Source organism: Caloenas nicobarica, chromosome 1 (genome assembly GCF_036013445.1).
Source record: "Caloenas nicobarica isolate bCalNic1 chromosome 1, bCalNic1.hap1, whole genome shotgun sequence".
Classification (NCBI taxonomy): Eukaryota; Metazoa; Chordata; class Aves; order Columbiformes; family Columbidae; genus Caloenas; species Caloenas nicobarica.
Window position 1 is genome coordinate 50,348,811 of NC_088245.1, and position 140,905 is coordinate 50,489,715.

General features: G+C 44.9%; 10 protein-coding genes across 10 annotated transcripts in view; all 10 read left to right on the plus strand.

Annotated features, from left to right (window-relative positions):
• Positions 1-4,948: 4,948 nt before the first annotated feature.
• On the plus strand, positions 4,949-13,088 carry LOC135998778 (uncharacterized protein C12orf50 homolog). Its single transcript, XM_065652000.1, has 11 exons — positions 4,949-4,999; positions 6,301-6,502; positions 8,139-8,300; positions 8,453-8,530; positions 8,621-8,734; positions 9,349-9,468; positions 10,131-10,253; positions 10,485-10,688; positions 11,641-11,730; positions 12,330-12,421; positions 13,026-13,088. The coding sequence occupies exons 1-11, from the start codon at positions 4,949-4,951 to the stop codon at positions 13,086-13,088; spliced, it is 1,299 nt and encodes a 432-aa protein (XP_065508072.1).
• Positions 13,089-18,963: 5,875 nt separating this feature from the next.
• Positions 18,964-25,930, plus strand: LOC135986849 (uncharacterized protein C12orf50 homolog). The gene is made up of 10 exons (XM_065631373.1): positions 18,964-19,111; positions 20,837-20,998; positions 21,508-21,585; positions 21,676-21,789; positions 22,404-22,523; positions 23,186-23,308; positions 23,543-23,746; positions 24,700-24,786; positions 25,172-25,263; positions 25,868-25,930. The coding sequence occupies exons 1-10, from the start codon at positions 18,964-18,966 to the stop codon at positions 25,928-25,930; spliced, it is 1,191 nt and encodes a 396-aa protein (XP_065487445.1).
• A 5,994-nt stretch (positions 25,931-31,924) lies between these two features.
• Positions 31,925-38,891, plus strand: LOC135998867 (uncharacterized protein C12orf50 homolog). The gene is made up of 10 exons (XM_065652157.1): positions 31,925-32,072; positions 33,798-33,959; positions 34,469-34,546; positions 34,637-34,750; positions 35,365-35,484; positions 36,165-36,269; positions 36,504-36,707; positions 37,661-37,747; positions 38,133-38,224; positions 38,829-38,891. The coding sequence occupies exons 1-10, from the start codon at positions 31,925-31,927 to the stop codon at positions 38,889-38,891; spliced, it is 1,173 nt and encodes a 390-aa protein (XP_065508229.1).
• A 2,138-nt stretch (positions 38,892-41,029) lies between these two features.
• LOC135998948 (uncharacterized protein C12orf50-like) lies at positions 41,030-55,975 on the plus strand. Its single transcript, XM_065652289.1, is given in 8 exon segments — positions 41,030-41,179; positions 45,423-45,624; positions 46,760-46,915; positions 47,425-47,502; positions 47,593-47,706; positions 48,325-48,444; positions 49,440-49,643; positions 55,815-55,975. Coding segments are annotated over 8 exon segments (1,185 nt in total).
• Positions 55,976-62,266: 6,291 nt separating this feature from the next.
• On the plus strand, positions 62,267-69,925 carry LOC135999012 (uncharacterized protein C12orf50 homolog). Its single transcript, XM_065652401.1, has 11 exons — positions 62,267-62,281; positions 63,138-63,339; positions 64,976-65,137; positions 65,290-65,367; positions 65,458-65,571; positions 66,186-66,305; positions 66,986-67,090; positions 67,322-67,525; positions 68,478-68,567; positions 69,167-69,258; positions 69,863-69,925. The coding sequence occupies exons 1-11, from the start codon at positions 62,267-62,269 to the stop codon at positions 69,923-69,925; spliced, it is 1,245 nt and encodes a 414-aa protein (XP_065508473.1).
• Positions 69,926-75,307: 5,382 nt separating this feature from the next.
• On the plus strand, positions 75,308-82,997 carry LOC135999099 (uncharacterized protein C12orf50 homolog). The gene is made up of 11 exons (XM_065652575.1): positions 75,308-75,322; positions 76,170-76,371; positions 77,506-77,661; positions 78,171-78,248; positions 78,339-78,452; positions 79,067-79,186; positions 79,867-79,971; positions 80,206-80,409; positions 81,363-81,449; positions 81,835-81,926; positions 82,959-82,997. The coding sequence occupies exons 1-11, from the start codon at positions 75,308-75,310 to the stop codon at positions 82,995-82,997; spliced, it is 1,212 nt and encodes a 403-aa protein (XP_065508647.1).
• A 5,289-nt stretch (positions 82,998-88,286) lies between these two features.
• On the plus strand, positions 88,287-95,945 carry LOC135999142 (uncharacterized protein C12orf50 homolog). The gene is made up of 11 exons (XM_065652659.1): positions 88,287-88,301; positions 89,158-89,359; positions 90,996-91,157; positions 91,310-91,387; positions 91,478-91,591; positions 92,206-92,325; positions 93,006-93,110; positions 93,342-93,545; positions 94,498-94,587; positions 95,187-95,278; positions 95,883-95,945. The coding sequence occupies exons 1-11, from the start codon at positions 88,287-88,289 to the stop codon at positions 95,943-95,945; spliced, it is 1,245 nt and encodes a 414-aa protein (XP_065508731.1).
• Positions 95,946-101,159: 5,214 nt separating this feature from the next.
• Positions 101,160-109,287, plus strand: LOC135999241 (uncharacterized protein C12orf50 homolog). The gene is made up of 11 exons (XM_065652813.1): positions 101,160-101,210; positions 102,510-102,711; positions 104,348-104,509; positions 104,662-104,739; positions 104,830-104,943; positions 105,558-105,677; positions 106,358-106,462; positions 106,694-106,897; positions 107,840-107,929; positions 108,529-108,620; positions 109,225-109,287. The coding sequence occupies exons 1-11, from the start codon at positions 101,160-101,162 to the stop codon at positions 109,285-109,287; spliced, it is 1,281 nt and encodes a 426-aa protein (XP_065508885.1).
• Positions 109,288-114,558: 5,271 nt separating this feature from the next.
• Positions 114,559-122,275, plus strand: LOC135986909 (uncharacterized protein C12orf50 homolog). The gene is made up of 11 exons (XM_065631496.1): positions 114,559-114,573; positions 115,403-115,604; positions 117,236-117,397; positions 117,791-117,868; positions 117,959-118,072; positions 118,752-118,871; positions 119,552-119,656; positions 119,888-120,091; positions 121,045-121,131; positions 121,517-121,608; positions 122,213-122,275. The coding sequence occupies exons 1-11, from the start codon at positions 114,559-114,561 to the stop codon at positions 122,273-122,275; spliced, it is 1,242 nt and encodes a 413-aa protein (XP_065487568.1).
• A 6,241-nt stretch (positions 122,276-128,516) lies between these two features.
• Positions 128,517-140,905, plus strand: part of LOC135999320 (uncharacterized protein C12orf50 homolog) — a 12,490-nt gene continuing 101 nt past the window's right edge. Inside the window, exons 1-11 of the mRNA XM_065652885.1 lie at positions 128,517-128,567; positions 129,857-130,058; positions 131,195-131,350; positions 131,860-131,937; positions 132,028-132,141; positions 132,756-132,875; positions 132,960-132,966; positions 133,544-133,638; positions 133,873-134,076; positions 139,556-139,645; positions 140,248-140,339. Coding sequence (XP_065508957.1) covers positions 128,517-128,567; positions 129,857-130,058; positions 131,195-131,350; positions 131,860-131,937; positions 132,028-132,141; positions 132,756-132,875; positions 132,960-132,966; positions 133,544-133,638; positions 133,873-134,076; positions 139,556-139,645; positions 140,248-140,339 — 1,209 coding nt within the window. The remainder of the gene's footprint in view (positions 128,568-129,856; positions 130,059-131,194; positions 131,351-131,859; positions 131,938-132,027; positions 132,142-132,755; positions 132,876-132,959; positions 132,967-133,543; positions 133,639-133,872; positions 134,077-139,555; positions 139,646-140,247; positions 140,340-140,905) is intronic.

A 140,905-nucleotide genomic window follows, 5' to 3' on the forward strand; every position in this document is an offset into this window, starting at 1 on the left:
TATTTCACAGAAGTTTTACTGCATAACAGAAGTTCTAATGCATATGTACTGTGATTAAATAAATTGTTTTCAGATTTCAGTAAAGCCTTTGATAGTGTCTCTCACAGCATTCTCCTGGACAAGATGTCCAGCACACAGCTGAATAAACAACAATGCAGCGGGTGAGCAACTGGCTGATGGGCCGGGCTCAAAGGGTTCTAGTAAATGGGGTTATGTTGGGTTGGACACCAGTCACTAGTGGGTTCCACAAGGATCCATCTTAGGGCCAGCACTCTTCAATGTCTTCATAAATGACTTGAACACAGGGAATCCTAAGCTTGCTGCTTACACAATGTTGGGAGGAGCTGTTGACACTGTCGAGAGCAGAGAGACCCTGCAGAGGGATCTGGACAAATTGGAGAACTGGGCAATCACCAACTGCATGAAGTTTAACAAGGGCAAGTGCCGGATTTTGCACCTGGGACACGGCAACCCTGGCTGTACATACAGACTGGGTCACAAGATGCTGGAAAGCAGCTCTGCAGAGAGGGACCTGGGGGTTCTGGTCGGCGGGAGGTTGAACATGAGCCAACAGTGTCCCTGGCAGCCAAGAGGGCAACCGTGTCCTGGGTGCATCAAGCACAGCATTGCCAGGGAGGTGATTGTGCCGCTCTGCTCTGCACTGGTGCGGCCTCACCTGGAGCACTGGGTGCAGTTCTGGGCACCCCAGGATAAAAAAAGATATAAAGCTACTGGAGAGTGTCCAGAAGAGGGCTACAAAGTTGGTGAAGGGTTTGGAGGGGAAGCCATATGTGGAGCAGCTAAAGTCACTTGTTTTGTTCAGCCTGGAGAAGAGAAGACTAAGGGGAGACCTCATCATGCTCTACAGCTTCCTCACAAGGGGAGAAGGAAGGGCAAGTGCTGATTTCTCTGGTGACCAATGACAGAACCTGAGGGAATTAAAGGAACATGTGCCAGGGAAGGTTTAGGTTGGACATCAGGAAAAGGTTCTTCCCCCAGAGGGTGCTGGAGCACTGGAACAGGCTCCCCAGGGAGGTGTCACGGCCCAAGCCTGACAGTGTTCAAGAAGAGACTGGACAACGCCAGTTGGAGCTCTACAGCAGACAGGCGAATGACACCCCGATCTGTCCGGACATTGCCTGTTACATCTTGGCAAGAATTACCTTTGACTGGGCTCCATTACTGTCACCTTGCTACATACTCCACATCTTGCAGCCTCAAATAAATTCTTCCCTCATAAGCCTGATATTGCTTTGAGCACAACAAAAAGATGAGAAACAAGGTTGTTTTGTCTCTGCAGGGCTCACAGGTGGGCACAGCAAAACGGCTCCACACAGGCTCCCAGTGCAGCCGCGTTCCTGCCACGACTGTGCCCAAACTCAGACAAAGCAAACTCAGCATCGGGGTGCACACCTGGATGCACTTGGCAGCAAAAGGGGGGGACACACCTGAACTGGCTCCCAAACGATCTTTCTCTCCCGCAGTTAAGGCGGGGAGCCATATGGAAACCCGGACCGCACATTTCTCTCAAGATCTGCAGCCAAACCTCCCGCCACTCGCTGTCCCCCTCCCCGCAGCCGGCCCGGGCGGGTCTGACACGGCCGCTGCCGCTGCCTGTCCACCCCGCTCCGCCCCGCCGTGCGGCGCCGCTCCCCGCGGCCCAGCGACTCCCCCTGGGCCCGGCCCCGGCCCCGTTCCGCCTCGGCCACCTGGCGCTCCCGCTTGGCCGACGGCTCCTCCTTCACCTCGGTCACGAACACACACGGCACCTTCCGCTGCACCGCGCCCCGCCGCCTCATGGCCCCGGCCACCCGAGCCCGCCCGCTCCCGCCGCCGGACCAGCGCCGGCCGGAACTGCGGCTGCACCGCCCCGCGCTGCGCCACGGGAAATGGAGTCCGTGAGCGCCCGCCCGCCACGAGCCCCGCCACGCACCCGAGCGCCGGGGAGGGCGGCGCAGGGCAGGGCGGGCGCGGTGGCCTCGGGGCCCCTTCCCGGCAGCCGGCAGCGAGGCGGGGGCACCCCCGCTCACAGCCGCCCGGTCCGGCCGCGGGCCTGGGGCAGCTCCAGGGCTCCAGCCGCCGTTCTCTCTCCAGAGCGGCTCCCGCTGTGTCAGGGCGGCCCCGCCCGCCTGTTTTCGGCGGTTGTTCCAGTGCCAAAGTCCCAGTGGTCAGGCAGGCGGTATTTTCCTCTGCAGTTAGTCCTCGGGCTGGCTGCTGACACTTGAATTACGAAAAATTCATAGGCTTCTATGTGATGGAACACCTTATCCTTGGTGCCATCTTAAGACATATCAAGGATAAGAGGGTCATCAGGGACAGTCAACATGGCTTCCCCAAGGGGAAGTCGTGTTTGACCAACCTCATAGCCTTTTATGAAGACGTAACAAGGTGGATTGACGATGGCAGAGCAGCGGATGTGGTCTACCTTGACTTCAGCAAAGCATTTGACACCGTCTCCCACAGCATCCTCACGGCAAAACTGAGGAAGTGTGGACTGGATGATCGGGTAGTGAGGTGGACTGCAAACTGGCTGAAGGAGAGAAGCCAGAGAGTTGTGGTCAATGGGGCAGAGTCTGGTTGGAGGCCTGTATCTAGTGGAGTGCCTCAAGGGTCAGTTCTGGGACCAATACTATTCAATATATTCATCAATGACTTGGATGAGGGAATTGAGTGTACTATCAGCAAGTTTGCTGATGACACCAAGCTGGGAGGAGTGGCTGACACGCCAGAGGGCTGTGCTGCCATCCAGCGAGAGCTGGACAGGCTAGAGAGTTGGGCGGGGAAAAATTTAATGGAATATAACAAGGGAAAATGTAGAGTCTTGCATCTGGGCAGGAACAACCCCAGGTTCCAGTATAGGTTGGGGAATGACCTATTAGAGAGCAGTGTAGGGGAAAGGGACCTGGGGGTCCTGGTGGACAGCAGGATGACCATGAGCCAGCACTGTGCCCTTGTGGCCAAGAAGGCCAATGGCATCCTGGGGTGTATTAGAAGGGGGGTGGTTAGTAGGTCAAGAGAGGTTCTCCTTCCCCTCTACTCTGCCCTGGTGAGACCTCATCTGGAATATTGTGTCCAGTTCTGGGCCCCTCAGTTCAAGAAGGACAGGGAACTGCTGGAGAGAGTCCAGCGCAGGGCCACAAAGATGATGAAGGGAGTGGAGCATCTCCCTTATGAGGAAAGGCTGAGGGAGCTGGGTCTCTTCAGCTTGGAGAAGAGGAGACTGAGGGGTGACCTCATCAATGTTTATAAATACATAAAGGGTGGGTGTCACGAGGATGGAGCCAGGCTCTTCTCGGTGACAACCAACAGTAAGACAAGGGGTAATGGGTTCAAGCTGGAACACAAGAGGTTCCACTTAAATTTGAGAAGAAACTTCTTCTCAGTGAGGGTGACGGAACACTGGAACAGGCTGCCCAGGGAGGTTGTGGATTCTCCTTCTCTGGAGACATTCAAAACCCGCCTGGACGCCTTCCTGTGTAACCTCACCTAGGTGTTCCTGCCCTGGCAGGCGGATTGGACTAGATGATCTTTTGAGGTCCCTTCCAATCCCTAACATTCTGTGATTCTGTGATTCTAGAGAGACTGGAGGACTTCCAGTCATTTCAACGCCTTTGTACTTCTTCTCCAGCTTGGGTGTGACCACCGCTGAGCCAGCCTTGTACTCTTCGTGCCCATGGAGCCGCCGGCAGCTGCTTTTCATGTACACATCTGTCCCCCTTCCCGCTGGCTGACCAACGGTGTACAGCACAGGCGTAATCTGGCAATTGGTCCACCCAGTTCAAGGCGGGGCGGGTGTTTTTGTTTGTTTGTTTTTTTGCAAGGAACCACCCATCACATGCAGGTCTGGTGCTGCTATGAACCACTAGTCCTCTTTCTGGAATTCTGCCTTATGTCTCACTCCCTTCTCTTTGGCTTTGCCTGCATCCTTCTTCCTCTCTAAGCAATGGCATCCTTCTCTTAGGAGTTTGTGACTCCTTTTCCTTTCTGTGCTTCCTTTTGTGTTTGTCCCTAAGTTCCCAGGCTTTGATCTAACAGTGCACTGAAGTCCTCATCTCCAAGTCACTGATGTCACTCAGGTTATAAATTTGATCCCATGTCCTGGGAATAACAGTACGGCTTAGCATTTCCCAGGACTGAAACTTCATTTTCCCCCATCGGTATTTTTGGTTCGTAGCCAGCCCAGGACCTGAATGGGAACACAGGTGTTAATTCAGGATACAAGTGGATGCTGCTCTTTCTGCTTTAGATGTGGCAGTAGACGCCACAGAAGCAAGAAAAAGCAAGTAACCCCAACCATGTCAGCAGCGAACAGCCAACAGTGTACTAACAGGAGCGACAAGTTCCTCCATCCAAAGGAAGAGCTGCAGTAAAAAAACGTTGGGCAGAAGGATTTTGGTTAAAAAATAGTCAAAGAATAAGGTTTGTCTTTGTGCTATCAAAGGTTGGTTTCACAGGCCACAGTTCCTACAGCAAGATGTTGGGTATTATTTAAGCCATGGCAAATGGGTTTGTTCCATTTTTCATTAAAGAAACACTGGAAAGGGAGACTGTGAAATGCTCCCATTTTCTGTACTTTGCACTGAAGCAATGGAGATGAAGGTAGATGTTCAAGCTGGACATGTCTCCTGGCGCCATGATGTTGACATCAGGAGCTGGAGGAGCAGTTGGAACTTTCGAAACGTAACATTCTATACTGGCTGGCAACTGCCTTTGTCGGTTCGGCAAGGCTGCAGAAGGCACCAGCTCCTTCACTCAACTGCCTTTTGCTATCACTTGGGGTCTTCTTTTGTGACAGAAGCAGATCTGAGGTTGTGAAGGCCCAGTTTTTAGAAGAAACCTGCTGCTTTCAAGGAAATCACATCGTTTTGCCTCAGTATTCATAGCTTCAATGTTTGCGTGTATGTTCTGCTGGTACTAAGAGCGTGGAGGAGAAGCGCAAGAGGTGAAAATGACCGCAGTTGGGAATGACTGCTATTTCCGCCGTTCCTCCTACCCACAGGTAAATGCTGTAGATTGTAGAGTGCTTTGGATCCTTGGTTTCTTGATATAGCCATGTTGACAGGGAGGTCTGTTATGTAAACAGAGAAGGTGGTATTTCACTCTGGCTGGGTCATGGCCACATCGGTAGAGGAAATATCGGACTTTTGGAAGTGGTGAGAAGAGCTAATGATCTTCTGAACCATGGGCAATTTTTCGTTTTGCATCCATTTCAGCAATGGGGATTTAGGCGTTAATGCCGGGGAGATGAGCTTTGGCTCCAGGCCCAGCGCGTCTCAGGGGATGGCCCAGTTGTACTGACTACAGTCCAAACGTGGCGTGTTTTGGAGATGCTGCTCTTAGACCCAGCCGTTAACGTCTTGAACTAGGTGAAAATTCCTTTAAAATATCACATAGAATCTCATTAAGAAGTGAATTGCATAATCAGAAATGTTCCTAAAATCGGTACTCTTGAATAAGGCAGGGATACAGAAAACCAATTTTAAGTAACAGTAACTAGAGTGACTCTCATGAAAGCGCTATCTCTGCAATCTTGTGTGGACTTTTTAGCTGGTGAAATTTTGACCAATAGAGGGAGAGCAGCAGTGTGAGCATATGTATTAGTAAAGAAGGAATAATTAAACAAATAATTAACAAGTCCATGTAGATATGCTCTTTATTGTTTTGGGTTTGGTTTTGGTTGTTGTTTTGGTTATGTTTTGGGGTTTTTTGGTTATGTTTTTGGGTTTTTTTTGTTTTGCCTGGGACTTTTTTTTGGGGGGGGGGGGGGGGGCGGGTAGGTTTTTCTTTTCCCCATTAGGCTTTTGTTTGTCATCTGTACAAACAGCTGGGAGAGGGTGTGAGCAATATTAATGACAGTAATCTCAGAACATCAACTCCCAAACTGTTATTTTTTCGGTTTTTGCTGAGAATCTTTCTGGGTTTGGTTTCCCATTCCTTATTTCCCATGGACCCATGTACATTTCTTAAGAGAGTCTAATGTAAGATTCGCACTTGTACAGCCGATTTCGTTTGGGATTGACCTGATTATCCCATTCTGCGGGAAAGGAAACTCAACCACATGCCAGTTAAGTAACTAATAGATTCTTTTTCTTCCCAGCATCTCACGAAAAGTCAGCAGTACTTATTAGACTGCTTTACTCATGTTCTCATCTAGGAACACTTTTACATGACGGAAGCTCCATCGACCAAACTCAGGATAACTTTAGAGTGTTCTGGAGCTTCAGGTATCTGTAAGGATAACTTTAAGAGTTCTAAAATATCAGAATAAGGTCCCAAAAAATCTTGGTCATATGTTCACAGCAGTACACCGTGTACCAATGCATTTATTCTATTTTTATTGTTATATTTACAATATATGAAATCTCTTTTCTCCTGCAGCAGAAGTACAGCCACATCGCCTGTTTCTGGGAAAAACAACCCTCAGGCTGTGTGAGGATCAGTTGTGCCTTCCATCATACCAAACCGCGAAATATAAATGGACTCTTTTTGCCACCTAGTAACAGTAAGTAAAAATATTTTCTCTACTATTTGTCCCTTAGCATAAGCAGATCCACAAGAATGTCCCTGCAGTGCTCAGTAATCTCTATGAAGGTCCAAAATGTACCATGGTAAATCAATGGGGTAGGATCTGCTACCCCAGCAAGTTCAAGGCAAAGAAATGAATTTTATTGGCATTTGAACAGGGTTGCCACATGAATTTTTTAGCTGTCATGTTACAGATGTTTCTCTCAGTCCCATGAAAGAGGTTAGCAAGAGCTATGGAGTAGAAATGTTGCAGGAATAGTTTGCACGGCTGTGCAATATCTGAAAATCAGATTATTTATAGAAAATTTTAAAAATCCAACCATTACAAGATGTAGGGTTTTTTCATCAATTCTTTCAAAGAGGAGCTCTTGGCTACCGGGAGTCCTGTTAGACAGCTGGAACCTGTAACACGGAAAGTGTCCAGGGCAGGGAACCAAGGCAGGTGTCAGAAATCAGGCAGAAGCTGGAGTGAGAGCAGCGTGACTTGTCACAGATGCATGAGCAAGGGGACTAAAATGGAGATGTTCATGGGCCTGAGCTCCAGAGCAGGAGAAAGGTGTCACGAGAGAAGTCCAGAGAGACATCTAGTCAGAAGCAAACACCTTGTGTTCCAGAAATTCCCCCAGGGAAAGGTAGCGTGTCCTATGTGGGCGTGTTGAGCCACACAACCCCAAGGGAGCAAGACAAGAACTTGAGTGCTCTTTCTGTGAGTGCACACATTGCCGAAAATGCACATCTTCATCTTATTTCTTTAAAACTGGAAAATATATCCAACTTCAGTATTTTTAATGTAATGTACAGAATCCTGATTGTATCATCATTTTTATTTCAGGCCATTGCATTTCCTGGCTCTCAGAAAATGCTATCCCAGTTCTGATACACTTTTTTAAAAACATAATGGGTAGATATAAGTTTCTAAGGAAAAGAATGACTTTTCTGATTTTCTTCTATTTAAGTGTAAATTATTTAAATGAATTTCATAATCTTTCTCAAAATATACATTTTGTACTTCATAAAGAGAGTTTTGATTCTGAAAATTTGGACAGAAAAAAAATGTCTGCAAGCTAAAAATGGGTAATGCAGTGCTTAGCATTGCTAAATTCTACATAGGAGGATGCCATGGGGAGTGGTACAGGTCTGCCAATTACTCAGCATATTTAAAATATTTTCACAGCTGGGGTCCAAAACTCATGTACTCGCTTCAGCCCCAGTATTACTACTTGCATGTTTCCCTATGTTGTAAATATCCTGAAACAGACTGGAAGAAAGAAGGATATTGACTGAAATTAGTGTATCCACCAGCTGGAAGAGATATCTAGCCTTTTCTAAACATCATCAAATGATCAAAATATTCCTCTTTTCAAAAGGCTTTCTACCGCAGTGCTTTATCTGCCCATTCAGAGGAGTTACAACCCATGTTTTTACATACTTTCTGGTGTTGCAAGATGCTCTTTTGCCAAGCTCTGCAGAATAGTTTTACCACAAGGCACAATGTGCCTATGTAATGATCCCTTCCATAGGATAAAGATTTCAAAGCTATACCTGCTGATCTGAACCTGGGTTTGATATTTTAGTTCCTCCTAATAACAGAAATATAATGTTCTTTTCTGCAGATGTGTCATTGCAACAGGGTGGCCAAGAAAGGATTCTGCATCCAGCCCATCATCAGAAATCACTCCGAAATCAAGAAAATATTTTACTACCAGTTCATGCTCCACTGATTATAAGCCTCAAGAAAGAAGAAGATGAAGAGGACGATGATGAGAAAGAGAACTGTAAACAGATTTTTCTTCTTTTACAGAAAAGTACAATAGGATCTTTTTCTACACTTATTTGTTATAATAACCATTAGCTATTTAGAAAAGAGTTGTCTTTGTATGCATACCTAGTAATCTAGTGCACATCAGCACATCATTATTTCCTACAGATGTTTCTAATTGGGTGCCTAAGACTGCTGCAGAAATTGAAGAAGAAAGAGCCATAAAGGAAATATGCTATAAAACTGGTAAATATGAAATCAGTCACTCTTTCCTAAACAGCAACAATGCCAATATACTAAGCCTTGGGTTTATTTTCCCTCTCGGGCTGTGTTTAGGAGAATATTACAGGATGCAATACCCTCACGAACACCAATCAGCACAAACTGTGTCTTCACCTCGGGAAAAGGAGAAATTACTCCTGGAAGCTACTGAGCGAGACTTGCAGAAAGGTAAGGACTTTTCATCTTCTTGGACAATATGTACCACTTTTAGGATTACACTTACAGGGACAAAGGATTAGATACCTTGCCCCTCCTCCCCTCTTTTTTAATTTAGTGACAATAAAAGACAGCATATTACGAAGAACAGTAAAACACTACATTAATTTTTCCCCACATATATATACATACATAGTGTTACACACGTGGTGACTACCTGTATCAAATGCAGATGGAAAAGGTAGAAACAGGCTGTAAACGTCATGTGTACTTTCTAGAGATATACAACTGTAACACAAATTTCGTCAGGTAAGATTCATCAATACAATTCATGAAAAGTGAGAAGCTAAAGAATGAGCAGGTAATTTGTAGCTGGTTCTTTACTTCGGAGCCATAGTTTGTCTTTAAGCTGCATTTTATGGAATTGTCTTAGAGAGCATGAAAGTTCTACATCAGTTACAGTAGACAGGAACCAAACATCTAAGAAAAGAGAAAGAATATAAAACGAGAGGTTAAAGGAAATTGCACTCATCACTATCTCACAGAGGTGGGAGGAAGAGAATGGCAGGGCCAGTCCCTGTGCTTACACACAAGCAGCTCACACATCCTTTCTGTTGCCTTTCCAGGTGATGGCAGTAGAATTCCCAGAACATTTATTAATACAAAAAGAGAAGGAGAGATTTCAGGAAGGAGAATACCAACAGAGCGTATTCCCAGAAGAGATCGTCGATCCTTTGACAATGGAGGTAAATACCCTTTAGCATCAGCTTCTCATTGATTAACATCTTGTCTTGTGGTAAATAAGGTAACTGAATATGCACGCCTTAAACTACAGTATAATACCCTTAGTCACCAGGTACATTCACATCGGAGGTGAATCTATTATAGGAATGTTGAATCTCCCGCCATTCCTTGGTATTTCTGCAACGCTGTTTGTCACCATGTCAGCAATGCGCATTCAGCTGTTAAGACTCTGTGTGGGCCCGTGCTGTGAACTGTATCACCAAAGTGCCTGACGATTCAAGTAATCCTTTTGCCAACTGAAGTTATTTTCTATGCCACGTTGTTTTAGTCGTTCAGTTTCCAGGACAACATGTAGATGAACTGATACAACTGAGACACAGGCAAAGCATCCCTCATGTGCAAGGGGTGAGAAATAAGCAGCGGCAGAGGGGAACATATTAAGGGTTGTGGTTTTGTTGCTGAGTTCTCTTGTAATGACAGGCAGCTCAGGCTCAGAAGTTGTCACCCTGCGCTTTGGAGCCTGTTTGCATTGGGTTCCCATGCAGATGTCATACTTTGACTTTGGAAAAGGGTTTATTCCCCCTGTGACACACACACAAATTACATACAACTTTTCACTCTCAGTTCTTACAAATGTCCCTGTGGATTAAAGCCCATATTTGTTAAACTGTAAACCCTAAACACAACCACAGTGAGCTGGTAAATAAGCATCACTCCAAAGAAATAAAGAAGAATAAATGGACTTCTGAGGAGCCAAGAAATTCACCTCATACGGTATCAGGAAAAGGTATCTTGAGAAAACAGTTGGCTTATTCATTTTCATTTACTAAACTGTTAGATGATCCAGGACTACCTACCTAATTTCTCTTAATGTCAAATGTGGACAATCCATATTTAGATTGGACTCTCCACAAAGAACATTGTATTAATCTTGTCTTCCAGCCTCCAGGCTCCTGCAGTATGTCAAATTTTGACGAACAGCTCAAAATTTTCATTTAATTTGCTTTTTCACTTTTAGGAATTCACACTTCAGACCCCAAAGGAAAACCAAGTTACCAACCAAGGGGTCAAAGGAAGGATGATGAAACTGCTGCTTATGTTCCTCGTGGGAGAGCAGCTGGAAGAAAGACTTATTGTGATTCTTCAGAACCTCGAAGATCAGCATATGTATTCTACCGCACTGTCAACGTCAACCAGGAACCAAAGTTCAGCGGATCTACAGGTGGGCTCCTGTTTACACAGGATTCTTAAAATGCCTCAAATGTGCCTGTCTGTATTGTGCTGCTTTCGTTTTTGTCCCTGCAGGTGATTGTTAAGTCATTTCTGCCTAAATGCCTTCATAGCAGGAATTCATTTCTCTGCCCAAAGAGCAATGAATGCAATGATGTGCTGATGTGTACTAACATACTGACCGCCACTAATTACAGCTTCTTTTATCTGATTTCTTCTTCTGAAATATTTAATAACTTGTAGTAGTCCATTTAACTTCATGTTGGAGCATGATGGATTCATGCCTATTTTTATAATTTAGTATTATTTTCATCTTCCGTAAAGAAGTCCCGTGTGTTGCTTTTTGGCAATCTGTTTCAGGTGTAACCGTAATTTTACATCTTACACTGTCTTTTCAACTTGCTAATACAGCTTCTCACAACCTCGTACATCAGTTGGGTTTTATTTGCCTTTCTGCTTTCCTTTTCCATGGTTACTCTGGATAATTCTGTTGGTTTCATCTCTCACTTCATGTAGAAATTTAGTGGTAAATAATTTCAATAATCGTAAGTTAAGAAAGCGATTTCATCTTGCCAGGTTCAGTCATCTCTTCTAAGACTGGTTGAATCTCCATCTTGAGGTGCCTCCCTGTCTTCATTTCCAATAAAAGGAATCTCACTCCGACAGAGTAACCCCTTCCCAAAGATTCATAATGTTAAGTCGAATTAATCCAAATGGTACTGCTTTACTCTGGAGATGAACAGTTTTACTTTTTTGCTTTTCATGTTTGCTTTGATTAAATGTGGACAGATTGGTAGAGAGATCACAAAGAGAACATTCTTCATCTGAATAACACAATTAATCAATTGCCAGGTTAAAAAAAGTTAGAGCATTTCACAAAAAAAGGTGATCAGCTTTTTTGTCATAAGAACAACCATTACCATTGTCACTACCTTTCTTTTCAGCAGTACCTGAGCCATATGGTCGGAAATGCTCCAAACCAAAGAATCAGCTTGACACAAATAGAAGATTTTCGACCCAAACAGAAAACTATGGTAATGCTTACATGTTGTGTATAAATAGCTATATATAAACTTAAAATCGTAGCATTATTTTGCAATTAATGATTTGAATTAATGGAATTAAGATGGAATTAATAGAAAAGGAGAACTAATAATATTTTTAACCAAATTTCACAGAAAACACTTAGTCATTAGGCAGCTTCTCTGATGCACAATCAACTGCCCAGCACAAAAACATCCGTTTGCCATCTATCTAGTGCTTGCACAAGCAGGGATAGAAGAGGAGATTGGATTATGGATTTGTTTAACTGAAAAGCAACTGATGCCTTTGGGAAGATTTTGAACACAGGAATATTGACTTTGTTCAAGTCACGGGTGTCCGTGGCAGAATCGCCTCGTTTGGAAGATCCCGTGAGCCTGAGGAAACACTGCAAGATTACAAATGATCTTTAAAGTACTGGAGAGAAAGTCTGTATTTAACACTGGCTTGTATTTCAGAGATGATGTGTGATTCACCTGATGCTTTCATGGATACTTCAGCTGATGTAATATTTAATTCACATAGCAGCCTAAGAGAGTCCTTCCTGAAATTGTAGCTGAACTCAGAAACAATGTTTATGTTTCTTCTACAGACAAATACACTTCAGGATCTTACAATGCACCAACTTGGAGGAGAAGAAATCCACATGCAAAAACATTCCCTAAATTTGGAACAACCATTCAGGTAACTGTTTGATCGAAATTTTTACAATGCAGTCTACTTCACAAAAGCGACAGGACTCTCCCCACCTAGAAAATGTAAAACTGCTCTTAAAGCTTTTGCAGCCAAAACCCACAAGATTCTAAGCAATGCTGAGTCATCTGAATGACCAGGGAGTAGTTCTGTTTGTTTGCAGATATGTAATTTTGACTGTAAAACTAACCCAGGATTTCTAATGTTTTACAATATTACTGATATGAAAGCAAAATACGTACCTGCCTTCAAAGTGAGGAGCTACAACAAGTGGGTTTTGGCTCGTAGCGCTGGACAAAGCACAGCACAGACCACAGGAGTGTGATCTGTTTGTCTGTTTGATTGCTCGTGAAGCATCTGCAACAGCTAAACGATGATCAGCCGAGCTCCAAATTCATAAAAGGACTCGGGCTACAGAACATTCTCCTGATACCCTAAGGACCATTAATACATTTTACAGCTGCCTTGAAAGCAGAGATTACAACCTCTATCTCATGCTCAAAGTTTAATTCTTAACCTGTTTCTGAAAGAGCATCTATAGATTTATTCTAGTAAATAATGTACAAAACCTTCTGTATATCTATTTTGACAACAGAGCCAAAAGGACACGGAAGTGAACAGAAAACAAGAACTATACCCAGAGCGGAGAATAGCATGAAGCGAGTGGTTGACATTACAATACTCTAAAGTGAAACGAGATGCACCAATGTTTCAAAAGTGACAAAAATGGAAATTAGGAAAGTATGTTCTGTATGGTCATATATTAAGGTTTTAAATATATTCACTAAGTTGTGTCTGTTACGAAAATTAGACAGTTGAGATGATTTTTAAAGACTGTGGCTGTTCACCACAAGACTGCTAGTACAATATGTGCATAGAGATGAAAAAAATCTCTAAGCAGAGTGTTCCCCTAATGTATTTCACAGAAGTTTTACTGCATAACAGAAGTTTTAATGCATATGTACCGTGATTAAATAAATTGGTTTTGGATTTCAGTAAAGCCTTTGATACTGTCTCTCACAGCATTCTCCTGGACAAGATGTCCAGCACACAGCTGCATAAACAACAATGCAGCGGGTGAGCAATTGGCTGATGGGTCGGGCTCAAAGGGTTCTAGTAAATGGGGTCATGTTGGGTTGGACACCAGTCACTAGTGGGTTCCACAAGGATCCATCTTAGGGCCAGCACTCTTCAACGTCTTCATAAATGACTTGAACACAGGGAATCCTAAGCTTGCTGCTTACACAATGTTGGGAGGAGCTGTTGACACTGTCGAGAGCAGAGAGACCCTGCAGAGGGATCTGGACAAATTGGAGAACTGGGCAATCACCAACTGCATGAAGTTTAACAAGGGCAAGTGCCGGATTTTGCACCTGGGACACGGCAACCCTGGCTGTACATACAGACTGGGTCACGAGATGCCGGAAAGCAGCTTTGCAGAGAGGGACCTGGGGGTTCTGGTCGGCGGGAGGTTGAACATGAGCCAACAGTGTCCCTGGCAGCCAAGAGGGCAACCGTGTCCTGGGTGCATCAAGCACAGCATTGCCAGGGAGGGGATTGTGCCGCTCTGCTCTGCACTGGTGCGGCCTCACCTGGAGCACTGGGTGCAGTTCTGGGCACCCCAGGATAAAAAAAGATATAAAGCTACTGGAGAGTGTCCAGAAGAGGGCTACAAAGTTGGTGAAGGGTTTGGAGGGGAAGCCATATGTGGAGCAGCTAAAGTCACTTGTTTTGTTCAGCCTGGAGAAGAGAAGACTAAGGGGAGACCTCATCATGCTCTACAGCTTCCTCACAAGGGGAGAAGGAAGGGCAAGTGCTGATCTCTCTGGTGACCAATGACAGAACCTGAGGGAATTAAAGGAACATGTGCCAGGGAAGGTTTAGGTTGGACATCAGGGAAAGGTTCTTCCCCCAGAGGGTGCTGGAGCACTGGAACAGGCTCCCCAGGGAGGTGTCACGGCCCAAGCCTGACAGTGTTCAAGAAGAGACTGGACAACGCCAGTTGGAGCGCTACAGCAGACAGGCGAATGACACCCCGATCTGTCCGGACATTGCCTGTTACATCTTGGCAAGAATTACCTTTGACTGGGCTCCATTACTGTCACCTTGCTACATACTCCACATCTTGCAGCCTCAAATAAATTCTTCCCTCAGAAGGCTGATATTGCTTTGAGCACAACAAAAAGATGAGAAACAAGGTTGTTTTGTCTCTGCAGGGCTCACAGGTGGGCACAGCAAAACGGCTCCACACAGGCTCCCAGTGCAGCCGCGTTCCTGCCACGACTGTGCCCAAACTCAGACAAAGCAAACTCAGCATCGGGGTGCACACCTGGATGCACTTGGCAGCAAAAGGGGGGGACACACCTGAACTGGCTCCCAAACGATCTTTCTCTCCCGCAGTTAAGGCGGGGAGCCATATGGAAACCCGGACCGCACATTTCTCTCAAGATCTGCAGCCAAACCTCCCGCCACTCGCTGTCCCCCTCCCCGCAGCCGGCCCGGGCGGGTCTGACACGGCCGCTGCCGCTGCCTGTCCACCCCGCTCCGCCCCGCCGTGCGGCGCCGCTCCCCGCGGCCCAGCGACTCCCCCTGGGCCCGGCCCCGGCCCCGTTCCGCCTCGGCCACCTGGCGCTCCCGCTTGGCCGACGGCTCCTCCTTCACCTCGGTCACGAACACACACGGCACCTTCCGCTGCACCGCGCCCCGCCGCCTCATGGCCCCGGCCACCCGAGCCCGCCCGCTCCCGCCGCCGGACCAGCGCCGGCCGGAACTGCGGCTGCACCGCCCCGCGCTGCGCCACGGGAAATGGAGTCCGTGAGCGCCCGCCCGCCACGAGCCCCGCCACGCACCCGAGCGCCGGGGAGGGCGGCGCAGGGCAGGGCGGGCGCGGTGGCCTCGGGGCCCCTTCCCGGCAGCCGGCAGCGAGGCGGGGGCACCCCCGCTCACAGCCGCCCGGTCCGGCCGCGGGCCTGGGGCAGCTCCAGGGCTCCAGCCGCCGTTCTCTCTCCAGAGCGGCTCCCGCTGTGTCAGGGCGGCCCCGCCCGCCTGTTTTCGGCTCCGGGCTGAGGCAGCGCGCGGTGGCGGTGCCGTTGGCCCGGCAGCCGTTCCTCGGGCTGTTTTCTGCTTGCCCGGGCGCCGCACGCCTGGCTGGGGCAGGGATGCCCAGTGGGGAACTCTCTGGGTCGGTTTGGCCCCCGTCAGCACAGGGGCCTCCGGGTGTTGCCCGGGCTCTGCGCCTCGGGATAAACCTTGCAAGCTGTGCTGGCTTGACCCTGGCTGGACACCAGGTGCCCACCAAAGCTGCTCTGTCACTCCCCTCCCTCCTCAGCTGGGCAGGGGAGAGAAGGCCCAAGGAAAAGCTCGTGGGTCGAGATCAGGACAAGGAGAGAGCGCTCACCCACTGCTGCCACGGGCAACACAGACTCGACTCCCACGTGGAAGTTCTTGTAGTTTATTGCCAATCCAATCTGAGTGCAGCAATGGGAAATAAAACCTGCATCTTAAACCACCTTCCCAACGTGCCTCCTTCTTCCCGTGCTCAGGTTCCCTCCTGCATTTCCTCTACCTCCTCTCCCTGAGCGGCACGTGGGAAGAGGGAATGGGGGTTACGGTCAGTTCTTCACAGGCTGATGGGCGCAGCCTTGGCCAGCGCTGGGTCCATCTTGGAGCCAGCTGGCACGGGCTCTATCGGACATGGGGGAAGCTTCCAGCAGCTTCTCTCGGAATCCTCCCCTGCAGCCCCACCCGCTTCAAACACCTTGGCATGCAACCCCAACACAGAATTAGTTCTTCCTGAGCTTACCACCTTAAGCTTACCTCGCCCAGGCACAGCCACGTAACTACAAAGAGCCCCTGTCTCGACAGCTCTTGACAGCGTTAACACTTTTTCGGACGGCTGCTCGGGCCCACTGACAGTTCAGTATTCATGGCCCGCATCTGCTTTCCTGAAAGGCAGTTGCGGGGCTTATGGAACTGTGGGAGTCTTTTCACGTCGTTTCTCTGTTCACAGCCCGCGTCACTGCTGCCCACCTTGATCTCAGTGAGCAGTTTCATCCCGTAGTCAGGTCAGGTCATTCCTGTAGAAATGCCCTTATTCCAGTGCCAAAGTCCCAGTGGTCAGGCAGGCGGTATTTTCCTCTGCAGTTAGTCCTCGGGCTGGCTGCTGACACTTGAATTACAAAAAATTCATAGGCTTCTAGAGAGACTGGAGGACTTCCAGTCATTTCAATGCCTTTGTACTTCTTCCCCAGCTTGGGTGTGACCACCGCTGAGCCAGCCTTGTACCCTTTGTGCCCATGGAGCCGCCGGCAGCTGCTTTTCATGTACACATCTGTCCCCCTTCCCGCTGGCTGACCAATGGTGTACAGCACAGGTGTGCTCTGGTGATTAGTGCTACAGTCCCGTTGAAATAGTTTTTTGATTTCTTTTCCAAGGAAGCAGCAATGACGTCCTTTTCCTTGTAGGTCGAGGCTTCCTCTCCTTCCTGTGCTTCCTTTTGTGTTTTAGTCCTAACTTCTCAGGCTTTGATCTAAGAGTGCTCTGAAGTGTTCATATCCCAGTCACTGATGTCACTTGAGTTATAAAATTGACCCCATGTCCTGGAAATAACAGTATGGCTTAGCATTCCCAGGACCGAAACTTCATTTTCCCCCATAGGTACTTTCTGTTCAGAGGCAGCCCAGGACCTGAATGGGAACAAAGGTGTTAATTCAGGATACAAGTGGACACTGCTCTTTCTGCTTTAGAGGTGGCAGTAGACCCCATAGAAGCAAGAAAAAGCAAGTAACCCCAACCATGTCAGCAGCGAACAGCCAACAGTGTACTAACAGGAGCGACAAGTTCCTCCATCCAAAGGAAGAGCTGCAGTAAAAAAACATTGGGCAGAAGGGTTTTGATTAAGAACTAGTCAATAAGGTTTGTCTTTGTGTCATCAAAGGTTGGTTTCACAGGCCACAGTTCCTACAGCAAGATGTTGGGTATTATTTAAGCCCCGGCAAATGGGTTTGTTCCATTTTTCATTAAAGAAACACTGGAATGGGAGACTCTGAAATGGTCCCGTTTTCTGTACTTTGCACTGAAGCAATGAAGATGAGGGTAGATGTTCAAGCTGGACATGTCTCCTGGCGCCATGATGTTGACATCAGGAGCTGGAGGAGCAGTTGGAACTTTCAAAACGTAACATTCTATACTGGCTGGCAACTGCCTTCGTCGGTTCGGCAAGGCTGCAGAAGGCACCAGCTCCTTCGCTCGAGTGCCTTTTGCTGTCACTTGGGGTCTTCAATGTTTGCACGTATGTTCTGCGGGTATTAAGAGCGTGGAAGAGAAGCACGAGAGGTGAAAATGACCGCAGTTGGGAATGACTGCTATTTCCACCATTCCCCCTACGCACAGGTAAACGCTGTAGATTGTAGAGTGCTTTGGATCCTTGATTTCTTGATTCAGCCGTGTTGACAGAGAGGTCTGTTATGTAAACAGAGAAGCTGATAGGTCACTCTGGCTGGGTCATGGCCACATCTGTAGAGGAAATATCGGATTTTTGGAAGTGGTGAGAAGAGCTAATGATCTTCTGAACCATGGGCAATTTTTCGTTTTGCATCCATTTCAGCAATGGGGATTTAGGCGTTAATGCCGGGGAGATGAGCTTTGGCTCCAGACCCAGCGCGTCTCAGGGGATGGCCCAGTTGTACTGACTACAGTCCAAACATGGCGTGTTTTGGAGATGCTGCTCTTAGACCCAGCTGTTAACATCTCGATCTGGGTGAAACTTACATTCAAATATTCAAATATTTCTAAGCGTGACTTCATTTTCTTTTAAAATATCACCCAGAAACTCATTAAGAAGTGAATTGCATAAGCAGAAACGATTCTAAAATCTGTACTCTTGAATAAGGCAGAGATACAGAAAAACAATTTTAAGTAACACAAGAGTGACTCTCATGAACGTGCTATCTGTGCAATATTGTGTAGACTGTTTAGCTGGTGATATTTTGACCAATAGAGCGAGCAGTAGTGTCCACATATGTGTGAGTAAAGTAGAAAAAATTACACAAATAATTAAACAAGTCCCTGCAGATTTTTTTTTTTCGCATTAGGATTTTGTTTACCATCTATAAAAACAGCTGGGAGGTGGTGTGAGCAGTATAATGACAATAGTCTCAGAACATCAACTCCCAAACTTTTAACTTTTCAGGGGTTTTTTTGGGAATCTTTCCTAACTCAGGATAACTTGAGAGTTATCAGGAGTTCAGTATACTAATAGATTCGTTTTATTCCCAGCATCTCATGAAACGTCTGCAGTACAGTTATTAGACTGCTTTACTCCTGTTCTTATCTGGAAAGTTTTACATCACGAAAGCTCCATCGACCTAACTCAGGATAACATTAGAGTGCTCTGGAGCTTCAGATATCGTTAAAGATAACTTCAAGTGTTCTAAAATATCAGAATATGGTCCATAAAATCTTGGTCATATGTTCACAGCAGTAGACCATGTACTGCTCCATTTAGTCCATTTTTATTGTTCTGTTTCCAATATATGACAACTCTTTTTCTCCTGCAGCAGAAGTACAGCCACATCACCTGTTACTGGGAAAAACAGCCCTCAGGCTGTGTGAGGATCAGTTGTGCCTTCCGTCATACCAAACCTCGAAATATAAATGGACTTTTTCTGCCACCTAGTAACAGTGAGTAAAAATATTTTCTCTACTCTTTGTTCATTAGAGTAAGTACATAAACAAGAATGTCCCTGCCGTGCTCAGTAATCTCTATGAAGGTTCAAAATGTACCATGGCAAATCAATGGGGTAGGATCTGCTACCGCAGTGAGTTCAAGGCAAAGAAAGGAATTGTATTGGCATTTGAACAGGGTAGCCACATGAATTTTTTAGCTGTCATGTTACAGATCTTCCTAACCAGAAATTGCAGGAAAGATGATGTCCTAAGTGGCAATTTAGGTTTCTAAGATACACAGAGTAGAAATGTTGCAGTAATAGTTTAGAAGGCCATACAGTATCTGAAAGTCAGATTATTCCTGGAAAATTAAAAAAACAGCATTACAAGTTGGTTTTGTAGGCTTTTTTTTGTGCTTTTTTTTTTTTAAGCTCTGGTCCTTTCTAAGGAGAGCTCTTGCTTACCAGGGTCTTGCTAGACAGCTGGAACCTGGAAGAGGGAAAGTGTCCAGGGCAGGGAACCAAGACAGGTGTCAGAAATCAGGCAGAAGCTGGAGTGAGAGCAAGTCAGCGTGACTTGTCGTAGATGTACGAGCAAGGGGACTAAAATGGAGATGTTCATGGGCCTGAGCTCCAGAGCTGGAGAAAGGTGTCATGAGAGAAGTCCAGAGAGACCTCTAGTCAGAAGCAAACACCTTGTGTTCCAGAAATTCCCCCAGGGAAAGTTAGCATGTCCTATGTGGGCGTGTTGAGCCAACCAACTCCAGAGGAGCAAGGCAAGAACTTGAGGGCTGTTTTTGTGAGTGCCCAAAATGCCCATCTTCATCTTATTTCTTTAAGACTGGAAACCATGTCCAACTTCAGTATTTTTAATATAATGGACACAATCCTGATTTTATCTATAGGTGCAGATTGGTCAGCTGGTATAATGTAAATAGTCTCACAGTTTTTCATTATTTTTATTTCAGGCAGATTTATTTCCTTGCTCTCAGAAAATGTTATCCCAGTTCTGATACCGTTTTCTGCAAACATTACAGGCAGCTCTAAATTCCTAAGGAAAAGAATGCCTTTTCTGATTTTCTTCTGTTTAAGTGAAAATGATTTTCATGAACTAGATTTTTCTCTCAAAAATCTACATTTTCTACTTCATAAAGAGAGTTGTGATTCTGAAAATTTGGATAGAAAAAAATGTCTGCAAGCTAAAAATGGGTAATGCAGTGCTTAGCATTGCTAAATTCACCAAAGGTAGATGCCATGGGGAGTGGTACTATAATTCTGCCTATAATTCAGCATATTTAAAATATTTTCACAGCTGGGGTACAAAACTCATGTACTCATTTCAGTGCAGGTACAACTACTTACATGTTTCCCTCTGTTGTAAATATCCTGAAACACATTGGAAGAAAGAAGGATACTGACTGAAATTAGTATCCAACAGCTGGAAGAGACATCCAGCCTTCTCTAAACATCATTAAATTATCAAAACGTCCCTCTTTTCCAAAGGCTTTATTCCTCATCTGTTCTTTCAGAGGAGATACAACCCGTGTTTTTTCACGCTTTCTGTTGTTGCAAGATGCTCCTTTGCCAAGCTCTGCGGAATAGTTTTACCACAAGGCACAATGCGCCTATGTAATGATCCCTTCCATAGGATAAAGATGTCAAAGTTACACCTGCTGATCTGAACCTGGATTTGACATTTTAGTTCCTCCTAATAAAAGAAATATAATGTTCTTTTCTGCAGATGTGTCATTGCAACAGGGTGGCCAAGAAAGGATTCTGCATCCAGCCCATCATCAGAAATCACTCCGAAATCAAGAAAATATTTTCCTACCAGTTCATGCTCCACTGATTATAAGCCTCAAGAATGAAGTAGATGAAGAGGATGACGATGAGAAAGAGACCTGTAAACAGATTTTTTTTCTTTTACAAAAAAGTAGAATAGGATCTTTTTCTACACTTCACAACTGATTTGTTGTAACAACCATTAGCTATTTAGAAGAGTTGTTAACAAGACTTCAAAATAGTCTCCAGCTAATCCCCAATATCTTGGAACCAGTAGTCACCAGAAGTGAGGCAACGTCCTAATTCCTGTGAAATGCCTATTTGTATATTTCAATAGCAGTATCATCCACATACCCCATTTTCATTAAATAGAATTTGAAAAGTGATCCACAATTCAGATGGCCATCAAATACTCTTCAAACCTTCTCTAAATTTGGGGACACAATTCACTAGATTAACTGAATATCTATGCATATTTATATATATTTGTTTTGGTTTTTTATTTTTTAAATGTAGTTAAACCCTTGACTGTATCTCACTCAGAGAAATTCATGATGATATTTGATTATTAAGAATTGCTGAAGGTCTTTGTATAGATACCTAGTAATCTTTTAAAACTATTTCCTACAGATGTTTCTAATTGGGTGCCTAAGACTGCTGCAGAAATTGAAGAGGAAAGAGCCATAAAGGAAATATGCTATAAAACTGGTAAATATGAAATCAGTCACTCTTTCCTAAACAGCAACAATGCCAATATACTAAGCCTTGGGTTTATTTTCCCTCTTGGGCTATGTTTAGGAGAGTATTATAGGATGCAATACCCTCACGAACATCAATCAGCACAAACTGTGTCTTCACCTCGGGAAAAGGAGAAATTACTCCTGGAAGCTACCGAGCGAGACTTGCAGAAAGGTAAGGACTTTTCATCTTCTTGGACAATATGTACCACTTTTAGGATCATACTTACAGGGACAAAGGATTACATACCTTGCCCCTCCTCCCCTCTTCTTTAATTTAGTGACAATAAAAGACAGCATATTACGAAGAACAGTAAAATACTTCATTAATTTTTCCCCACATATATCTACATACATAGTGTCACACACGTGGTGACTACCTGTATCAAATGCAGATGGAAAAGGTAGAAACGGGCTGTAAACATCATGCGTACTTTCTAGAGATATACAACTGTTACATAAATTTTGTCAGATAAGATTCATCAATACAATTCATGAAAAGTGAGAAGCTAAAGAATGAGCAGGTAATTTGTAGCTGGTTCTTTACTTTGGAGCCATAGTTTGTCTTTAAGCTGCATTTTATGGAATTGTCTTAGAGAGCATGAAAGTTCTACATCAGTTACAGTAGACAGGAACCAAACATCTAAGAAAAGAGAAAGAATATAAAATGGGAGGTTAAAGGAAATTGCACTCATCACTATCTCACAGAGGTGGGAGGAAGAGAATGGCAGGGCCAGTCCCTGTGCTTACACACAAGCAGCTCACACATCCTTTCTGTTGCCTTTCCAGGTGATGGCAGTAGAATTCCCAGAACATTTATTAATACAAAAAGAGAAGGAGAGATTTCAGGAAGGAGAATACCAACAGAGCGTATTCCCAGAAGAGATCGTCGATCCTTTGACAATGGAGGTAAATACCCTTTAGCATCAGCTTCTCCTTGATTAACATCTTCTCTTGTGGTAAGTAAAATACCTGAATATGCACGCCTTAAACTGCAGTAGAATACCCTTAGTCACCAGGTACATTGACATCAGAGGTGAATCTATTATAGGAATGTTGAATCTCCCGCCATTCCTTGGTATTTCTGCAACGCTGTTTGTCACCATGTCAGCAATGCGCATTCAGCTGTTAAGACTCTGTGTGGGCCCGTGCTGTGAACTGTATCACCGAAGTGCTTGACGATTCAAGTAATCCTTTTGTCAACTGAAGTTATTTTCTATGCCACGTTGTTTTAGTTGTTCAGTTTGCAGGACAACACGTAGCTGAACTGATACAACTGAGACACAGGCAAAGCATCCCTCATGTGCAAGGGGCGAGAAATAAACAGCGGCAGAGAGGAACATATTAAGGGTTGTGGTTTTGTTGCTGAGTTCTCTTGTAATGACAGGCAGCTCAGGCTCAGAAGTTGTCACCCTGCGCTTTGGAGCCTGTTTGCATTGGGTTCCCATGCAGATGTTACATTTTGACTTTGGAAAAGGGTTTATTCCCCCTGTGACACACACACAAATTACATACAGCTTTTCACTCTCCGTTCTTACAAATGTCCCTGTGGATTAAAGCCAATGTTTGTTAAACTGTAAACCCTAAACACAACCACAGTGAGCTGGTAAATAAGCATCACTCCAAAGAAATAAAGAAGAATAAATGGACTTCTGAGGAGCCAAGAAATTCACCTCATACGGTACCAGGAAAAGGTATTTTGAGAAAACAGTTGGCTTATTCATTTTCATTTACTAAACTTTTAGATGATCCAGCACTACCTACCTAATTTCTGTTCTTAATGTCAAATGTGGACAATCCATATTTAGATTGGACTCTCCACAAAGAACATTGTTTTAATCTTGTCTTCCAGCCTCCAGGCTCCTGCAGTATGTCAAAATTTGATGAACAGCTCAAAATTTTCATTTAATTTGCTTTTTCACTTTTAGGAATTCACACTTCAGACCCCAAAGGAAAACCAAGTTACCAGCCAAGGGGTCAAAGTAAGGACGATGAAACTGCTGCTTATGTTCCTCGTGGGAGAGCAGCTGGAAGAAAGACATATTGTGATTCTTCAGAACCTCGAAGATCAGCATATGTATTCTACCGCACTGTCAATGTCAACCAGGAACCAAATTTCAACGGATCTACAGGTGGGCTCCTGCTTACACAGGATTCTTAAAATGCCTCAAATGTGCCTGTCTGTATTGTGCTGCTTTCGTTTTTGTCCCTGCAGGTGATTGTTAAGTCATTTCTGCCTAAATGCCTTCATAGCAGGAATTCATTTCTCTGCCCAAAGAGCAATGAATGCAATGATGTGCTGATGTGTACTAACATACCGATCGCCATTAATTACAGCTTCTTTTATCTGATTTCTTCTTCTGAAATATTTAATAACTTCTAATAGTCCATGTAACTTCATGTTGGAGCATGATGGATTCATGCCTATTTTTATAATTTAGTATTATTTTCATCTTCCGTAAAGAAGTCCTGTGTGTTGCTTTTTGGCAATCTGTTTCAAATGTAACCATAATTTTACATCTTACACTGTCTTTTCAACTTGCTAATACAGCTTCTCACAACCTCGTACATCAGTTGGGTTTCATTTGCCTTTCTGCTTTCCTTTTCCATGGCTACTCTGGATAATTCTGTTGTTTTCATCTCTCACTTCATGTAGAAGTTTAGTGGTAAATAATTTCAATAATCATAAGTTAAGAAAGCAATTTCATCTTGCCAGGTTCAGTCATCTCTTCTAAGACTGGTTGAATCTCCATCTTGAGGTGCCTCCCTGTCTTCATTTCCAATAAAGGGAATCTCACTCAGAAAGAGTAACCGCTTCCCAAAGATTCATAATGTTAAGTCGAATTAATCCAAACGGTACTGCTTTATTCTGGAGATGAACAGTTTTACTTTTTTTCTTTTCATGTTTGCTTTGATTAAATGTGGACAGATTGGTAGAGAGATTACAAAGAGAACATTCTTAATCTGAATAATACAATTAATCAATTGCCAGGTTAAAAAAAGTTAGAGCATTTCACAAAAAAAGGTGATCAGCTTTTTTGTCATAAGAACAACCATTACCATTGCCACTACCTTTATTTTCAAGCAGTACCTGAGCCATATGGTTGGAAATGCTCCAAACCAAAGAATCAGCTTGACACAAATAGAAGATTTTCGACCCAAACAGAAAACTGTTGTAATGCTTACATGTTGTGTATAAATAGCTATATATAAACTTAAAATCGTAGCATTATTTTGCAATTAATGATTTGAATTAATGGAATTGAGATGGAATTAATACAAAACAAGAGAACTAATAATATTTTTAACCAAATTTCACAGAAAACAGTTAGTCATTAGGCAGCTTCTCTGATGCACAATCAACTGCCCAGCACAAAAACATCCCATTGCCTTATGTCTAGTGCATGCACATGCAGGGATAGAAGAGGAGATTGGATTCACCTGATGCTTTCATTCATACTTCAGCTGATGTAATATTTAATTCACATACCAGCCTAAAAGAGTCCTTCCTGAAATTGTAGCTGAACTCAGAAACAATGTTTATGTTTCTTCTACAGACAAATACACTTCAGGATCTTACAATGCACCAACTTGGAGGAAAAGAAATCCACATGCAAAAACATTCCCTAAATTTGGAACAACCATTCAGGTAACTGTTTGATCGAAATTTTTACAATGCAGTCTACTTCACAAAAGCGACAGGACTCTCCCCAACTAGAAAATGTAAAACTGCTCTTAAAGCTTTTGCAGCCAAAACCCACAAGATTCTAAGCAGTGCTAAGTCATCTGAATGACCAGGGAGTAGTTCTGTTTGTTTGCAGATATGTAATTTTGACTGTAAAACTAACCCAGGATTTCTAATGTTTTACAATATTACTGATATGAAAGCAAAATACGTACCTGCCTTCAAAGTGAGGAGCTACAACAAGTGGGTTTTGGCTCGTAGCGCTGGACAAAGCACAGCACAGACCACAGGAGTGTGATCTGTTTGTCTGTTTGATTGCTCGTGAAGCATCTGCAACAGCTGAACGATGATCAGCCGAGCTCCAAATTCATAAAAGGACTCGGGCTACAGAACATTCTCCTGATACCCTAAGGACCATTAATACATTTTACAGCTGCCTTGAAAGCAGAGATTACAACCTCTATCTCATGCTCAAAGTTTAATTCTTAACCTGTTTCTGAAAGAGCATCTATAGATTTATTCTAGTAAATAATGTACAAAACCTTCTGTATATCTATTTTGACAACAGAGCCAAAACGACATGCAAGTGAACAGAAAACAAGAACTATACCCAGAGCGGAGAATAGGATGAAGCGAGTGGTTGACATTACAATACTCTAAAGTGAAACGAGATGCACCAATGTTTCAAAAGTGACAAAAATGGAAATTAGGAAAGTATGTTCTGTATGGTCATATATTAAGGTTTTAAATATATTCACTAAGTTGTGTCTGTTACGAAAATTAGACAGTTGAGATGATTTTTAAAGACTGTGGCTGTTCACCACAAGACTGCTAGTACAATATGTGCATAGAGATGAAAAAAATCTCTAAGCAGAGTGTTCCCCTAATGTATTTCACAGAAGTTTTACTGCATAACAGAAGTTTTAATGCATATGTACCGTGATTAAATAAATTGGTTTTGGATTTCAGTAAAGCCTTTGATACTGTCTCTCACAGCATTCTCCTGGACAAGATGTCCAGCACACAGCTGCATAAACAACAATGCAGCGGGTGAGCAATTGGCTGATGGGTCGGGCTCAAAGGGTTCTAGTAAATGGGGTCATGTTGGGTTGGACACCAGTCACTAGTGGGTTCCACAAGGATCCATCTTAGGGCCAGCACTCTTCAATGTCTTCATAAATGACTTGAACACAGGGAATCCTAAGCTTGCTGCTTACACAATGTTGGGAGGAGCTGTTGACACTGTCGAGAGCAGAGAGACCCTGCAGAGGGATCTGGACAAATTGGAGAACTGGGCAATCACCAACTGCATGAAGTTTAACAAGGGCAAGTGCCGGATTTTGCACCTGGGACACGGCAACCCTGGCTGTACATACAGACTGGGGCACGAGATGCTGGAAAGCAGCTCTGCAGAGAGGGACCTGGGGGTTCTGGTTGACGGCAAGTTGAACATGAGCCAACAGTGTCCCTGGCAGCCAAGAGGGCAACCGTGTCCTGGGTGCATCAAGCACAGCATTGCCAGGGAGGTGATTGTCCCGCTCTGCTCTGCACTGGTGCGGCCTCACCTGGAGCACTGGGTGCAGTTCTGGGCACCCCAGGATAAAAAAAGATATAAAGCTACTGGAGAGTGTCCAGAAGAGGGCTACAAAGTTGGTGAAGGGTTTGGAGGGGAAGCCATATGTGGAGCAGCTAAAGTCACTTGTTTTGTTCAGCCTGGAGAAGAGAAGACTAAGGGGAGACCTCATCATGCTCTACAGCTTCCTCACAAGGGGAGAAGGAAGGGCAAGTGCTGATCTCTCTGGTGACCAATGACAGAACCCGAGGCAATTAAACGAACATGTGCCAGGGAAGGTTTAGGTTGGACATCAGGGAAAGGTTCTTCCCCCAGAGGGTGCTGGAGCACTGGAACAGGCTCCCCAGGGAGGTGTCACGGCCCAAGCCTGACAGTGTTCAAGAAGAGACTGGACAACGCCAGTTGGAGCGCTACAGCAGACAGGCGAATGACACCCCGATCTGTCCGGACATTGCCTGTTACATCTTGGCAAGAATTACCTTTGACTGGGCTCCATTACTGTCACCTTGCTACATACTCCACATCTTGCAGCCTCAAATAAATTCTTCCCTCAGGAGGCTGATATTGCTTTGAGCACAACAAAAAGATGAGAAACAAGGTTGTTTTGTCTCTGCAGGGCTCACAGGTGGGCACAGCAAAACGGCTCCACACAGGCTCCCAGTGCAGCCGCGTTCCTGCCACGACTGTGCCCAAACTCAGACAAAGCAAACTCAGCATCGGGGTGCACACCTGGATGCACTTGGCAGCAAAAGGGGGGGACACACCTGAACTGGCTCCCAAACGATCTTTCTCTCCCGCAGTTAAGGCGGGGAGCCATATGGAAACCCGGACCGCACATTTCTCTCAAGATCTGCAGCCAAACCTCCCGCCACTCGCTGTCCCCCTCCCCGCAGCCGGCCCGGGCGGGTCTGACACGGCCGCTGCCGCTGCCTGTCCACCCCGCTCCGCCCCGCCGCGCGGCGCCGCTCCCCGCGGCCCAGCGACTCCCCCTGGGCCCGGCCCCGGCCCCGTTCCGCCTCGGCCACCTGGCGCTCCCGCTTGGCCGACGGCTCCTCCTTCACCTCGGTCACGAACACACACGGCACCTTCCGCTGCACCGCGCCCCGCCGCCTCATGGCCCCGGCCACCCGAGCCCGCCCGCTCCCGCCGCCGGACCAGCGCCGGCCGGAACTGCGGCTGCACCGCCCCGCGCTGCGCCACGGGAAATGGAGTCCGTGAGCGCCCGCCCGCCACGAGCCCCGCCACGCACCCGAGCGCCGGGGAGGGCGGCGCAGGGCAGGGCGGGCGCGGTGGCCTCGGGGCCCCTTCCCGGCAGCCGGCAGCGAGGCGGGGGCACCCCCGCTCACAGCCGCCCGGTCCGGCCGCGGGCCTGGGGCAGCTCCAGGGCTCCAGCCGCCGTTCTCTCTCCAGAGCGGCTCCCGCTGTGTCAGGGCGGCCCCGCCCGCCTGTTTTCGGCTCCGGGCTGAGGCAGCGCGCGGTGGCGGTGCCGTTGGCCCGGCAGCCGTTCCTCGGGCTGTTTTCTGCTTGCCCGGGCGCCGCACGCCTGGCTGGGGCAGGGATGCCCAGTGGGGAACTCTCTGGGTCGGTTTGGCCCCCGTCAGCACAGGGGCCTCCGGGTGTTGCCCGGGCTCTGCGCCTCGGGATAAACCTTGCAAGCTGTGCTGGCTTGACCCTGGCTGGACACCAGGTGCCCACCAAAGCTGCTCTGTCACTCCCCTCCCTCCTCAGCTGGGCAGGGGAGAGAAGGCCCAAGGAAAAGCTCGTGGGTCGAGATCAGGACAAGGAGAGAGCGCTCACCCACTGCTGCCACGGGCAACACAGACTCGACTCCCACGTGGAAGTTCTTGTAGTTTATTGCCAATCCAATCTGAGTGCAGCAATGGGAAATAAAACCTGCATCTTCAACCTCCTTCCCAACGTGCCTCCTTCTTCCCGTGCTCAGGTTCCCTCCTGCATTTCCTCTACCTCCTCTCCCTGAGCGGCACGTGGGAAGAGGGAATGGGGGTTACGGTCAGTTCTTCACAGGCTGATGGGCGCAGCCTTGGCCAGCGCTGGGTCCATCTTGGAGCCAGCTGGCACGGGCTCTATCGGACATGGGGGAAGCTTCCAGCAGCTTCTCTCGGAATCCTCCCCTGCAGCCCCACCCGCTTCAAACACCTTGGCATGCAACCCCAACACAGAATTAGTTCTTCCTGAGCTTACCACCTTAAGCTTACCTCGCCCAGGCACAGCCACGTAACTACAAAGAGCCCCTGTCTCGACAGCTCTTGACAGCGTTAACACTTTTTCGGACGGCTGCTCGGGCCCACTGACAGTTCAGTATTCATGGCCCGCATCTGCTTTCCTGAAAGGCAGTTGCGGGGCTTATGGAACTGTGGGAGTCTTTTCACATCGCTTCTCTGTTCACAGCCCGCGTCACTGCTGCCCACCTTGATCTCAGTGAGCAGTTTCATCCCGTAGTCAGGTCAGGTCATTCCTGTAGAAATGCCCTTATTCCAGTGCCAAAGTCCCAGTGGTCAGGCAGGCAGTATTCTCCTCTGCAGTTAGTCCTCGGGCTGGCTGCTGACACTTGAATTACAAAAAATTCATAGGCTTCTAGAGAGACTGGAGGACTTCCAGTCATTTCAACGCCTTTGTACTTCTTCCCCAGCTTGGGTGTGACCACCACTGAGCCAGCCTTGTACCCTTCGTGCCCATGGAGCCGCCGGCAGCTGCTTTTCATGTACACATCTGTCCCCCTTCCCGCTGGCTGACCAACGGTGTACAGCACAGGTGTAATCTGACAATTGGTCCACCCAGTTCAAGGGGGGGTGGGTGTTTTTGTTTGTTTTTTTGCAAGGAACGACCCATCACATGCAGGTCTGGTGCTGCTATGAACCACTAGTCCTCTTTCTGGAATTCTGCCTTATGTCTCACTCCCTTCTCTTTGGCTTTGCCTGCATCCTTCTTCCTCTCTAAGCAACGGCATCCTTCTCTTAGGAGTTTGTGACTCCTTTTCCTTTCTGTGCTTCCTTTTGTGTTTGTCCCTAAGTTCCCAGGCTTTGATCTAAGAGTGCACTGAAGTCCTCATCTCCAAGTCACTGATGTCACTCGGGTTATAAATTTGATCCCATGTCCTGGGAATAACAGTACGGCTTAGCATTTCCCAGGACTGAAACTTCATTTTCCCCCATCGGTATTTTTGGTTCGTAGCCAGCCCAGGACCTGAATGGGAACAAAGGTGTTAATTCAGGATACAAGTGGACACTGCTCTTTCTGCTTTAGAGGTGGCAGTAGACCCCATAGAAGCAAGAAAAAGCAAGTAACCCCAACCATGTCAGCAGCGAACAGCCAACAGTGTACTAACAGGAGCAACAAGTTCCTCCATCCAAAGGAAGAGCTGCAGTAAAAAAACATTGGGCAGAAGGGTTTTGATTAAGAACTAGTCAATAAGGTTTGTCTTTGTGTCATCAAAGGTTGGTTTCACAGGCCACAGTTCCTACAGCAAGATGTTGGGTATTATTTAAGCCCCGGCAAATGGGTTTGTTCCATTTTTCATTAAAGAAACACTGGAATGGGAGACTCTGAAATGGTCCCGTTTTCTGTACTTTGCACTGAAGCAATGAAGATGAGGGTAGATGTTCAAGCTGGACATGTCTCCTGGCGCCATGATGTTGACATCAGGAGCTGGAGGAGCAGTTGGAACTTTCAAAACGTAACATTCTATACTGGCTGGCAACTGCCTTCGTCGGTTCGGCAAGGCTGCAGAAGGCACCAGCTCCTTCGCTCGAGTGCCTTTTGCTGTCACTTGGGGTCTTCAATGTTTGCACGTATGTTCTGCGGGTATTAAGAGCGTGGAAGAGAAGCACGAGAGGTGAAAATGACCGCAGTTGGGAATGACTGCTATTTCCACCATTCCCCCTACGCACAGGTAAACGCTGTAGATTGTAGAGTGCTTTGGATCCTTGATTTCTTGATTCAGCCGTGTTGACAGAGAGGTCTGTTATGTAAACAGAGAAGCTGATAGGTCACTCTGGCTGGGTCATGGCCACATCTGTAGAGGAAATATCGGATTTTTGGAAGTGGTGAGAAGAGCTAATGATCTTCTGAACCATGGGCAATTTTTCGTTTTGCATCCATTTCAGCAATGGGGATTTAGGCGTTAATGCCGGGGAGATGAGCTTTGGCTCCAGACCCAGCGCGTCTCAGGGGATGGCCCAGTTGTACTGACTACAGTCCAAACATGGCGTGTTTTGGAGATGCTGCTCTTAGACCCAGCTGTTAACATCTCGATCTGGGTGAAACTTACATTCAAATATTCAAATATTTCTAAGCGTGACTTCATTTTCTTTTAAAATATCACCCAGAAACTCATTAAGAAGTGAATTGCATAAGCAGAAACGATTCTAAAATCTGTACTCTTGAATAAGGCAGAGATACAGAAAAACAATTTTAAGTAACACAAGAGTGACTCTCATGAACGTGCTATCTGTGCAATATTGTGTAGACTGTTTAGCTGGTGATATTTTGACCAATAGAGCGAGCAGTAGTGTCCACATATGTGTGAGTAAAGTAGAAAAAATTACACAAATAATTAAACAAGTCCCTGCAGATTTTTTTTTTTCGCATTAGGATTTTGTTTACCATCTATAAAAACAGCTGGGAGGTGGTGTGAGCAGTATAATGACAATAGTCTCAGAACATCAACTCCCAAACTTTTAACTTTTCAGGGGTTTTTTTGGGAATCTTTCCTAACTCAGGATAACTTGAGAGTTATCAGGAGTTCAGTATACTAATAGATTCGTTTTATTCCCAGCATCTCATGAAACGTCTGCAGTACAGTTATTAGACTGCTTTACTCCTGTTCTTATCTGGAAAGTTTTACATCACGAAAGCTCCATCGACCTAACTCAGGATAACATTAGAGTGCTCTGGAGCTTCAGATATCGTTAAAGATAACTTCAAGTGTTCTAAAATATCAGAATATGGTCCATAAAATCTTGGTCATATGTTCACAGCAGTAGACCATGTACTGCTCCATTTAGTCCATTTTTATTGTTCTGTTTCCAATATATGACAACTCTTTTTCTCCTGCAGCAGAAGTACAGCCACATCACCTGTTACTGGGAAAAACAGCCCTCAGGCTGTGTGAGGATCAGTTGTGCCTTCCGTCATACCAAACCTCGAAATATAAATGGACTTTTTCTGCCACCTAGTAACAGTGAGTAAAAATATTTTCTCTACTCTTTGTTCATTAGAGTAAGTACATAAACAAGAATGTCCCTGCCGTGCTCAGTAATCTCTATGAAGGTTCAAAATGTACCATGGCAAATCAATGGGGTAGGATCTGCTACCGCAGTGAGTTCAAGGCAAAGAAAGGAATTGTATTGGCATTTGAACAGGGTAGCCACATGAATTTTTTAGCTGTCATGTTACAGATCTTCCTAACCAGAAATTGCAGGAAAGATGATGTCCTAAGTGGCAATTTAGGTTTCTAAGATACACAGAGTAGAAATGTTGCAGTAATAGTTTAGAAGGCCATACAGTATCTGAAAGTCAGATTATTCCTGGAAAATTAAAAAAACAGCATTACAAGTTGGTTTTGTAGGCTTTTTTTTGTGCTTTTTTTTTTTTAAGCTCTGGTCCTTTCTAAGGAGAGCTCTTGCTTACCAGGGTCTTGCTAGACAGCTGGAACCTGGAAGAGGGAAAGTGTCCAGGGCAGGGAACCAAGACAGGTGTCAGAAATCAGGCAGAAGCTGGAGTGAGAGCAAGTCAGCGTGACTTGTCGTAGATGTACGAGCAAGGGGACTAAAATGGAGATGTTCATGGGCCTGAGCTCCAGAGCTGGAGAAAGGTGTCATGAGAGAAGTCCAGAGAGACCTCTAGTCAGAAGCAAACACCTTGTGTTCCAGAAATTCCCCCAGGGAAAGGTAGCGTGTCCTATGTGGGCGTGTTGAGCCAACCAACTCCAGAGGAGCAAGGCAAGAACTTGAGGGCTGTTTTTGTGAGTGCCCAAAATGCCCATCTTCATCTTATTTCTTTAAGACTGGAAACCATGTCCAACTTCAGTATTTTTAATATAATGGACACAATCCTGATTTTATCTATAGGTGCAGATTGGTCAGCTGGTATAATGTAAATAGTCTCACAGTTTTTCATTATTTTTATTTCAGGCAGATTTATTTCCTTGCTCTCAGAAAATGTTATCCCAGTTCTGATACCGTTTTCTGCAAACATTACAGGCAGCTCTAAATTCCTAAGGAAAAGAATGCCTTTTCTGATTTTCTTCTGTTTAAGTGAAAATGATTTTCATGAACTAGATTTTTCTCTCAAAAATCTACATTTTCTACTTCATAAAGAGAGTTGTGATTCTGAAAATTTGGATAGAAAAAAATGTCTGCAAGCTAAAAATGGGTAATGCAGTGCTTAGCATTGCTAAATTCACCAAAGGTAGATGCCATGGGGAGTGGTACTATAATTCTGCCTATAATTCAGCATATTTAAAATATTTTCACAGCTGGGGTACAAAACTCATGTACTCATTTCAGTGCAGGTACAACTACTTACATGTTTCCCTCTGTTGTAAATATCCTGAAACACATTGGAAGAAAGAAGGATACTGACTGAAATTAGTATCCAACAGCTGGAAGAGACATCCAGCCTTCTCTAAACATCATTAAATTATCAAAACGTCCCTCTTTTCCAAAGGCTTTATTCCTCATCTGTTCTTTCAGAGGAGATACAACCCGTGTTTTTTCACGCTTTCTGTTGTTGCAAGATGCTCCTTTGCCAAGCTCTGCGGAATAGTTTTACCACAAGGCACAATGCGCCTATGTAATGATCCCTTCCATAGGATAAAGATGTCAAAGTTACACCTGCTGATCTGAACCTGGATTTGACATTTTAGTTCCTCCTAATAAAAGAAATATAATGTTCTTTTCTGCAGATGTGTCATTGCAACAGGGTGGCCAAGAAAGGATTCTGCATCCAGCCCATCATCAGAAATCACTCCGAAATCAAGAAAATATTTTCCTACCAGTTCATGCTCCACTGATTATAAGCCTCAAGAATGAAGTAGATGAAGAGGATGACGATGAGAAAGAGACCTGTAAACAGATTTTTTTTCTTTTACAAAAAAGTAGAATAGGATCTTTTTCTACACTTCACAACTGATTTGTTGTAACAACCATTAGCTATTTAGAAGAGTTGTTAACAAGACTTCAAAATAGTCTCCAGCTAATCCCCAATATCTTGGAACCAGTAGTCACCAGAAGTGAGGCAACGTCCTAATTCCTGTGAAATGCCTATTTGTATATTTCAATAGCAGTATCATCCACATACCCCATTTTCATTAAATAGAATTTGAAAAGTGATCCACAATTCAGATGGCCATCAAATACTCTTCAAACCTTCTCTAAATTTGGGGACACAATTCACTAGATTAACTGAATATCTATGCATATTTATATATATTTGTTTTGGTTTTTTATTTTTTAAATGTAGTTAAACCCTTGACTGTATCTCACTCAGAGAAATTCATGATGATATTTGATTATTAAGAATTGCTGAAGGTCTTTGTATAGATACCTAGTAATCTTTTAAAACTATTTCCTACAGATGTTTCTAATTGGGTGCCTAAGACTGCTGCAGAAATTGAAGAGGAAAGAGCCATAAAGGAAATATGCTATAAAACTGGTAAATATGAAATCAGTCACTCTTTCCTAAACAGCAACAATGCCAATATACTAAGCCTTGGGTTTATTTTCCCTCTTGGGCTATGTTTAGGAGAGTATTATAGGATGCAATACCCTCACGAACATCAATCAGCACAAACTGTGTCTTCACCTCGGGAAAAGGAGAAATTACTCCTGGAAGCTACCGAGCGAGACTTGCAGAAAGGTAAGGACTTTTCATCTTCTTGGACAATATGTACCACTTTTAGGATTATACTTACAGGGACAAAGGATTACATACCTTGCCCCTCCTCCCCTCTTTTTTAATTTAGTGACAATAAAAGACAGCATATTACGAAGAACAGTAAAATACTTCATTAATTTTTCCCCACATATATCTACATACATAGTGTCACACACGTGGTGACTACCTGTATCAAATGCAGATGGAAAAGGTAGAAACGGGCTGTAAACATCATGCGTACTTTCTAGAGATATACAACTGTTACATAAATTTTGTCAGATAAGATTCATCAATACAATTCATGAAAAGTGAGAAGCTAAAGAATGAGCAGGTAATTTGTAGCTGGTTCTTTACTTTGGAGCCATAGTTTGTCTTTAAGCTGCATTTTATGGAATTGTCTTAGAGAGCATGAAAGTTCTACATCAGTTACAGTAGACAGGAACCAAACATCTAAGAAAAGAGAAAGAATATAAAATGGGAGGTTAAAGGAAATTGCACTCATCACTATCTCACAGAGGTGGGAGGAAGAGAATGGCAGGGCCAATCCCTGTGCTTACACACAAGCAGCTCACACATCCTTTCTGTTGCCTTTCCAGGTGATGGCAGTAGAATTCCCAGAACATTTATTAATACAAAAAGAGAAGGAGAGATTTCAGGAAGGAGAATACCAACAGAGCGTATTCCCAGAAGAGATCGTCGATCCTTTGACAATGGAGGTAAATACCCTTTAGCATCAGCTTCTCCTTGATTAACATCTTCTCTTGTGGTAAGTAAAATACCTGAATATGCACGCCTTAAACTGCAGTAGAATACCCTTAGTCACCAGGTACATTGACATCAGAGGTGAATCTATTATAGGAATGTTGAATCTCCCGCCATTCCTTGGTATTTCTGCAACGCTGTTTGTCACCATGTCAGCAATGCGCATTCAGCTGTTAAGACTCTGTGTGGGCCCGTGCTGTGAACTGTATCACCGAAGTGCTTGACGATTCAAGTAATCCTTTTGTCAACTGAAGTTATTTTCTATGCCACGTTGTTTTAGTTGTTCAGTTTGCAGGACAACACGTAGCTGAACTGATACAACTGAGACACAGGCAAAGCATCCCTCATGTGCAAGGGGCGAGAAATAAACAGCGGCAGAGAGGAACATATTAAGGGTTGTGGTTTTGTTGCTGAGTTCTCTTGTAATGACAGGCAGCTCAGGCTCAGAAGTTGTCACCCTGCGCTTTGGAGCCTGTTTGCATTGGGTTCCCATGCAGATGTTACATTTTGACTTTGGAAAAGGGTTTATTCCCCCTGTGACACACACACAAATTACATACAGCTTTTCACTCTCCGTTCTTACAAATGTCCCTGTGGATTAAAGCCAATGTTTGTTAAACTGTAAACCCTAAACACAACCACAGTGAGCTGGTAAATAAGCATCACTCCAAAGAAATAAAGAAGAATAAATGGACTTCTGAGGAGCCAAGAAATTCACCTCATACGGTACCAGGAAAAGGTATTTTGAGAAAACAGTTGGCTTATTCATTTTCATTTACTAAACTTTTAGATGATCCAGCACTACCTACCTAATTTCTGTTCTTAATGTCAAATGTGGACAATCCATATTTAGATTGGACTCTCCACAAAGAACATTGTTTTAATCTTGTCTTCCAGCCTCCAGGCTCCTGCAGTATGTCAAAATTTGATGAACAGCTCAAAATTTTCATTTAATTTGCTTTTTCACTTTTAGGAATTCACACTTCAGACCCCAAAGGAAAACCAAGTTACCAGCCAAGGGGTCAAAGTAAGGACGATGAAACTGCTGCTTATGTTCCTCGTGGGAGAGCAGCTGGAAGAAAGACATATTGTGATTCTTCAGAACCTCGAAGATCAGCATATGTATTCTACCGCACTGTCAATGTCAACCAGGAACCAAATTTCAACGGATCTACAGGTGGGCTCCTGCTTACACAGGATTCTTAAAATGCCTCAAATGTGCCTGTCTGTATTGTGCTGCTTTCGTTTTTGTCCCTGCAGGTGATTGTTAAGTCATTTCTGCCTAAATGCCTTCATAGCAGGAATTCATTTCTCTGCCCAAAGAGCAATGAATGCAATGATGTGCTGATGTGTACTAACATACCGATCGCCATTAATTACAGCTTCTTTTATCTGATTTCTTCTTCTGAAATATTTAATAACTTCTAATAGTCCATGTAACTTCATGTTGGAGCATGATGGATTCATGCCTATTTTTATAATTTAGTATTATTTTCATCTTCCATAAAGAAGTCCTGTGTGTTGCTTCTTGGCAATCTGTTTCAAATGTAACCATAATTTTACATCTTACACTGTCTTTTCAACTTGCTAATACAGCTTCTCACAACCTCGTACATCAGTTGGGTTTCATTTGCCTTTCTGCTTTCCTTTTCCATGGCTACTCTGGATAATTCTGTTGTTTTCATCTCTCACTTCATGTAGAAGTTTAGTGGTAAATAATTTCAATAATCATAAGTTAAGAAAGCAATTTCATCTTGCCAGGTTCAGTCATCTCTTCTAAGACTGGTTGAATCTCCATCTTGAGGTGCCTCCCTGTCTTCATTTCCAATAAAGGGAATCTCACTCAGAAAGAGTAACCGCTTCCCAAAGATTCATAATGTTAAGTCGAATTAATCCAAACGGTACTGCTTTATTCTGGAGATGAACAGTTTTACTTTTTTTCTTTTCATGTTTGCTTTGATTAAATGTGGACAGATTGGTAGAGAGATTACAAAGAGAACATTCTTAATCTGAATAATACAATTAATCAATTGCCAGGTTAAAAAAAGTTAGAGCATTTCACAAAAAAAGGTGATCAGCTTTTTTGTCATAAGAACAACCATTACCATTGCCACTACCTTTATTTTCAAGCAGTACCTGAGCCATATGGTTGGAAATGCTCCAAACCAAAGAATCAGCTTGACACAAATAGAAGATTTTCGACCCAAACAGAAAACTGTTGTAATGCTTACATGTTGTGTATAAATAGCTATATATAAACTTAAAATCGTAGCATTATTTTGCAATTAATGATTTGAATTAATGGAATTGAGATGGAATTAATACAAAACAAGAGAACTAATAATATTTTTAACCAAATTTCACAGAAAACAGTTAGTCATTAGGCAGCTTCTCTGATGCACAATCAACTGCCCAGCACAAAAACATCCCATTGCCTTATGTCTAGTGCATGCACATGCAGGGATAGAAGAGGAGATTGGATTCACCTGATGCTTTCATTCATACTTCAGCTGATGTAATATTTAATTCACATACCAGCCTAAAAGAGTCCTTCCTGAAATTGTAGCTGAACTCAGAAACAATGTTTATGTTTCTTCTACAGACAAATACACTTCAGGATCTTACAATGCACCAACTTGGAGGAAAAGAAATCCACATGCAAAAACATTCCCTAAATTTGGAACAACCATTCAGGTAACTGTTTGATCGAAATTTTTACAATGCAGTCTACTTCACAAAAGCGACAGGACTCTCCCCAACTAGAAAATGTAAAACTGCTCTTAAAGCTTTTGCAGCCAAAACCCACAAGATTCTAAGCAGTGCTAAGTCATCTGAATGACCAGGGAGTAGTTCTGTTTGTTTGCAGATATGTAATTTTGACTGTAAAACTAACCCAGGATTTCTAATGTTTTACAATATTACTGATATGAAAGCAAAATACGTACCTGCCTTCAAAGTGAGGAGCTACAACAAGTGGGTTTTGGCTCGTAGCGCTGGACAAAGCACAGCACAGACCACAGGAGTGTGATCTGTTTGTCTGTTTGATTGCTCGTGAAGCATCTGCAACAGCTGAACGATGATCAGCCGAGCTCCAAATTCATAAAAGGACTCGGGCTACAGAACATTCTCCTGATACCCTAAGGACCATTAATACATTTTACAGCTGCCTTGAAAGCAGAGATTACAACCTCTATCTCATGCTCAAAGTTTAATTCTTAACCTGTTTCTGAAAGAGCATCTATAGATTTATTCTAGTAAATAATGTACAAAACCTTCTGTATATCTATTTTGACAACAGAGCCAAAACGACATGCAAGTGAACAGAAAACAAGAACTATACCCAGAGCGGAGAATAGGATGAAGCGAGTGGTTGACATTACAATACTCTAAAGTGAAACGAGATGCACCAATGTTTCAAAAGTGACAAAAATGGAAATTAGGAAAGTATGTTCTGTATGGTCATATATTAAGGTTTTAAATATATTCACTAAGTTGTGTCTGTTACGAAAATTAGACAGTTGAGATGATTTTTAAAGACTGTGGCTGTTCACCACAAGACTGCTAGTACAATATGTGCATAGAGATGAAAAAAATCTCTAAGCAGAGTGTTCCCCTAATGTATTTCACAGAAGTTTTACTGCATAACAGAAGTTTTAATGCATATGTACCGTGATTAAATAAATTGGTTTTGGATTTCAGTAAAGCCTTTGATACTGTCTCTCACAGCATTCTCCTGGACAAGATGTCCAGCACACAGCTGCATAAACAACAATGCAGCGGGTGAGCAATTGGCTGATGGGTCGGGCTCAAAGGGTTCTAGTAAATGGGGTCATGTTGGGTTGGACACCAGTCACTAGTGGGTTCCACAAGGATCCATCTTAGGGCCAGCACTCTTCAATGTCTTCATAAATGACTTGAACACAGGGAATCCTAAGCTTGCTGCTTACACAATGTTGGGAGGAGCTGTTGACACTGTCGAGAGCAGAGAGACCCTGCAGAGGGATCTGGACAAATTGGAGAACTGGGCAATCACCAACTGCATGAAGTTTAACAAGGGCAAGTGCCGGATTTTGCACCTGGGACACGGCAACCCTGGCTGTACATACAGACTGGGGCACGAGATGCTGGAAAGCAGCTCTGCAGAGAGGGACCTGGGGGTTCTGGTTGACGGCAAGTTGAACATGAGCCAACAGTGTCCCTGGCAGCCAAGAGGGCAACCGTGTCCTGGGTGCATCAAGCACAGCATTGCCAGCCGGGCCAGGGAGGTGATTGTCCCGCTCTGCTCTGCACTGGTGTGGCCTCACCTGGAGCACTGGGTGCAGTTCTGGGCACCTCAGGATAAAAAAAGATATAAAGCTACTGGAGAGTGTCCAGAAGAGGGCTACAAAGTTGGTGAAGGGTTTGGAGGGGAAGCCATATGTGGAGCAGCTCAGCCTGGAGAAGAGAAGACTAAGGGGAGACCTCATCATGCTCTACAGCTTCCTCACAAGGGGAGAAGGAAGGGCAAGTGCTGATCTCTCTGGTGACCAATGACAGAACCTGAGGGAATTAAAGGAACATGTGCCAGGGAAGGTTTAGGTTGGACATCAGGGAAAGGTTCTTCCCCCAGAGGGTGCTGGAGCACTGGAACAGGCTCCCCAGGGAGGTGTCACGGCCCAAGCCTGACAGTGTTCAAGAAGAGACTGGACAACGCCAGTTGGAGCTCTACAGCAGACAGGCGAATGACACCCCGATCTGTCCGGACATTGCCTGTTACATCTTGGCAAGAATTACCTTTGACTGGGCTCCATTACTGTCACCTTGCTACATACTCCACATCTTGCAGCCTCAAATAAATTCTTCCCTCATAATGCTGATATTGCTTTGAGCACAACAAAAAGATGAGAAACAAGGTTGTTTTGTCTCTGCAGGGCTCACAGGTGGGCACAGCAAAACGGCTCCACACAGGCTCCCAGTGCAGCCGCGTTCCTGCCACGACTGTGCCCAAACTCAGACAAAGCAAACTCAGCATCGGGGTGCACACCTGGATGCACTTGGCAGCAAAAGGGGGGGACACACCTGAACTGGCTCCCAAACGATCTTTCTCTCCCGCAGTTAAGGCGGGGAGCCATATGGAAACCCGGACCGCACATTTCTCTCAAGATCTGCAGCCAAACCTCCCGCCACTCGCTGTCCCCCTCCCCGCAGCCGGCCCGGGCGGGTCTGACACGGCCGCTGCCGCTGCCTGTCCACCCCGCTCCGCCCCGCCGTGCGGCGCCGCTCCCCGCGGCCCAGCGACTCCCCCTGGGCCCGGCCCCGGCCCCGTTCCGCCTCGGCCACCTGGCGCTCCCGCTTGGCCGACGGCTCCTCCTTCACCTCGGTCACGAACACACACGGCACCTTCCGCTGCACCGCGCCCCGCCGCCTCATGGCCCCGGCCACCCGAGCCCGCCCGCTCCCGCCGCCGGACCAGCGCCGGCCGGAACTGCGGCTGCACCGCCCCGCGCTGCGCCACGGGAAATGGAGTCCGTGAGCGCCCGCCCGCCACGAGCCCCGCCACGCACCCGAGCGCCGGGGAGGGCGGCGCAGGGCAGGGCGGGCGCGGTGGCCTCGGGGCCCCTTCCCGGCAGCCGGCAGCGAGGCGGGGGCACCCCCGCTCACAGCCGCCCGGTCCGGCCGCGGGCCTGGGGCAGCTCCAGGGCTCCAGCCGCCGTTCTCTCTCCAGAGCGGCTCCCGCTGTGTCAGGGCGGCCCCGCCCGCCTGTTTTCGGCGGTTATTCCAGTGCCAAAGTCCCAGTGGTCAGGCAGGCGGTATTTTCCTCTGCAGTTAGTCCTCGGGCTGGCTGCTGACACTTGAATTACGAAAAATTCATAGGCTTCTATGTGATGGAACACCTTATCCTTGGTGCCATCTTAAGACATATCAAGGATAAGAGGGTCATCAGGGACAGTCAACATGGCTTCCCCAAGGGAAGTCGTGTTTGACCAACCTCATAGCCTTTTATGAAGACGTAACAAGGTGGATTGACGATGGCAGAGCAGCGGATGTGGTCTACCTTGACTTCAGCAAAGCATTTGACACCGTCTCCCACAGCATCCTCACGGCAAAACTGAGGAAGTGTGGACTGGATGATCGGGTAGTGAGGTGGACTGCAAACTGGCTGAAGGAGAGAAGCCAGAGAGTTGTGGTCAATGGGGCAGAGTCTGGTTGGAGGCCTGTATCTAGTGGAGTGCCTCAAGGGTCAGTTCTGGGACCAATACTATTCAATATATTCATCAATGACTTGGATGAGGGAATTGAGTGTACTATCAGCAAGTTTGCTGATGACACCAAGCTGGGAGGAGTGGCTGACACGCCAGAGGGCTGTGCTGCCATCCAGCGAGAGCTGGACAGGCTGGAGAGTTGGGCGGGGAAAAATTTAATGGAATATAACAAGGGAAAATGTAGAGTCTTGCCTCTGGGCAGGAACAACCCCAGGTTCCAGTATAGGTTGGGGAATGACCTATTAGAGAGCAGTGTAGGGGAAAGGGACCTGGGGGTCCTGGTGGACAGCAGGATGACCATGAGCCAGCACTGTGCCCTTGTGGCCAAGAAGGCCAATGGCATCCTGGGGTGTATTAGAAGGGGGATGGTTAGTAGGTCAAGAGAGGTTCTCCTTCCCCTCTACTCTGCCCTGGTGAGACCTCATCTGGAATCTTGTGTCCAGTTCTGGGCCCCTCAGTTCAAGAAGGACAGGGAACTGCTGGAGAGAGTCCAGCGCAGGGCCACAAAGATGATGAAGGGAGTGGAGCATCTCCCTTATGAGGAAAGGCTGAGGGAGCTGGGTCTCTTCAGCTTGGAGAAGAGGAGACTGAGGGGTGACCTCATCAATGTTTATAAATACATAAAGGGTGGGTGTCACGAGGATGGAGCCAGGCTCTTCTCGGTGACAACCAACAGTAAGACAAGGGGTAATGGGTTCAAGCTGGAACACAACAGGTTCCACTTAAATTTGAGAAGAAACTTCTTCTCAGTGAGGGTGACGGAACACTGGAACAGGCTGCCCAGGGAGGTTGTGGATTCTCCTTCTCTGGAGACATTCAAAACCCGCCTGGACGCCTTCCTGTGTAACCTCACCTAGGTGTTCCTGCCCTGGCAGGCGGATTGGACTAGATGATCTTTTGAGGTCCCTTCCAATCCCTAACATTCTGTGATTCTGTGATTCTAGAGAGACTGGAGGACTTCCAGTCATTTCAACGCCTTTGTACTTCTTCCCCAGCTTGGGTGTGACCACCGCTGAGCCAGCCTTGTACTCTTCGTGCCCATGGAGCCGCCGGCAGCTGCTTTTCATGTACACATCTGTCCCCCTTCCCGCTGGCTGACCAACGGTGTACAGCACAGGCGTAATCTGGCAATTGGTCCACCCAGTTCAAGGCGGGGCGGGTGTTTTTGTTTGTTTGGTTTTTTGCAAGGAACCACCCATCACATGCAGGTCTGGTGCTGCTATGAACCACTAGTCCTCTTTCTGGAATTCTGCCTTATGTCTCACTCCCTTCTCTTTGGCTTTGCCTGCATCCTTCTTCCTCTCTAAGCAATGGCATCCTTCTCTTAGGAGTTTGTGACTCCTTTTCCTTCCTGTGCTTCCTTTTGTGTTTGTCCCTAAGTTCCCAGGCTTTGATCTAAGAGTGCACTCAAGTCCTCATCTCCAAGTCACTGATGTCACTCGGGTTATAAATTTGATCCCATGTCCTGGGAATAACAGTACGGCTTAGCATTTCCCAGGACTGAAACTTCATTTTCCCCCATCGGTATTTTTGGTTTGTAGCCAGCCCAGGACCTGAATGGCAACAAACGAGTTAATTCAGGATACAAGTGGACGCTGCTCTTTCTGCTTTAGATGTGGCAGTAGACACCACAGAAGCAAGAAAAAGCAAGAAACCCCAACCATGTCAGCAGCGAACAGCCAACAGTGTACTAACAGGAGCGACAAGTTCCTCCATCCAAAGGAAGAGCTGCAGTAAAAAAACGTTGGGCAGAAGGGTTTTGATTAAGCACTAGTCAATAAGGTTTGTCTTTGTGTCATCAAAGGTTGGTTTCACAGGCCACAGTTCCTACAGCGAGATGTTGGGTATTATTTAAGCCCTGGCAAATGGGTTTGTTCCATTTTTCATTAAAGAAACACTGGAAAGGGAGACTCTGAAATGGTCCCATTTTCTATAATTTACACTGAAGCAATGGAGATGAAGGTAGATGTTCAAGCTGGACATGTCTCCTGGCGCCATGATGTTGACATCAGGAGCTGGAGGAGCAGTTGGAACTTTCGAAACGTAACATTTTATACTGGCTGGCAACTGCCTTTGTCGGTTCGACAAGGCTGCAGAAGGTACCAGCTCCTTCGCTTGCGTGCCTTTTGCTGTCACTTGGGGTCTTCTTTCGCGTCACAAGCAGGTCTGAGGTTGTGAAGGCCCAGTTTTTAGAAGAAAACTGCTGCTTTCAAAGAGAAGACATTGTGTCGCCTCAGTATTCATAGTTTCAATGTTTGCATATATGTTCTGCTGGTATTAGGAGCGTGGAGAAGAAGCACAAGAGGTGAAAATGACCGCAGTTGGGAATGACTGCTATTTCCACCGTTCCCCCTACGCACAGGTAAATGCTGTAGATTGTAGAGTGCTTTGGATCCTTGATTTCTTGATACAGCCGTGTTGACAGAGAGGTCTGTTATGTAAACAGAGAAGCTGATATGTCACTCTGGCTGGGTCATGGCCACATCTGTAGAGGAAATATCGGATTTTTGGAAGTGGTGAGAAGAGCTAATGATCTTCTGAACCACAGGCAATTTTTTGGTTTCCATCCATTTCAGCAATGGGGATTTAGGCGTTAATGCCGGGGAGATGAGCTTTGGCTCCAGACCCAGCGCGTCTCAGGGGATGGCCCAGTTGTCTGACTACAGTCCAAACGTGGCATGTTTTGGAGATGCTGCTCTTAGACCCAGCTGTTAACGTCTTGAACTAGGTGAAAGTTCCTTTAAAATATCACGTAGAATCTCATTAAGAAGTGAATTGCATAATCAGAAATGTTCCTAGAATCGGTACTCTGGAATAAGGCAGGGATACAGAAAAACAACTTTAAGTAACACTAACAAGAGTGACTCTCATGAAAGCGCTATCTCTGCAATCTTGTGCGGACTTTTTAGTTGGTGAAATTTTGACCAATAGAGGGAGAGCAGCAGTGTACACATATGTATTAGAAAAGAAGGAATAATTATACAAATAATTAACAAGTCCATGTAGATATGCTCTCTATTGTTTTGGGTTTGGTTTTGTTTGGTTTTTGGTTATGTTTTAGGGTTTTTTTGGTTATGTTTTTGGTTTTTTTTGTTTTGCCTGGGTTTTTTTTTTTTTGGGGGGTAGGTTTTTCTTTTCCCCATTAGGCTTTTGTTTGTCATCTGTACAAACAGCTGGGAGAGGGTGTGAGCAATATTAATGACAGTAATCTCAGAACATCAACTCCCAAACTGTTACTTTTTAGTTCTTGCTGAGAATCTTTCTGGGTTTGGTTTCCCTTTCCTTATTTCCCATGGACCCATGTACAATTCTTAAGAGAGTCTAATGTAAGATTCGCACTTGTACAGCGGATTTCATTTGGGATTGACCTGATTATCCCATTCTGCGGGAAAGGAAACTCAACCACATGTCAGTTACGCAACTAATAGATACTTTTTCTTCTCAGCATCTCATGAAAAGTTGGCAGTACAGTTATTAGACTGCTTTACTCATGTTCTCATCTAGGAACACTTTTACATGACGGAAGCTCCATCGACCTAACTCAGGATAACTTTAGAGTGTTCTGGAGCTTCAGGTATCTTTAAAGATAACTTTAAGAGTTCTAAAATATCAGAACATGGTCCCAAAAAATCTTGGTCATATGTTCACAGCAGTACACCGTGTACCAATGCATTTATTCTATTTTTATTGTTATATTTACAATACATGAAATCTCTTTTCTCCTGCAGCAGAAGTACAGCCACATCGCCTGTTTCTGGGAAAAACAACCCTCAGGCTGTGTGAGGATCAGTTGTGCCTTCCATCATACCAAACCGCGAAATATAAATGGACTTTTTTTGCCACCTAGTAACAGTAAGTAAAAATATTTTCTCTACTATTTGTCCCTTAGCATAAGCAGATCCACAAGAATGTCCCTGCAGTGCTCAGTAATCTCTATGAAGGTCCAAAATGTACCATGGTAAATCAATGGGGTAGGATCTGCTACCCCAGCAAGTTCAAGGCAAAGAAATGAATTTTATTGGCATTTGAACAGGGTTGCCACATGAATTTTTTAGCTGTCATGTTACGGATGTTTCTCTCAGTCCCATGAAAGAGGTTAGCAAGAGCTATGGAGTAGAAATGTTGCAGGAATAGTTTGCAAGGCTGTGCAATATCTGAAAATCAGATGATTTATAGAAAAATTTAAAACCCCAACCATTACAAGATGTGGGGTTTTTTCATCATTTCGTCTTAAAGAGGAGCTCTTGGCTACCGGGAGTCCTGTTAGACAGCTGGAACCTGTAACACGGAAAGTGTCCAGGGCAGGGAACCAAGACAGGTGTCAGAAATCAGGCAGAAGCTGGAGTGAGAGCAGCATGACTTGTCACAGATGCATGAGCAAGGGGACTAAAATGGAGATGTTCATGGGCCTGAGCTCCAGAGCTGGAGAAAGGTGTCATGAGAGAAGTCCAGAGAGACCTCTAGTCAGAAGCAAACACCTTGTGTTCCAGAAATTCCCCCAGGGAAAGGTAGCGTGTCCTATGTGGGCGTGTTGAGCCACCCAGCCCCAGAGGAGGAAGACAAGAACTTGAGTGCTCTTTTCACTTCAGCCCAGGTATTACTACTCATATGTTTCCCTAAGCTGTAAAGACCTTGAAACACATTGGAAGAAAGAAGGATACTGACTGAAATTAGTGGATCCACCAGCTGGAAGAGATATCCAGCCTTTTCTAAACATCATCAAATGATCAAAATGTTTCTTTTCAAAAGGCTTTATTCCTCATCTGTTCTTTCAGAGGAGATACAACCCGTGTTTTTTCATGCTTCCTGTTGTTGCAAGATGCTCTTTTGCCAAGCTCCGCGCAATAGTTTTACCACAAGGCACAATGTGCCTATGTAATGATCCCTTCCATAGGATAAAGACTTCAAAGTTATACCTCCTGGTCTGAACCTGGATTTGATATTTTAGTTCCTCCTAATAACAGAAATATAATGTTCTTTTCTGCAGGTGTGTCATTGCAACAGGGTGGCCAAGAAAGGATTCTGCATCCAGCCCATCATCAGGAATCACTCCGAAATCAAGAGAATATTTTCCTACCAGTTCATGCTCCACTGATTATAAGCCTCAAGAATGAAGAAGATGAAGAGGACGACGAAGAGAACTGTAACCAGATATTTTTTCTTTTACAAAGAAGTAGGATAGGGTCTTTTTCGACACTTCACAACTGATTTGTTATAACAACCATTAGCTATTTAGAAGAGTTGTCAACAAGATTTCAAAATAGTCTCCAGCTAATCCCCAATATCTTGGAAACAGTAGTCACCAGAAGTGAGGCAACGTCCTAATTCCTGTGAAATGCCTATTTGTATATTTCAATAGCAGTATCATCCACATACCCCATTTTCATTAAATAGAATTTGAAAAGTGATCCACAGTTCAGATGGCCATCAAATACTCTTCAGACTTTCTCTAAATTTGTGGACACAATTCACTAGATTAACTGAATGTTTATGCGTATTTATATATATTTGTTTTGGTTTTTTATTTTTTAAATGTAGTTAAACCCTTGACTGTATCTCACTCAGAGAAATTCATGATGATATTTGATTATTAAGAATTGCTGAAGGTCTTTGTATGGATACCTAGTAATCTTTTAAAACTATTTCCTACAGATGTTTCTAATTGGGTGCCTAAGACTGCTGCAGAAATTGAAGAGGAAAGAGCCATAAAGGAAATATGCTATAAAACTGGTAAATATGAAATCAGTCACTCTTTCCTAAACAGCAACAATGCCAATATACTAAGCCTTGGGTTTATTTTCCCTCTCGGGCTATGTTAAGGAGAGTATTACAGGATCCAATACCCCCACGAACACCAATCAGCACAAACTGTGTCTTCACCTCGGGAAAAGGAGAAATTACTCCTGGAAGCTACCGAGCGAGACTTGCAGAAAGGTAAGGACTTTTCATCTTCTTGGACAATATGTACCACTTTTAGGATTACACTTACAGGGACAAAGGATTACATACCTTGCCCCTCCTCCCCTCTTTTTTAATTTAATGATAATAAAAGACAGCATATTACGAAGAACAGTAAAATACTTCATTAATTTTTCCCCACATATATATATATACATACATAGTGTTACACACGTGGTGACTACCCGTATCAAATGCAGATGGAAAAGGTAGAAACGGGCTGTAAACATCATGTGTACTTTCTAGAGATATACAACTGTTCCATAAATTTCGTCGGGTAAGATTCATCAATACAATTCATGAAAAGTGAGAAGCTAAAGAACGAGCAGGTAATTTGTAGCTGGTTCTTTACTTCGGAGCCATAGTTTGTCTTTAAGCTGCATTTTATGGAATTGTCTTAGAGAGCATGAAAGTTCTACATCAGTTACAGTGGCCAGGAACCAAACATCTAAGAAAAGAGAAAGAATATAAAATGGGAGGTTAAAGGAAATTGCACTCATCACTATCTCACAGAGGTGGGAGGAAGAGAATGGCAGGGCCAGTCCCTGTGCTTACACACAAGCAGCTCACACATCCTTTCTGTTGCCTTTCCAGGTGATGGCAGTAGAATTCCCAGAACATTTATTAATACAAAAAGAGAAGGAGAGATTTCAGGAAGGAGAATACCAACAGAGCGTATTCCTACAACAGATCGTCGATCCTTTGACAATGGAGGTAAATACCCTTTAGCATCAGCTTCTTGTTGATTAACATCTTCTCTGAATATGCACGCCTTAAACTGCAGTATAATACCCTTAGTCACCAGGTACATTGACATCAGAGGTGAATCTATTATAGGAATGTTGAATCTCCTGCCATTCCTTGGTATTTCTGCAACACTGTCACCATGTCAGCAATGCGCATTCAGCTGTTAAGACTCTGTGTGGGCCCGTGCTGTGAACTGTATCACCAAAGTGCCTGATGATTCAAGTAATCCTTTTGTCAACTGAAGTTATTTTCTACGCCACGTTGTTTTAGTTGTTCAGTTTCCAGGACAACATGTAGCTGCACTGATACAACTGAGACACAGGCAAAGCATCCCTCATGTGCAAGGGGCGAGAAATAAGCAGCGGCAGAGAGGAACATATAAGAGTTGTTGTTTTGTTGCTGAGTTCTCTTGTAATGACAGGCAGCTCAGGCTTAGAAGTTGTCACCTTGCACTTTGGAGTCTATTTCCATTCGCTTCCCACATAGATGTGATACTTTGACTTTTGAAAAGGGTTTATTCCCCCTGTGACACACACACAAATTACATACAACTTTTCACTCTCAGTTCTTACAAATGTCCCTGTGGATTAAAGCCAATGTTTGTTAAACTGTAAACCCTAAACACAACCACAGTGAGCTGGTAAATAAGCATCACTCCAAAGAAATAAAGAAGAATAAATGGACTTCTGAGGAGCCAAGAAATTCACCTCATATGGTACCAGGAAAAGGTATTTTGAGAAAACAGTTGGCTTATTCATTTTCATTTACTAAACTGTTAGATGATCCAGCACTACCTACCTAATTTCTGTTCTTAATGTCAAATGCGGACAATCCATATTTAGATTGGACTCTCCACAAAGAACATTGTATTAATCTTGTCTTCCAGCCTCCAGGCTCCTGCAATATGTCAAATTTTGACAAACAGCTCAAAATTTTCTTTTAATTTGCTTTTTCACTTTTAGGAATTCACACTTCAGACCCCAAAGGAAAACCAAGTTACCAGCCAAGGGGTCAAAGGAAGGATGATGAAACTGCTGCTTATGTTCCTCGTGGGAGAGCAGCTGGAAGAAAGACTTATTGTGATTCTTCAGAACCTCGAAGATCAGCATATGTATTCTACCGCACTGTCAACGTCAACCAGGAACCAAAGTTCAGCGGATCTACAGGTGGGCTCCTGTTTACACAGGATTCTTAAAATGCCTCAAATGTGCCTGTCTGTATTGTGCTGCTTTCTTTTTTGTCCCTGCAGGTGATTGTTAAGTCATTTCTGCCTAAATGCCTTCATAGCAGGAATTCATTTCTCTGCCCAAAAAACAATGAATGCAATGATGTGCTGATGTGTACTAACATACCGATCGCCATTAATTATAGCTTCTTTTATCTGATTTCTTCTTCTGAAATATTTAATAACTTGTAATAGTCCATTTAACTTCATGTTGGAGCATGATGGATTTATGCTTATTTTTATAATTTAGTATTATTTTTCATCTTCCATAAAGAAGGCCTTTGGTCTTATTCAAACCACTGTTACTGCTTTAAATGTAAATCTCAATTAATATTTTTTGCATATTATTTATGGTGGTCGGAGGATTTAATTCATTTTTCCTGCCACTCATTCCAGATGGTATTTAATCCATATTTTCCATCTTTGAAATACTCTGCTCTCCTCTTCAGAGGACGTCCTATGTCATAAATTTGACAAGAGCGTACAGGTGCGATTCAGAGTCCTGCATCTTTCTATTCGGCAATCTGTTTCAGATGTAACCATAATTTTACTTTTTATGGTTTATGGTAATACAGCTTCTCACAACCTTGTACATCAGTTGGGTTTTATTTGCCTTTCTGCTTTCCTTTCCAATGGTTACTCTGGATAATTCTGTTGGTTTCATCTGTCACTTCATGTAGAAGTTTAGTGGAAAATAATTTCAATAATCATAAGTTAAGAAAGTGATTACATCTTGCCAGGTTCAGTCATCTCTTCTAAGAATGGTTGAATGTCCATCTTGAGGTGCCTCCCTGTCTTCATTTCCAATAAAAGGAATCTCACTCAGACAGAGTAGCCGCTTCCCAAAGATTCATAATGTTAAGTCGAATTAATCCAAACGGTACTGCTTTATCCTCGGGATGAACAGCTTTACTTTTTCTCTTTTCATGTTTGCTTTGATTAAATGTGGAAGGATAGGTAGAGAGATTACAAAGAGAACATTCTTCATCTGAATAACACATTTGCGGGGAAGAACCCCACCAGGGATTCAGACCTGAGAAGGCGGAGGAAGAAATGCAGCCGACTCAGTATGAGTGATAAAGCATACTTCAATTTATTAATAAGTTGCACACACTTATATAGTCCCTTAGATAATTATGCCTACTAGTCATTCAATAATTGGAGAGAATACATAAGTAGCCCAACCCCCCTTGCGGTTTCTCTGGTATGCAAGTTCCTCTTCTTCCCGGAGCTAGCTCCTCAAGGTCGTTCACCGAAACTCCTCCTTGCCCGCAAGCAACCCAGGTTACCCTTGGTCAGTACTTTTCCATCAGCAGTTTCTGACTCCTGCTCACCGAGGCCTATCGAGGCCTACTCATGCTGACTAGAACAAGCTTTCCTGATACAGCAGATCACTGGACCCATGCCCCTTTTCCCGTAGCCATTCCCCAAGAATTCCCCCTTTTTCTTTTTGGGCCAATAATACATCTTTGCGAAAAACAGATTCGATAACTTTGACACACATATTGCGGATACAAGATAAACAACAGATTCCAATACTTAATATAATAACGATAAAGATAAAACCGACCAACATTGGCCTTAAAAAGCTGAGCAACCAGCTTGGAAATCTTAGCGAAGCCCACCATGCTCTAAAAGGATCGTCCTCTACGTGTAACTTAAATCAAGGCTGTAGGCCACGCATCTCGAATAGGACGCAAGGCATTGTCAACAAACAACTGACACAATGTAGGACTGTTTTTCATTCCCTGAGGTAACACTGTCCATTCAAATCGCTGGGCAGGCGCTTCTTTGTTGATGGCTGGCAACGTAAATGCGAACCGTTGTGTATCATTGGGGTGCAATGAGATAGTAAAGAAACAGTCCTTTAGGTCTACTATCAGCAACTTCCACTTTTCAGGCAACATCGCTGGGTTTGGTAATCCTGGTTGCAAAGCACCCATTGCCTGCATTTGCGCATTTACGGCTCTAAGGTCATGCAGCAATCGATACTTCCCCGATTTCTTCTTGATCACAAAAATAGGAGTGTTCCATGGACTTGTTGACAATTGCAAATGTCCTTGCTTTAACTGTTCCTCCACTAATTGATGTGTGGCTGCTAGGCTTTCCATTTTTAATGGCCACTGCTCGATCCATATTGGATCCTCAGAAATCCACTTCAGCGGGATCAGGAAAGCCCATTTTGCAGTGACCATCAGCGAAAAGTCCCTTCCGTGGTCAAGATAACTCCAAGCTGATCCAAAACATCTCGACCTATCAGGCCATTTACACCATTTGGCAGGCTCATTACTGTAACATAGGCGCTGGCCCTACGACCATCAATGGTCAAGATGGCGTGATCAATACTACGACGTACCGACGAGTGACCCCCTACGCCTTCTACTCCTCTGTCCATGGGTCTCGTCGGCCACTCTGGAGGCCAAGCACCTTCATCCACGATGGTTAAATCTGCCCCAGTGTCCAACAACATAGACAGTAATAAAAATTGGCCCCGACATTCCAGTCGCACGGTTGTATTCGGTCGTCGATGCATGGGCATTGTCAGCAATGCTGCAGGTCCTGTAGATCCAAAACCCTGATCACCTCGCTCCTCCTGAGACGCTGTTTTCATGTCTCTTGTCAACTGCATTAGCGGTATCAATTGCGCAATTCTGCTGCCTCGAGGAATATGGATAGGTGGAAACAATATCTGAATCATGATCTGTATGACACCCGTATAGTCTGCATCGATAAGTCCGGGGATAATTGTCAGTCCTCTCATACTGCTTGAAGATCGCCCTATCAGTAATGCACCCTGCGGTTGACCGTTGATCACTAAGGGCGCTCTTACTGTTGTAGCTACACGTCGCGGTTTGGAGTCCGTTAAAGTTATTTCTACTGCGGTTGCCAAGTCCAACCCGAGGCTCCCTCTTGTGGCTGGCTGGAGGACGGCTGCGGGTTGCATGACGCTGGTACTGGTTCCTCCCGACTCGCTGTTTGTTGCTCCGATGTCGCGACTGCAGGAGCTGCCATTTTTATCGGGGCGCGGCGGCTCGACGCACTCATTCTCCCGTTTCCCGAGTAACATGCTTCTGAGCTGTGGTTGGTCGATCTGCAGTTCTCGCACCACACTCGAGTCGCTCTGCAGTCTCGACGGATATGACCCTCCCGTCCGCATCTGAAGCACTTATTACTTCTTCTCCCCTCAGTACTGCGAGGCCGGCTTCCAGCTTCCACAGCACCAGCACGGAGCGGAGCTAACGCAGCAAAGACTTGTTCTTGAAACTGCAACTGGGCTGCTAGAGCTTGTTGCTGGGCCTGCAGGAGGTCTTTCCCTAACCTATCCATAGCTTCCACTAATATAGCCTGAGGCCCTACCGGAACCCTGCTCATTCGATCTAACATCAACTCAATCGTAGCGTCTGCTGGCAACGTTATTAGAATAGACCGAGTCGCCTGATTCGCATTCTGAACTGCACACTGCCTCAACAACGCTGCCCTCATCCACTCAGGCACATCCGCCTGCTCTATGGCCGCGGTAACTCTATCTATAAATTGTGCGAAAGGCTCCTCTCTACCTTGTTTTATAGACATATAGGAAGGCGCTGGCTGTGCCGTCTTAACCTGTTCCACCGCTAGCCTCGCCGTTCGCATTGCCTCAATACACCTTTCCGGCCCCATCTGTAATTGGGCCCGTACTTCCAGGAACGGTCCTGTACCCATCAACTGCTCTACTGTAACGCCGTTCAACGGGTCATTGGGCCCCCTTCTTTGCTGCACCGATGCCTCGCAAAACCGCTGCCAGTGCGCCTGCCACAACAACAGCTGCGACTGCGTCATAATCATCCTCATGATCACCTTAAGGTCCTCCGGAACTAATACCGTAGTTCCAAACACATAATTCAACATCTGCTTAGTTGGCTCTCCATGCAAACCAGATTCCGATACCGTACTCCTGAGCTGAGATAACAACTTCCAGCTAATTGGACTGTACTCTGCTTGCATGTCCCCATGCTGATCCCTTTGAAACATCGCTGGAAACGCTAGAGGAGTAAAATCTCCACCTTCTGCTGCATCTTCCATGATCCTTCTCCAATTAAGCAACGTAGGACAACTACCCCGGTTTGATTTACCCGTCTCTTCCTCCTTCTCTGGCTCGCTTGCTTCGTCCACACTACGGCTATCTCCCTGCTCTCTTGTTTCCGCTTGTCGCTCTAACTCCCCTCTTTCCGTAACTTTAACTGTTTGCCAACAAGGTGGATTAGGAACCCGACAATTACTAAACAACAAGTCATTCGTCTGCGGCGGCGGTGCAGACCCACCCGAAAAGGGTGATATTCCGGCATCTAGTGGTGGAGCAGATGGCTCCATCCGACCTAACTTCTGAGAAGCAACTGCTGCCAAATTTTTCTCGACCTTATGCCTCTTAATATTATTTATAACCTCACACCACGGTTTCATTAACTTTTTCGCTGTTTTGTCCTCATCTATCACCATATCCCATAACACATCTCCTAATTTTCTCCACTCCGCTTCTTCAAATAACGAATCCGGATCCTGAAAACACCCCTTAGCTTTCCCTGTTGCTACTAGACCAGCTAGCTGTTTAACGCAACTATGATCCACCCCCCGCTTTTCTAAAAAGCTTTGCAATAAATCTAGGGCTACTTCTAAATCCATGCTACCGTTATTTATAGCCGAGCACGGTACCTCCTCCTGCGCTTTAAAGACCTCCTTGCAGCCCTCCTGTAGCCCAGCAACGGCGAACTTCACTCGGTTCAGGCGTCGGAGACGATACACCGCAGCACAGTGTTCGATCGCTCTTGCCCGCCGGTCGCTGCTCCCGGCGCCGTTCCTTTCCCTATCCGCCACTCAGGTCCCTGTTCGGGCGCCAATTGCGGGGAAGAACCCCACCAGGGATTCAGACCTGAGAAGGCGGAGGAAGAAATGCAGCCGACTCAGTATGAGTGATAAAGCATACTTCAATTTATTAATAAGTTGCACACACTTATATAGTCCCTTAGATAATTATGCCTACTAGTCATTCAATAATTGGAGAGAATACATAAGTAGCCCAACCCCCCTTGCGGTTTCTCTGGTATGCAAGTTCCTCTTCTTCCCGGAGCTAGCTCCTCAAGGTCGTTCACCGAAACTCCTCCTTGCCCGCAAGCAACCCAGGTTACCCTCGGTCAGTACTTTTCCATCAGCAGTTTCTGACTCCTGCTCACCGAGGCCTATCGAGGCCTACTCATGCTGACTAGAACAAGCTTTCCTGATACAGCAGATCACTGGACCCATGCCCCTTTTCCCGTAGCCATTCCCCAACACACATTTAATCAAATTGCCAGGTTAAAAAAAGTTAGAGCATTTCACAAAAAAAGGTGATCAGCTTTTTTGTCATAAGAACAACCATTACCATTGCCACTACCTTTATTTTCAAGCAGTACCTGAGCCATATGGTCAGAAATGCTCCAAACCAAAGAATCAGCTTGACACAAACAGAAGATTTTCGACCCAAACAGAAAACTATGGTAATGCTTACATGTTGTGTATAAATAGCTATATATAAACTTAAAATCGTAGCATTATTTTGCAATTAATGATTTGAATTAATGCAATTAAGATGGAATTAATACAAAACAAGAGAACTAATAATATTTTTAACCAAATTTCACAGAAAACACTTAGTCATTAGGCAGCTTCTCTGATGCACAATCAACTGCCCAGCACAAAAACATCCCATTGCTTTATGTCTAGTGCTTGCACAAGCAGGGATAAAAGAGGAGACTGGGTTATGGATTTCTTTAACTGAAAAGCAACTGATGCCTTTGGGAAGATTTTGAACACAGGAATATTGACTTTGTTCAAGTCACGGGTGTCCGTGGCAGAATCGCCTCGTTTGGAAGATCCCGTGAGCCTGAGGAAACGCTGCAAGATTACACATGATCTTTAAAGTACTGGAGAGAAAGTCTGTATTTAACACTGGCTTGTATTTCAGAGATGATGTGTGATTCACCTGATGCTTTCATTGATACTTCAGCTGACGTAATATTTAATTCACATATCAGACTAAGAGAGTCTTTCCTGAAATTGCAGCTGAACTTAATAAACAATGTTAATGTTTCTTCTACAGACAAATACACTTCAGGATCTTACAATGCACCAACTTGGAGGAAAAGAAATCCACATGCAAAAACATTCCCTAAATTTGGAACAACCATTCAGGTAACTGTTTGATCAAAATTTTTACAACGTAGTCTACTTCACAAAAGCAACAGGACTCTCCCCACCTAGAAAATGTAAAACTGCTCTTAAAGCTTTTGCAGCCAAAACCCACAAGATTCTAAGCAATGCTGAATCGTCTGAAAGAGCGGTGAATAGTTCCGTTGTTTTGCAGACATGTAATTTTGACTGTATAACTAACCCAGGATTTCTAATGTTTTACAATATTACTCATATGAAAGCAAAATACGTACCTGCCTTCAAAGTGAGGAGCTACAACAAGTGGGTTTTGGCTCGTAGCGCTGGACAAAGCACAGCACAGACCACAGGAGTGTGATCTGTTTGTCTGTTTGATTGCTCGTGAAGCATCTGCAACAGCTGAACGATGATCAGCCGAGCTCCAAATTCATAAAAGGACTCGGGCTACAGAACATTCTCCTGATACCCTAAGGACCATTAATACATTTTACAGCTGCCTTGAAAGCAGAGATTACAACCTCTATCTCATGCTCAAAGTTTAATTCTTAACCTGTTTCTGAAAGAGCATCTACAGATTTATTCTAGTAAATAATGTACAAAAACTTCTGTATATCTATTTTGACAACAGAGCCAAAACAACATGGAAGTGAACAGAAAACAAGAACGATACCCAGAGCGGAGAATAGGATGAAGCGAGTGGTTGAAATTACAATACTCCAAAGTGAAACGAGATGCACCAACGTTTCAAAAGTGACAAAAATGGAAATTAGGAAAGTATGTTCTGTATGGTCATATATTAAGGTTTTAAATATATTCACTAAGTTGTGTCTGTTACGAAAATTAGACAGTTGAGATGATTTTTAAAGACTGTGGCTATTCACCACAAGACTGCTAGTAAAATATGTGCATGGAGATGAAAAAATCTCTAAGCTGAGTGTTCCCCTAACGTATTTCACAGAAGTTTTACTGCATAACAGAAGTTTTAATGCATATGTACCGTGATTAAATAAATTGTTTTCGGATTTCAGTAAAGCCTTTGATACTGTCTCTCACAGCATTCTCCTGGACAAGATGTCCAGCACACAGCTGCATAAACAACAATGCAGCGGGTGAGCAACTGGCTGATGGGTCGGGCTCAAAGGGTTCTAGTAAATGGGGTCATGTTGGGTTGGACACCAGTCACTAGTGGGTTCCACAAGGATCCATCTTAGGGCCAGCACTCTTCAATGTCTTCATAAATGACTTGAACACAGGGAATCCTAAGCTTGCTGCTTACACAATGTTGGGAGGAGCTGTTGACACTGTCGAGAGCAGAGAGACCCTGCAGAGGGATCTGGACAAATTGGAGAACTGGGCAATCACCAACTGCATGAAGTTTAACAAGGGCAAGTGCCGGATTTTGCACCTGGGACACGGCAACCCTGGCTGTACATACAGACTGGGGCACGAGATGCTGGAAAGCAGCTCTGCAGAGAGGGACCTGGGGGTTCTGGTTGACGGCAAGTTGAACATGAGCCAACAGTGTCCCTGGCAGCCAAGAGGGCAACCGTGTCCTGGGTGCATGAAGCACAGCATTGCCAGCCGGGCCAGGGAGGTGATTGTCCCGCTCTGCTCTGCACTGGTGCGGCCTCACCTGGAGCACTGGGTGCAGTTCTGGGCACCCCAGGATAAAAAAAAGATATAAAGCTACTGGAGAGTGTCCAGAAGAGGGCTACAAAGTTGGTGAAGGGTTTGGAGGGGAAGCCATATGTGGAGCAGCTAAAGTCACTTGGTTTGTTCAGCCTGGAGAAGAGAAGACTAAGGGGAGACCTCATCATGCTCTACAGCTTCCTCACAAGGGGAGAAGGAAGGGCAAGTGCTGATCTCTCTGGTGACCAATGACAGAACCTGAGGGAATTAAAGGAACATGTGCCAGGGAAGGTTTAGGTTGGACATCAGGAAAAGGTTCTTCCCCCAGAGGGTGCTGGAGCACTGGAACAGGCTCCCCAGGGAGGTGTCACGGCCCAAGCCTGACAGTGTTCAAGAAGAGACTGGACAACGCCAGTTGGAGCGCTACAGCAGACAGGCGAATGACACCCCGATCTGTCCGGACATTGCCTGTTACATCTTGGCAAGAATTACCTTTGACTGGGCTCCATTACTGTCACCTTGCTACATACTCCACATCTTGCAGCCTCAAATAAATTCTTCCCTCAGAAGGCTGATATTGCTTTGAGCACAACAAAAAGATGAGAAACAAGGTTGTTTTGTCTCTGCAGGGCTCACAGGTGGGCACAGCAAAACGGCTCCACACAGGCTCCCAGTGCAGCCGCGTTCCTGCCACGACTGTGCCCAAACTCAGACAAAGCAAACTCAGCATCGGGGTGCACACCTGGATGCACTTGGCAGCAAAAGGGGGGGACACACCTGAACTGGCTCCCAAACGATCTTTCTCTCCCGCAGTTAAGGCGGGGAGCCATATGGAAACCCGGACCGCACATTTCTCTCAAGATCTGCAGCCAAACCTCCCGCCACTCGCTGTCCCCCTCCCCGCAGCCGGCCCGGGCGGGTCTGACACGGCCGCTGCCGCTGCCTGTCCACCCCGCTCCGCCCCGCCGTGCGGCGCCGCTCCCCGCGGCCCAGCGACTCCCCCTGGGCCCGGCCCCGGCCCCGTTCCGCCTCGGCCACCTGGCGCTCCCGCTTGGCCGACGGCTCCTCCTTCACCTCGGTCACGAACACACACGGCACCTTCCGCTGCACCGCGCCCCGCCGCCTCATGGCCCCGGCCACCCGAGCCCGCCCGCTCCCGCCGCCGGACCAGCGCCGGCCGGAACTGCGGCTGCACCGCCCCGCGCTGCGCCACGGGAAATGGAGTCCGTGAGCGCCCGCCCGCCACGAGCCCCGCCACGCACCCGAGCGCCGGGGAGGGCGGCGCAGGGCAGGGCGGGCGCGGTGGCCTCGGGGCCCCTTCCCGGCAGCCGGCAGCGAGGCGGGGGCACCCCCGCTCACAGCCGCCCGGTCCGGCCGCGGGCCTGGGGCAGCTCCAGGGCTCCAGCCGCCGTTCTCTCTCCAGAGCGGCTCCCGCTGTGTCAGGGCGGCCCCGCCCGCCTGTTTTCGGCGGTTGTTCCAGTGCCAAAGTCCCAGTGGTCAGGCAGGCGGTATTTTCCTCTGCAGTTAGTCCTCGGGCTGGCTGCTGACACTTGAATTACGAAAAATTCATAGGCTTCTATGTGATGGAACACCTTATCCTTGGTGCCATCTTAAGACATATCAAGGATAAGAGGGTCATCAGGGACAGTCAACATGGCTTCCCCAAGGGAAGTCGTGTTTGACCAACCTCATAGCCTTTTATGAAGACGTAACAAGGTGGATTGACGATGGCAGAGCAGCGGATGTGGTCTACCTTGACTTCAGCAAAGCATTTGACACCGTCTCCCACAGCATCCTCACGGCAAAACTGAGGAAGTGTGGACTGGATGATCGGGTAGTGAGGTGGACTGCAAACTGGCTGAAGGAGAGAAGCCAGAGAGTTGTGGTCAATGGGGCAGAGTCTGGTTGGAGGCCTGTATCTAGTGGAGTGCCTCAAGGGTCAGTTCTGGGACCAATACTATTCAATATATTCATCAATGACTTGGATGAGGGAATTGAGTGTACTATCAGCAAGTTTGCTGATGACACCAAGCTGGGAGGAGTGGCTGACACGCCAGAGGGCTGTGCTGCCATCCAGCGAGAGCTGGACAGGCTAGAGAGTTGGGCGGGGAAAAATTTAATGGAATATAACAAGGGAAAATGTAGAGTCTTGCATCTGGGCAGGAACAACCCCAGGTTCCAGTATAGGTTGGGGAATGACCTATTAGAGAGCAGTGTAGGGGAAAGGGACCTGGGGGTCCTGGTGGACAGCAGGATGACCATGAGCCAGCACTGTGCCCTTGTGGCCAAGAAGGCCAATGGCATCCTGGGGTGTATTAGAAGGGGGGTGGTTAGTAGGTCAAGAGAGGTTCTCCTTCCCCTCTACTCTGCCCTGGTGAGACCTCATCTGGAATATTGTGTCCAGTTCTGGGCCCCTCAGTTCAAGAAGGACAGGGAACTGCTGGAGAGAGTCCAGCGCAGGGCCACAAAGATGATGAAGGGAGTGGAGCATCTCCCTTATGAGGAAAGGCTGAGGGAGCTGGGTCTCTTCAGCTTGGAGAAGAGGAGACTGAGGGGTGACCTCATCAATGTTTATAAATACATAAAGGGTGGGTGTCACGAGGATGGAGCCAGGCTCTTCTCGGTGACAACCAACAGTAAGACAAGGGGTACTGGGTCCAAGCTGGAACACAAGAGGTTCCACTTAAATTTGAGAAGAAACTTCTTCTCAGTGAGGGTGACGGAACACTGGAACAGGCTGCCCAGGGAGGTTGTGGATTCTCCTTCTCTGGAGACATTCAAAACCCGCCTGGACGCCTTCCTGTGTAACCTCACCTAGGTGTTCCTGCCCTGGCAGGTGGATTGGACTAGATGATCTTTTGAGGTCCCTTCCAATCCCTAACATTCTGTGATTCTGTGATTCTAGAGAGACTGGAGGACTTCCAGTCATTTCAACGCCTTTGTACTTCTTCCCCAGCTTGGGTGTGACCACCGCTGAGCCAGCCTTGTACTCTTCGTGCCCATGGAGCCGCCGGCAGCTGCTTTTCATGTACACATCTGTCCCCCTTCCCGCTGGCTGACCAACGGTGTACAGCACAGGCGTAATCTGGCAATTGGTCCACCCAGTTCAAGGCGGGGCGGGTGTTTTTGTTTGTTTGTTTTTTTGCAAGGAACCACCCATCACATGCAGGTCTGGTGCTGCTATGAACCACTAGTCCTCTTTCTGGAATTCTGCCTTATGTCTCACTCCCTTCTCTTTGGCTTTGCCTGCATCCTTCTTCCTCTCTAAGCAATGGCATCCTTCTCTTAGGAGTTTGTGACTCCTTTTCCTTTCTGTGCTTCCTTTTGTGTTTGTCCCTAAGTTCCCAGGCTTTGATCTAACAGTGCACTGAAGTCCTCATCTCCAAGTCACTGATGTCACTCAGGTTATAAATTTGATCCCATGTCCTGGGAATAACAGTACGGCTTAGCATTTCCCAGGACTGAAGCTTCATTTTCCCCCATCGGTATTTTTGGTTCGTAGCCAGCCCAGGACCTGAATGGGAACACAGGTGTTAATTCAGGATACAAGTGGACGCTGCTCTTTCTGCTTTAGATGTGGCAGTAGACGCCACAGAAGCAAGAAAAAGCAAGTAACCCCAACCATGTCAGCAGCGAACAGCCAACAGTGTACTAACAGGAGCGACAAGTTCCTCCATCCAAAGGAAGAGCTGCAGTAAAAAAACGTTGGGCAGAAGGTTTTTGGTTAAAAAATAGTCAAAGAATAAGGTTTGTCTTTGTGCTATCAAAGGTTGGTTTCACAGGCCACAGTTCCTACAGCAAGATGTTGGGTATTATTTAAGCCATGGCAAATGGGTTTGTTCCATTTTTCATTAAAGAAACACTGGAAAGGGAGACTCCGAAATGCTACCATTTTCTGTACTTTGCACTGAAGCAATGGAGATGAAGGTAGATGTTCAAGCTGGACATGTCTCCTGGCGCCATGATGTTGACATCAGGAGCTGGAGGAGCAGTTGGAACTTTCGAAACGTAACATTCTATACTGGCTGGCAACTGCCTTTGTCGGTTCGGCAAGGCTGCAGAAGGCACCAGCTCCTTCACTCGACTGCCTTTTGCTGTCACTTGGGGTCTTCTTTTGTGACAGAAGCAGATCTGAGGTTGTGAAGGCCCAGTTTTTAGAAGAAACCTGCTGCTTTCAAGGAAATCACATCGTTTTGCCTCAGTATTCATAGCTTCAATGTTTGCGTGTATGTTCTGCTGGTATTAAGAGCGTGGAGGAGAAGCGCAAGAGGTGAAAATGACCGCAGTTGGGAATGACTGCTATTTCCGCCGTTCCTCCTACCCACAGGTAAATGCTGTAGATTGTAGAGTGCTTTGGATCCTTGGTTTCTTGATATAGCCATGTTGACAGGGAGGTCTGTTATGTAAACAGAGAAGGTGGTATTTCACTCTGGCTGGGTCATGGCCACATCGGTAGAGGAAATATCGGACTTTTGGAAGTGGTGAGAAGAGCTAATGATCTTCTGAACCATGGGCAATTTTTCGTTTTGCATCCATTTCAGCAATGGGGATTTAGGCGTTAATGCCGGGGAGATGAGCTTTGGCTCCAGACCCAGCGCGTCTCAGGGGATGGCCCAGTTGTACTGACTACAGTCCAAACGTGGCGTGTTTTGGAGATGCTGCTCTTAGACCCAGCCGTTAACGTCTTGAACTAGGTGAAAATTCCTTTAAAATATCACATAGAATCTCATTAAGAAGTGAATTGCATAATCAGAAATGTTCCTAAAATCGGTACTCTTGAATAAGGCAGGGATACAGAAAACCAATTTTAAGTAACACTAACAAGAGTGACTCTCATGAAAGCGCTATCTCTGCAATCTTGTGTGGACTTTTTAGCTGGTGAAATTTTGACCAATAGAGGGAGAGCAGCAGTGTGAGCATATGTATTAGTAAAGAAGGAATAATTAAACAAATAATTAACAAGTCCATGTAGATATGCTCTTTATTGTTTTGGGTTTGGTTTTGGTTGTTGTTTTGGTTATGTTTTGGGGTTTTTTGGTTATGTTTTTGGGTTTTTTTTGTTTTGCCTGGGACTTTTTTTTTTGGGGGGGGGGGGGCGGGTAGGTTTTTCTTTTCCCCATTAGGCTTTTGTTTGTCATCTGTACAAACAGCTGGGAGAGGGTGTGAGCAATATTAATGACAGTAATCTCAGAACATCAACTCCCAAACTGTTATTTTTTCGGTTTTTGCTGAGAATCTTTCTGGGTTTGGTTTCCCATTCCTTATTTCCCATGGACCCATGTACATTTCTTAAGAGAGTCTAATGTAAGATTCGCACTTGTACAGCCGATTTCGTTTGGGATTGACCTGATTATCCCATTCTGCGGGAAAGGAAACTCAACCACATGCCAGTTAAGTAACTAATAGATTCTTTTTCTTCCCAGCATCTCACGAAAAGTCAGCAGTACTTATTAGACTGCTTTACTCATGTTCTCATCTAGGAACACTTTTACATGACGGAAGCTCCATCGACCAAACTCAGGATAACTTTAGAGTGTTCTGGAGCTTCAGGTATCTGTAAGGATAACTTTAAGAGTTCTAAAATATCAGAATAAGGTCCCAAAAAATCTTGGTCATATGTTCACAGCAGTACACCGTGTACCAATGCATTTATTCTATTTTTATTGTTATATTTACAATATATGAAATCTCTTTTCTCCTGCAGCAGAAGTACAGCCACATCGCCTGTTTCTGGGAAAAACAACCCTCAGGCTGTGTGAGGATCAGTTGTGCCTTCCATCATACCAAACCGCGAAATATAAATGGACTCTTTTTGCCACCTAGTAACAGTAAGTAAAAATATTTTCTCTACTATTTGTCCCTTAGCATAAGCAGATCCACAAGAATGTCCCTGCAGTGCTCAGTAATCTCTATGAAGGTCCAAAATGTACCATGGTAAATCAATGGGGTAGGATCTGCTACCCCAGCAAGTTCAAGGCAAAGAAATGAATTTTATTGGCATTTGAACAGGGTTGCCACATGAATTTTTTAGCTGTCATGTTACAGATGTTTCTCTCAGTCCCATGAAAGAGGTTAGCAAGAGCTATGGAGTAGAAATGTTGCAGGAATAGTTTGCACGGCTGTGCAATATCTGAAAATCAGATTATTTATAGAAAATTTTAAAAACCCAACCATTACAAGATGTAGGGTTTTTTCATCAATTCTTTCAAAGAGGAGCTCTTGGCTACCGGGAGTCCTGTTAGACAGCTGGAACCTGTAACACGGAAAGTGTCCAGGGCAGGGAACCAAGGCAGGTGTCAGAAATCAGGCAGAAGCTGGAGTGAGAGCAGCGTGACTTGTCACAGATGCATGAGCAAGGGGACTAAAATGGAGATGTTCATGGGCCTGAGCTCCAGAGCAGGAGAAAGGTGTCACGAGAGAAGTCCAGAGAGACCTCTAGTCAGAAGCAAACACCTTGTGTTCCAGAAATTCCCCCAGGGAAAGGTAGCGTGTCCTATGTGGGCGTGTTGAGCCACACAACCCCAAGGGAGCAAGACAAGAACTTGAGTGCTCTTTCTGTGAGTGCACACATTGCCGAAAATGCACATCTTCATCTTATTTCTTTAAAACTGGAAAATATATCCAACTTCAGTATTTTTAATGTAATGTACAGAATCCTGATTGTATCATCATTTTTATTTCAGGCCATTGCATTTCCTGGCTCTCAGAAAATGCTATCCCAGTTCTGATACACTTTTTTAAAAACATAATGGGTAGATATAAGTTTCTAAGGAAAAGAATGACTTTTCTGATTTTCTTCTATTTAAGTGTAAATTATTTAAATGAATTTCATAATCTTTCTCAAAATATACATTTTGTACTTCATAAAGAGAGTTTTGATTCTGAAAATTTGGACAGAAAAAAAATGTCTGCAAGCTAAAAATGGGTAATGCAGTGCTTAGCATTGCTAAATTCTACATAGGAGGATGCCATGGGGAGTGGTACAGGTCTGCCAATTACTCAGCATATTTAAAATATTTTCACAGCTGGGGTCCAAAACTCATGTACTCGCTTCAGCCCCAGTATTACTACTTGCATGTTTCCCTATGTTGTAAATATCCTGAAACAGACTGGAAGAAAGAAGGATATTGACTGAAATTAGTGTATCCACCAGCTGGAAGAGATATCCAGCCTTTTCTAAACATCATCAAATGATCAAAATATTCCTCTTTTCAAAAGGCTTTCTACCGCAGTGCTTTATCTGCCCATTCAGAGGAGTTACAACCCATGTTTTTACATACTTTCTGGTGTTGCAAGATGCTCTTTTGCCAAGCTCTGCAGAATAGTTTTACCACAAGGCACAATGTGCCTATGTAATGATCCCTTCCATAGGATAAAGATTTCAAAGCTATACCTGCTGATCTGAACCTGGGTTTGATATTTTAGTTCCTCCTAATAACAGAAATATAATGTTCTTTTCTGCAGATGTGTCATTGCAACAGGGTGGCCAAGAAAGGATTCTGCATCCAGCCCATCATCAGAAATCACTCCGAAATCAAGAAAATATTTTACTACCAGTTCATGCTCCACTGATAATAAGCCTCAAGAAAGAAGAAGATGAAGAGGACGATGATGAGAAAGAGAACTGTAAACAGATTTTTCTTCTTTTACAGAAAAGTACAATAGGATCTTTTTCTACACTTACTTGTTATAATAACCATTAGCTATTTAGAAAAGAGTTGTCTTTGTATGCATACCTAGTAATCTAGTGCACATCAGCACATCATTATTTCCTACAGATGTTTCTGATTGGGTGCCTAAGACTGCTGCAGAAATTGAAGAAGAAAGAGCCATAAAGGAAATATGCTATAAAACTGGTAAATATGAAATCAGTCACTCTTTCCTAAACAGCAACAATGCCAATATACTAAGCCTTGGGTTTATTTTCCCTCTCGGGCTGTGTTTAGGAGAATATTACAGGATGCAATACCCTCACGAACACCAATCAGCACAAACTGTGTCTTCACCTCGGGAAAAGGAGAAATTACTCCTGGAAGCTACTGAGCGAGACTTGCAGAAAGGTAAGGACTTTTCATCTTCTTGGACAATATGTACCACTTTTAGGATTATACTTACAGGGACAAAGGATTAGATACCTTGCCCCTCCTCCCCTCTTTTTTAATTTAGTGACAATAAAAGACAGCATATTACGAAGAACAGTAAAACACTACATTAATTTTTCCCCACATATATATACATACATAGTGTTACACACGTGGTGACTACCTGTATCAAATGCAGATGGAAAAGGTAGAAACAGGCTGTAAACGTCATGTGTACTTTCTAGAGATATACAACTGTAACATAAATTTCGTCAGGTAAGATTCATCAATACAATTCATGAAAAGTGAGAAGCTAAAGAATGAGCAGATATTTTGTAGCTGGTTCTTTACTTCGGAGCCATAGTTTGTCTTTAAGCTGCATTTTATGGAATTGTCTTAGAGAGCATGAAAGTTCTACATCAGTTACAGTAGACAGGAACCAAACATCTAAGAAAAGAGAAAGAATATAAAACGAGAGGTTAAAGGAAATTGCACTCATCACTATCTCACAGAGGTGGGAGGAAGAGAATGGCAGGGCCAGTCCCTGTGCTTACACACAAGCAGCTCACACATCCTTTCTGCTGCCTTTCCAGGTGATGGCAGTAGAATTCCCAGAACATTTATTAATACAAAAAGAGAAGGAGAGATTTCAGGAAGGAGAATACCAACAGAGCGTATTCCCACAAGAGATCGTCGATCCTTTGACAATGGAGGTAAATACCCTTTAGCATCAGCTTCTCATTGATTAACATCTTGTCTTGTGGTAAATAAGGTAACTGAATATGCACGCCTTAAACTACAGTATAATACCCTTAGTCACCAGGTACATTCACATCGGAGGTGAATCTATTATAGGAATGTTGAATCTCCCGCCATTCCTTGGTATTTCTGCAACGCTGTTTGTCACCATGTCAGCAATGCGCATTCAGCTGTTAAGACTCTGTGTGGGCCCGTGCTGTGAACTGTATCACCAAAGTGCCTGACGATTCAAGTAATCCTTTTGCCAACTGAAGTTATTTTCTATGCCACGTTGTTTTAGTCGTTCAGTTTCCAGGACAACATGTAGCTGAACTGATACAACTGAGACACAGGCAAAGCATCCCTCATGTGCAAGGGGTGAGAAATAAGCAGCGGCAGAGAGGAACATATTAAGGGTTGTGGTTTTGTTGCTGAGTTCTCTTGTAATGACAGGCAGCTCAGGCTCAGAAGTTGTCACCCTGCGCTTTGGAGCCTGTTTGCATTGGGTTCCCATGCAGATGTCATACTTTGACTTTGGAAAAGGGTTTATTCCCCCTGTGACACACACACAAATTACATACAACTTTTCACTCTCAGTTCTTACAAATGTCCCTGTGGATTAAAGCCCGTATTTGTTAAACTGTAAACCCTAAACACAACCACAGTGAGCTGGTAAATAAGCATCACTCCAAAGAAATAAAGAAGAATAAATGGACTTCTGAGGAGCCAAGAAATTCACCTCATACGGTATCAGGAAAAGGTGTCTTGAGAAAACAGTTGGCTTATTCATTTTCATTTACTAAACTGTTAGATGATCCAGGACTACCTACCTAATTTCTCTTAATGTCAAATGTGGACAATCCATATTTAGATTGGACTCTCCACAAAGAACATTGTATTAATCTTGTCTTCCAGCCTCCAGGCTCCTGCAGTATGTCAAATTTTGACGAACAGCTCAAAATTTTCATTTAATTTGCTTTTTCACTTTTAGGAATTCACACTTCAGACCCCAAAGGAAAACCAAGTTACCAACCAAGGGGTCAAAGGAAGGATGATGAAACTGCTGCTTATGTTCCTCGTGGGAGAGCAGCTGGGAGAAAGACTTATTGTGATTCTTCAGAACCTCGAAGATCAGCATATGTATTCTACCGCACTGTCAACGTCAACCAGGAACCAAAGTTCAGCGGATCTACAGGTGGGCTCCTGTTTACACAGGATTCTTAAAATGCCTCAAATGTGCCTGTCTGTATTGTGCTGCTTTCGTTTTTGTCCCTGCAGGTGATTGTTAAGTCATTTCTGCCTAAATGCCTTCATAGCAGGAATTCATTTCTCTGCCCAAAGAGCAATGAATGCAATGATGTGCTGATGTGTACTAACATACTGACCGCCACTAATTACAGCTTCTTTTATCTGATTTCTTCTTCTGAAATATTTAATAACTTGTAGTAGTCCATTTAACTTCATGTTGGAGCATGATGGATTCATGCCTATTTTTATAATTTAGTATTATTTTCATCTTCCGTAAAGAAGTCCTGTGTGTTGCTTTTTGGCAATCTGTTTCAGATGTAACCGTAATTTTACATCTTACACTGTCTTTTCAACTTGCTAATACAGCTTCTCACAACCTCGTACATCAGTTGGGTTTTATTTGCCTTTCTGCTTTCCTTTTCCATGGTTACTCTGGATAATTCTGTTGTTTTCATCTCTCACTTCATGTAGAAATTTAGTGGTAAATAATTTCAATAATCGTAAGTTAAGAAAGCGATTTCATCTTGCCAGGTTCAGTCATCTCTTCTAAGACTGGTTGAATCTCCATCTTGAGGTGCCTCCCTGTCTTCATTTCCAATAAAAGGAATCTCACTCCGACAGAGTAACCCCTTCCCAAAGATTCATAATGTTAAGTCGAATTAATCCAAATGGTACTGCTTTACTCTGGAGATGAACAGTTTTACTTTTTTGCTTTTCATGTTTGCTTTGATTAAATGTGGACAGATTGGTAGAGAGATCACAAAGAGAACATTCTTCATCTGAATAACACAATTAATCAATTGCCAGGTTAAAAAAAGTTAGAGCATTTCACAAAAAAAGGTGATCAGCTTTTTTGTCATAAGAACAACCATTACCATTGTCACTACCTTTCTTTTCAGCAGTACCTGAGCCATATGGTCGGAAATGCTCCAAACCAAAGAATCAGCTTGACACAAATAGAAGATTTTCGACCCAAACAGAAAACTATGGTAATGCTTACATGTTGTGTATAAATAGCTATATATAAACTTAAAATCGTAGCATTATTTTGCAATTAATGATTTGAATTAATGGAATTAAGATGGAATTAATAGAAAAGGAGAACTAATAATATTTTTAACCAAATTTCACAGAAAACACTTAGTCATTAGGCAGCTTCTCTGATGCACAATCAACTGCCCAGCACAAAAACATCCGTTTGCCATCTATCTAGTGCTTGCACAAGCAGGGATAGAAGAGGAGATTGGATTATGGATTTGTTTAACTGAAAAGCAACTGATGCCTTTGGGAAGATTTTGAACACAGGAATATTGACTTTGTTCAAGTCACGGGTGTCCGTGGCAGAATCACCTCGTTTGGAAGATCCCGTGAGCCTGAGGAAACGCTGCAAGATTACAAATGATCTTTAAAGTACTGGAGAGAAAGTCTGTATTTAACACTGGCTTGTATTTCAGAGATGATGTGTGATTCACCTGATGCTTTCATTGATACTTCAGCTGATGTAATATTTAATTCACATAGCAGCCTAAGAGAGTCCTTCCTGAAATTGTAGCTGAACTCAGAAACAATGTTTATGTTTCTTCTACAGACAAATACACTTCAGGATCTTACAATGCACCAACTTGGAGGAGAAGAAATCCACATGCAAAAACATTCCCTAAATTTGGAACAACCATTCAGGTAACTGTTTGATCGAAATTTTTACAATGCAGTCTACTTCACAAAAGCGACAGGACTCTCCCCACCTAGAAAATGTAAAACTGCTCTTAAAGCTTTTGCAGCCAAAACCCACAAGATTCTAAGCAGTGCTGAGTCATCTGAATGACCAGGGAGTAGTTCTGTTTGTTTGCAGATATGTAATTTTGACTGTAAAACTAACCCAGGATTTCTAATGTTTTACAATATTACTGATATGAAAGCAAAATACGTACCTGCCTTCAAAGTGAGGAGCTACAACAAGTGGGTTTTGGCTCGTAGCGCTGGACAAAGCACAGCACAGACCACAGGAGTGTGATCTGTTTGTCTGTTTGATTGCTCGTGAAGCATCTGCAACAGCTAAACGATGATCAGCCCAGCTCCAAATTCATAAAAGGACTCGGGCTACAGAACATTCTCCTGATACCCTAAGGACCATTAATACATTTTACAGCTGCCTTGAAAGCAGAGATTACAACCTCTATCTCATGCTCAAAGTTTAATTCTTAACCTGTTTCTGAAAGAGCATCTATAGATTTATTCTAGTAAATAATGTACAAAACCTTCTGTATATCTATTTTGACAACAGAGCCAAAAGGACACGGAAGTGAACAGAAAACAAGAACTATACCCAGAGCGGAGAATAGGATGAAGCGAGTGGTTGAAATTACAATACTCTAAAGTGAAACGAGATGCACCAATGTTTCAAAAGTGACAAAAATGGAAATTAGGAAAGTATGTTCTGTATGGTCATATATTAAGGTTTTAAATATATTCACTAAGTTGTGTCTGTTACGAAAATTAGACAGTTGAGATGATTTTTAAAGACTGTGGCTGTTCACCACAAGACTGCTAGTACAATATGTGCATAGAGATGAAAAAAATCTCTAAGCAGAGTGTTCCCCTAATGTATTTCACAGAAGTTTTACTGCATAACAGAAGTTTTAATGCATATGTACCGTGATTAAATAAATTGGTTTTGGATTTCAGTAAAGCCTTTGATACTGTCTCTCACAGCATTCTCCTGGACAAGATGTCCAGCACACAGCTGCATAAACAACAATGCAGCGGGTGAGCAATTGGCTGATGGGTCGGGCTCAAAGGGTTCTAGTAAATGGGGTCATGTTGGGTTGGACACCAGTCACTAGTGGGTTCCACAAGGATCCATCTTAGGGCCAGCACTCTTCAATGTCTTCATAAATGACTTGAACACAGGGAATCCTAAGCTTGCTGCTTACACAATGTTGGGAGGAGCTGTTGACACTGTCGAGAGCAGAGAGACCCTGCAGAGGGATCTGGACAAATTGGAGAACTGGGCAATCACCAACTGCATGAAGTTTAACAAGGGCAAGTGCCGGATTTTGCACCTGGGACACGGCAACCCTGGCTGTACATACAGACTGGGTCACAAGATGCTGGAAAGCAGCTCTGCAGAGAGGGACCTGGGGGTTCTGGTCGGCGGGAGGTTGAACATGAGCCAACAGTGTCCCTGGCAGCCAAGAGGGCAACCGTGTCCTGGGTGCATCAAGCACAGCATTGCCAGGGAGGTGATTGTGCCGCTCTGCTCTGCACTGGTGCGGCCTCACCTGGAGCACTGGGTGCAGTTCTGGGCACCCCAGGATAAAAAAAGATATAAAGCTACTGGAGAGTGTCCAGAAGAGGGCTACAAAGTTGGTGAAGGGTTTGGAGGGGAAGCCATATGTGGAGCAGCTAAAGTCACTTGGTTTGTTCAGCCTGGAGAAGAGAAGACTAAGGGGAGACCTCATCATGCTCTACAGCTTCCTCACAAGGGGAGAAGGAAGGGCAAGTGCTGATTTCTCTGGTGACCAATGACAGAACCTGAGGGAATTAAAGGAACATGTGCCAGGGAAGGTTTAGGTTGGACATCAGGAAAAGGTTCTTCCCCCAGAGGGTGCTGGAGCACTGGAACAGGCTCCCCAGGGAGGTGTCACGGCCCAAGCCTGACAGTGTTCAAGAAGAGACTGGACAACGCCAGTTGGAGCTCTACAGCAGACAGGCGAATGACACCCCGATCTGTCCGGACATTGCCTGTTACATCTTGGCAAGAATTAACTTTGACTGGGCTCCATTACTGTCACCTTGCTACATACTCCACATCTTGCAGCCTCAAATAAATTCTTCCCTCATAAGCCTGATATTGCTTTGAGCACAACAAAAAGATGAGAAACAAGGTTGTTTTGTCTCTGCAGGGCTCACAGGTGGGCACAGCAAAACGGCTCCACACAGGCTCCCAGTGCAGCCGCGTTCCTGCCACGACTGTGCCCAAACTCAGACAAAGCAAACTCAGCATCGGGGTGCACACCTGGATGCACTTGGCAGCAAAAGGGGGGGACACACCTGAACTGGCTCCCAAGCGATCTTTCTCTCCCGCAGTTAAGGCGGGGAGCCATATGGAAACCCGGACCGCACATTTCTCTCAAGATCTGCAGCCAAACCTCCCGCCACTCGCTGTCCCCCTCCCCGCAGCCGGCCCGGGCGGGTCTGACACGGCCGCTGCCGCTGCCTGTCCACCCCGCTCCGCCCCGCCGTGCGGCGCCGCTCCCCGCGGCCCAGCGACTCCCCCTGGGCCCGGCCCCGGCCCCGTTCCGCCTCGGCCACCTGGCGCTCCCGCTTGGCCGACGGCTCCTCCTTCACCTCGGTCACGAACACACACGGCACCTTCCGCTGCACCGCGCCCCGCCGCCTCATGGCCCCGGCCACCCGAGCCCGCCCGCTCCCGCCGCCGGACCAGCGCCGGCCGGAACTGCGGCTGCACCGCCCCGCGCTGCGCCACGGGAAATGGAGTCCGTGAGCGCCCGCCCGCCACGAGCCCCGCCACGCACCCGAGCGCCGGGGAGGGCGGCGCAGGGCAGGGCGGGCGCGGTGGCCTCGGGGCCCCTTCCCGGCAGCCGGCAGCGAGGCGGGGGCACCCCCGCTCACAGCCGCCCGGTCCGGCCGCGGGCCTGGGGCAGCTCCAGGGCTCCAGCCGCCGTTCTCTCTCCAGAGCGGCTCCCGCTGTGTCAGGGCGGCCCCGCCCGCCTGTTTTCGGCTCCGGGCTGAGGCAGCGCGCGGTGGCGGTGCCGTTGGCCCGGCAGCCGTTCCTCGGGCTGTTTTCTGCTTGCCCGGGCGCCGCACGCCTGGCTGGGGCAGGGATGCCCAGTGGGGAACTCTCTGGGTCGGTTTGGCCCCCGTCAGCACAGGGGCCTCCGGGTGTTGCCCGGGCTCTGCGCCTCGGGATAAACCTTGCAAGCTGTGCTGGCTTGACCCTGGCTGGACACCAGGTGCCCACCAAAGCTGCTCTGTCACTCCCCTCCCTCCTCAGCTGGGCAGGGGAGAGAAGGCCCAAGGAAAAGCTCGTGGGTCGAGATCAGGACAAGGAGAGAGCGCTCACCCACTGCTGCCACGGGCAACACAGACTCGACTCCCACGTGGAAGTTCTTGTAGTTTATTGCCAATCCAATCTGAGTGCAGCAATGGGAAATAAAACCTGCATCTTAAACCACCTTCCCAACGTGCCTCCTTCTTGCCGTGCTCAGGTTCCCTCCTGCATTTCCTCTACCTCCTCTCCCTGAGCGGCACGTGGGAAGAGGGAATGGGGGTTACGGTCAGTTCTTCACAGGCTGATGGGCGCAGCCTTGGCCAGCGCTGGGTCCATCTTGGAGCCAGCTGGCACGGGCTCTATCGGACATGGGGGAAGCTTCCAGCAGCTTCTCTCGGAATCCTCCCCTGCAGCCCCACCCGCTTCAAACACCTTGGCATGCAACCCCAACACAGAATTAGTTCTTCCTGAGCTTACCACCTTAAGCTTACCTCGCCCAGGCACAGCCACGTAACTACAAAGAGCCCCTGTCTCGACAGCTCTTGACAGCGTTAACACTTTTTCGGACGGCTGCTCGGGCCCACTGACAGTTCAGTATTCATGGCCCGCATCTGCTTTCCTGAAAGGCAGTTGCGGGGCTTATGGAACTGTGGGAGTCTTTTCACATCGCTTCTCTGTTCACAGCCCGCGTCACTGCTGCCCACCTTGATCTCAGTGAGCAGTTTCATCCCGTAGTCAGGTCAGGTCATTCCTGTAGAAATGCCCTTATTCCAGTGCCAAAGTCCCAGTGGTCAGGCAGGCAGTATTCTCCTCTGCAGTTAGTCCTCGGGCTGGCTGCTGACACTTGAATTACAAAAAATTCATAGGCTTCTAGAGAGACTGGAGGACTTCCAGTCATTTCAACGCCTTTGTACTTCTTCCCCAGCTTGGGTGTGACCACCACTGAGCCAGCCTTGTACCCTTCGTGCCCATGGAGCCGCCGGCAGCTGCTTTTCATGTACACATCTGTCCCCCTTCCCGCTGGCTGACCAACGGTGTACAGCACAGGTGTAATCTGACAATTGGTCCACCCAGTTCAAGGGGGGGTGGGTGTTTTTGTTTGTTTTTTTGCAAGGAACGACCCATCACATGCAGGTCTGGTGCTGCTATGAACCACTAGTCCTCTTTCTGGAATTCTGCCTTATGTCTCACTCCCTTCTCTTTGGCTTTGCCTGCATCCTTCTTCCTCTCTAAGCAACGGCATCCTTCTCTTAGGAGTTTGTGACTCCTTTTCCTTTCTGTGCTTCCTTTTGTGTTTGTCCCTAAGTTCCCAGGCTTTGATCTAAGAGTGCACTGAAGTCCTCATCTCCAAGTCACTGATGTCACTCGGGTTATAAATTTGATCCCATGTCCTGGGAATAACAGTACGGCTTAGCATTTCCCAGGACTGAAACTTCATTTTCCCCCATCGGTATTTTTGGTTCGTAGCCAGCCCAGGACCTGAATGGCAACAAACGAGTTAATTCAGGATACAAGTGGACGCTGCTCTTTCTGCTTTAGATGTGGCAGTAGACGCCACAGAAGCAAGAAAAAGCAAGTAACCCCAACCATGTCAGCAGCGAACAGCCAACAGTGTACTAACAGGAGCAACAAGTTCCTCCATCCAAAGGAAGAGCTGCATTAAAAAACGTTGGGCAGAAGGGTTTTGATTAAGCACTAGTCAATAAGGTTTGTCTTTGTGTCATCAAAGGTTGGTTTCACAGGCCACAGTTCCTACAGCAAGATATTGGGTATTATTTAAGCCCCGGCAAATGGGTTTGTTCCATTTTTCATTAAAGAAACACTGGAAAGGGAGACTCTGAAATGGTCCTGTTTTCTGTACTTTGCACTGAAGCAATGAAGATGAGGGTCGATGTTCAAGCTGGACATGTCTCCTGGCGCCATGACGTTGACATCAGGAGCTGGAGGAGCAGTTGGAACTTTCAAAACATAACATTCTATACTGGCTGGCAACTGCCTTTGTCGGTTCGGCAAGGCTGCAGAAGGCACCAGCTCCTTCACTCGACTGCCTTTTGCTGTCCCTTGGCATCTTCTTTCACGACAGAGGCAGAGCTGAGGTTGTGAAGGCCCAGTTTTTAGAAGAAAACTGCTGCTTTCAAAGAGAAGACATCGTTTCGCCTCAGTATTCATAGTTTCAATGTTTGCATATATGTTCTGCTGGTATTAGGAGCGTGGAGAAGAAGCACAAGAGGTGAAAATGACCACAGCTGGGAATGACTGCTATTTCCACCGTTCCCCCTACGCACAGGTAAATGCTGTAGATTGTAGAGTGCTTTGGATCCTTGATTTCTTGATACAGCCGTGTTGACAGGGAGGTCTGTTATGTAAACAGAGAAGCTGATATTTCACTCTGGCTGGGTCATGGCCACATCTGTAGAGGAACCATCGGATTTTTGGAAGTGGTGAGAAGAGCTAATTATCTTCTGAACCACGGGCAATTTTTTGGTTTCCATCCATTTCAGCAATGGGGATTTAGGCGTTAATGCCGGGGAGATGAGCTTTGGCTCCAGGCCCAGCGCGTCTCAGGGGATGGCCCAGTTGTACTGACTACAGTCCAAACGTGGCATGTTTTGGAGATGCTGCTCTTAGACCCAGCTGTTAACGTCTTGAACTAGGTGAAAGTTCCTTTAAAATATCATATAGAATCTCATTAAGAAGTGAATTGCATAATCAGAAATGTTCCTAGAATCGGTACTCTGGAATAAGGCAGGGATACAGAAAAACAACTTTAAGTAACACTAACAAGCGTGACTCTCATGAAAGCGCTATCTCTGCAATCTTGTGTGGACTTTTTAGTTGGTGAAATTTTGACCAATAGAGGGAGAGCAGCAGTGTGAGCATATGTATTAGAAAAGAAGGAATAATTATACAAATAATTAACAAGTCCATGTAGATATGCTCTCTATTGTTTTGGGTTTGGTTTTGTTTGTTTTTTGGTTATGTTTTAGGGTTTTTTTGGTTATGTTTTTGGATTTTTTTGTTTTGCCTGGGTTTTTTTTTTTGGGGGGGGGTAGGTTTTTCTTTTCCCCATTAGGCTTTTGTTTGTCATCTGTACAAACAGCTGGGAGAGGGTGTGAGCAATATTAATGACAGTAATCTCAGAACATCAACTCCCAAACTGTTACTTTTTAGTTCTTGCTGAGAATCTTTCTGGGTTTGGTTTCCCATTCCTTATTTCCCATGGACCCATGTACATTTCTTAAGAGAGTCTAATGTAAGATTCGCACTTGTACAGCCGATTTCATTTGGGATTGACCTGATTATCCCATTCTGCGGGAAAGGAAACTCAACCACATGTCAGTTACGCAACTAATAGATACTTTTTCTTCTCAGCATCTCATGAAAAGTTGGCAGTACAGTTATTAGACTGCTTTACTCATGTTCTCATCTAGGAAAAGTTTTACATCAAGGAAGCTCCATTGACGTAACTCAGGATAACTTTAGAGTGTTCTGGAGCTTCGGGTATCTTTAAAGATAACTTTAAGAGTTCTAAAATATCAGAACATGGTCCCAAAAAATCTTGGTCATATGTTCACAGCAGTACACTGTGTACCAATGCATTTATTCTATTTTTATTGTTATATTTACAATACATGAAATCTCTTTTCTCCTGCAGCAGAAGTACAGCCACATCGCCTGTTTCTGGGAAAAACAACCCTCAGGCTGTGTGAGGATCAGTTGTGCCTTCCATCATACCAAACCGCGAAATATAAATGGACTCTTTTTGCCACCTAGTAACAGTAAGTAAAAATATTTTCTCTACTATTTGTCCCTTAGCATAAGCAGATCCACAAGAATGTCCCTGCAGTGCTCAGTAATCTCTATGAAGGTCCAAAATGTACCATGCTAAATCAATGGGGTAGGATCTGCTACCCCAGCAAGTTCAAGGCAAAGAAATGAATTTTATTGGCATTTGAACAGGGTTGCCACATGAATTTTTTAGCTGTCATGTTACGGATGTTTCTCTCAGTCCCATGAAAGAGGTTAGCAAGAGCTATGGAGTAGAAATGTTGCAGGAATAGTTTGCAAGGCTGTGCAATATCTGAAAATCAGATTATTTATAGAAAAATTTAAAAACCCAACCATTACAAGATGTGGGGTTTTTTCATCAATTGTTTCAAAGAGGAGCTCTTGGCTACCAGGAGTCCTGTTAGACAGCTGGAACCTGGAAGAGGGAAAGTGTCCAGGGCAGGGAACCAAGACAGGTGTCAGAAATCAGGCAGAAGCTGGAGTGAGAGCAGCATGACTTGTCACAGATGCATGAGCAAGGGGACTAAAATGGAGATGTTCATGGGCCTGAGCTCCAGATCTGGAGAAAGGTGTCATGAGAGAAGTCCAGAGAGACCTCTAGTCAGAAGCAAACACCTTGTGTTCCAGAAATTCCCCCAGGGAAAGGTAGCATGTGCTATGTGGGCGTGTTGAGCCACCCAGCCCCAGAGGAGCAAGACAAGAACTTGAGTGCTCTTTTCACTTCAGCCCAGGTATTACTACTCATATGTTTCCCTAAGCTGTAAAGACCTTGAAACACATTGGAAGAAAGAAGGATACTGACTGAAATTAGTGGATCCACCAGCTGGAAGAGATATCCAGCCTTTTCTAAACATCATCAAATGATCAAAATGTTTCTTTTCAAAAGGCTTTATTCCTCATCTGTTCTTTCAGAGGAGATACAACCCATGTTTTTTCATGCTTCCTGTTGTTGCAAGATGCTCTTTTGCCAAGCTCCGCGCAATAGTTTTACCACAAGGCACAATGTGCCTATGTAATGATCCCTTCCATAGGATAAAGACTTCAAAGTTCTAAATCCTGGTCTGAACCTGGATTTGATATTCTAGTTCCTCCTAATAACAGAAATATAATGTTCTTTTCTGCAGATGTGTCATTGCAACAGGGTGGCCAAGAAAGGATTCTGCATCCAGCCCATCATCGGGAATCACTCCGAAATCAAGAGAATATTTTCCTACCAGTTCAGGCTCCACTGATTATAAGCCTCAACAATGAAGAAGATGAAGAGGACGACGAAGAGAACTGTAACCAGATATTTTTTCTTTTACAAAGAAGTAGGATAGGGTCTTTTTCGACACTTCACAACTGATTTGTTATAACAACCATTAGCTATTTAGAAGAGTTGTCAACAAGATTTCAAAATAGTCTCCAGCTAATCCCCAATATCTTGGAAACAGTAGTCACCAGAAGTGAGGCAACGTCCTAATTCCTGTGAAATGCCTATTTGTATATTTCAATAGCAGTATCATCCACATACCCCATTTTCATTAAATAGAATTTGAAAAGTGATCCACAGTTCAGATGGCCATCAAATACTCTTCAAACTTTCTCTAAATTTGAGGACACAATTCACTAGATTAACTGAATGTCTATGCGTATTTTTATATATTTGTTTTGGTTTTTTATTTTTTAAATGTAGTTAAACCATTGACTGTATCTCACTCAGAGAAATTCATGATGATATTTGATTATTAAGAATTGCTGAAGGTCTTTGTATGGATACCTAGTAATCTTTTAAAACTATTTCCTACAGATGTTTCTAATTGGGTGCCTAAGACTGCTGCAGAAATTGAAGAGGAAAGAGCCATAAAGGAAATATGCTATAAAACTGGTAAATATGAAATCAGTCACTCTTTCCTAAACAGCAACAATGCCAATATACTAAGCCTTGGGTTTATTTTCCCTCTCGGGCTATGTTAAGGAGAGTATTACAGGATCCAATACCCCCACGAACACCAATCAGCACAAACTGTGTCTTCACCTCGGAAAAAGGAGAAATTACTCCTGGAAGCTACCGAGCGAGACTTGCAGAAAGGTAAGGACTTTTCATCTTCTTGGACAATATGTACCACTTTTAGGATTACACTTACAGGGACAAAGGATTAGATACCTTGCCCCTCCTCCCCTCTTTTTTAATTTAGTGACAATAAAAGACAGCATATTACGAAGAACAGTAAAATACTACATTAATTTTTCCCCACATATATATACATACATAGTGTCACACACGTGGTGACTACCTGTATCAAATGCAGATGGAAAAGGTAGAAACAGGCTGTAAACCCCATGTATACTTTATAGAGATATACAACTGTTCCATAAACTTCGTCAGGTAAGATTCATCAATATAATTCATGAAAAGTGAGAAGCTAAAGAATGAGCAGGTAATTTGTAGCTGGTTCTTTACTTCGGAGCCATAGTTTGTCTTTAAGCTGCATTTTATGGAATTGTCTTAGAGAGCATGAAAGTTCTACATCAGTTACAGTAGACAGGAACCAAACATCTAAGAAAAGAGAAAGAATATAAAATGGGAGGTTAAAGGAAATTGCACTCATCACTATCTCACAGAGGTGGGAGGAAGAGGTTGGCAGGGCCAGTCCCTGTGCTTACACACAAGCAGCTCACACATCCTTTCTGCTGCCTTTCCAGGTGATGGCAGTAGAATTCCCAGAACATTTATTAATACAAAAAGAGAAGGAGAGATTTCAGGAAGGAGAATACCAACAGAGCGTATTCCCACAAGAGATCGTCGATCCTTTGACAATGGAGGTAAATACCCTTTAGCATCAGCTTCTCATTGATTAACATCTTGTCTTGTGGTAAATAAGGTAACTGAATATGCACGCCTTAAACTACAGTATAATACCCTTAGTCACCAGGTACATTCACATCGGAGGTGAATCTATTATAGGAATGTTGAATCTCCCGCCATTCCTTGGTATTTCTGCAACGCTGTTTGTCACCATGTCAGCAATGCGCACTCAGCTGTTAAGACTCTGTGTGGGCCCGTGCTGTGAACTGTATCACCAAAGTGCCTGATGATTCAAGTAATCCTTTTGCCAACTGAAGTTATTTTCTATGCCACGTTGTTTTAGTTGTTCAGTTTGCAGGACAACACGTAGCTGAACTGATACAACTGAGACACAGGCAAAGCATCCCTCATGTGCAAGGGGCGAGAAATAAACAGCGGCAGAGAGGAACATATTAAGGGTTGTGGTTTTGTTGCTGAGTTCTCTTGTAATGACAGGCAGCTCAGGCTCAGAAGTTGTCACCCTGCGCTTTGGAGCCTGTTTGCATTGGGTTCCCATGCAGATGTTACACTTTGACTTTGGAAAAGGGTTTATTCCCCCTGTGACACACACACAAATTACATACAACTTTTCACTCTCAGTTCTTACAAATGTCCCTGTGGATTAAAGCCAATGTTTGTTAAACTGTAAACCCTAAACACAACCACAGTGAGCTGGTAAATAAGCATCACTCCAAAGAAATAAAGAAGAATAAATGGACTTCTGAGGAGCCAAGAAATTCACCTCATACGGTACCAGGAAAAGGTATTTTGAGAAAACAGTTGGCTTATTCATTTTCATTTACTAAACTTTTAGATGATCCAGCACTACCTACCTAATTTCTGTTCTTAATGTCAAATGTGGACAATCCATATTTAGATTGGACTCTCCACAAAGAACATTGTTTTAATCTTGTCTTCCAGCCTCCAGGCTCCTGCAGTATGTCAAAATTTGATGAACAGCTCAAAATTTTCATTTAATTTGCTTTTTCACTTTTAGGAATTCACACTTCAGACCCCAAAGGAAAACCAAGTTACCAGCCAAGGGGTCAAAGGAAGGATGATGAAACTGCTGCTTATGTTCCTCGTGGGAGAGCAGCTGGAAGAAAGATATATTGTGATTCTTCAGAACCTCGAAGATCAGCATATGTATTCTACCGCACTGTCAATGTCAACCAGGAACCAAAGTTCAACGGATCTACAGGTGGGCTCCTGCTTACACAGGATTCTTAAAATGCCTCAAATGTGCCTGTCTGTATTGTGCTGCTTTCTTTTTTGTCCCTGCAGGCGATTGTTAAGTCATTTCTGCCTAAATGCCTTCATAGCAGGAATTCATTTCTCTGCCCAAAGGGCAATGAATGCAATGATGTGCTGATGTGTACTAACATACCGATCGCCACTAATTACAGCTTCTTTTATCTGATTTCTTCTTCTGAAATATTTAATAACTTGTAGTAGTCCATTTAACTTCATGTTGGAGCATGATGGATTCATGCCTATTTTTATAATTTAGTATTATTTTCATCTTCCATAAAGAAGTCCTGTGTGTTGCTTTTTGGCAATCTGTTTCAGATGTAACCATAATTTTACATCTTACACTGTCTTTTCAACTTGCTAATACAGCTTCTCACAACCTCGTACATCAGTTGGGTTTTATTTGCCTTTCTGCTTTCCTTTTCCATGGTTACTCTGGATAATTCTGTTGGTTTCATCTCTCACTTCATGTAGAAGTTTAGTGGTAAATAATTTCAATAATCATAAGTTAAGAAAGCGATTTCATCTTGCCAGGTTCAGTCATCTCTTCTAAGACTGGTTGAATCTCCATCTTGAGGTGCCTCCCTGTCTTCATTTCCAATAAAAGGAATCTCACTCAGACAGAGTAACCGCTTCCCAAAGATTCATAATGTTAAGTCGAATTCATCCAAATGGTACTGCTTTATTCTGGAGATGAACAGTTTTACTTTTTTTCTTTTCATGTTTGCTTTGATTAAATGTGGACAGATTGGTAGAGAGATTACAAAGAGAACATTCTTAATCTGAATAACACAATTAATCAATTGCCAGGTTAAAAAAAGTTAGAGCATTTCACAAAAAAAGGTGATCAGCTTTTTTGTCATAAGAACAACCATTACCATTGCCACTACCTTTATTTTCAAGCAGTACCTGAGCCATATGGTCAGAAATGCTCCAAACCTAAGAATCAGCTTGACACAAACAGAAGATTTTCGACCCAAACAGAAAACTGTTGTAATGCTTACATGTTGTGTATAAATAGCTATATATAAACTTAAAATCGTAGCATTATTTTGCAATTAATGATTTGAATTAATGGAATTAAGATGGAATTAATACAAAACAAGAGAACTAATAATATTTTTAACCAAATTTCACAGAAAACAGTTAGTCATTAGGCAGCTTCTCTGATGCACAATCAACTGCCCAGCACAAAAACATCCCATTGCCTTATGTCTAGTGCATGCACATGCAGGGATAGAAGAGGAGATTGGATTCACCTGATGCTTTCATTCATACTTCAGCTGATGTAATATTTAATTCACATACCAGCCTAAGAGAGTCCTTCCTGAAATTGTAGCTGAACTCAGAAACAATGTTTATGTTTCTTCTACAGACAAATACACTTCAGGATCTTACAATGCACCAACTTGGAGGAGAAGAAATCCACATGCAAAAACATTCCCTAAATTTGGAACAACCATTCAGGTAACTGTTTGATCAAAATTTTTACAATGCAGTCTACTTCACAAAAGCGACAGGACTCTCCCCACCTAGAAAATGTAAAACTGCTCTTAAAGCTTTTGCAGCCAAAACCCACAAGATTCTAAGCAGTGCTGAGTCATCTGAATGACCAGGGAGTAGTTCTGTTTGTTTGCAGACATGTAATTTTGACTGTAAAACTAACCCAGGATTTCTAATGTTTTACAATATTACTGATATGAAAGCAAAATACGTACCTGCCTTCAAAGTGAGGAGCTACAACAAGTGGATTTTGGCTCGTAGCGCTGGACAAAGCACAGCACAGACCACAGGAGTGTGATCTGTTTGTCTGTTTGATTGCTCGTGAAGCATCTGCAACAGCTGAACGATGATCAGCCGAGCTCCAAATTGATAAAAGGACTCGGGCTACAGAACATTCTCCTGATACCCTAAGGACCATTAATACATTTTACAGCTGCCTTGAAAGCAGAGTTTACAACCTCTATCTCGTGCTCCAAGTTTAATTCTTAACATGTTTCTGAAAGAGCATCTATAGATTTATTCTAGTAAATAGTGTACAAAACCTTCTGTATATCTATTTTGACAACAGAGCCAAAACGACATGCAAGTGAACAGAAAACAAGAACTATACCCAGAGCGGAGAATAGGATGAAGCGAGTGGTTGACATTACAATACTCTAAAGTGAAACGAGATGCACCAATGTTTCAACAGTGACAAAAATGGAAATTAGGAAAGTATGTTCTGTATGGTCATATATTAAGGTTTTAAATATATTCACTAAGTTGTGTCTGTTACGAAAATTAGACAGTTGAGATGATTTTTAAAGACTGTGGCTGTTCACCACAAGACTGCTAGTACAATATGTGCATAGAGATGAAAAAAATCTCTAAGCAGAGTGTTCCCCTAATGTATTTCACAGAAGTTTTACTGCATAACAGAAGTTCTAATGCATATGTACCGTGATTAAATAAATTGTTTTCGGATTTCAGTAAAGCCTTTGATACTGTCTCTCACAGCATTCTCCTGGAAAAGATGTCCAGCACACAGCTGCATAAACAACAATGCAGCGGGTGAGCAATTGGCTGATGGGTCGGGCTCAAAGGGTTCTAGTAAATGGGGTCATGTTGGGTTGGACACCAGTCACTAGTGGGTTCCACAAGGATCCATCTTAGGGCCAGCACTCTTCAATGTCTTCATAAATGACTTGAACACAGGACTAGAGGGAATCCTAAGCTTGCTGCTTACACAATGTTGGGAGGAGCTGTTGACACTGTCGAGAGCAGAGAGACCCTGCAGAGGGATCTGGACAAATTGGAGAACTGGGCAATCACCAACTGCATGAAGTTTAACAAGGGCAAGTGCCGGATTTTGCACCTGGGACACGGCAACCCTGGCTGTACATACAGACTCTGGCACGAGATGCTGGAAAGCAGCTCTGCAGAGAGGGACCTGGGGGTTCTGGTTGACGGCAAGTTGAACAGGAGCCAACAGTGTCCCTGGCAGCCAAGAGGGCAACCGTGTCCTGGGTGCATCAAGCACAGCATTGCCAGGGAGGTGATTGTGCCGCTCTGCTCTGCACTGGTGCGGCCTCACCTGGAGCACTGGGTGCAGTTCTGGGCACCACAGGATAAAAAAAGATATAAAGCTACTGGAGAGTGTCCAGAAGAGGGCTACAAAGTTGGTGAAGGGTTTGGAGGGGAAGCCATATGTGGAGCAGCTAAAGTCACTTGTTTTGTTCAGCCTGGAGAAGAGAAGACTAAGGGGAGACCTCATCATGCTCTACAGCTTCCTCACAAGGGGAGAAGGAAGGGCAAGTGCTGATCTCTCTGGTGACCAATGACAGAACCTGAGGGAATTAAAGGAACATGTGCCAAGGAAGGTTTAGGTTGGACATCAGGAAAAGGTTCTCCCCCAAGAGGGTGCTGGAGCACTGGAACAGGCTCCCCAGGGAGGTGTCACGGCCCAAGCCTGACAGTGTTCAAGAAGAGACTGGACAACGCCAGTTGGAGCGCTACAGCAGACAGGCGAATGACACCCCGATCTGTCCAGACAATGCTTGTTACATCTTGGCAAGAATTACCTTTGACTGGGCTCCATTACTGTCACCTTGCTACATACTCCACATCTTGCAGCCTCAAATAAATTCTTCCCTCATAATGCTGATATTGCTTTGAGCACAACAAAAAGATGAGAAACAAGGTTGTTTTGTCTCTGCAGGGCTCACAGGTGGGCACAGCAAAACGGCTCCACACAGGCTCCCAGTGCAGCCGCGTTCCTGCCACGACTGTGCCCAAACTCAGACAAAGCAAACTCAGCATCGGGGTGCACACCTGGATGCACTTGGCAGCAAAAGGGGGGGACACACCTGAACTGGCTCCCAAACGAGCTTTCTCTCCCGCAGTTAAGGCGGGGAGCCATATGGAAACCCGGACCGCACATTTCTCTCAAGATCTGCAGCCAAACCTCCCGCCACTCGCTGTCCCCCTCCCCGCAGCCGGCCCGGGCGGGTCTGACACGGCCGCTGCCGCTGCCTGTCCACCCCGCTCCGCCCCGCCGTGCGGCGCCGCTCCCCGCGGCCCAGCGACTCCCCCTGGGCCCGGCCCCGGCCCCGTTCCGCCTCGGCCACCTGGCGCTCCCGCTTGGCCGACGGCTCCTCCTTCACCTCGGTCACGAACACACACGGCACCTTCCGCTGCACCGCGCCCCGCCGCCTCATGGCCCCGGCCACCCGAGCCCGCCCGCTCCCGCCGCCGGACCAGCGCCGGCCGGAACTGCGGCTGCACCGCCCCGCGCTGCGCCACGGGAAATGGAGTCCGTGAGCGCCCGCCCGCCACGAGCCCCGCCACGCACCCGAGCGCCGGGGAGGGCGGCGCAGGGCAGGGCGGGCGCGGTGGCCTCGGGGCCCCTTCCCGGCAGCCGGCAGCGAGGCGGGGGCACCCCCGCTCACAGCCGCCCGGTCCGGCCGCGGGCCTGGGGCAGCTCCAGGGCTCCAGCCGCCGTTCTCTCTCCAGAGCGGCTCCCGCTGTGTCAGGGCGGCCCCGCCCGCCTGTTTTCGGCGGTTATTCCAGTGCCAAAGTCCCAGTGGTCAGGCAGGCGGTATTTTCCTCTGCAGTTAGTCCTCGGGCTGGCTGCTGACACTTGAATTACGAAAAATTCATAGGCTTCTATGTGATGGAACACCTTATCCTTGGTGCCATCTTAAGACATATCAAGGATAAGAGGGTCATCAGGGACAGTCAACATGGCTTCCCCAAGGGGAAGTCGTGTTTGACCAACCTCATAGCCTTTTATGAAGACGTAACAAGGTGGATTGACGATGGCAGAGCAGCGGATGTGGTCTACCTTGACTTCAGCAAAGCATTTGACACCGTCTCCCACAGCATCCTCACGGCAAAACTGAGGAAGTGTGGACTGGATGATCGGGTAGTGAGGTGGACTGCAAACTGGCTGAAGGAGAGAAGCCAGAGAGTTGTGGTCAATGGGGCAGAGTCTGGTTGGAGGCCTGTATCTAGTGGAGTGCCTCAAGGGTCAGTTCTGGGACCAATACTATTCAATATATTCATCAATGACTTGGATGAGGGAATTGAGTGTACTATCAGCAAGTTTGCTGATGACACCAAGCTGGGAGGAGTGGCTGACACGCCAGAGGGCTGTGCTGCCATCCAGCGAGAGCTGGACAGGCTAGAGAGTTGGGCGGGGAAAAATTTAATGGAATATAACAAGGGAAAATGTAGAGTCTTGCATCTGGGCAGGAACAACCCCAGGTTCCAGTATAGGTTGGGGAATGACCTATTAGAGAGCAGTGTAGGGGAAAGGGACCTGGGGGTCCTGGTGGACAGCAGGATGACCATGAGCCAGCACTGTGCCCTTGTGGCCAAGAAGGCCAATGGCATCCTGGGGTGTATTAGAAGGGGGGTGGTTAGTAGGTCAAGAGAGGTTCTCCTTCCCCTCTACTCTGCCCTGGTGAGACCTCATCTGGAATATTGTGTCCAGTTCTGGGCCCCTCAGTTCAAGAAGGACAGGGAACTGCTGGAGAGAGTCCAGCGCAGGGCCACAAAGATGATGAAGGGAGTGGAGCATCTCCCTTATGAGGAAAGGCTGAGGGAGCTGGGTCTCTTCAGCTTGGAGAAGAGGAGACTGAGGGGTGACCTCATCAATGTTTATAAATACATAAAGGGTGGGTGTCACGAGGATGGAGCCAGGCTCTTCTCGGTGACAACCAACAGTAAGACAAGGGGTACTGGGTCCAAGCTGGAACACAAGAGGTTCCACTTAAATTTGAGAAGAAACTTCTTCTCAGTGAGGGTGACGGAACACTGGAACAGGCTGCCCAGGGAGGTTGTGGATTCTCCTTCTCTGGAGACATTCAAAACCCGCCTGGACGCCTTCCTGTGTAACCTCACCTAGGTGTTCCTGCCCTGGCAGGCGGATTGGACTAGATGATCTTTTGAGGTCCCTTCCAATCCCTAACATTCTGTGATTCTGTGATTCTAGAGAGACTGGAGGACTTCCAGTCATTTCAACGCCTTTGTACTTCTTCCCCAGCTTGGGTGTGACCACCGCTGAGCCAGCCTTGTACTCTTCGTGCCCATGGAGCCGCCGGCAGCTGCTTTTCATGTACACATCTGTCCCCCTTCCCGCTGGCTGACCAACGGTGTACAGCACAGGCGTAATCTGGCAATTGGTCCACCCAGTTCAAGGCGGGGCGGGTGTTTTTGTTTGTTTGTTTTTTTGCAAGGAACCACCCATCACATGCAGGTCTGGTGCTGCTATGAACCACTAGTCCTCTTTCTGGAATTCTGCCTTATGTCTCACTCCCTTCTCTTTGGCTTTGCCTGCATCCTTCTTCCTCTCTAAGCAATGGCATCCTTCTCTTAGGAGTTTGTGACTCCTTTTCCTTTCTGTGCTTCCTTTTGTGTTTGTCCCTAAGTTCCCAGGCTTTGATCTAACAGTGCACTGAAGTCCTCATCTCCAAGTCACTGATGTCACTCAGGTTATAAATTTGATCCCATGTCCTGGGAATAACAGTACGGCTTAGCATTTCCCAGGACTGAAGCTTCATTTTCCCCCATCGGTATTTTTGGTTCGTAGCCAGCCCAGGACCTGAATGGGAACACAGGTGTTAATTCAGGATACAAGTGGACGCTGCTCTTTCTGCTTTAGATGTGGCAGTAGACGCCACAGAAGCAAGAAAAAGCAAGTAACCCCAACCATGTCAGCAGCGAACAGCCAACAGTGTACTAACAGGAGCGACAAGTTCCTCCATCCAAAGGAAGAGCTGCAGTAAAAAAACGTTGGGCAGAAGGTTTTTGGTTAAAAAATAGTCAAAGAATAAGGTTTGTCTTTGTGCTATCAAAGGTTGGTTTCACAGGCCACAGTTCCTACAGCAAGATGTTGGGTATTATTTAAGCCATGGCAAATGGGTTTGTTCCATTTTTCATTAAAGAAACACTGGAAAGGGAGACTCCGAAATGCTACCATTTTCTGTACTTTGCACTGAAGCAATGGAGATGAAGGTAGATGTTCAAGCTGGACATGTCTCCTGGCGCCATGATGTTGACATCAGGAGCTGGAGGAGCAGTTGGAACTTTCGAAACGTAACATTCTATACTGGCTGGCAACTGCCTTTGTCGGTTCGGCAAGGCTGCAGAAGGCACCAGCTCCTTCACTCGACTGCCTTTTGCTGTCACTTGGGGTCTTCTTTTGTGACAGAAGCAGATCTGAGGTTGTGAAGGCCCAGTTTTTAGAAGAAACCTGCTGCTTTCAAGGAAATCACATCGTTTTGCCTCAGTATTCATAGCTTCAATGTTTGCGTGTATGTTCTGCTGGTACTAAGAGCGTGGAGGAGAAGCGCAAGAGGTGAAAATGACCGCAGTTGGGAATGACTGCTATTTCCGCCGTTCCTCCTACCCACAGGTAAATGCTGTAGATTGTAGAGTGCTTTGGATCCTTGGTTTCTTGATATAGCCATGTTGACAGGGAGGTCTGTTATGTAAACAGAGAAGGTGGTATTTCACTCTGGCTGGGTCATGGCCACATCGGTAGAGGAAATATCGGACTTTTGGAAGTGGTGAGAAGAGCTAATGATCTTCTGAACCATGGGCAATTTTTCGTTTTGCATCCATTTCAGCAATGGGGATTTAGGCGTTAATGCCGGGGAGATGAGCTTTGGCTCCAGACCCAGCGCGTCTCAGGGGATGGCCCAGTTGTACTGACTACAGTCCAAACGTGGCGTGTTTTGGAGATGCTGCTCTTAGACCCAGCCGTTAACGTCTTGAACTAGGTGAAAATTCCTTTAAAATATCACATAGAATCTCATTAAGAAGTGAATTGCATAATCAGAAATGTTCCTAAAATCGGTACTCTTGAATAAGGCAGGGATACAGAAAACCAATTTTAAGTAACACTAACAAGAGTGACTCTCATGAAAGCGCTATCTCTGCAATCTTGTGTGGACTTTTTAGCTGGTGAAATTTTGACCAATAGAGGGAGAGCAGCAGTGTGAGCATATGTATTAGTAAAGAAGGAATAATTAAACAAATAATTAACAAGTCCATGTAGATATGCTCTTTATTGTTTTGGGTTTGGTTTTGGTTGTTGTTTTGGTTATGTTTTGGGGTTTTTTGGTTATGTTTTTGGGTTTTTTTTGTTTTGCCTGGGACTTTTTTTTTTGGGGGGGGGGGGGCGGGTAGGTTTTTCTTTTCCCCATTAGGCTTTTGTTTGTCATCTGTACAAACAGCTGGGAGAGGGTGTGAGCAATATTAATGACAGTAATCTCAGAACATCAACTCCCAAACTGTTATTTTTTCGGTTTTTGCTGAGAATCTTTCTGGGTTTGGTTTCCCATTCCTTATTTCCCATGGACCCATGTACATTTCTTAAGAGAGTCTAATGTAAGATTCGCACTTGTACAGCCGATTTCGTTTGGGATTGACCTGATTATCCCATTCTGCGGGAAAGGAAACTCAACCACATGCCAGTTAAGTAACTAATAGATTCTTTTTCTTCCCAGCATCTCACGAAAAGTCAGCAGTACTTATTAGACTGCTTTACTCATGTTCTCATCTAGGAACACTTTTACATGACGGAAGCTCCATCGACCAAACTCAGGATAACTTTAGAGTGTTCTGGAGCTTCAGGTATCTGTAAGGATAACTTTAAGAGTTCTAAAATATCAGAATAAGGTCCCAAAAAATCTTGGTCATATGTTCACAGCAGTACACCGTGTACCAATGCATTTATTCTATTTTTATTGTTATATTTACAATATATGAAATCTCTTTTCTCCTGCAGCAGAAGTACAGCCACATCGCCTGTTTCTGGGAAAAACAACCCTCAGGCTGTGTGAGGATCAGTTGTGCCTTCCATCATACCAAACCGCGAAATATAAATGGACTCTTTTTGCCACCTAGTAACAGTAAGTAAAAATATTTTCTCTACTATTTGTCCCTTAGCATAAGCAGATCCACAAGAATGTCCCTGCAGTGCTCAGTAATCTCTATGAAGGTCCAAAATGTACCATGGTAAATCAATGGGGTAGGATCTGCTACCCCAGCAAGTTCAAGGCAAAGAAATGAATTTTATTGGCATTTGAACAGGGTTGCCACATGAATTTTTTAGCTGTCATGTTACAGATGTTTCTCTCAGTCCCATGAAAGAGGTTAGCAAGAGCTATGGAGTAGAAATGTTGCAGGAATAGTTTGCACGGCTGTGCAATATCTGAAAATCAGATTATTTATAGAAAATTTTAAAAACCCAACCATTACAAGATGTAGGGTTTTTTCATCAATTCTTTCAAAGAGGAGCTCTTGGCTACCGGGAGTCCTGTTAGACAGCTGGAACCTGTAACACGGAAAGTGTCCAGGGCAGGGAACCAAGGCAGGTGTCAGAAATCAGGCAGAAGCTGGAGTGAGAGCAGCGTGACTTGTCACAGATGCATGAGCAAGGGGACTAAAATGGAGATGTTCATGGGCCTGAGCTCCAGAGCAGGAGAAAGGTGTCACGAGAGAAGTCCAGAGAGACCTCTAGTCAGAAGCAAACACCTTGTGTTCCAGAAATTCCCCCAGGGAAAGGTAGCGTGTCCTATGTGGGCGTGTTGAGCCACACAACCCCAAGGGAGCAAGACAAGAACTTGAGTGCTCTTTCTGTGAGTGCACACATTGCCGAAAATGCACATCTTCATCTTATTTCTTTAAAACTGGAAAATATATCCAACTTCAGTATTTTTAATGTAATGTACAGAATCCTGATTGTATCATCATTTTTATTTCAGGCCATTGCATTTCCTGGCTCTCAGAAAATGCTATCCCAGTTCTGATACACTTTTTTAAAAACATAATGGGTAGATATAAGTTTCTAAGGAAAAGAATGACTTTTCTGATTTTCTTCTATTTAAGTGTAAATTATTTAAATGAATTTCATAATCTTTCTCAAAATATACATTTTGTACTTCATAAAGAGAGTTTTGATTCTGAAAATTTGGACAGAAAAAAAATGTCTGCAAGCTAAAAATGGGTAATGCAGTGCTTAGCATTGCTAAATTCTACATAGGAGGATGCCATGGGGAGTGGTACAGGTCTGCCAATTACTCAGCATATTTAAAATATTTTCACAGCTGGGGTCCAAAACTCATGTACTCGCTTCAGCCCCAGTATTACTACTTGCATGTTTCCCTATGTTGTAAATATCCTGAAACAGACTGGAAGAAAGAAGGATATTGACTGAAATTAGTGTATCCACCAGCTGGAAGAGATATCCAGCCTTTTCTAAACATCATCAAATGATCAAAATATTCCTCTTTTCAAAAGGCTTTCTACCGCAGTGCTTTATCTGCCCATTCAGAGGAGTTACAACCCATGTTTTTACATACTTTCTGGTGTTGCAAGATGCTCTTTTGCCAAGCTCTGCAGAATAGTTTTACCACAAGGCACAATGTGCCTATGTAATGATCCCTTCCATAGGATAAAGATTTCAAAGCTATACCTGCTGATCTGAACCTGGGTTTGATATTTTAGTTCCTCCTAATAACAGAAATATAATGTTCTTTTCTGCAGATGTGTCATTGCAACAGGGTGGCCAAGAAAGGATTCTGCATCCAGCCCATCATCAGAAATCACTCCGAAATCAAGAAAATATTTTACTACCAGTTCATGCTCCACTGATAATAAGCCTCAAGAAAGAAGAAGATGAAGAGGACGATGATGAGAAAGAGAACTGTAAACAGATTTTTCTTCTTTTACAGAAAAGTACAATAGGATCTTTTTCTACACTTACTTGTTATAATAACCATTAGCTATTTAGAAAAGAGTTGTCTTTGTATGCATACCTAGTAATCTAGTGCACATCAGCACATCATTATTTCCTACAGATGTTTCTGATTGGGTGCCTAAGACTGCTGCAGAAATTGAAGAAGAAAGAGCCATAAAGGAAATATGCTATAAAACTGGTAAATATGAAATCAGTCACTCTTTCCTAAACAGCAACAATGCCAATATACTAAGCCTTGGGTTTATTTTCCCTCTCGGGCTGTGTTTAGGAGAATATTACAGGATGCAATACCCTCACGAACACCAATCAGCACAAACTGTGTCTTCACCTCGGGAAAAGGAGAAATTACTCCTGGAAGCTACTGAGCGAGACTTGCAGAAAGGTAAGGACTTTTCATCTTCTTGGACAATATGTACCACTTTTAGGATTATACTTACAGGGACAAAGGATTAGATACCTTGCCCCTCCTCCCCTCTTTTTTAATTTAGTGACAATAAAAGACAGCATATTACGAAGAACAGTAAAACACTACATTAATTTTTCCCCACATATATATACATACATAGTGTTACACACGTGGTGACTACCTGTATCAAATGCAGATGGAAAAGGTAGAAACAGGCTGTAAACGTCATGTGTACTTTCTAGAGATATACAACTGTAACATAAATTTCGTCAGGTAAGATTCATCAATACAATTCATGAAAAGTGAGAAGCTAAAGAATGAGCAGATATTTTGTAGCTGGTTCTTTACTTCGGAGCCATAGTTTGTCTTTAAGCTGCATTTTATGGAATTGTCTTAGAGAGCATGAAAGTTCTACATCAGTTACAGTAGACAGGAACCAAACATCTAAGAAAAGAGAAAGAATATAAAACGAGAGGTTAAAGGAAATTGCACTCATCACTATCTCACAGAGGTGGGAGGAAGAGAATGGCAGGGCCAGTCCCTGTGCTTACACACAAGCAGCTCACACATCCTTTCTGCTGCCTTTCCAGGTGATGGCAGTAGAATTCCCAGAACATTTATTAATACAAAAAGAGAAGGAGAGATTTCAGGAAGGAGAATACCAACAGAGCGTATTCCCACAAGAGATCGTCGATCCTTTGACAATGGAGGTAAATACCCTTTAGCATCAGCTTCTCATTGATTAACATCTTGTCTTGTGGTAAATAAGGTAACTGAATATGCACGCCTTAAACTACAGTATAATACCCTTAGTCACCAGGTACATTCACATCGGAGGTGAATCTATTATAGGAATGTTGAATCTCCCGCCATTCCTTGGTATTTCTGCAACGCTGTTTGTCACCATGTCAGCAATGCGCATTCAGCTGTTAAGACTCTGTGTGGGCCCGTGCTGTGAACTGTATCACCAAAGTGCCTGACGATTCAAGTAATCCTTTTGCCAACTGAAGTTATTTTCTATGCCACGTTGTTTTAGTCGTTCAGTTTCCAGGACAACATGTAGCTGAACTGATACAACTGAGACACAGGCAAAGCATCCCTCATGTGCAAGGGGTGAGAAATAAGCAGCGGCAGAGAGGAACATATTAAGGGTTGTGGTTTTGTTGCTGAGTTCTCTTGTAATGACAGGCAGCTCAGGCTCAGAAGTTGTCACCCTGCGCTTTGGAGCCTGTTTGCATTGGGTTCCCATGCAGATGTCATACTTTGACTTTGGAAAAGGGTTTATTCCCCCTGTGACACACACACAAATTACATACAACTTTTCACTCTCAGTTCTTACAAATGTCCCTGTGGATTAAAGCCCGTATTTGTTAAACTGTAAACCCTAAACACAACCACAGTGAGCTGGTAAATAAGCATCACTCCAAAGAAATAAAGAAGAATAAATGGACTTCTGAGGAGCCAAGAAATTCACCTCATACGGTATCAGGAAAAGGTGTCTTGAGAAAACAGTTGGCTTATTCATTTTCATTTACTAAACTGTTAGATGATCCAGGACTACCTACCTAATTTCTCTTAATGTCAAATGTGGACAATCCATATTTAGATTGGACTCTCCACAAAGAACATTGTATTAATCTTGTCTTCCAGCCTCCAGGCTCCTGCAGTATGTCAAATTTTGACGAACAGCTCAAAATTTTCATTTAATTTGCTTTTTCACTTTTAGGAATTCACACTTCAGACCCCAAAGGAAAACCAAGTTACCAACCAAGGGGTCAAAGGAAGGATGATGAAACTGCTGCTTATGTTCCTCGTGGGAGAGCAGCTGGGAGAAAGACTTATTGTGATTCTTCAGAACCTCGAAGATCAGCATATGTATTCTACCGCACTGTCAACGTCAACCAGGAACCAAAGTTCAGCGGATCTACAGGTGGGCTCCTGTTTACACAGGATTCTTAAAATGCCTCAAATGTGCCTGTCTGTATTGTGCTGCTTTCGTTTTTGTCCCTGCAGGTGATTGTTAAGTCATTTCTGCCTAAATGCCTTCATAGCAGGAATTCATTTCTCTGCCCAAAGAGCAATGAATGCAATGATGTGCTGATGTGTACTAACATACGGACCGCCACTAATTACAGCTTCTTTTATCTGATTTCTTCTTCTGAAATATTTAATAACTTGTAGTAGTCCATTTAACTTCATGTTGGAGCATGATGGATTCATGCCTATTTTTATAATTTAGTATTATTTTCATCTTCCGTAAAGAAGTCCCGTGTGTTGCTTTTTGGCAATCTGTTTCAGATGTAACCGTAATTTTACATCTTACACTGTCTTTTCAACTTGCTAATACAGCTTCTCACAACCTCGTACATCAGTTGGGTTTTATTTGCCTTTCTGCTTTCCTTTTCCATGGTTACTCTGGATAATTCTGTTGTTTTCATCTCTCACTTCATGTAGAAATTTAGTGGTAAATAATTTCAATAATCGTAAGTTAAGAAAGCGATTTCATCTTGCCAGGTTCAGTCATCTCTTCTAAGACTGGTTGAATCTCCATCTTGAGGTGCCTCCCTGTCTTCATTTCCAATAAAAGGAATCTCACTCCGACAGAGTAACCCCTTCCCAAAGATTCATAATGTTAAGTCGAATTAATCCAAATGGTACTGCTTTACTCTGGAGATGAACAGTTTTACTTTTTTGCTTTTCATGTTTGCTTTGATTAAATGTGGACAGATTGGTAGAGAGATCACAAAGAGAACATTCTTCATCTGAATAACACAATTAATCAATTGCCAGGTTAAAAAAAGTTAGAGCATTTCACAAAAAAAGGTGATCAGCTTTTTTGTCATAAGAACAACCATTACCATTGTCACTACCTTTCTTTTCAGCAGTACCTGAGCCATATGGTCGGAAATGCTCCAAACCAAAGAATCAGCTTGACACAAATAGAAGATTTTCGACCCAAACAGAAAACTATGGTAATGCTTACATGTTGTGTATAAATAGCTATATATAAACTTAAAATCGTAGCATTATTTTGCAATTAATGATTTGAATTAATGGAATTAAGATGGAATTAATAGAAAAGGAGAACTAATAATATTTTTAACCAAATTTCACAGAAAACACTTAGTCATTAGGCAGCTTCTCTGATGCACAATCAACTGCCCAGCACAAAAACATCCGTTTGCCATCTATCTAGTGCTTGCACAAGCAGGGATAGAAGAGGAGATTGGATTATGGATTTGTTTAACTGAAAAGCAACTGATGCCTTTGGGAAGATTTTGAACACAGGAATATTGACTTTGTTCAAGTCACGGGTGTCCGTGGCAGAATCACCTCGTTTGGAAGATCCCGTGAGCCTGAGGAAACGCTGCAAGATTACAAATGATCTTTAAAGTACTGGAGAGAAAGTCTGTATTTAACACTGGCTTGTATTTCAGAGATGATGTGTGATTCACCTGATGCTTTCATTGATACTTCAGCTGATGTAATATTTAATTCACATAGCAGCCTAAGAGAGTCCTTCCTGAAATTGTAGCTGAACTCAGAAACAATGTTTATGTTTCTTCTACAGACAAATACACTTCAGGATCTTACAATGCACCAACTTGGAGGAGAAGAAATCCACATGCAAAAACATTCCCTAAATTTGGAACAACCATTCAGGTAACTGTTTGATCGAAATTTTTACAATGCAGTCTACTTCACAAAAGCGACAGGACTCTCCCCACCTAGAAAATGTAAAACTGCTCTTAAAGCTTTTGCAGCCAAAACCCACAAGATTCTAAGCAGTGCTGAGTCATCTGAATGACCAGGGAGTAGTTCTGTTTGTTTGCAGATATGTAATTTTGACTGTAAAACTAACCCAGGATTTCTAATGTTTTACAATATTACTGATATGAAAGCAAAATACGTACCTGCCTTCAAAGTGAGGAGCTACAACAAGTGGGTTTTGGCTCGTAGCGCTGGACAAAGCACAGCACAGACCACAGGAGTGTGATCTGTTTGTCTGTTTGATTGCTCGTGAAGCATCTGCAACAGCTAAACGATGATCAGCCCAGCTCCAAATTCATAAAAGGACTCGGGCTACAGAACATTCTCCTGATACCCTAAGGACCATTAATACATTTTACAGCTGCCTTGAAAGCAGAGATTACAACCTCTATCTCATGCTCAAAGTTTAATTCTTAACCTGTTTCTGAAAGAGCATCTATAGATTTATTCTAGTAAATAATGTACAAAACCTTCTGTATATCTATTTTGACAACAGAGCCAAAAGGACACGGAAGTGAACAGAAAACAAGAACTATACCCAGAGCGGAGAATAGGATGAAGCGAGTGGTTGAAATTACAATACTCTAAAGTGAAACGAGATGCACCAATGTTTCAAAAGTGACAAAAATGGAAATTAGGAAAGTATGTTCTGTATGGTCATATATTAAGGTTTTAAATATATTCACTAAGTTGTGTCTGTTACGAAAATTAGACAGTTGAGATGATTTTTAAAGACTGTGGCTGTTCACCACAAGACTGCTAGTACAATATGTGCATAGAGATGAAAAAAATCTCTAAGCAGAGTGTTCCCCTAATGTATTTCACAGAAGTTTTACTGCATAACAGAAGTTTTAATGCATATGTACCGTGATTAAATAAATTGGTTTTGGATTTCAGTAAAGCCTTTGATACTGTCTCTCACAGCATTCTCCTGGACAAGATGTCCAGCACACAGCTGCATAAACAACAATGCAGCGGGTGAGCAATTGGCTGATGGGTCGGGCTCAAAGGGTTCTAGTAAATGGGGTCATGTTGGGTTGGACACCAGTCACTAGTGGGTTCCACAAGGATCCATCTTAGGGCCAGCACTCTTCAATGTCTTCATAAATGACTTGAACACAGGACTAGAGGGAATCCTAAGCTTGCTGCTTACACAATGTTGGGAGGAGCTGTTGACACTGTCGAGAGCAGAGAGACCCTGCAGAGGGATCTGGACAAATTGGAGAACTGGGCAATCACCAACTGCATGAAGTTTAACAAGGGCAAGTGCCGGATTTTGCACCTGGGACACGGCAACCCTGGCTGTACATACAGACTGGGTCACGAGATGCTGGAAAGCAGCTTTGCAGAGAGGGACCTGGGGGTTCTGGTCGGCGGGAGGTTGAACATGAGCCAACAGTGTCCCTGGCAGCCAAGAGGGCAACCGTGTCCTGGGTGCATCAAGCACAGCATTGCCAGGGAGGTGATTGTGCCGCTCTGCTCTGCACTGATGCGGCCTCACCTGGAGCACTGGGTGCAGTTCTGGGCACCCCAGGATAAAAAAAGATATAAAGCTACTGGAGAGTGTCCAGAAGAGGGCTACAAAGTTGGTGAAGGGTTTGGAGGGGAAGCCATATGTGGAGCAGCTAAAGTCACTTGTTTTGTTCAGCCTGGAGAAGAGAAGACTAAGGGGAGACCTCATCATGCTCTACAGCTTCCTCACAAGGGGAGAAGGGAGGGCAAGTGCTGATCTCTCTGGTGACCAATGACAGAACCTGAGGGAATTAAAGGAACATGTGCCAGGGAAGGTTTAGGTTGGACATCAGGGAAAGGTTCTTCCCCCAGAGGGTGCTGGAGCACTGGAACAGGCTCCCCAGGGAGGTGTCACGGCCCAAGCCTGACAGTGTTCAAGAAGAGACTGGACAACGCCAGTTGGAGCACTACAGCAGACAGGCGAATGACACCCCGATCTGTCCGGACATTGCCTGTTACATCTTGGCAAGAATTACCTTTGACTGGGCTCCATTACTGTCACCTTGCTACATACTCTACATCTTGCAGCCTCAAATAAATTCTTCCCTCATAATGCTGATATTGCTTTGAGCACAACAAAAAGACGAGAAACAAGGTTGTTTTGTCTCTGCAGGGCTCACAGGTGGGCACAGCAAAACGGCTCCACACAGGCTCCCAGTGCAGCCGCGTTCCTGCCACGACTGTGCCCAAACTCAGACAAAGCAAACTCAGCATCGGGGTGCACACCTGGATGCACTTGGCAGCAAAAGGGGGGGACACACCTGAACTGGCTCCCAAGCGATCTTTCTCTCCCGCAGTTAAGGCGGGGAGCCATATGGAAACCCGGACCGCACATTTCTCTCAAGATCTGCAGCCAAACCTCCCGCCACTCGCTGTCCCCCTCCCCGCAGCCGGCCCGGGCGGGTCTGACACGGCCGCTGCCGCTGCCTGTCCACCCCGCTCCGCCCCGCCGTGCGGCGCCGCTCCCCGCGGCCCAGCGACTCCCCCTGGGCCCGGCCCCGGCCCCGTTCCGCCTCGGCCACCTGGCGCTCCCGCTTGGCCGACGGCTCCTCCTTCACCTCGGTCACGAACACACACGGCACCTTCCGCTGCACCGCGCCCCGCCGCCTCATGGCCCCGGCCACCCGAGCCCGCCCGCTCCCGCCGCCGGACCAGCGCCGGCCGGAACTGCGGCTGCACCGCCCCGCGCTGCGCCACGGGAAATGGAGTCCGTGAGCGCCCGCCCGCCACGAGCCCCGCCACGCACCCGAGCGCCGGGGAGGGCGGCGCAGGGCAGGGCGGGCGCGGTGGCCTCGGGGCCCCTTCCCGGCAGCCGGCAGCGAGGCGGGGGCACCCCCGCTCACAGCCGCCCGGTCCGGCCGCGGGCCTGGGGCAGCTCCAGGGCTCCAGCCGCCGTTCTCTCTCCAGAGCGGCTCCCGCTGTGTCAGGGCGGCCCCGCCCGCCTGTTTTCGGCGGTTATTCCAGTGCCAAAGTCCCAGTGGTCAGGCAGGCGGTATTTTCCTCTGCAGTTAGTCCTCGGGCTGGCTGCTGACACTTGAATTACGAAAAATTCATAGGCTTCTATGTGATGGAACACCTTATCCTTGGTGCCATCTTAAGACATATCAAGGATAAGAGGGTCATCAGGGACAGTCAACATGGCTTCCCCAAGGGGAAGTCGTGTTTGACCAACCTCATAGCCTTTTATGAAGACGTAACAAGGTGGATTGACGATGGCAGAGCAGCGGATGTGGTCTACCTTGACTTCAGCAAAGCATTTGACACCGTCTCCCACAGCATCCTCACGGCAAAACTGAGGAAGTGTGGACTGGATGATCGGGTAGTGAGGTGGACTGCAAACTGGCTGAAGGAGAGAAGCCAGAGAGTTGTGGTCAATGGGGCAGAGTCTGGTTGGAGGCCTGTATCTAGTGGAGTGCCTCAAGGGTCAGTTCTGGGACCAATACTATTCAATATATTCATCAATGACTTGGATGAGGGAATTGAGTGTACTATCAGCAAGTTTGCTGATGACACCAAGCTGGGAGGAGTGGCTGACACGCCAGAGGGCTGTGCTGCCATCCAGCGAGATCTGGACAGGCTAGAGAGTTGGGCGGGGAAAAATTTAATGGAATATAACAAGGGAAAATGTAGAGTCTTGCATCTGGGCAGGAACAACCCCAGGTTCCAGTATAGGTTGGGGAATGACCTATTAGAGAGCAGTGTAGGGGAAAGGGACCTGGGGGTCCTGGTGGACAGCAGGATGACCATGAGCCAGCACTGTGCCCTTGTGGCCAAGAAGGCCAATGGCATCCTGGGGTGTATTAGAAGGGGGGTGGTTAGTAGGTCAAGAGAGGTTCTCCTTCCCCTCTACTCTGCCCTGGTGAGACCTCATCTGGAATATTGTGTCCAGTTCTGGGCCCCTCAGTTCAAGAAGGACAGGGAACTGCTGGAGAGAGTCCAGCGCAGGGCCACAAAGATGATGAAGGGAGTGGAGCATCTCCCTTATGAGGAAAGGCTGAGGGAGCTGGGTCTCTTCAGCTTGGAGAAGAGGAGACTGAGGGGTGACCTCATCAATGTTTATAAATACATAAAGGGTGGGTGTCACGAGGATGGAGCCAGGCTCTTCTCGGTGACAACCAACAGTAAGACAAGGGGTAATGGGTTCAAGCTGGAACACAAGAGGTTCCACTTAAATTTGAGAAGAAACTTCTTCTCAGTGAGGGCGACGGAACACTGGAACAGGCTGCCCAGGGAGGTTGTGGATTCTCCTTCTCTGGAGACATTCAAAACCCGCCTGGACGCCTTCCTGTGTAACCTCACCTAGGTGTTCCTGCCCTGGCAGGCGGATTGGACTAGATGATCTTTTGAGGTCCCTTCCAATCCCTAACATTCTGTGATTCTGTGATTCTAGAGAGACTGGAGGACTTCCAGTCATTTCAACGCCTTTGTACTTCTTCCCCAGCTTGGGTGTGACCACCGCTGAGCCAGCCTTGTACTCTTCGTGCCCATGGAGCCGCCGGCAGCTGCTTTTCATGTACACATCTGTCCCCCTTCCCGCTGGCTGACCAACGGTGTACAGCACAGGCGTAATCTGGCAATTGGTCCACCCAGTTCAAGGCGGGGCGGGTGTTTTTGTTTGTTTGTTTTTTTGCAAGGAACCACCCATCACATGCAGGTCTGGTGCTGCTATGAACCACTAGTCCTCTTTCTGGAATTCTGCCTTATGTCTCACTCCCTTCTCTTTGGCTTTGCCTGCATCCTTCTTCCTCTCTAAGCAATGGCATCCTTCTCTTAGGAGTTTGTGACTCCTTTTCCTTTCTGTGCTTCCTTTTGTGTTTGTCCCTAAGTTCCCAGGCTTTGATCTAACAGTGCACTGAAGTCCTCATCTCCAAGTCACTGATGTCACTCAGGTTATAAATTTGATCCCATGTCCTGGGAATAACAGTACGGCTTAGCATTTCCCAGGACTGAAGCTTCATTTTCCCCCATCGGTATTTTTGGTTCGTAGCCAGCCCAGGACCTGAATGGGAACACAGGTGTTAATTCAGGATACAAGTGGACGCTGCTCTTTCTGCTTTAGATGTGGCAGTAGACGCCACAGAAGCAAGAAAAAGCAAGTAACCCCAACCATGTCAGCAGCGAACAGCCAACAGTGTACTAACAGGAGCGACAAGTTCCTCCATCCAAAGGAAGAGCTGCAGTAAAAAAACGTTGGGCAGAAGGTTTTTGGTTAAAAAATAGTCAAAGAATAAGGTTTGTCTTTGTGCTATCAAAGGTTGGTTTCACAGGCCACAGTTCCTACAGCAAGATGTTGGGTATTATTTAAGCCCCGACAAATGGGTTTGTTCCATTTTTCATTAAAGAAACACTGGAAAGGGAGACTCCGAAATGCTACCATTTTCTGTACTTTGCACTGAAGCAATGGAGATGAAGGTAGATGTTCAAGCTGGACATGTCTCCTGGCGCCATGATGTTGACATCAGGAGCTGGAGGAGCAGTTGGAACTTTCGAAACGTAACATTCTATACTGGCTGGCAACTGCCTTTGTCGGTTCGGCAAGGCTGCAGAAGGCACCAGCTCCTTCACTCGACTGCCTTTTGCTGTCACTTGGGGTCTTCTTTTGTGACAGAAGCAGATCTGAGGTTGTGAAGGCCCAGTTTTTAGAAGAAACCTGCTGCTTTCAAGGAAATCACATCGTTTTGCCTCAGTATTCATAGCTTCAATGTTTGCGTGTATGTTCTGCTGGTACTAAGAGCGTGGAGGAGAAGCGCAAGAGGTGAAAATGACCGCAGTTGGGAATGACTGCTATTTCCGCCGTTCCTCCTACCCACAGGTAAATGCTGTAGATTGTAGAGTGCTTTGGATCCTTGGTTTCTTGATATAGCCATGTTGACAGGGAGGTCTGTTATGTAAACAGAGAAGGTGGTATTTCACTCTGGCTGGGTCATGGCCACATCGGTAGAGGAAATATCGGACTTTTGGAAGTGGTGAGAAGAGCTAATGATCTTCTGAACCATGGGCAATTTTTCGTTTTGCATCCATTTCAGCAATGGGGATTTAGGCGTTAATGCCGGGGAGATGAGCTTTGGCTCCAGACCCAGCGCGTCTCAGGGGATGGGCCAGTTGTACTGACTACAGTCCAAACGTGGCGTGTTTTGGAGATGCTGCTCTTAGACCCAGCCGTTAACGTCTTGAACTAGGTGAAAATTCCTTTAAAATATCACATAGAATCTCATTAAGAAGTGAATTGCATAATCAGAAATGTTCCTAAAATCGGTACTCTTGAATAAGGCAGGGATACAGAAAACCAATTTTAAGTAACACTAACAAGAGTGACTCTCATGAAAGCGCTATCTCTGCAATCTTGTGTGGACTTTTTAGCTGGTGAAATTTTGACCAATAGAGGGAGAGCAGCAGTGTGAGCATATGTATTAGTAAAGAAGGAATAATTAAACAAATAATTAACAAGTCCATGTAGATATGCTCTTTATTGTTTTGGGTTTGGTTTTGGTTGTTGTTTTGGTTATGTTTTGGGGTTTTTTGGTTATGTTTTTGGGTTTTTTTTGTTTTGCCTGGGACTTTTTTTTTTGGGGGGGGGGGGGCGGGTAGGTTTTTCTTTTCCCCATTAGGCTTTTGTTTGTCATCTGTACAAACAGCTGGGAGAGGGTGTGAGCAATATTAATGACAGTAATCTCAGAACATCAACTCCCAAACTGTTATTTTTTCGGTTTTTGCTGAGAATCTTTCTGGGTTTGGTTTCCCATTCCTTATTTCCCATGGACCCATGTACATTTCTTAAGAGAGTCTAATGTAAGATTCGCACTTGTACAGCCGATTTCGTTTGGGATTGACCTGATTATCCCATTCTGCGGGAAAGGAAACTCAACCACATGCCAGTTAAGTAACTAATAGATTCTTTTTCTTCCCAGCATCTCACGAAAAGTCAGCAGTACTTATTAGACTGCTTTACTCATGTTCTCATCTAGGAACACTTTTACATGACGGAAGCTCCATCGACCAAACTCAGGATAACTTTAGAGTGTTCTGGAGCTTCAGGTATCTGTAAGGATAACTTTAAGAGTTCTAAAATATCAGAATAAGGTCCCAAAAAATCTTGGTCGTATGTTCACAGCAGTACACCGTGTACCAATGCATTTATTCTATTTTTATTGTTATATTTACAATACATGAAATCTCTTTTCTCCTGCAGCAGAAGTACAGCCACATCGCCTGTTTCTGGGAAAAACAACCCTCAGGCTGTGTGAGGATCAGTTGTGCCTTCCATCATACCAAACCGCGAAATATAAATGGACTCTTTTTGCCACCTAGTAACAGTAAGTAAAAATATTTTCTCTACTATTTGTCCCTTAGCATAAGCAGATCCACAAGAATGTCCCTGCAGTGCTCAGTAATCTCTATGAAGGTCCAAAATGTACCATGGTAAATCAATGGGGTAGGATCTGCTACCCCAGCAAGTTCAAGGCAAAGAAATGAATTTTATTGGCATTTGAACAGGGTTGCCACATGAATTTTTTAGCTGTCATGTTACGGATGTTTCTCTCAGTCCCATGAAAGAGGTTAGCAAGAGCTATGGAGTAGAAATGTTGCAGGAATAGTTTGCACGGCTGTGCAATATCTGAAAATCAGATTATTTATAGAAAATTTTAAAAACCCAACCATTACAAGATGTAGGGTTTTTTCATCAATTCTTTCAAAGAGGAGCTCTTGGCTACCGGGAGTCCTGTTAGACAGCTGGAACCTGTAACACGGAAAGTGTCCAGGGCAGGGAACCAAGGCAGGTGTCAGAAATCAGGCAGAAGCTGGAGTGAGAGCAGCGTGACTTGTCACAGATGCATGAGCAAGGGGACTAAAATGGAGATGTTCATGGGCCTGAGCTCCAGAGCAGGAGAAAGGTGTCACGAGAGAAGTCCAGAGAGACCTCTAGTCAGAAGCAAACACCTTGTGTTCCAGAAATTCCCCCAGGGAAAGGTAGCGTGTCCTATGTGGGCGTGTTGAGCCACACAACCCCAGGGGAGCAAGACAAGAACTTGAGTGCTCTTTCTGTGAGTGCACACATTGCCGAAAATGCACATCTTCATCTTATTTCTTTAAAACTGGAAAATATATCCAACTTCAGTATTTTTAATGTAATGTACAGAAGCCTGATTGTATCATCATTTTTATTTCAGGCCATTGCATTTCCTGGCTCTCAGAAAATGCTATCCCAGTTCTGATACACTTTTTAAAAAACATAATGGGTAGACATAAGTTTCTAAGGAAAAGAATGACTTTTCTGATTTTCTTCTATTTAAGTGTAAATTATTTAAATGAATTTCCTAATCTTTCTCAAAATATATATTTTGTACTTCATAAAGAGAGTTTTGATTCTGAAAATTTGGACAGAAAAAAAATGTCTGCAAGCTAAAAATGGGTAATGCAGTGCTTAGCATTGCTAAATTCTACATAGGAGGATGCCATGGGGAGTGGTACAGGTCTGCCAATTACTCAGCATATTTAAAATATTTTCACAGCTGGGGTCCAAAACTCATGTACTCGCTTCAGCCCCAGTATTACTACTTGCATGTTTCCCTATGTTGTAAATATCCTGAAACAGATTGGAAGAAAGAAGGATATTGACTGAAATTAGTGTATCCACCAGCTGGAAGAGATATCTAGCCTTTTCTAAACATCATCAAATGATCAAAATATTCCTCTTTTCAAAAGGCTTTCTACCGCAGTGCTTTATCTGCCCATTCAGAGGAGTTACAACCCATGTTTTTACATACTTTCTGGTGTTGCAAGATGCTCTTTTGCCAAGCTCTGCAGAATAGTTTTACCACAAGGCACAATGTGCCTATGTAATGATCCCTTCCATATGATAAAGATTTCAAAGCTATACCTGCTGATCTGAACCTGGGTTTGATATTTTAGTTCCTCCTAATAACAGAAATATAATGTTCTTTTCTGCAGATGTGTCATTGCAACAGGGTGGCCAAGAAAGGATTCTGCATCCAGCCCATCATCAGAAATCACTCCGAAATCAAGAAAATATTTTACTACCAGTTCATGCTCCACTGATTATAAGCCTCAAGAAAGAAGAAGATGAAGAGGACGATGATGAGAAAGAGAACTGTAAACAGATTTTTCTTCTTTTACAGAAAAGTAGAATAGGATCTTTTTCTACACTTACTTGTTATAATAACCATTAGCTATTTAGAAAAGAGTTGTCTTTGTATGCATACCTAGTAATCTAGTACACATCAGCACATCATTATTTCCTACAGATGTTTCTGATTGGGTGCCTAAGACTGCTGCAGAAATTGAAGAAGAAAGAGCCATAAAGGAAATATGCTATAAAACTGGTAAATATGAAATCAGTCTCTCTTTCCCAAACAGCAACAATGCCAATATACTAAGCCTTGGGTTTATTTTCCCTCTCGGGCTATGTTTAGGAGAATATTACAGGATGCAATACCCTCACGAACACCAATCAGCACAAACTGTGTCTTCACCTCGGAAAAAGGAGAAATTACTCCTGGAAGCTACCGAGCGAGACTTGCAGAAAGGTAAGGACTTTTCATCTTCTTGGACAATATGTACCACTTTTAGGATTACACTTACAGGGACAAAGGATTAGATACCTTGCCCCTCCTCCCCTCTTTTTTAATTTAGTGACAATAAAAGACAGCATATTAGGAAGAACAGTAAAATACTACATTAATTTTTCCCCACATATATATACATACATAGTGTTACACACGTGGTGACTACCTGTATCAAATGCAGATGGAAAAGGTAGAAACGGGCTGTAAACATCATGTGTACTTTCTAGAGATATACAACTGTAACATAAATTTCGTCAGGTAAGATTCATCAATACAATTCATGAAAAGTGAGAAGCTAAAGAATGAGCAGATATTTTGTAGCTGGTTCTTTACTTCGGAGCCATAGTTTGTCTTTAAGCTGCATTTTATGGAATTGTCTTAGAGAGCATGAAAGTTCTACATCAGTTACAGTAGACAGGAACCAAACATCTAAGAAAAGAGAAAGAATATAAAATGGGAGGTTAAAGGAAATTGCACTCATCACTATCTCACAGAGGTGGGAGGAAGAGAATGGCAGGGCCAGTCCCTGTGCTTACACACAAGCAGCTCACACATCCTTTCTGTTGCCTTTCCAGGTGATGGCAGTAGAATTCCCAGAACATTTATTAATACAAAAAGAGAAGGAGAGATTTCAGGAAGGAGAATACCAACAGAGCGTATTCCCACAAGAGATCGTCGATCCTTTGACAATGGAGGTAAATACCCTTTAGCATCAGCTTCTCATTGATTAACATCTTGTCTTGTGGTAAATAAGGTAACTGAATATGCACGCCTTAAACTACAGTATAATACCCTTAGTCACCAGGTACATTGACATCAGAGGTGAATCTATTATAGGAATGTTGAATCTCCCGCCATTCCTTGGTATTTCTGCAACGCTGTTTGTCACCATGTCAGCAATGCGCATTCAGCTGTTAAGACTCTGTGTGGGCCCGTGCTGTGAACTGTATCACCAAAGTGCCTGATGATTCAAGTAATCCTTTTGCCAACTGAAGTTATTTTCTATGCCACGTTGTTTTAGTCGTTCAGTTTCCAGGACAACATGTAGCTGAACTGATACAACTGAGACACAGGCAAAGCATCCCTCATGTGCAAGGGGCGAGAAATAAGCAGCGGCAGAGAGGAACATATTAAGGGTTGTGGTTTTGTTGCTGAGTTCTCTTGTAATGACAGGCAGCTCAGGCTCAGAAGTTGTCACCCTGCGCTTTGGAGCCTGTTTGCATTGGGTTCCCATGCAGATGTCATACTTTGACTTTGGAAAAGGGTTTATTCCCCTTGTGACACACACACAAATTACATACAACTTTTCACTCTCAGTTCTTACAAATGTCCCTGTGGATTAAAGCCCATATTTGTTAAACTGTAAACCCTAAACACAACCACAGTGAGCTGGTAAATAAGCATCACTCCAAAGAAATAAAGAAGAATAAATGGACTTCTGAGGAGCCAAGAAATTCACCTCATACGGTACCAGGAAAAGGTATTTTGAGAAAACAGTTGGCTTATTCATTTTCATTTACTAAACTGTTAGATGATCCAGGACTACCTACCTAATTTCTCTTAATGTCAAATGTGGACAATCCATATTTAGATTGGACTCTCCACAAAGAACACTGTATTAATCTTGTCTTCCAGCCTCCAGGCTCCTGCAGTATGTCAAATTTTGACGAACAGCTCAAAATTTTCATTTAATTTGCTTTTTCACTTTTAGGAATTCACATTTCAGACCCCAAAGGAAAACCAAGTTACCAACCAAGGGGTCAAAGGAAGGATGATGAAACTGCTGCTTATGTTCCTCATGGGAGAGCAGCTGGAAGAAAGACTTATTGTGATTCTTCAGAACCTCGAAGATCAGCATATGTATTCTACCGCACTGTCAACGTCAACCAGGAACCAAAGTTCAGCGGATCTACAGGTGGGCTCCTGTTTACACAGGATTCTTAAAATGCCTCAAATGTGCCTGTCTGTATTGTGCTGCTTTCGTTTTTGTCCCTGCAGGTGATTGTTAAGTCATTTCTGCCTAAATGCCTTCATAGCAGGAATTCATTTCTCTGCCCAAAGAGCAATGAATGCAATGATGTGCTGATGTGTACTAACATACCGACCGCCACTAATTACAGCTTCTTTTATCTGATTTCTTCTTCTGAAATATTTAATAACTTGTTTAACTTCATGTTGGAGCATGATGGATTCATGCCTCTTTTTATAATTTAGTATTATTTTCATCTTCCGTAAAGAAGTCCCGTGTGTTGCTTTTTGGCAATCTGTTTCAGATGTAACCGTAATTTTACATCTTACACTGTCTTTTCAACTTGCTAATACAGCTTCTCACAACCTTGTACATCAGTTGGGTTTTATTTGCCTTTCTGCTTTCCTTTTCCATGGTTACTCTGGATAATTCTGTTGTTTTCATCTCTCACTTCATGTAGAAATTTAGTGGTAAATAATTTCAATAATCGTAAGTTAAGAAAGCGATTTCATCTTGCCAGGTTCAGTCATCTCTTCTAAGACTGGTTGAATCTCCATCTTGAGGTGCCTCCCTGTCTTCATTTCCAATAAAAGGAATCTCACTCCGACAGAGTAACCCCTTCCCAAAGATTCATAATGTTAAGTCGAATTAATCCAAATGGTACTGCTTTACTCTGGAGATGAACAGTTTTACTTTTTTTCTTTTCATGTTTGCTTTGATTAAATGTGGACAGATTGGTAGAGAGATCACAAAGAGAACATTCTTCATCTGAATAACACAATTAATCAATTGCCAGGTTAAAAAAAGTTAGAGCATTTCACAAAAAAAGGTGATCAGCTTTTTTGTCATAAGAACAACCATTACCATTGTCACTACCTTTCTTTTCAGCAGTACCTGAGCCATATGGTCGGAAATGCTCCAAACCAAAGAATCAGCTTGACACAAATAGAAGACTTTCAACCCAAACAGAAAACTATGGTAATGCTTACATGTTGTGTATAAATAGCTATATATAAACTTAAAATCGTAGCATTATTTTGCAATTAATGATTTGAATTAATGGAATTAAGATGGAATTAATAGAAAAGGAGAACTAATAATATTTTTAACCAAATTTCACAGAAAACACTTAGTCATTAGGCAGCTTCTCTGATGCACAATCAACTGCCCAGCACAAAAACATCCGTTTGCCATGTATCTAGTGCTTGCACAAGCAGGGATAGAAGAGGAGATTGGATTATGGATTTGTTTAACTGAAAAGCAACTGATGCCTTTGGGAAGATTTTGAACACAGGAATATTGACTTTGTTCAAGTCACGGGTGTCCGTGGCAGAATCACCTCGTTTGGAAGATCCCGTGAGCCTGAGGAAACGCTGCAAGATTACACATGATCTTTAAAGTACTGGAGAGAAAGTCTGTATTTAACACTGGCTTGTATTTCAGAGATGATGTGTGATTCACCTGATGCTTTCATGGATACTTCAGCTGATGTAATATTTAATTCATATAGCAGCCTAAGAGAGTCCTTCCTGAAATTGTAGCTGAACTCAGAAACAATGTTTATGTTTCTTCTACAGACAAATACACTTCAGGATCTTACAATGCACCAACTTGGAGGAGAAGAAATCCACATGCAAAAACATTCCCTAAATTTGGAACAACCATTCAGGTAACTGTTTGATCGAAATTTTTACAATGCAGTCTACTTCACAAAAGCGACAGGACTCTCCCCACCTAGAAAATGTAAAACTGCTCTTAAAGCTTTTGCAGCCAAAACCCACAAGATTCTAAGCAATGCTGAGTCATCTGAATGACCAGGGAGTAGTTCTGTTTGTTTGCAGATATGTAATTTTGACTGTAAAACTAACCCAGGATTTCTAATGTTTTACAATATTACTGATATGAAAGCAAAATACGTACCTGCCTTCAAAGTGAGGAGCTACAACAAGTGGGTTTTGGCTCGTAGCGCTGGACAAAGCACAGCACAGACCACAGGAGTGTGATCTGTTTGTCTGTTTGATTGCTCGTGAAGCATCTGCAACAGCTGAACGATGATCAGCCGAGCTCCAAATTCATAAAAGGACTCGGGCTACAGAACATTCTCCTGATACCCTAAGGACCATTAATACATTTTACAGCTGCCTTGAAAGCAGAGATTACAACCTCTATCTCGTGCTCAAAGTTTAATTCTTAACCTGTTTCTGAAAGAGCATCTATAGATTTATTCTAGTAAATAATGTACAAAACCTTCTGTATATCTATTTTGACAACAGAGCCAAAAGGACATGGAAGTGAACAGAAAACAAGAACTATACCCAGAGCGGAGAATAGGATGAAGCGAGTGGTTGAAATTACAATACTCTAAAGTGAAACGAGATGCACCAATGTTTCAAAAGTGACAAAAATGGAAATTAGGAAAGTATGTTCTGTATGGTCATATATTAAGGTTTTAAATATATTCACTAAGTTGTGTCTGTTACGAAAATTAGACAGTTGAGATGATTTTTAAAGACTGTGGCTGTTCACCACAAGACTGCTAGTACAATATGTGCATAGAGATGAAAAAAATCTCTAAGCAGAGTGTTCCCCTAATGTATTTCACAGAAGTTTTACTGCATAACAGAAGTTCTAATGCATATGTACCGTGATTAAATAAATTGTTTTCGGATTTCAGTAAAGCCTTTGATACTGTCTCTCACAGCATTCTCCTGGACAAGATGTCCAGCACACAGCTGCATAAACAACAATGCAGCGGGTGAGCAATTGGCTGATGGGTCGGGCTCAAAGGGTTCTAGTAAATGGGGTCATGTTGGGTTGGACACCAGTCACTAGTGGGTTCCACAAGGATCTATCTTAGGGCCAGCACTCTTCAATGTCTTCATAAATGACTTGAACACAGGACTAGAGGGAATCCTAAGCTTGCTGCTTACACAATGTTGGGAGGAGCTGTTGACACTGTCGAGAGCAGAGAGACCCTGCAAAGGGATCTGGACAAATTGGAGAACTGGGCAATCACCAACTGCATGAAGTTTAACAAGGGCAAGTGCCGGATTTTGCACCTGGGACACGGCAACCCTGGCTGTACATACAGACTGGGTCACGAGATGCTGGAAAGCAGCTCTGCAGAGAGGGACCTGGGGGTTCTGGTCGGTGGGAGGTTGAACATGAGCCAACAGTGTCCCTGGCAGCCAAGAGGGCAACCATGTCCTGGGTGCATCAAGCACAGCATTGCCAGGGAGGTGATTGTCCCGCTCTGCTCTGCACTGGTGCGGCCTCACCTGGAGCACTGGGTGCAGTTCTGGGCACCACAGGATAAAAAAAGATATAAAGCTACTGGAGAGTGTCCAGAAGAGCGCTACAAAGTTGGTGAAGGGTTTGGAGGGGAAGCCATATGTGGAGCAGCTAAAGTCACTTGGTTTGTTCAGCCTGGAGAAGAGAAGACTAAGGGGAGACCTCATCATGCTCTACAGCTTCCTCACAAGGGGAGAAGGAAGGGCAAGTGCTGATCTCTCTGGTGACCAATGACAGAACCTGAGGGAATTAAAGGAACATGTGCCAGGGAAGGTTTAGGTTGGACATCAGGGAAAGGTTCTTCCCCCAGAGGGTGCTGGAGCACTGGAACAGGCTCCCCAGGGAGGTGTCACGGCCCAAGCCTGACAGTGTTCAAGAAGAGACTGGACAACGCCAGTTGGAGCTCTACAGCAGACAGGCGAATGACACCCCGATCTGTCCGGACATTGCCTGTTACATCTTGGCAAGAATTACCTCTGACTGGGCTCCATTACTGTCACCTTGCTACATACTCCACATCTTGCAGCCTCAAATAAATTCTTCCCTCATAAGCCTGATATTGCTTTGAGCACAACAAAAAGACGAGAAACAAGGTTGTTTTGTCTCTGCAGGGCTCACAGGTGGGCACAGCAAAACGGCTCCACACAGGCTCCCAGTGCAGCCGCGTTCCTGCCATGACTGTGCCCAAACTCAGACAAAGCAAACTCAGCATCGGGGTGCACACCTGGATGCACTTGGCAGCAAAAGGGGGGGACACACCTGAACTGGCTCCCAAGCGATCTTTCTCTCCCGCAGTTAAGGCGGGGAGCCATATGGAAACCCGGACCGCACATTTCTCTCAAGATCTGCAGCCAAACCTCCCGCCACTCGCTGTCCCCCTCCCCGCAGCCGGCCCGGGCGGGTCTGACACGGCCGCTGCCGCTGCCTGTCCACCCCGCTCCGCCCCGCCGTGCGGCGCCGCTCCCCGCGGCCCAGCGACTCCCCCTGGGCCCGGCCCCGGCCCCGTTCCGCCTCGGCCACCTGGCGCTCCCGCTTGGCCGACGGCTCCTCCTTCACCTCGGTCACGAACACACACGGCACCTTCCGCTGCACCGCGCCCCGCCGCCTCATGGCCCCGGCCACCCGAGCCCGCCCGCTCCCGCCGCCGGACCAGCGCCGGCCGGAACTGCGGCTGCACCGCCCCGCGCTGCGCCACGGGAAATGGAGTCCGTGAGCGCCCGCCCGCCACGAGCCCCGCCACGCACCCGAGCGCCGGGGAGGGCGGCGCAGGGCAGGGCGGGCGCGGTGGCCTCGGGGCCCCTTCCCGGCAGCCGGCAGCGAGGCGGGGGCACCCCCGCTCACAGCCGCCCGGTCCGGCCGCGGGCCTGGGGCAGCTCCAGGGCTCCAGCCGCCGTTCTCTCTCCAGAGCGGCTCCCGCTGTGTCAGGGCGGCCCCGCCCGCCTGTTTTCGGCTCCGGGCTGAGGCAGCGCGCGGTGGCGGTGCCGTTGGCCCGGCAGCCGTTCCTCGGGCTGTTTTCTGCTTGCCCGGGCGCCGCACGCCTGGCTGGGGCAGGGATGCCCAGTGGGGAACTCTCTGGGTCGGTTTGGCCCCCGTCAGCACAGGGGCCTCCGGGTGTTGCCCGGGCTCTGCGCCTCGGGATAAACCTTGCAAGCTGTGCTGGCTTGACCCTGGCTGGACACCAGGTGCCCACCAAAGCTGCTCTGTCACTCCCCTCCCTCCTCAGCTGGGCAGGGGAGAGAAGGCCCAAGGAAAAGCTCGTGGGTCGAGATCAGGACAAGGAGAGAGCGCTCAGCCACTGCTGCCACGGGCAACACAGACTCGACTCCCACGTGGAAGTTCTTGTAGTTTATTGCCAATCCAATCTGAGTGCAGCAATGGGAAATAAAACCTGCATCTTAAACCACCTTCCCAACGTGCCTCCTTCTTCCCGTGCTCAGGTTCCCTCCTGCATTTCCTCTACCTCCTCTCCCTGAGCGGCACGTGGGAAGAGGGAATGGGGGTTACGGTCAGTTCTTCACAGGCTGATGGGCGCAGCCTTGGCCAGCGCTGGGTCCATCTTGGAGCCAGCTGGCACGGGCTCTATTGGACATGGGGGAAGCTTCCAGCAGCTTCTCTCGGAATCCTCCCCTGCAGCCCCACCCGCTTCAAACACCTTGGCATGCAACCCCAACACAGAATTAGTTCTTCCTGAGCTTACCACCTTAAGCTTACCTCGCCCAGGCACAGCCACGTAACTACAAAGAGCCCCTGTCTCGACAGCTCTTGACAGCGTTAACACTTTTTCGGACGGCTGCTCGGGCCCACTGACAGTTCAGTATTCATGGCCCGCATCTGCTTTCCTGAAAGGCAGTTGCGGGGCTTATGGAACTGTGGGAGTCTTTTCACGTCGTTTCTCTGTTCACAGCCCGCGTCACTGCTGCCCACCTTGATCTCAGTGAGCAGTTTCATCGCGTAGTCAGGTCAGGTCATTCCTGTAGGAATGCCCTTATTCCAGTGCCAAAGTCCCAGTGGTCAGGCAGGCGGTATTTTCCTCTGCAGTTAGTCCTCGGGCTGGCTGCTGACACTTGAATTACAAAAAATTCATAGGCTTCTAGAGAGACTGGAGGACTTCCAGTCATTTCAACGCCTTTGTACTTCTTCCCCAGCTTGGGTGTGACCACCGCTGAGCCAGCCTTGTACCCTTCGTGCCCATGGAGCCGCCGGCAGCTGCTTTTCATGTACACATCTGTCCCCCTTCCCGCTGGCTGACCAACGGTGTACAGCACAGGTGTGCTCTGGTGATTAGTGCTACAGTCCCGTTGAAATAGTTTTTTGATTTCTTTTCCAAGGAAGCAGCAATGACGTCCTTTTCCTTGTAGGTCGAGGCTTCCTCTCCTTCCTGTGCTTCCTTTTGTGTTTTAGTCCTAACTTCTCAGGCTTTGATCTAAGAGTGCTCTGAAGTGTTCATATCCCAGTCACTGATGTCACTTGAGTTATAAAATTGACCCCATGTCCTGGAAATAACAGTATGGCTTAGCATTCCCAGGACCGAAACTTCATTTTCCCCCATAGGTACTTTCTGTTCAGAGGCAGCCCAGGACCTGAATGGGAACAAAGGTGTTAATTCCAGACACAAGTGGACGCTGCTCTTTCTGCTTTAGAGGTGGCAGTAGACACCACAGAAGCAAGAAAAAGCAAGTAACCCCAACCATGTCAGCAGCGAACAGCCAACAGTGTACTAACAGGAGCGACAAGTTCCTCCATCCAAAGGAAGAGCTGCAGTAAAAAAACGTTGGGCAGAAGGGTTTTGATTAAGAACTAGTCAATAAGGTTTGTCTTTGTGTCATCAAAGGTTGGTTTCACAGGCCACAGTTCCTACAGCAAGATGTTGGGTATTATTTAAGCCATGGCAAATGGGTTTGTTCCATTTTTCATTAAAGAAACACTGGAAAGGGAGACTCCGAAATGCTCCCATTTTCTGTACTTTGCACTGAAGCAATGGAGATGAAGGTAGATGTTCAAGCTGGACATGTCTCCTGGCGCCATGATGTTGACATGAGGAGCTGGAGGAGCAGTTGGAACTTTCGAAACGTAACATTCTATACTGGCTGGCAACTGCCTTCGTCGGTTCAGCAAGGCTGCAGAAGGCACCAGCTCCTTCGCTCGAGTGCCTTTTGCTGCCACTTTGCATCTTCTTTCGAGACAGAAGCAGAGCGGAGGTGCTGAAGGTCCAGTTTTTACAAGAAAACTGCTGCTTTCAGGACAAGACACTCTTTTGCCTCAGTGTTGAAAACTTTAAAGTTTGCATGTATGTCCTGCGAGTATTAAGAGCGTGGAGGAGAAGCACAAGGGGTGAAAATGACCGCAGTTGGGAATGACTGCTATTTCCACTGTTCCCCCTACGTACAGGTAAATGCTGTAGATTGTAGAGTGCTTTGGATCCTTGATTTCTTGATATAGCCATGTTGACAGGGAGGTCTGTTATATAAACGTAGAAGCTGATAGGTCACTCTGGCTGGGTCATGGCCACATCTGTAGAGGAAATATCGGATTTTTGGAAGTGGTGAGAAGAGCTAATGATCTTCTGAACCATGGGCAATTTTTCATTTTGTATCCATTTCAACAATGGGGATTTAGGCGTTAATGCCGGGGAGATGAGCTTTGGCTCCAGACCCAGCGCGTCTCAGGGGATGGCCCAGTTGTACTGACTACAGTCCAAATGTGGCATGTTTTGGAGATGCTGCTCTTAGACCCAGCCGCTAACGTCTTGAACTAGGTGAAAGTTCCTTTAAAATATCACATAAAATCTCATTAAGAAGTGAATTGCATAATCAGAAATGTTCCTAGAATCGGTACTCTGGAATAAGGCAGGGATACAGAAAAACAACTTTAAGTAACACTAACAAGAGTGACTCTCATGAAAGCGCTATCTCTGCAATATTGTGTGGACTTTTTAGTTGGTGAAATTTTGACGAATAGAGGGAGAGTAGCAGTGTGCACATATGTATTAGTAAAGAAGGAATAATTAAACAAATAATTAACAAGTCCATATAGATATGCTCTCTATTGTTTTGGGTTTGGTTTTGGTTGGTTTTTTGGTTATGTTTTTGGGGTTTTTTTGTTTTGGCTGGGGGTTTTTTTTGGGGGGGAGGGGGTAGGTTTTTCTTTTCCCCATTAGGCTTTTGTTTGTCAACTCTACAAACAGCTGGGAGATGGTGTGAGCAATATTAATGACAGTAATCTCAGAACATCAACTCCCAAACTGTTACTTTTTCAGTTTTTGCTGAGAATCTTTCTGGGTTTGGTTTCCCATTCCTTATTTCCCATGGACCCACGTACATTTCTTAAGAGAGTCTAATGTAAGATTCGCACTTGTACAGCCGATTTCATTTGGGATTGACCTGATTATCCCGTTCTGCGGGAAAGGAAACTCAACCACATGTCAGTTAAGTAACTAATAGATTCTTTTTCTTCCCAGCATCTCATGAAAAGTCAGCAGTACTTATTAGACTGCTTTACTCATGTTCTCATCTAGGAACACTTTTACATGACGGAAGCTCCATCGACCTAACTCAGGATAACTTTAGAGTGTTCTGGAGCTTCAGGTATCTTTAAAGATAACTTTAAGAGTTCTAAAATATCAGAACATGGTCCCAAAAAATCTTGGTCATATGTTCACAGCAGTACACCGTGTACCAATGCATTTATTCTATTTTTATTGTTATATTTACAATACATGAAATCTCTTTTCTCCTGCAGCAGAAGTACAGCCACATCGCCTGTTTCTGGGAAAAACAACCCTCAGGCTGTGTGAGGATCAGTTGTGCCTTCCATCATACCAAACCTCGAAATATAAATGGACTTTTTTTGCCACCTAGTAACAGTAAGTAAAAATATTTTCTCTACTATTTGTCCCTTAGCATAAGCAGATCCACAAGAATGTCCCTGCAGTGCTCAGTAATCTCTATGAAGGTCCAAAATGTACCATGGTAAATCAATGGGGTAGGATCTGCTACCCCAGCAAGTTCAAGGCAAAGAAATGAATTTTATTGGCATTTGAACAGGGTTGCCACATCAATTTTTTAGCTGTCATGTTACGGATGTTTCTCTCAGTCCCATGAAAGAGGTTAGCAAGAGCTATGGAGTAGAAATGTTGCAGGAATAGTTTGCAAGGCTGTGCAATATCTGAAAATCAGATTATTTATAGAAAAATTTAAAACCCCAACCATTACAAGATGTGGGGTTTTTTCATCATTTCGTTTTAAAGAGGAGCTCTTGGCTACCAGGAGCCAGCCAGTTAGACAGCTGGAACCTGGAAGAGGGAAAGTGTCCAGGGCAGGGAACCAAGACAGGTGTCAGAAATCAGGTAGAAGCTGGAGTGAGAGCAGCGTGACTTGTCACAGATGCATGAGCAAGGGGACTAAAATGGAGATGTTCACGGGCCTGAGCTCCAGAGCTGGAGAAAGGTGTCATGAGAGAAGTCCAGAGAGACCTCTAGTCAGAAGCAAACACCTTGTGTTCCAGAAATTCCCCCAGGGAAAGGTAGCGTGTCCTATGTGGGCGTGTTGAGCCATCCAGCCCCAGAGGAAGAAGACAAGAACTTGAGTGCTCTTTCTGTGAGTGCACACATTGCTGAAAATGCACGTCTTCATCTTATTTCTTTAAAACTGGAAAATATATCCAACTTCAGTATTTTTAATGTAATGTACAGAATCCTGATTATATGATCATTTTTATGTCAGGCCGTTGCATTTCCTGGCTCTCATAAAATGCTATCCCAGTTCTGATACAGTTTTCTGCAAACATTATGGGTAGATATACATGCCTATGGAAGAGAATGCCTTTTCTGATTTTCTTCATTTAAGTGAAAATGATTTTCATGAAATTCATACTCTTCCTCAAAATATACATTTTGTATTTCGTAAAAAGAGTTGTGATTCTGAAAATTTGGACAGAAAAAAAATGTCTGCAAGTTAAAATGGGTAATGCAGTGCTTAGCATTGCTAAATTCACCAAAGGTAGATGCCATGGGGAGTGGTACTATAATTCTGCCTGTAATTCAGCATATTTAAAATATTTTCACAGCTGGGGTACAAAACTCATGTACTCATTTCAGCGCAGGTACAACTACTTACATGTTTCCCTATGTTCTAAATATCCTGAAACACATTGGAAGAAAGAAGGATACTGACTGAAATTAGTATCGAACAGCTGGAAGAGACATCCAGCCTTCTCTAAACATCATTAAATGATCAAAACGTCCCTCTTTTCAAAAGGCTTTATTCCTCACCTGTTCTTTCAGAGGAAATACAACCCATGTTTTTTCACGCTTTCTGTTGTTGCAAGATGCTCCTTTGCCAAGCTCTGCGGAATAGTTTTACCACAAGGCACAATGTGCCTATGTAATGATCCCTTCCATAGGATAAAGATGTCGAAGTTACACCTGCTGATCTGAACCTGGATTTGATATTTTAGTTCCTCCTAATAAAAGAAATATAACGTTCTTTTCTGCAGATGCGTCATTGCAACAGGGTGGCCAAGAAAGGATTCTGCATCCAGCCCATCATCAGGAATCACTCCGAAATCAAGAGAATATTTTCCTACCAGTTCATGCTCCACTGATTATAAGCCTCAAGAATGAAGAAGATGAAAAGGATGACGATGAGAAAGAGAACTGTAAACAGATTTTTTTTCTTTTACAAAAAAGTAGAATAGGATCTTTTTCTACACTTCACAACTGATTTGTTATAATAACCATTTCATATTTCAATAGCAGTATCATCCACATACCCCATTTTCATTAAATAGAATTTGAAAAGTGATCCACAATTCGGATGGCCATCAAATACTCTTCAAACTTTCTCTAAATTTGGGGACACAATTCACTAGATTAACTGAATGTCTATGCATATTTTTATATATTTGTTTTGGCTTTGTATTTTTTAAATGTAGTTATTAAAGCGTTGACTGTATCTCACTCAGAGAAATTCATGATGGTATTTGATTATTAAGAATTGCTGAAGGTCTTTGTATGGATACCTAGTAATCTTTTAAAACTATTTCCTACAGATGTTTCTAATTGGGTGCCTAAGACTGCTGCAGAAATTGAAGAGGAAAGAGCCATAAAGGAAATATGCTATAAAACTGGTAAATATGAAATCAGTCCCTCTTTCCTAAACAGCAACAATGCCAATATACTAAGCCTTGGGTTTATTTTCCCTCTCGGGCTATGTTTAGGAGAGTATTACAGGATCCAATACCCTCACGAACACCAATCAGCAGAAACTGTGTCTTCACCTCGGAAAAAGGAGAAATTACTCCTGGAAGCTACCGAGCGAGACTTGCAGAAAGGTAAGGACTTTTCATCTTCTTGGACAATATGTACCACTTTTAGGATTACACTTACAGGGACAAACTACTAGATACCTTGCCCCTCCTCCCCTCTTTTTTAATTTAGTGACAATAAAAGACAGCATATTACGAAGAACAGTAAAATACTTCATTAATTTTTCCCATACCATATATATACATATATATATACACATATGTATACATACATACATATATATATATACACATTCCATATATATACATACATAGTGTCACACACGTGGTGACTACCTGTATCAAATGCAGATGGAAAAGGTAGAAACGGGCTGTAAACATCATGTGTACTTTCTAGAGATATACAACTGTTCCATAAATTTCGTCAGGTAAGATTCATCAATACAATTCATGAAAAGTGAGAAGTTAAAGAATGAGCAGGTAATTTGTAGCTGGTTCTTTACTTCGGAGCCATAGTTTGTCTTTAAGCTGCATTTTATGGAATTGTCTTAGAGAGCATGAAAGTTCTACATCAGTTACAGTAGACAGGAACCAAACATCTAAGAAAACAGAAAGAATATAAAGTGGGAGGTTAAAGGAAATTGCACTCATCACTATCTCACAGAGGTGGGAGGAAGAGAATGGCAGGGCCAGTCCCTGTGCTTACACACAAGCAGCTCACACATCCTTTCTGCTGCCTTTCCAGGTGATGGCAGTAGAATTCCCAGAACATTTATTAATACAAAAAGAGAAGGAGAGATTTCAGGAAGGAGAATACCAACAGAGCATATTCCCAGAAGAGATCGTCGATTCTTTGAAAATGGAGGTAAATACCCTTTAGCATCAGCTTCTCATTGATTAACATCTTCTCTTGTGGTAAGTAAAATACCTGAATATGCACGCCTTAAACTACAGTATAATACCCTTAGTCACCAGGTACATTCACATCGGAGGTGAATCTATTATAGGAATGTTGAATCTCCCGCCATTCCTTGGTATTTCTGCAACGCTATTTGTCACCATGTCAGCAATGCGCATTCAGCTGTTAAGACTCTGTGTGGGCCCGTGCTGTGAACTGTATCACTGAATTGCCTGATGATTCAAGTAATCCTTTTGCCAACTGAAGTTATTTTCTATGCCACGTTGTTTTAGTCGTTCAGTTTCCAGGACAACATGTAGCTGAACTGATACAACTGAGACACAGGCAAAGCATCCCTCATGTGCAAGGGGTGAGAAATAAGCAGCGGCAGAGAGGAACATATTAAGGGTTGTGGTTTTGTTGCTGAGTTCTCTTGTAATGACAGGCAGCTCAGGCTCAGAAGTTGTCACCCTGCGCTTTGGAGCCTGTTTGCATTGGGTTCCCATGCAGATGTCATACTTTGACTTTGGAAAAGGGTTTATTCCCCCTGTGACACACACACAAATTACATACAACTTTTCACTCTCAGTTCTTACAAATGTCCCTGTGGATTAAAGCCCATATTTGTTAAACTGTAAACCCTAAACACAACCACAGTGAGCTGGTAAATAAGCATCACTCCAAAGAAATAAAGAAGAATAAATGGACTTCTGAGGAGCCAAGAAATTCACCTCATACGGTATCAGGAAAAGGTATTTTGAGAAAACAGTTGGCTTATTCATTTTCATTTACTAAACTGTTAGATGATCCAGCACTACCTACCTAATTTCTGTTAATGTCAAATGTGGACAATCCATATTTAGATTGGACTCTCCACAAAGAACATTGTATTAATCTTGTCTTCCAGCCTCCAGGCTCCTGCAGTATGTCAAATTTTGACGAACAGCTCAAAATTTTCATTTAATTTGCTTTTTCACTTTTAGGAATTCACACTTCAGACCCCAAAGGAAAACCAAGTTACCAACCAAGGGGTCAAAGGAAGGATGATGAAACTGCTGCTTATGTTCCTCGTGGGAGAGCAGCTGGAAGAAAGACATATTGTGATTCTTCAGAACCTCGAAGATCAGCATATGTATTCTACCGCACTGTCAATGTCAACCAGGAACCAAAGTTCAACGGACCTACAGGTGGGCTCCTGCTTACACAGGATTCTTAAAATGCCTCAAATGTGCCTGTCTGTATTGTGCTGCTTTCGTTTTTGTCCCTGCAGGTGATTGTTAAGTCATTTCTGCCTAAATGCCTTCATAGCAGGAATTCATTTCTCTGCCCAAAGAGCAATGAATGCAATGATGTGCTGATGTGTACTAACATACCGATCGCCATTAATTACAGCTTCTTTTATCAGATTTCTTCTTCTGAAACATTTAATAACTTGTAATAGTCCATTTAACTTCATGTTGGAGCATGATGGATTCATGCTTATTTTTATAATTTAGTATTATTTTCATCTTCCATAAAGAAGTCCTGTGTGTTGCTTTTTGGCAATCTGTTTCAGATGTAACCATAATTTTACATCTTACACTGTCTTTTCAACTTGCTAATACAGCTTCTCACAACCTCGTACATCAGTTGGGTTTTATTTGCCTTTCTGCTTTCCTTTTCCATGGTTACTCTGGATAATTCTGTTGGTTTCATCTCTCACTTCATGTAGAAGTTTAGTGGTAAATAATTTCAATAATCATAAGTTAAGAAAGCGATTTCATCTTGCCAGGTTCAGTCATCTCTTCTAAGACTGGTTGAATCTCCATCTTGAGGTGCCTCCCTGTCTTCATTTCCAATAAAAGGAATCTCACTCTGACAGAGTAACCGCTTCCCAAAGATTCATAATGTTAAGTCGAATTAATCCAAACGGTACTGCTTTATTCTGGAGATGAACAGTTTTACTTTTTTTCTTTTCATGTTTGCTTTGATTAAATGTGGACAGATTGGTAGAGAGATTACAAAGAGAACATTCTTAATCTGAATAATACAATTAATCAATTGCCAGGTTAAAAAAAGTTAGAGCATTTCACAAAAAAAGGTGATCAGCTTTTTTGTCATAAGAACAACCATTACCATTGCCACTACCTTTATTTTCAAGCAGTACCTGAGCCATATGGTTGGAAATGCTCCAAACCAAAGAATCAGCTTGACACAAATAGAAGATTTTCGACCCAAACAGAAAACTGTTGTAATGCTTACATGTTGTGTATAAATAGCTATATATAAACTTAAAATCGTAGCATTATTTTGCAATTAATGATTTGAATTAATGGAATTGAGATGGAATTAATACAAAACAAGAGAACTAATAATATTTTTAACCAAATTTCACAGAAAACAGTTAGTCATTAGGCAGCTTCTCTGATGCACAATCAACTGCCCAGCACAAAAACATCCCATTGCCTTATGTCTAGTGCATGCACATGCAGGGATAGAAGAGGAGATTGGATTCACCTGATGCTTTCATTCATACTTCAGCTGATGTAATATTTAATTCACATACCAGCCTAAGAGAGTCCTTCCTGAAATTGTAGCTGAACTCAGAAACAATGTTTATGTTTCTTCTACAGACAAATACACTTCAGGATCTTACAATGCACCAACTTGGAGGAAAAGAAATCCACATGCAAAAACATTCCCTAAATTTGGAACAACCATTCAGGTAACTGTTTGATCAAAATTTTTACAACGTAGTCTACTTCACAAAAGCGACAGGACTCTCCCCACCTAGAAAATGTAAAACTGCTCTTAAAGCTTTTGCAGCCAAAACCCACAAGATTCTAAGCAATGCTGAGTCATCTGAATGACCAGGGAGTAGTTCTGTTTGTTTGCAGATATGTAATTTTGACTGTAAAACTAACCCAGGATTTCTAATGTTTTACAATATTACTGATATGAAAGCAAAATACGTACCTGCCTTCAAAGTGAGGAGCTACAACAAGTGGGTTTTGGCTCGTAGCGCTGGACAAAGCACAGCACAGACCACAGGAGTGTGATCTGTTTGTCTGTTTGATTGCTCGTGAAGCATCTGCAACAGCTGAACGATGATCAGCCGAGCTCCAAATTCATAAAAGGACTCGGGCTACAGAACATTCTCCTGATACCCTAAGGACCATTAATACATTTTACAGCTGCCTTGAAAGCAGAGATTACAACCTCTATCTCGTGCTCAAAGTTTAATTCTTAACCTGTTTCTGAAAGAGCATCTATAGATTTATTCTAGTAAATAATGTACAAAAACTTCTGTATATCTATTTTGACAACAGAGCCAAAACGACATGCAAGTGAACAGAAAACAAGAACGATACCCAGAGCGGAGAATAGGATGAAGCGAGTGGTTGACATTACAATACTCTAAAGTGAAACGAGATGCACCAATGTTTCAACAGTGACAAAAAAGGAAATTAGGAAAGTATGTTCTGTATGGTCATATATTAAGGTTTTAAATATATTCACTAAGTTGTGTCTGTTACGAAAATTAGACAGTTGAGATGATTTTTAAAGACTGTGGCTGTTCACCACAAGACTGCTAGTACAATATGTGCATAGAGATGAAAAAAATCTCTAAGCAGAGTGTTCCCCTAATGTATTTCACAGAAGTTTTACTGCATAACAGAAGTTCTAATGCATATGTACCGTGATTAAATAAATTGTTTTCGGATTTCAGTAAAGCCTTTGATACTGTCTCTCACAGCATTCTCCTGGACAAGATGTCCAGCACACAGCTGCATAAACAACAATGCAGCGGGTGAGCAATTGGCTGATGGGTCGGGCTCAAAGGGTTCTAGTAAATGGGGTCATGTTGGGTTGGACACCAGTCACTAGTGGGTTCCACAAGGATCTATCTTAGGGCCAGCACTCTTCAATGTCTTCATAAATGACTTGAACACAGGACTAGAGGGAATCCTAAGCTTGCTGCTTACACAATGTTGGGAGGAGCTGTTGACACTGTCGAGAGCAGAGAGACCCTGCAAAGGGATCTGGACAAATTGGAGAACTGGGCAATCACCAACTGCATGAAGTTTAACAAGGGCAAGTGCCGGATTTTGCACCTGGGACACGGCAACCCTGGCTGTACATACAGACTGGGGCACGAGATGCTGGAAAGCAGCTCTGCAGAGAGGGACCTGGGGGTTCTGGTCGGTGGGAGGTTGAACATGAGCCAACAGTGTCCCTGGCAGCCAAGAGGGCAACCGTGTCCTGGGTGCATCAAGCACAGCATTGCCAGGGAGGTGATTGTGCCGCTCTGCTCTGCACTGATGCGGCCTCACCTGGAGCACTGGGTGCAGTTCTGGGCACCCCAGGATAAAAAAAGATATAAAGCTACTGGAGAGTGTCCAGAAGAGCGCTACAAAGTTGGTGAAGGGTTTGGAGGGGAAGCCATATGTGGAGCAGCTAAAGTCACTTGGTTTGTTCAGCCTGGAGAAGAGAAGACTAAGGGGAGACCTCATCATGCTCTACAGCTTCCTCACAAGGGGAGAAGGAAGGGCAAGTGCTGATCTCTCTGGTGACCAATGACAGAACCTGAGGGAATTAAAGGAACATGTGCCAGGGAAGGTTTAGGTTGGACATCAGGGAAAGGTTCTTCCCCCAGAGGGTGCTGGAGCACTGGAACAGGCTCCCCAGGGAGGTGTCACGGCCCAAGCCTGACAGTGTTCAAGAAGAGACTGGACAACGCCAGTTGGAGCGCTACAGCAGACAGGCGAATGACACCCCGATCTGTCCGGACATTGCCTGTTACATCTTGGCAAGAATTACCTCTGACTGGGCTCCATTACTGTCACCTTGCTACATACTCCACATCTTGCAGCCTCAAATAAATTCTTCCCTCATAATGCTGATATTGCTTTGAGCACAACAAAAAGATGAGAAACAAGGTTGTTTTGTCTCTGCAGGGCTCACAGGTGGGCACAGCAAAACGGCTCCACACAGGCTCCCAGTGCAGCCGCGTTCCTGCCACGACTGTGCCCAAACTCAGACAAAGCAAACTCAGCATCGGGGTGCACACCTGGATGCACTTGGCAGCAAAAGGGGGGGACACACCTGAACTGGCTCCCAAGCGATCTTTCTCTCCCGCAGTTAAGGCGGGGAGCCATATGGAAACCCGGACCGCACATTTCTCTCAAGATCTGCAGCCAAACCTCCCGCCACTCGCTGTCCCCCTCCCCGCAGCCGGCCCGGGCGGGTCTGACACGGCCGCTGCCGCTGCCTGTCCACCCCGCTCCGCCCCGCCGTGCGGCGCCGCTCCCCGCGGCCCAGCGACTCCCCCTGGGCCCGGCCCCGGCCCCGTTCCGCCTCGGCCACCTGGCGCTCCCGCTTGGCCGACGGCTCCTCCTTCACCTCGGTCACGAACACACACGGCACCTTCCGCTGCACCGCGCCCCGCCGCCTCATGGCCCCGGCCACCCGAGCCCGCCCGCTCCCGCCGCCGGACCAGCGCCGGCCGGAACTGCGGCTGCACCGCCCCGCGCTGCGCCACGGGAAATGGAGTCCGTGAGCGCCCGCCCGCCACGAGCCCCGCCACGCACCCGAGCGCCGGGGAGGGCGGCGCAGGGCAGGGCGGGCGCGGTGGCCTCGGGGCCCCTTCCCGGCAGCCGGCAGCGAGGCGGGGGCACCCCCGCTCACAGCCGCCCGGTCCGGCCGCGGGCCTGGGGCAGCTCCAGGGCTCCAGCCGCCGTTCTCTCTCCAGAGCGGCTCCCGCTGTGTCAGGGCGGCCCCGCCCGCCTGTTTTCGGCTCCGGGCTGAGGCAGCGCGCGGTGGCGGTGCCGTTGGCCCGGCAGCCGTTCCTCGGGCTGTTTTCTGCTTGCCCGGGCGCCGCACGCCTGGCTGGGGCAGGGATGCCCAGTGGGGAACTCTCTGGGTCGGTTTGGCCCCCGTCAGCACAGGGGCCTCCGGGTGTTGCCCGGGCTCTGCGCCTCGGGATAAACCTTGCAAGCTGTGCTGGCTTGACCCTGGCTGGACACCAGGTGCCCACCAAAGCTGCTCTGTCACTCCCCTCCCTCCTCAGCTGGGCAGGGGAGAGAAGGCCCAAGGAAAAGCTCGTGGGTCGAGATCAGGACAAGGAGAGAGCGCTCACCCACTGCTGCCACGGGCAACACAGACTCGACTCCCACGTGGAAGTTCTTGTAGTTTATTGCCAATCCAATCTGAGTGCAGCAATGGGAAATAAAACCTGCATCTTCAACCACCTTCCCAACGTGCCTCCTTCTTCCCGTGCTCAGGTTCCCTCCTGCATTTCCTCTACCTCCTCTCCCTGAGCGGCACGTGGGAAGAGGGAATGGGGGTTACGGTCAGTTCTTCACAGGCTGATGGGCGCAGCCTTGGCCAGCGCTGGGTCCATCTTGGAGCCAGCTGGCACGGGCTCTATCGGACATGGGGGAAGCTTCCAGCAGCTTCTCTCGGAATCCTCCCCTGCAGCCCCACCCGCTTCAAACACCTTGGCATGCAACCCCAACACAGAATTAGTTCTTCCTGAGCTTACCACCTTAAGCTTACCTCGCCCAGGCACAGCCACGTAACTACAAAGAGCCCCTGTCTCGACAGCTCTTGACAGCGTTAACACTTTTTCGGACGGCTGCTCGGGCCCACTGACAGTTCAGTATTCATGGCCCGCATCTGCTTTCCTGAAAGGCAGTTGCGGGGCTTATGGAACTGTGGGAGTCTTTTCACGTCGCTTCTCTGTTCACAGCCCGCGTCACTGCTGCCCACCTTGATCTCAGTGAGCAGTTTCATCCCGTAGTCAGGTCAGGTCATTCCTGTAGAAATGCCCTTATTCCAGTGCCAAAGTCCCAGTGGTCAGGCAGGCGGTATTTTCCTCTGCAGTTAGTCCTCGGGCTGGCTGCTGACACTTGAATTACGAAAAATTCATAGGCTTCTATGTGATGGAACACCTTATCCTTGGTGCCATCTTAAGACATATCAAGGATAAGAGGGTCATCAGGGACAGTCAACATGGCTTCCCCAAGGGAAGTCGTGTTTGACCAACCTCATAGCCTTTTATGAAGACGTAACAAGGTGGATTGACGATGGCAGAGCAGCGGATGTGGTCTACCTTGACTTCAGCAAAGCATTTGACACCGTCTCCCACAGCATCCTCACGGCAAAACTGAGGAAGTGTGGACTGGATGATCGGGTAGTGAGGTGGACTGCAAACTGGCTGAAGGAGAGAAGCCAGAGAGTTGTGGTCAATGGGGCAGAGTCTGGTTGGAGGCCTGTATCTAGTGGAGTGCCTCAAGGGTCAGTTCTGGGACCAATACTATTCAATATATTCATCAATGACTTGGATGAGGGAATTGAGTGTACTATCAGCAAGTTTGCTGATGACACCAAGCTGGGAGGAGTGGCTGACACGCCAGAGGGCTGTGCTGCCATCCAGCGAGAGCTGGACAGGCTAGAGAGTTGGGCGGGGAAAAATTTAATGGAATATAACAAGGGAAAATGTAGAGTCTTGCATCTGGGCAGGAACAACCCCAGGTTCCAGTATAGGTTGGGGAATGACCTATTAGAGAGCAGTGTAGGGGAAAGGGACCTGGGGGTCCTGGTGGACAGCAGGATGACCATGAGCCAGCACTGTGCCCTTGTGGCCAAGAAGGCCAATGGCATCCTGGGGTGTATTAGAAGGGGGGTGGTTAGTAGGTCAAGAGAGGTTCTCCTTCCCCTCTACTCTGCCCTGGTGAGACCTCATCTGGAATATTGTGTCCAGTTCTGGGCCCCTCAGTTCAAGAAGGACAGGGAACTGCTGGAGAGAGTCCAGCGCAGGGCCACAAAGATGATGAAGGGAGTGGAGCATCTCCCTTATGAGGAAAGGCTGAGGGAGCTGGGTCTCTTCAGCTTGGAGAAGAGGAGACTGAGGGGTGACCTCATCAATGTTTATAAATACATAAAGGGTGGGTGTCACGAGGATGGAGCCAGGCTCTTCTCGGTGACAACCAACAGTAAGACAAGGGGTACTGGGTCCAAGCTGGAACACAAGAGGTTCCACTTAAATTTGAGAAGAAACTTCTTCTCAGTGAGGGTGACGGAACACTGGAACAGGCTGCCCAGGGAGGTTGTGGATTCTCCTTCTCTGGAGACATTCAAAACCCGCCTGGACGCCTTCCTGTGTAACCTCACCTAGGTGTTCCTGCCCTGGCAGGTGGATTGGACTAGATGATCTTTTGAGGTCCCTTCCAATCCCTAACATTCTGTGATTCTGTGATTCTAGAGAGACTGGAGGACTTCCAGTCATTTCAACGCCTTTGTACTTCTTCCCCAGCTTGGGTGTGACCACCGCTGAGCCAGCCTTGTACTCTTCGTGCCCATGGAGCCGCCGGCAGCTGCTTTTCATGTACACATCTGTCCCCCTTCCCGCTGGCTGACCAACGGTGTACAGCACAGGCGTAATCTGGCAATTGGTCCACCCAGTTCAAGGCGGGGCGGGTGTTTTTGTTTGTTTGTTTTTTTGCAAGGAACCACCCATCACATGCAGGTCTGGTGCTGCTATGAACCACTAGTCCTCTTTCTGGAATTCTGCCTTATGTCTCACTCCCTTCTCTTTGGCTTTGCCTGCATCCTTCTTCCTCTCTAAGCAATGGCATCCTTCTCTTAGGAGTTTGTGACTCCTTTTCCTTTCCGTGCTTCCTTTTGTGTTTGTCCCTAAGTTCCCAGGCTTTGATCTAAGAGTGCACTGAAGTCCTCATCTCCAAGTCACTGATGTCACTCGGGTTATAAATTTGATCCCATGTCCTGGGAATAACAGTACGGCTTAGCATTTCCCAGGACTGAAACTTCATTTTCCCCCATCGGTATTTTTGGTTCGTAGCCAGCCCAGGACCTGAATGGCAACAAACGAGTTAATTCAGGATACAAGTGGACGCTGCTCTTTCTGCTTTAGATGTGGTAGTAGACACCACAGAAGCAAGAAAAAGCAAGAAACCCCAACCACGTCAGCAGCGAACAGCCAACAGTGTACTAACAGGAGCAACAAGTTCCTCCATCCAAAGGAAGAGCTGCAGTAAAAAAACGTTGGGCAGAAGGGTTTTGATTAAGCACTAGTCAGTAAGGTTTGTCTTTGTGCTATCAAAGGTTGGTTTCACAGGCCACAGTTCCTACAGCAAGATGTTGGGTATTATTTAAGCCCCGGCAAATGGGTTTGTTCCATTTTTCATTAAAGAAACACTGGAAAGGGAGACTCTGAAATGGTCCCGTTTTCTGTACTTTGCACTGAAGCAATGAAGATGAGGGTAGATGTTCAAGCTGGACATGTCTCCTGGCGCCATGATGTTGACATCAGGAGCTGGAGGAGCAGTTGGAACTTTCGAAACGTAACATTCTATACTGGCTGGCAACTGCCTTCGTCGGTTCGGCAAGGCTGCAGAAGGCACCAGCTCCTTCGCTTGCGTGCCTTTTGCTGTCACTTGGGGTCTTCTTTCGCGTCACAAGCAGGTCTGAGGTTGTGAAGGCCCAGTTTTTAGAAGAAAACTGCTGCTTTCAAAGAGAAGACATCGTGTCGCCTCAGTATTCATAGTTTCAATGTTTGCATATATGTTCTGCTGGTATTAGGAGCGTGGAGAAGAAGCACAAGAGGTGAAAATGACCACAGTTGGGAATGACTGCTATTTCCACCGTTCCCCCTACGCACAGGTAAATGCTGTAGATTGTAGAGTGCTTTGGATCCCTGATTTCTTGATTCAGCCGTGTTGACAGGGAGGTCTGTTATGTAAACAGAGAAGCTGATATGTCACTCTGGCTGGGTCATGGCCACATCTGTAGAGGAAATATCGGATTTTTGGAAGTGGTGAGAAGAGCTAATGATCTTCTGAACCACAGGCAATTTTTTAATTTCCATCCATTTCAGCAGTGGAGATTTAGGCGTTAATGCCGTGGAGATGAGCTTTGGCTCCAGACCCAGCGCGTCTCAGGGGATGGCCCAGTTGTCTGACTACAGTCCAAACGTGGCGTGTTTTGGAGATGCTGCTCTTAGACCCAGCTGTTAACGTCTTGAACTAGGTGAAAGTTCCTTTAAAATATCACGTAGAATCTCATTAAGAAGTGAATTGCATAATCAGAAATGTTCCTAGAATCGGTACTCTGGAATAAGGCAGGGATACAGAAAAACAACTTTAAGTAACACTAACAAGCGTGACTCTCATGAAAGCGCTATCTCTGCAATCTTGTGTGGACTTTTTAGTTGGTGAAATTTTGACCAATAGAGGGAGAGCAGCAGTGTACACATATGTATTAGAAAAGAAGGAATAATTATACAAATAATTAACAAGTCCATGTAGATATGCTCTCTATTGTTTTGGGTTTGGTTTTGTTTGGTTTTTGGTTATGTTTTAGGGTTTTTTTGGTTATGTTTTTGGTTTTTTTTGTTTTGCCTGGGTTTTTTTTTTTTTGGGGGGGTAGGTTTTTCTTTTCCCCATTAGGCTTTTGTTTGTCATCTGTACAAACAGCTGGGAGAGGGTGTGAGCAATATTAATGACAGTAATCTCAGAACATCAACTCCCAAACTGTTACTTTTTAGTTCTTGCTGAGAATCTTTCTGGGTTTGGTTTCCCATTCCTTATTTCCCATGGACCCATGTACAATTCTTAAGAGAGTCTAATGTAAGATTCGCACTTGTACAGCGGATTTCATTTGGGATTGACCTGATTATCCCATTCTGCGGGAAAGGAAACTCAACCACATGTCAGTTACGCAACTAATAGATACTTTTTCTTCTCAGCATCTCATGAAAAGTTGGCAGTACAGTTATTAGACTGCTTTACTCATGTTCTCATCTAGGAACACTTTTACATGACGGAAGCTCCATCGACCTAACTCAGGATAACTTTAGAGTGTTCTGGAGCTTCAGGTATCTGTAAGGATAACTTTAAGAGTTCTAAAATATCAGAATAAGGTCCCAAAAAATCTTGGTCATATGTTCACAGCAGTACACCGTGTACCAATGCATTTATTCTATTTTTATTGTTATATTTACAATACATGAAATCTCTTTTCTCCTGCAGCAGAAGTACAGCCACATCGCCTGTTTCTGGGAAAAACAACCCTCAGGCTGTGTGAGGATCAGTTGTGCCTTCCATCATACCAAACCTCGAAATATAAATGGACTTTTTTTGCCACCTAGTAACAGTAAGTAAAAATATTTTCTCTACTATTTGTCCCTTAGCATAAGCAGATCCACAAGAATGTCCCTGCAGTGCTCAGTAATCTCTATGAAGGTCCAAAATGTACCATGGTAAATCAATGGGGTAGGATCTGCTACCCCAGCAAGTTCAAGGCAAAGAAATGAATTTTATTGGCATTTGAACAGGGTTGCCACATGAATTTTTTAGCTGTCATGTTACGGATGTTTCTCTCAGTCCCATGAAAAGAGGTTAGCAAGAGCTATGGAGTAGAAATCTTGCAGGAATAGTTTGCAAGGCTATGCAATATCTGAAAATCAGATTATTTATAGAAAAATTTAAAAACCCAACCATTACAAGATGTGGGGGTTTTTCATCATTTCGTCTTAAAGAGGAGCTCTTGGCTACCGGGAGTCCTGTTAGACAGCTGGAACCTGTAACACGGAAAGTGTCCAGGGCAGGGAACCAAGACAGGTGTCAGAAATCAGGCAGAAGCTGGAGTGAGAGCAGCATGACTTGTCACAGATGCATGAGCAAGGGGACTAAAATGGAGATGTTCATGGGCCTGAGCTCCAGAGCTGGAGAAAGGTGTCATGAGAGAAGTCCAGAGAGACCTCTAGTCAGAAGCAAACACCTTGTGTTCCAGAAATTCCCACAGGGAAAGGTAGCGTGTCCTATGTGGGCGTGTTGAGCCACCCAGCCCCAGAGGAGGAAGACAAGAACTTGAGTGCTCTTTTCACTTCAGCCCAGGTATTACTACTCATATGTTTCCCTAAGCTGTAAAGACCTTGAAACACATTGGAAGAAAGAAGGATACTGACTGAAATTAGTGGATCCACCAGCTGGAAGAGATATCCAGCCTTTTCTAAACATCATCAAATGATCAAAATGTTTCTTTTCAAAAGGCTTTATTCCTCATCTGTTCTTTCAGAGGAGATACAACCCGTGTTTTTTCATGCTTCCTGTTGTTGCAAGATGCTCTTTTGCCAAGCTCCGCGCAATAGTTTTACCACAAGGCACAATGTGCCTATGTAATGATCCCTTCCATAGGATAAAGACTTCAAAGTTATAACTCCTGGTCTGAACCTGGATTTGATATTCTCGTTCCTCCTAATAACAGAAATATAATGTTCTTTTCTGCAGATGTGTCATTGCAACAGGGTGGCCAAGAAAGGATTCTGCATCCAGCCCATCATCAGGAATCACTCCGAAATCAAGAGAATATTTTCCTACCAGTTCATGCTCCACTGATTATAAGCCTCAAGAATGAAGAAGATGAAGAGGACGACGAAGAGAACTGTAACCAGATATTTTTTCTTTTACAAAGAAGTAGGATAGGGTCTTTTTCGACACTTCACAACTGATTTGTTATAACAACCATTAGCTATTTAGAAGAGTTGTCAACAAGATTTCAAAATAGTCTCCAGCTAATCCCCAATATCTTGGAAACAGTAGTCACCAGAAGTGAGGCAACGTCCTAATTCCTGTGAAATGCCTATTTGTATATTTCAATAGCAGTATCATCCACATACCCCATTTTCATTAAATAGAATTTGAAAAGTGATCCACAGTTCAGATGGCCATCAAATACTCTTCAAACTTTCTCTAAATTTTGGGACACAATTCACTAGATTAACTGAATGTCTATGCGTATTTATATATATTTGTTTTGGTTTTTTATTTTTTAAATGTAGTTAAACCCTTGACTGTATCTCACTCAGAGAAATTCATGATGATATTTGATTATTAAGAATTGCTGAAGGTCTTTGTATGGATACCTAGTAATCTTTTAAAACTATTTCCTACAGATGTTTCTAATTGGGTGCCTAAGACTGCTACAGAAATTGAAGAGGAAAGAGCCATAAAGGAAATATGCTATAAAACTGGTAAATATGAAATCAGTCACTCTTTCCTAAACAGCAACAATGCCAATATACTAAGCCTTGGGTTTATTTTCCCTCTCGGGCTATGTTAAGGAGAGTATTACAGGATCCAATACCCCCACGAACACCAATCAGCACAAACTGTGTCTTCACCTCGGGAAAAGGAGAAATTACTCCTGGAAGCTACCGAGCGAGACTTGCAGAAAGGTAAGGACTTTTCATCTTCTTGGACAATATGTACCACTTTTAGGATTACACTTACAGGGACAAACTACTAGATACCTTGCCCCTCCTCCCCTCTTTTTTAATTTAATGATAATAAAAGACAGCATATTACGAAGAACAGTAAAATACTTCATTAATTTTTCCCCACATATATATACATACATAGTGTCACACACGTGGTGACTACCTGTATCAAATGCAGATGGAAAAGGTAGAAACGGGCTGTAAACCCCATGTATACTTTCTAGAGATATACAACTGTTCCATAAATTTCGTCGGGTAAGATTCATAAATACAATTCATGAAAAGTGAGAAGCTAAAGAACGAGCAGGTAATTTGTAGCTGGTTCTTTACTTCGGAGCCATAGTTTGTCTTTAACCTGCACTTTATGGAATTGTCTTAGAGAGCATGAAAGTTCTACATCAGCTACAGTGGCCAGGAACCAAACATCTAAGAAAAGAGAAAGAATATAAAATGGGAGGTTAAAGGAAATTGCACTCATCACTATCTCACAGAGGTGGGAGGAAGAGAATGGCAGGGCCAGTCCCTGTGCTTACACACAAGCAGCTCACACATCCTTTCTGTTGCCTTTCCAGGTGATGGCAGTAGAATTCCCAGAACATTTATTAATACAAAAAGAGAAGGAGAGATTTCAGGAGGGCGAATACCAACAGAGCATATTCCTACAACAGATCGTCGATCCTTTGACAATGGAGGTAAATACCCTTTAGCATCAGCTTCTTGTTGATTAACATCTTCTCTGAATATGCATGCCTTAAACTGCAGTATAATACCCTTAGTCACCAGGTACATTCACATCAGAGGTGAATCTATTATAGGAATGTTGAATCTCCCGCCATTCCTTGGTATTTCTGCAACACTGTCACCATGTCAGCAATGCGCATTCAGCTGTTAAGACTCTGTGTGGGCCCGTGCTGTGAACTGTATCACCGAAGTGCCTGACGATTCAAGTAATCCTTTTGTCAACTGAAGTTATTTTCTATGCCACGTTGTTTTAGTTGTTCAGTTTGCAGGACAACACGTAGCTGAACTGATACAACTGAGACACAGGCAAAGCATCCCTCATGTGCAAGGGGCGAGAAATAAGCAGCGGCAGAGAGGAACAGTATTAAGAGTTGTGGTTTTGTTGCTGAGTTCTCTTGTAATGACAGGCAGCTCAGGCTTAGAAGTTGTCACCTTGCACTTTGGAGTCTATTTCCATTCGCTTCCCACATAGATGTGATACTTTGACTTTGGAAAAGGGTTTATTCCCCCTGTGACACACACACAAATTACATACAACTTTTCACTCTCAGTTCTTACAAATGTCCCTGTGGATTAAAGCCAATGTTTGTTAAACTGTAAACCCTAAACACAACCACAGTGAGCTGGTAAATAAGCATCACTCCAAAGAAATAAAGAAGAATAAATGGACTTCTGAGGAGCCAAGAAATTCACCTCATACGGTACCAGGAAAAGGTATTTTGAGAAAACAGTTGGCTTATTCATTTTCATTTACTAAACTGTTAGATGAGCCAGCACTACCTACCTAATTTCTGTTCTTAATGTCAAATGCGGACAATCCATATTTAGATTGGACTCTCCACAAAGAACATTGCATTAATCTTGTCTTCCAGCCTCCAGGCTCCTGCAATATGTCAAATTTTGACAAACAGCTCAAAATTTTCATTTAATTTGCTTTTTCACTTTTAGGAATTCACACTTCAGACCCCAAAGGAAAACCAAGTTACCAGCCAAGGGGTCAAAGGAAGGATGATGAAACTGCTGCTTATGTTCCTCGTGGGAGAGCAGCTGGAAGAAAGACTTATTGTGATTCTTCAGAACCTCGAAGATCAGCATATGTATTCTACCGCACTGTCAACGTCAACCAGGAACCAAAGTTCAGCGGATCTACAGGTGGGCTCCTGCTTACACAGGATTCTTAAAATGCCTCAAATGTGCCTGTCTGTATTGTGCTGCTTTCTTTTTTGTCCCTGCAGGTGATTGTTAAGTCATTTCTGCCTAAATGCCTTCATAGCAGGAATTCATTTCTCTGCCCAAAAAACAATGAATGCAATGATGTGCTGATGTGTACTAACATACCGACCGCCACTAATTACAGCTTCTTTTATCTGATTTCTTCTTCTGAAATATTTAATAACTTGTAATAGTCCATGTAACTTCATGTTGGAGCATGATGGATTTATGCTTATTTTTATAATTTAGTATTATTTTTCATCTTCCATAAAGAAGGCCTTTGGTCTTATTCAAACCACTGTTACTGCTTTAAATGTAAATCTCAATTAATATTTTTTGCATATTATTTATGGTGGTCGGAGGATTTAATTCATTTTTCCTGCCACTCATTCCAGATGGTATTTAATCCATATTTTCCATCTTTGAAATACTCTGCTCTCCTCTTCAGAGGACGGCCTATGTCATAAATTTGACAAGAGCGTACAGGTGGGATTCAGAGTCCTGCATCTTTCTATTCGGCAATCTGTTTCAGATGTAACCATAATTTTATATTTTATGGTTTATGGTAATACAGCTTCTCACAACCTTGTACATCAGTTGGGTTTTATTTGCCTTTCTGCTTTCCTTTCCAATGGTTACTCTGGATAATTCTGTTGGTTTCATCTGTCACTTCATGTAGAAGTTTAGTGGAAAATAATTTCAATAATCATAAGTTAAGAAAGTGATTACATCTTGCCAGGTTCAGTCATCTCTTCTAAGACTGGTTGAATCTCCATCTTGAGGTGCCTCCCTGTCTTCATTTCCAATAAAAGGAATCTCACTCAGACAGAGTAGCCGCTTCCCAAAGATTCATAATGTTAAGTCGAATTAATCCAAACGGTACTGCTATATCCTCGGGATGAACAGCTTTACTTTTTCTCTTTTCATGTTTGCTTTGATTAAATGTGGAAGGATAGGTAGAGAGATTACAAAGAGAACATTCTTCATCTGAATAACACATTTGCGGGGAAGAACCCCACCAGGGATTCAGACCTGAGAAGGCGGAGGAAGAAATGCAGCCGACTCAGTATGAGTGATAAAGCATACTTCAATTTATTAATAAGTTGCACACACTTATATAGTCCCTTAGATAATTATGCCTACTAGTCATTCAATAATTGGAGAGAATACATAAGTAGCCCAACCCCCCTTGCGGTTTCTCTGGTATGCAAGTTCCTCTTCTTCCCGGAGCTAGCTCCTCAAGGTCGTTCACCGAAACTCCTCCTTGCCCGCAAGCAACCCAGGTTACCCTCGGTCAGTACTTTTCCATCAGCAGTTTCTGACTCCTGCTCACCGAGGCCTACCGAGGCCTACTCATGCTGACTAGAACAAGCTTTCCTGATACAGCAGATCACTGGACCCATGCCCCTTTTCCCGTAGCCATTCCCCAACAATTCCCCCTTTTTCTTTTTGGGCCAATAATACATCTTTGCGAAAAACAGATTCGATAACTTTGACACACATATTGCGGATACAAGATAAACAACAGATTCCAATACTTAATATAATAACGATAAAGATAAAACCGACCAACATTGGCCTTAAAAAGCTGAGCAACCAGCTTGGAAATCTTAGCGAAGCCCACCATGCTCTAAAAGGATCGTCCTCTACTTGTAACTTAAATCAAGGCTGTAGGCCACGCATCTCGAATAGGACGCAAGGCATTGTCAACAAACAACTGACACAATGTAGGACTGTTTTTCATTCCCTGAGGTAACACTGTCCATTCAAATCGCTGGGCAGGCGCTTCTTTGTTGATGGCTGGCAACGTAAATGCGAACCGTTGTGTATCATTGGGGTGCAATGAGATAGTAAAGAAACAGTCCTTTAGGTCTACTATCAGCAACTTCCACTTTTCAGGCAACATCGCTGGGTTTGGTAATCCTGGTTGCAAAGCACCCATTGCCTGCATTTGCGCATTTACGGCTCTAAGGTCATGCAGCAATCGATACTTCCCCGATTTCTTCTTGATCACAAAAATAGGAGTGTTCCATGGACTTGTTGACAATTGCAAATGTCCTTGCTTTAACTGTTCCTCCACTAATTGATGTGCGGCTGCTAGGCTTTCCATTTTTAACGGCCACTGCTCGATCCATATTGGATCCTCAGAAATCCACTTCAGCGGGATCGGGAAAGCCCATTTTGCAGTGACCGTCAGCGAAAAGTCCCTTCCGTGGTCAAGATAACTCCAAGCTGATCCAAAACATCTCGACCTATCAGGCCATTTACACCATTTGGCAGGCTCATTACTGTAACATAGGCGCTGGCCCTACGACCATCAATGGTCAAGATGGCGCGATCAATACTACGACGTACCGACGAGTGACCCCCTACGCCTTCTACTCCTCTGTCCATGGGTCTCGTCGGCCACTCTGGAGGCCAAGCACCTTCATCCACGATGGTTAAATCTGCCCCAGTGTCCAACAACATAGACAGTAATAAAAATTGGCCCCGACATTCCAGTCGCACGGTTGTATTCGGTCGTCGATGCATGGGCATTGTCAGCAATGCTGCAGGTCCTGTAGATCCAAAACCCTGATCACCTCGCTCCTCCCGAGACGCTGTTTTCATGTCTCTTGTCAACTGCATTAGCGGTATCAATTGCGCAATTCTGCTGCCTCGAGGAATATGGATAGGTGGAAACAATATCTGAATCATGATCTGTATGACACCCGTATAGTCTGCATCGATAAGTCCGGGGATAATTGTCAGTCCTCTCATACTGCTTGAAGATCGCCCTATCAGTAATGCACCCTGCGGTTGACCGTTGATCACTAAGGGCGCTTTTACTGTTGTAGCTACACGTCGCGGTTTGGAGTCCGTTAAAGTTATTTCTACTGCGGTTGCCAAGTCCAACCCGAGGCTCCCTCTTGTGGCTGGCTGGAGGACGGCTGCGGGTTGCATGACGCTGGTACTGGTTCCTCCCGACTCGCTGTTTGTTGCTCCGATGTCGCGACTGCAGGAGCTGCCATTTTTATCGGGGCGCGGCGGCTCGACGCACTCATTCTCCCGTTTCCCGAGTAACATGCTTCTGAGCTGTGGTTGGTCGATCTGCAGTTCTCGCACCACACTCGAGTCGCTCTGCAGTCTCGACGGATATGACCCTCCCGTCCGCATCTGAAGCACTTATTACTTCTTCTCCCCTCAGTACTGCGAGGCCGGCTTCCAGCTTCCACAGCACCAGCACGGAGCGGAGCTAACGCAGCAAAGACTTGTTCTTGAAACTGCAACTGGGCTGCTAGAGCTTGTTGCTGGGCCTGCAGGAGGTCTTTCCCTAACCTATCCATAGCTTCCACTAATATAGCCTGAGGCCCTACCGGAACCCTGCTCATTCGATCTAACATCAACTCAATCGTAGCGTCTGCTGGCAACGTTATTAGAATAGACCGAGTCGCCTGATTCGCATTCTGAACTGCACACTGCCTCAACAACGCTGCCCTCATCCACTCAGGCACATCCGCCTGCTCTATGGCCGCGGTAACTCTATCTATAAATTGTGCGAAAGGCTCCTCTCTACCTTGTTTTATAGACATATAGGAAGGCGCTGGCTGTGCCGTCTTAACCTGTTCCACCGCTAGCCTCGCCGTTCGCATTGCCTCAATACACCTTTCCGGCCCCATCTGTAATTGGGCCCGTACTTCCAGGAACGGTCCTGTACCCATCAACTGCTCTACTGTAACGCCGTTCAACGGGTCATTGGGCCCCCTTCTTTGCTGCACCGATGCCTCGCAAAACCGCTGCCAGTGCGCCTGCCACAACAACAGCTGCGACTGCGTCATAATCATCCTCATGATCACCTTAAGGTCCTCCGGAACTAATACCGTAGTTCCAAACACATAATTCAACATCTGCTTAGTTGGCTCTCCATGCAAACCAGATTCCGATACCGTACTCCTGAGCTGAGATAACAACTTCCAGCTAATTGGACTGTACTCTGCTTGCATGTCCCCATGCTGATCCCTTTGAAACATCGCTGGAAACGCTAGAGGAGTAAAATCTCCACCTTCTGCTGCATCTTCCATGATCCTTCTCCAATTAAGCAACGTAGGACAACTACCCCGGTTTGATTTACCCGTCTCTTCCTCCTTCTCTGGCTCGCTTGCTTCGTCCACACTACGGCTATCTCCCTGCTCTCTTGTTTCCGCTTGTCGCTCTAACTCCCCTCTTTCCGTAACTTTAACTGTTTGCCAACAAGGTGGATTAGGAACCCGACAATTACTAAACAACAAGTCATTCGTCTGCGGCGGCGGTGCAGACCCACCCGAAAAGGGTGATATTCCGGCATCTAGTGGTGGAGCAGATGGCTCCATCCGACCTAACTTCTGAGAAGCAACTGCTGCCAAATTTTTCTCGACCTTATGCCTCTTAATATTATTTATAACCTCACACCACGGTTTCATTAACTTTTTCGCTGTTTTGTCCTCATCTATCACCATATCCCATAACACATCTCCTAATTTTCTCCACTCCGCTTCTTCAAATAACGAATCCGGATCCTGAAAACACCCCTTAGCTTTCCCTGTTGCTACTAGACCAGTTAGCTGTTTAACGCAACTATGATCCACCCCCCGCTTTTCTAAAAAGCTTTGCAATAAATCTAGGGCTACTTCTAAATCCATGCTACCGTTATTTATAGCCGAGCACGGTACCTCCTCCTGCGCTTTAAAGACCTCCTTGCAGCCCTCCTGTAGCCCAGCAACGGCGAACTTCACTCGGTTCAGGCGTCGGAGACGATACACCGCAGCACAGTGTTCAATCGCTCTTGCCCGCCGGTCGCTGCTCCCGGCGCCGTTCCTTTCCCTATCCGCCACTCAGGTCCCTGTTCGGGCGCCAATTGCGGGGAAGAACCCCACCAGGGATTCAGACCTGAGAAGGCGGAGGAAGAAATGCAGCCGACTCAGTATGAGTGATAAAGCATACTTCAATTTATTAATAAGTTGCACACACTTATATAGTCCCTTAGATAATTATGCCTACTAGTCATTCAATAATTGGAGAGAATACATAAGTAGCCCAACCCCCCTTGCGGTTTCTCTGGTATGCAAGTTCCTCTTCTTCCCGGAGCTAGCTCCTCAAGGTCGTTCACCGAAACTCCTCCTTGCCCGCAAGCAACCCAGGTTACCCTCGGTCAGTACTTTTCCATCAGCAGTTTCTGACTCCTGCTCACCGAGGCCTACCGAGGCCTACTCATGCTGACTAGAACAAGCTTTCCTGATACAGCAGATCACTGGACCCATGCCCCTTTTCCCGTAGCCATTCCCCAACACACATTTAATCAAATTGCCAGGTTAAAAAAAGTTAGAGCATTTCACAAAAAAAGGTGATCAGCTTTTTTGTCATAAGAACAACCATTACCATTGCCACTACCTTTATTTTCAAGCAGTACCTGAGCCATATGGTCGGAAATGCTCCAAACCAAAGAATCAGCTTGACACAAACAGAAGATTTTCGACCCAAACAGAAAACTATGGTAATGCTTACATGTTGTGTATAAATAGCTATATATAAACTTAAAATCGTAGCATTATTTTGCAATTAATTATTTGAATTAATGCAATTAAGATGGAATTAATACAAAACAAGAGAACTAATAATATTTTTAACCAAATTTCACAGAAAACACTTAGTCATTAGGCAGCTTCTCTGATGCACAATCAACTGCCCAGCACAAAAACATCCCATTGCCTTATATCTAGTGCATGCACAAGCAGGGATAAAAGAGGAGACTGGGTTATGGATTTCTTTAACTGAAAAGCAGCTGATGCCTTTGGGAAGATTTTGAACACAGGAATATTGACGTTGTTCAAGTCACGGGTGTCCGTGGCAGAATCACCTCGTTTGGAAGATCCCGCGAGCCTGAGGAAACGCTGCAAGATTACACATGATCTTTAAAGTACTGGAGAGAAAGTCTGTATTTAACACTGGCTTGTATTTCAGAGATGATGTGTGATTCACCTGATGCTTTCACTCATACTTCAGCTGACGTAATATTTAATTCACATATCAGACTAAGAGAGTCTTTCCTGAAATTGCAGCTGAACTTAATAAACAATGTTAATGTTTCTTCTACAGACAAATACACTTCAGGATCTTACAATGCACCAGCTTGGAGGAAAAGAAATCCACATGCAAAAACATTCCCTAAATTTGGAACAACCATTCAGGTAACTGTTTGATCAAAATTTTTACAACGTAGTCTACTTCACAAAAGCGACAGGACTCTCCCCACCTAGAAAATGTAAAACTGCTCTTAAAGCTTTTGCAGCCAAAACCCACAAGATTCTAAGCAATGCTGAATCGTCTGAAAGAGCGGTGAATAGTTCCGTTGTTTTGCAGACATGTAATTTTGACTGTAAAACTAACCCAGGATTTCTAATGTTTTACAATATTACTCATATGAAAGCAAAATACGTACCTGCCTTCAAAGTGAGGAGCTACAACAAGTGGGTTTTGGCTCGTAGCGCTGGACAAAGCACAGCACAGACCACAGGAGTGTGATCTGTTTGTCTGTTTGATTGCTCGTGAAGCATCTGCAACAGCTAAACGATGATCAGCTGAGCTCCAAACTCATAAAAGGACTCGGGCTACAGAACATTCTCCTGATACCCTAAGGACCATTAATACATTTTACAGCTGCCTTGAAAGCAGAGATTACAACCTCTATCTCATGCTCCAAGTTTAATTCTTAACATGTTTCTGAAAGAGCATCTATAGATTTATTCTAGTAAAT

Excerpts from the sequence above, each read along its gene's own strand:
- LOC135999241 (XM_065652813.1), top strand. The coding sequence starts at position 101,160 with ATGACCGCAGTTGGGAATGACTGCTATTTCCGCCGTTCCTCCTACCCA. Across the intron at positions 107,930-108,528 it reads AACCCAAACAGAAAACTATG|ACAAATACACTTCAGGATCT; the intron begins GTAATGCTTACA and ends TTTCTTCTACAG. Across the intron at positions 108,621-109,224 it reads AATTTGGAACAACCATTCAG|AGCCAAAAGGACATGGAAGT; the intron begins GTAACTGTTTGA and ends TTTTGACAACAG.
- LOC135999012 (XM_065652401.1), top strand. Across the intron at positions 68,568-69,166 it reads GACCCAAACAGAAAACTATG|ACAAATACACTTCAGGATCT; the intron begins GTAATGCTTACA and ends TTTCTTCTACAG. Across the intron at positions 69,259-69,862 it reads AATTTGGAACAACCATTCAG|AGCCAAAAGGACACGGAAGT; the intron begins GTAACTGTTTGA and ends TTTTGACAACAG.
- LOC135999142 (XM_065652659.1), top strand. Across the intron at positions 91,592-92,205 it reads TGAGCGAGACTTGCAGAAAG|GTGATGGCAGTAGAATTCCC; the intron begins GTAAGGACTTTT and ends CTGCCTTTCCAG. Across the intron at positions 95,279-95,882 it reads AATTTGGAACAACCATTCAG|AGCCAAAAGGACACGGAAGT; the intron begins GTAACTGTTTGA and ends TTTTGACAACAG.
- LOC135998867 (XM_065652157.1), top strand. The coding sequence starts at position 31,925 with ATGACAACTCTTTTTCTCCTGCAGCAGAAGTACAGCCACATCACCTGT. Across the intron at positions 33,960-34,468 it reads TGACGATGAGAAAGAGACCT|ATGTTTCTAATTGGGTGCCT; the intron begins GTAAACAGATTT and ends TATTTCCTACAG. Across the intron at positions 37,748-38,132 it reads TTCGACCCAAACAGAAAACT|ACAAATACACTTCAGGATCT; the intron begins GTTGTAATGCTT and ends TTTCTTCTACAG.
- LOC135998778 (XM_065652000.1), top strand. The coding sequence starts at position 4,949 with ATGACCGCAGTTGGGAATGACTGCTATTTCCGCCGTTCCTCCTACCCA. Across the intron at positions 9,469-10,130 it reads TCGATCCTTTGACAATGGAG|AAACTGTAAACCCTAAACAC; the intron begins GTAAATACCCTT and ends CCCATATTTGTT. Across the intron at positions 10,254-10,484 it reads TCATACGGTATCAGGAAAAG|GAATTCACACTTCAGACCCC; the intron begins GTATCTTGAGAA and ends TTTCACTTTTAG.
- LOC135986849 (XM_065631373.1), top strand. The coding sequence starts at position 18,964 with ATGACAACTCTTTTTCTCCTGCAGCAGAAGTACAGCCACATCACCTGT. Across the intron at positions 21,586-21,675 it reads GGAAATATGCTATAAAACTG|GAGAGTATTATAGGATGCAA; the intron begins GTAAATATGAAA and ends GGCTATGTTTAG. Across the intron at positions 25,264-25,867 it reads AATTTGGAACAACCATTCAG|AGCCAAAACGACATGCAAGT; the intron begins GTAACTGTTTGA and ends TTTTGACAACAG.
- LOC135986909 (XM_065631496.1), top strand. Across the intron at positions 115,605-117,235 it reads TTTTTTGCCACCTAGTAACA|ATGCGTCATTGCAACAGGGT; the intron begins GTAAGTAAAAAT and ends TCTTTTCTGCAG. Across the intron at positions 117,398-117,790 it reads TGACGATGAGAAAGAGAACT|ATGTTTCTAATTGGGTGCCT; the intron begins GTAAACAGATTT and ends TATTTCCTACAG.
- LOC135999099 (XM_065652575.1), top strand. Across the intron at positions 79,187-79,866 it reads TCGATCCTTTGACAATGGAG|ACAACCACAGTGAGCTGGTA; the intron begins GTAAATACCCTT and ends TAAACCCTAAAC. Across the intron at positions 81,450-81,834 it reads TTCGACCCAAACAGAAAACT|ACAAATACACTTCAGGATCT; the intron begins GTTGTAATGCTT and ends TTTCTTCTACAG.